General features: G+C 50.3%; 9 protein-coding genes and 1 non-coding gene across 14 annotated transcripts in view; 6 read left to right on the forward strand and 4 right to left on the reverse strand.

Annotated features, from left to right (window-relative positions):
- Positions 1 to 1,430: 1,430 nt before the first annotated feature.
- On the forward strand, positions 1,431 to 5,405 carry METTL27 (methyltransferase like 27). Its single transcript, XM_054589721.1, is given in 7 exon segments — positions 1,431 to 1,554; positions 1,701 to 1,827; positions 2,333 to 2,461; positions 2,653 to 2,788; positions 3,224 to 3,316; positions 5,004 to 5,124; positions 5,126 to 5,405. Coding segments are annotated over 6 exon segments (720 nt in total). The 5' UTR covers positions 1,431 to 1,554; positions 1,701 to 1,704; the 3' UTR covers positions 5,244 to 5,405.
- Positions 5,406 to 6,579: 1,174 nt separating this feature from the next.
- Positions 6,580 to 11,364, reverse strand: CLDN4 (claudin 4). 5 transcript variants are annotated; one of them, XM_054589726.1, is made up of 3 exons: positions 11,156 to 11,364; positions 10,120 to 10,218; positions 6,580 to 7,772 (listed from the first exon to the last, which is right to left on the reverse strand). In XM_054589726.1, exon 3 carries the CDS (start codon positions 7,658 to 7,660, stop codon positions 7,031 to 7,033), a length of 630 nt encoding a protein of 209 aa, XP_054445701.1. In that variant the 5' UTR covers positions 7,661 to 7,772; positions 10,120 to 10,218; positions 11,156 to 11,364; the 3' UTR covers positions 6,580 to 7,030. The 5 variants fall into 5 exon arrangements, with proteins under 5 accessions (XP_054445701.1, XP_054445700.1, XP_054445699.1 ...); XM_054589725.1 differs by lacking the exon at positions 10,120 to 10,218; XM_054589724.1 differs by lacking the exons at positions 10,120 to 10,218; positions 11,156 to 11,364 and adding an exon at positions 10,291 to 10,890.
- Positions 11,365 to 34,307: 22,943 nt separating this feature from the next.
- CLDN3 (claudin 3) lies at positions 34,308 to 35,428 on the forward strand. The gene has a single exon (XM_054589252.1). It carries the CDS (start codon positions 34,493 to 34,495, stop codon positions 35,153 to 35,155), a length of 663 nt encoding a protein of 220 aa, XP_054445227.1. The 5' UTR covers positions 34,308 to 34,492; the 3' UTR covers positions 35,156 to 35,428.
- Positions 35,429 to 52,226: 16,798 nt separating this feature from the next.
- On the forward strand, positions 52,227 to 54,670 carry ABHD11 (abhydrolase domain containing 11). Its single transcript, XM_054589253.1, has 6 exons — positions 52,227 to 52,381; positions 52,548 to 52,683; positions 53,388 to 53,561; positions 53,732 to 53,902; positions 54,007 to 54,188; positions 54,388 to 54,670. Exons 1-6 carry the CDS (start codon positions 52,263 to 52,265, stop codon positions 54,518 to 54,520), a joined length of 915 nt encoding a protein of 304 aa, XP_054445228.1. The 5' UTR covers positions 52,227 to 52,262; the 3' UTR covers positions 54,521 to 54,670.
- A 9,600-nt stretch (positions 54,671 to 64,270) lies between these two features.
- Positions 64,271 to 80,783, forward strand: STX1A (syntaxin 1A). Its single transcript, XM_054589254.1, has 10 exons — positions 64,271 to 64,381; positions 72,175 to 72,252; positions 72,609 to 72,708; positions 75,314 to 75,388; positions 76,079 to 76,152; positions 76,250 to 76,358; positions 76,487 to 76,560; positions 77,371 to 77,508; positions 79,047 to 79,157; positions 79,522 to 80,783. The coding sequence occupies exons 1-10, from the start codon at positions 64,352 to 64,354 to the stop codon at positions 79,597 to 79,599; spliced, it is 867 nt and encodes a 288-aa protein (XP_054445229.1). The 5' UTR covers positions 64,271 to 64,351; the 3' UTR covers positions 79,600 to 80,783.
- Positions 80,784 to 81,724: 941 nt separating this feature from the next.
- Positions 81,725 to 92,616, reverse strand: BUD23 (BUD23 rRNA methyltransferase and ribosome maturation factor). The gene is made up of 12 exons (XM_054589256.1): positions 92,507 to 92,616; positions 92,383 to 92,420; positions 91,118 to 91,213; positions 90,943 to 91,025; positions 90,750 to 90,846; positions 88,623 to 88,719; positions 87,590 to 87,640; positions 86,761 to 86,846; positions 86,532 to 86,577; positions 86,303 to 86,361; positions 82,130 to 82,234; positions 81,725 to 81,987 (listed from the first exon to the last, which is right to left on the reverse strand). The coding sequence occupies exons 1-12, from the start codon at positions 92,552 to 92,554 to the stop codon at positions 81,933 to 81,935; spliced, it is 861 nt and encodes a 286-aa protein (XP_054445231.1). The 5' UTR covers positions 92,555 to 92,616; the 3' UTR covers positions 81,725 to 81,932.
- On the reverse strand, positions 82,875 to 83,006 carry LOC129083952 (small Cajal body-specific RNA 20). The gene has a single exon (XR_008530523.1). It is a non-coding gene; the product is annotated as a small Cajal body-specific RNA 20 (non-coding RNA).
- A 136-nt stretch (positions 92,617 to 92,752) lies between the features above and the next one.
- DNAJC30 (DnaJ heat shock protein family (Hsp40) member C30) lies at positions 92,753 to 93,881 on the forward strand. The gene has a single exon (XM_054589728.1). It carries the CDS (start codon positions 92,763 to 92,765, stop codon positions 93,441 to 93,443), a length of 681 nt encoding a protein of 226 aa, XP_054445703.1. The 5' UTR covers positions 92,753 to 92,762; the 3' UTR covers positions 93,444 to 93,881.
- A 5,664-nt stretch (positions 93,882 to 99,545) lies between these two features.
- VPS37D (VPS37D subunit of ESCRT-I) lies at positions 99,546 to 103,459 on the reverse strand. The gene is made up of 4 exons (XM_054589727.1): positions 103,287 to 103,459; positions 101,765 to 101,936; positions 101,195 to 101,277; positions 99,546 to 100,639 (listed from the first exon to the last, which is right to left on the reverse strand). The coding sequence occupies exons 1-4, from the start codon at positions 103,422 to 103,424 to the stop codon at positions 100,277 to 100,279; spliced, it is 756 nt and encodes a 251-aa protein (XP_054445702.1). The 5' UTR covers positions 103,425 to 103,459; the 3' UTR covers positions 99,546 to 100,276.
- Positions 103,460 to 128,895: 25,436 nt separating this feature from the next.
- Positions 128,896 to 139,441, forward strand: part of MLXIPL (MLX interacting protein like) — a 17,399-nt gene continuing 6,853 nt past the window's right edge. The window contains 7 exon segments of the mRNA XM_054589730.1: positions 128,896 to 129,196; positions 132,991 to 133,097; positions 136,931 to 137,013; positions 137,184 to 137,273; positions 137,585 to 137,629; positions 138,177 to 138,378; positions 138,500 to 138,580. Coding sequence (XP_054445705.1) covers positions 128,898 to 129,196; positions 132,991 to 133,097; positions 136,931 to 137,013; positions 137,184 to 137,273; positions 137,585 to 137,629; positions 138,177 to 138,378; positions 138,500 to 138,580 — 907 coding nt within the window. The 5' untranslated portion in view covers positions 128,896 to 128,897.

Raw genomic sequence — 139,441 nt, forward strand, 5'->3', positions numbered from 1 at the left:
GGAGCCACTTCACAATATGTCCTTAGGCAATTTTGTCATTGTGTGAACATCAGAGAGTGCACTTACACAAAACTATATGTTATAGTTTTTAACTATAGGAGTTGAAGCTGCCTTCCTGAAGAAACTGCCTTGCACGTCTTCTCAAACTTTTGGAATGTTAAAATTGGACAAAATAACCTTTGTCCTGGACCTAAAGCAGCATTGCATTTCAAACAACTGTTTGCAAAACTAACAGACGTTATGACTACCAGACTGAAAATTAGAGACATTCTTTAGAATTAGAATCACTGCATTAGCTTACTTGTACCTGTAGAAATTTCTTCTTTAGCTTATTAACACCCACAGAAAGTCCTTCCTTCTGTTCATGTAATTATTCCCCTTTCCTTTGTCATAAATATCCTTTGCCTTCACTCCCTAATCAGAACACTATTTGGGTTCCTTCCTGAATCAGTGCGTCTCCCCCAAAACAGCTTTTTTTTTTTTGATCTCATGTCAACAGTTGTTGCCTCCCACTTTGACCTTCCATTTTTAGGTTAACATCTGCATGGACAATTGCAACAGCCTCCCAAACTCTGTCTGCCTAAACTCTGATTCCCTACAAGGAATCTAAGGCTAGTGCCTTTGAAACTTTAGCTGCATAGAATCACTTGAAGAGTTTGTTAAAACGCTGATTTCTAGGCCCCAGCCCACTTCCACACTCCAGGAATCAGATTCTGGTTCGGTAGAGCTGAGTTGGGGCTCAAGAATTTCCATTTCTAACAAGCTCCCCTAACGCCCTCCCTTGGGACATCCTAGCTAAACACGCTGATCAGATGCTGCAAGCCTGCAAACCGCCGGACCACTGGCTGAGGAGTAAGGTTCCCAGGCCGTCATCAGCCATTAGCCACAGGTGGCTATTTAATAAAATCTGAAATTCATTTCCTCAGTGGCACTAGCCACATTTCAAATGCTCAACAGCCACAGGTGACTAGTGGTTAACATACTGAACAGCACCCATTATAGAACTTTTTTTATCACTGCAAAAAGCCCTACTGCACAGTGTTGCCAAGACCTTGGTGAGCATTCCAAAAATAAAGGCTGATCCTAGCTCCCTCTCTTGCCCCTAAGAATTCAGGGGCTCCCATTGCCTTCCAGCTCATGTTTTTTAGGAAGCGTAAAGAACACGGGAAGCCGCGAGGGCACAGAGAAAACTCGTTAAGCCACAGTCACTCAACTACCAAGAAAATTTGTCAAACGGATCTTTCCAGGTGGAAGGAGGACCAAAACTTTGAGCTCATTGGCTGGTGGTGGAGGGGCGGATGGCCAGAGCTTTTTTTAATTGGTCAGTTTTTCTTAGAAGAAAGCCAATCGTCGAGGGCGGTAGGGGCTCGGCCAGGGTCGCCACTTATTCCCCGCCCACAGTTCCCGAAGGTCGAACTGGAGGTGAGTTCCGACCCCCGACCTGGTCTCCTCCTACCGCCTTGGAAACCCTCTCACGGCGGCGGGAGGCGGGGAGGTCGGTGCAAGCCCTCCCTCCCGCCGCGAGAACACCCCTTCTCCAGCCCTAAACCCCAGGTGTCCAGTCTCTTTGCTCAGCGTCCCCGCCTGTGAAATGGGATTGTGCCGGTGGTCTGCAAGGCCTCTGCTGGGCATGGCGGGTGGGAGAGGTGGGGGGCGGAGATTGAGATGGATCTTAGGACATGGAGGCCGTGTCCCAGCAGGACGATGGCTCAGGAGGAGGGCGAGAGGCTGTCCAAGGTTTGCGCGCGTGTCCGGGCCGCGCACCGCCTCACTGACCTGACCGACAAGCTGCACTTCTATGACCTCTGGGCTTCGAACTATGACCAGGTAAACCCGCCGGGGTCCTCCACCTCACTTGCTCGTCCAGCCTCGATTTCCTATCCGTAAAGCGAGAATAGACAGCCTTGCATCCCAAGGCGGCTTGTGAGAATGAAGTGAGACCTGGACACAACCTTGCAGTCTTGTCCCCTCTCTCGGACTGGCCCTTCTGCCCACCCACAGCAGCCCTGCCCTCCGACCAGCCCCACACTCCATAGTGGCAGCCCCTAGAGATCAGGGGCCAAGACCTCCCTCCCCACTCTGGGACTGCAGCCGGGCAGAAGGCCAGCCAGTCTGAAGGAGATGCCATTGAGGGGTCACTATGGACTAAGCACAGAGCACTGCCTCGGCCAGCAGAGCAGGTCTCGGCAGTGGGCTGGGGACTGGCTCTTCAGTCCTGCCACATCACCACACACAAACACACACACAGCTTGGCCTGGCTAACTTCTAGACCACCCCACACTGAGGTCCCCCGAACACTAGGTTGGTAGTCAGCTCAGCACTCTGTTCCCAGGATGTGGCCACCCTGCAGTACCGTGCCCCCCACCTTGCAGTGGACTGTCTCACCCAAGCCCTTCCAGGCCCACCCCACACTGCCTTGATCCTGGACGTGGCGTGTGGCACCGGCCTGGTGGCCGTCGAGGTGAGGTCTCCCCGGGTCATCTGCTCTCAATCCCACCGCTTGCTCAAATTTCTTGCCGCTCCTGGCGCAAGGCTCACTTGTTCCCAGACACCTGGGCAACATCCACTGCAGGGCCCACTGCCCTCCCTGAGGTGCAGGGACGCAGCTGGGAGGTGGCAGGTGTGCACTATGACTGAGTCCTCCCATCCCAGCTGCAGGCTCGGGGCTTCCTCCAGCTGCATGGGGTAGACGGGAGCCCAGGGATGCTGGAACGGGCCCGGGCCCGCGGCCTCTACCAGCGCCTCAGCCTCTGCAGCCTGGGCCAGGAGCCTCTGCCCAGCCCGGAAGGTATGTCGTCTTCTACCCTAACACCCCAAGGCCCACCCTCTGACCAAGCCTGCCTTGACGGCACCCCTTTCTCTTACCAAGCTTCCATTCCCCCTCCCTTGCTGAGCCCTTTATGAGCCCCCTTCCATACTGAGCCTTCATTCACCTCTGAGTGAATGAAGACCCTCTCTTCATTCACTAAGAAGCCCCCAATGCCTCACTAAGACCCTCTCTGAGGCCCTGTGAACCCCTCTCTCTGATCCCTCCATCCCATGACCTGACCTTAGTCTAGGACTGGGCTACACCTGCCATATTCCCTCTGAAATCTGGGTCCCGCAGACCCTAGTGGCATCTCTGGTCCCTCCCCAGACCCCTGGAGGGTGGCTGCTATCCTCCAGGGTGGTCTGAGGCCACACTGAAGACAAACAGCACGCCACATCTGCATACCTCACACAGGGACCTATGACGCAGTGCTGATAGTGGGTGCCCTCAGTGATGGCCAGGTGCCCTGCAGTGCCATTCCTGAGCTCCTGCGAGTTACCAAGCCAGGTGAGAAGCAGCCCACACACACCTTCCCCTCTCCACACCCAAAGACACAAGCCTCAGAATCCCCGAGGCCAAGCAAGGGGCATGGTCCTGCCCAGGGTCACACAGCCTAGCCTAACATTCCAGCCACCAGCCACTGACCCAGGCAAACAGGCAGAGTAGACAAGTGGCCCCCTTGCCTCTTATGCATTAGGCCACCAGGAGCCACTCCACTCTCTTCGACCTCCGTGCCATCTGTAAGCAGGGTGGTGTAGTCACTCCCTAATAGGATTGCTGTGAGAATTGGGTGAAATAATGTCTCAGGCCTTTGCTTTAGCCCTGGCATGCAGTAGGGTCTCAATTCAGTTCCCACCTTCTAGCTTCCTCACCAACTCTTGGACAGCTGTTAGGTGAGTCACTCATTCCTGGTCTCAGTTTCCTCATCTGTGAAATGGGGTTGATTACTGCGTTCCTACTGTGTGTCTTGCCCTGTGCCTCCCTCTGCTCTGGGGAGAATGTACACATCCTGCCCTCTGGGCTCAATCACCCACCCACCATGCCCCTCGTTCCCAAACACTTGGGCTGCAGGCACTGCAGGGCCCACTGCCCCCCCTGAGGTGGGCTGATGAGGGCCATGAGTGCTCAGGGCTCAAGATTTCAAAGAGAGGCATTTCTAGGGCTGGGATGGGGAATGAGGGCATTCCACACAGGGATACAGCCAAAGTGAAGATACAGGCAAAAGGGAGAGTAGTGGAGTGTGAGGATCGTGAGGCCTGACCTGGTGGCAGGGCAGGAGCAGGAAGCTCTGAAGGTTTCCCTATTCTGGCAACAGTATATCTCCCTGCGGGGTCTGTGGTTAAGCCTGGGCAGGTCTGGGCAGGCCTTGGAACCGTGGAGGCTGACAGATGCAGGGACATCGGTGGGGTCAGAGAAGGAGATGGTGATTGGGCTCAGGACAGGAAACTCCCATTGCCTGAGCCAGAAAAGATCAGGCCTCTCAGCCCAGCCGGTGCTTACCAGACCCCGCGGCTAGCCAGAGCCCTGTCTGCCTGCCCGCATGTCGCAGGCTTCCCTGCTTCACAGTCGTTCCTTCCACAGAGCCCCTCTCCACCGCCTCTCTTCACCCCTCTTCCAGGCAACCTTTCAGACACCAGAATCTCCTAGGTGTATCTGAGCCTGCATTCAGCATACTCTAGGTGCCTGGAAAAGATTCGAAGGGATGAATTCATTCATTCATTCATTCATTCATTCATTCAGCCAGCCAGGGCTTACCGACTGCACCGGCCTTTCTGAGACAGAGTCATTAATTAACCCCACTCTACAAGCTGGGAAACAGACTCATGGGAGTGAAGGAACAGGTCCAAAGCTATGTGCTTCCGTCCTGTGCATCCAGCCGCAGCCATATCCTCCAGCGGAGGGACTGGGTGAGGAGGGAGCCTCCTCTGTCCAGGGAAACAAGAGTTCCCAGCATAAAGGATTCGTGGGTCCTAAATCAGATGTTGTAGGCACTCGGGCTGGAGAAGCACAGGGTATTCACAGGGGTGGGAATGGTCAGTACCTAAGGCTTGGAGATAGCAAGAGGCTGGCCTGGGGACAAGTTGGGAGAACTTATGTCCTTGAGGACATGAGCTGGAAGGAAAGGGAACTATTAACCTGAAACTTCGGCTCCTGTCCCTTCCCACTCACCTCTTTCTCCCCTACTCCTCTCCAGGTGGGCTGGTGTGTCTGACCACGAGGGCCAACTCATCCAACCTTCAATACAAGGAGGCAATGGAGGCTACTCTGGACAGGCTGGAACAGGCCAGGGAGTGGGAACGCCTGGTGGCCTGGCCTGTGGACCGGTGGGAACTGGCTACCTCCAAGCTGGAGGAGGTGCCTGGCACTTCTGACAGTGATGGCTACATCCCTGGTATTGTCTACTTATACCGAAAGCAGGAGGCGACCCTGGTGAAGGAGTGAAGACCAGAGTTCAGCCCCTAACTGGCCTCTGACCCTCCATGTGACCGCAGTCAGGCCCGTTGTTGGGCCTTTATCTGTAAAACAGGGCCACTGCGCCAGCCCAGCTCCTCAGGAGAGCTCTTCCTGTTAAATGAGCCCCAGAAGGGGTGACAGGGTTTTGACTCTATAGTTTCCTTGCCCCAGGGAAGAGTGACATTGTACCTGTGGAGGACAGAAGTGAGAAACTGGATAGAGAGGACCCCCACTCTAGGTTGTCCCTAAACCAGTCACCAAAGGGCCACAGATGGGACTTTGACTCCTCCCAGGGTGATGGGCTCTCTTATCTCTAACTCACCAAACAGGAAAGCCCCACTCCAGCATCGGTGCTTGGCCAAACACTTTCACCTGTCCAGGACTTGGTTACTTAAGCTCCAAAGAGATTGGAACTCAGGGTGAGGCTTGGACGCTGTCTTGAACAGGTGGGAAGGCTTCACGGGGTAGGAGGCTCTCAGCTGGGCCTTCAGGATGAGCAGGATTCCGAGGGGTGGAGAAAGGAAAAAGGACATTCCAGGCCAAGGGCAGGGATAGCCTAAGCAAAGGCCGGGAGGTGGGGCCTGGAGGGTGAGCAGACCAGCCTGGCTGCCCAGACAAAGCTGGGACAAACTGGGAGAGGACAGGTGGCCCATTTCCCAGGGCTGGATGTTCTTGTCTGTCCCCCCTTGGAGTCCCCAACACTTCACCAGGGTTCTGGGCACACACTTGCCTGTATATGGGCTTCACCCTCTGACAAATGGAGAGTTTGAACAAGGTGATTCCAGAGTCAGGCCAGTTGCAGTTTTTTTCATGAAACCTGTTTCAAGTGTTCCCATCCAGGCCCGACACAGAGGTCCTGTCCCTCACTGACCCCCTCCAGCCTGCCCCACCCACCACCACGGCTGAAACCAGAGACATACAGAGTCTTCCTGTGAACAGGTCCTATTTATTGTAGAAAATAATAGTAATTGCCATGACAAATAGATCTTAAATTACAAAACAAACCACAGAGTCAGGAAAAAGCTCCAGGACTTACTAGGATGAAGGCTAGAGAAAGATCATTCCCCCTGCCTTCCCCAGGCCAGCCAATGACCTTCACAGGGTTGACAGATCCAGAGGAGACCAGTTTCAAGGGGCCCAGAGTCTTCCTGCTGAGGCTGCAGGGTGGGTGGGATGCAGTACCTGCAGCCAGGGCCTCCTCTGAGGCCCCCTCCCCCACCACTACCCAAACCAGTTTGTAGCACCTTCACCCCTCCCTCCTAAACCTGTCTGTCAACTCTGCTGCACAGGCAGGTGGATGAGGGAGGCCCCAGCCATTTTCATGGCCACAGGTTTCCACTGGATGCACTCAGAGGGAGTGGGGAAGATCAAAGAAGGGCACAGTGGCCAACACAAGCATGGGCAGGGCACCCACTCAGAGTCCAAGCAGTCAGGGCTGAGCTGTCCTGGCCAGCAAGAGCCAGCCCCCCACTCCATTGCCGTGCCCTGTTGCTGCCTGCCCCTCCCCTGCATCCATAGGCCATTCAGAGGAGGGTGGCTCAGAAATCTCTCAGTCCATCCTTGCTATTGTAGAGGAGGCCTTAGGAAGGTGTCCAAGAGGGCCGGAAGGAGCTGAGGGCTACTGGCCAATGGCCTGTCTCAGTCCCTGCTTGCCCATCCCCCAGCAACCTGCAGACCATGGCAGGGCCAACCTAGGTTCATAGACTGCGCTGAGCTCAGTCCAGGGAGAAACAGTCAACAGTCCAGGGAGAGTTGAGTGGCAGCACCTTACACGTAGTTGCTGGCAGGGGCAGAACGGGCAGCAGAGTACTTGGCTGAGTAGGGCTTGTCGGCACGAGGTGGGCAGTTGCAGCAGAGCAGGGCCCCGCCGAGCATCAGCAGACCCGCAGCCGCCCAGCCGATGTAGAGTGAGGCCCCTATCTCCCGCTTCTGCCCAGCAGCCACCAGGGGATTGTAGAAATCACGGATGATGGTGTTGGCTGTCCACGACACAGGTACCATCACAAGCAGGCCAGCCAGGAGAAACACCACGCCCGCCACAATCATGATCTTGGCTTTGGTGCTCTCATCCTCCACGCAGTTGGTGCACTTGCCACCCACAACAGACAGCAGCACGCCCACCACGGCCACGATGATGCAGACGACAATGAGGGCCCGTGCTGCCTGCAGGTCCTGTGGCAGTGCCAGCATAGAGTCGTACACCTTGCACTGCATCTGGCCGGTGCTCTGCACCACGCAGTTCATCCACAGGCCCTCCCAGATGGTCTGCGACGTGACGATGTTGCTGCCGATGAACGCCGTCACCCGCCACATGGGCAGCGCGCAGCTCAGTATGGCACCCAGCCAGCCCAGCACGGCCAGCGCGATGCCCATCACCTGTAGCCCCATGGAGGCCATCTTTCAGTGTCTGCTGGCGTCTAGGACCCGGAAGTCTTTGGGGATCTGGCCCTGGGGGCTGTAGAAATCCAAGTGCTGAGGATGGACACTCCGTCCACAGGGAGGCCTTTCACTGCAAGTCCGAAGGCAAAGTGAGTTGGAGCAGCCGCGGAGTGTCTCTCCCAAGAGTCAGAAGCACAAGCACAGAGAGTGTGACGAGACCCGTTCCTTCCTGCCGTGCAGATAGGTGCCACAGGCTCACAAGCTAGAGCTTGGGGCGGTTATATGGCTCTCTGGAGGGGCGGGGAGGTAGGGGGCGGGGTTTCATCCCTGAGGCCTTTCCCTCGACCAGTTTCTCTGGATTCCTGAGCCCAGGCCAACAAAGGCACTTTAAGTCCCCAGCCCTGGGCCCCTGAGTCACAATCTCATAGGAAACTGCCCTCTCCCCTGGCAACCAGGCCCATGCTGAGGTCAGACTCTGAGTCACGGCTCAGGAGCACCTGGAAGTGGCCAGGCCAGGGGAGCAACTAGGCTTGGCCAGGTCCAGGGTGTGAAGACAAGGGTCCCCACACCCTTGGAATCCTTCATACCAGGCTTGGTTGGGCAAACAGGGGTGGGGTCCTTCAGGAAGGTTGAAAGTGAGGATGAAGTACTGGGAAAGTCAGAGTAGCCCCACCTTGATTACTGTTGCATCCTTATCATCTTCATCACTGGCCTGATCACTACTATTAAGATTCTCATTGACCATGCACTTGCCTCACCAGTAGTCTCAGCATTGGCCTGATGAGGTCCAATTTGGGGGAACGAGAAGCTGGGACACAGGACTCTTGGGTCTATCGGCCATGTTCCCCGTCTTTCACCATCGCCACCGGCTTCCCAGCCCTGCCAGAGCAGGGGGCCTTGGAAGCGATGCCCTTTCGGCCAAAGAGAAGGCAGCCTGTCCTGGAAATGTCCAGTGGGCTTCATTCCTACCAGGGCTAACCTGCTTGGCCAGAGCTGGGCAGGGGTCACTAAGAGCTCGCTAAGGGCCGGACTCTCGGGACATCAGCCCAGCAAATGGGCGTTTACTCTGTGGAGACACACAGAGTAGGTGTCAGATAAAGCTAGAATGGGTGCAAAGTCCCATGAGACTTCAAGGGGAGAGAAAACTCAGACCAGGGTGGAGGTGGGGTTCTGAGGAGGAAGCTTGACAAAGAAGGGGCACTGCGTTCTGCCGTTACACTGCAGAAGGCACTGGTGACAGGAATCGTCATGAATGGGTCCCTCTGGAGTTGTGTGAGGCAGCAGAACTGGGTGGAGGAGGACATCCTGGGACAGAGAACTGCAAGGGAACAGGTACCCCAATGCAGGAAAATGCAGCTTTTCTGGGAACCAGAAGAATCCAGTCTGACCAGAGACGAGGGGAGTGGGGAGGGGCTGGAGTGAAAAGGCCAAAAATCTCTGCCTCAAACGTCACCAAGCCCTGGGGCTGTGCACAGAGGCTCTGGGAAGAGCAAGGGCACTGGGTTCCAGTTTGAGGGCTCCACACACCTTTTAGAAAGGTATCTCTGGAAATAGGATGGGGGTGAAAGAAGGGCATGGGGTCCAGAATCAGGAAGGGCCCAGTTCAGGGCAAGGGGCTGAGGAGACCGAGAGGAAGGAGGCTGTGGGGGTGAGAGAGAATGGCCGAGGCTCATCCCAGCTGGATCAAGGGAACCCTTTACCCACATGGTCAGTGCATGCTTTTCCTCCCCATCATGCTCGGGGTGGGGTGCCTCAGGGGTCAGCTCCAATATGTCCCTGAGCCCCCAGCATTATCCAGCACCTTGCCTGGACCCTGAGGTAACTGATTCTGACAGATACACGAGGACTTTGAGCTTCCTGCCAGAGAACCATTAAGCTTGCGTGATTTGGGCTGAAGCCATCTGTGAGCTCTCCTCACATGGGAGGCACTTGAGTCACCTAATGAAACACAAGGCTGGCAGGGACAATCTAGCACAGTGGGGGAGTTGAGGTCTTGTAAACACATTCATCTCCCCTGCAAGGCTGGGGTCTCCTGCAGGACAAAAGCAGTGCCTTATTTAACTTCAGAGCTCTGCACAGGGGTTGACCCATAGTAGGTGCTCAATAATGCAGAAGTCATTCTCCATGTTCCCACTGTCCGCCCCCACTCTCCCATACCTCCCCCCACACACTTAGGAACACACACCAACACAAACAGGGATGGTTTCTGCCTGGACCACACCTCCCTGGGTTCACCTTACAAGGCTCACCTTACAAGGCTCTGAGGAACGGCACACACTGAGGTCTGTGGGCTGAACAGGAGGGACAACTACCCTTAGGGACTGACAATAAGTGCTTTCCTGCAATGAATTCATCACAGCCTCCCTGTCAGTAAGCAGGGCACAGAATCTTACTGCCTTTGCATAAATGGCTGAACTGAGGCCCAGAGAGGGGTGGGGGCTCCATCGCTGGAGCCTCCTAACCCAGAGGATCCTTACCTGCTGTCCCAGCCCTTCAGCGAGCTTTCTGATTGCAGAAGGGAGTTGGCCAGATGGCCTGGCCGTCCTCCCCCATCTCGCCAACTTCCTGCTGTTGTTCTGGGAAACAGCCAATTGGCACGTAGAAAAGCAGAAGTGGGATCGGGGTGGGGGAGCATTCAGGCCCCTTACCTTTTCACCTGTGTCCCAACAGAAGTGACTAAGAAGCTGTCCTTCCCTGCTCAGCGCAGCCAAGTGCAGCAGAGGTGGGGGAGGGGCAGGGGCCAGGAGGAGGGCAGGTGCAGGAGGGGATCAGGCGAAGTGCAGGCCCAGGGCAGGGGGGGTCTGCAGGGAGCTCAGGTGTAAAGGAGGAGCAGGAGGGGCCCTGGGGGAGCTGTGAGCGGCTCCGCACAGGAGTGGAGCGGGAGAGAAATTTGTTTACTTGATTTATTCCAGGAGCTGCTGGCTGAGTCCCACCCACCTGCCACAGGAAAAATACCAGCAAGGCCCAGACACTTTTCCTGCACCCAATCTGGCTTCTGGAGCCTGGCCCTCCCAACTGCTCAGACATACTTTTACTGTGATACTTTACAAGGTGTCTGCCATTCATCACCTTTGCTTTGGGGCAGAGAGGGCAGACTTAGCACTTTCTTTTTCTTAGCATTTTCTTTTTCTTCCTGCCAAATTACCCTATATAATCTTATGCCAATAGGACTGTATCATACGTACTGGTTTTTATCAAGAACAGCCCTCTCCCCACCAGACCGGTGCTCCCATCCCTGCCCACCCCATAACCATCTTACTTCCCTCTATAAAACAAAGACATGACTGCCCCTCCCTATGTAAGGCAGATGTGAAATGAGATGAGGAAGCAAAAATGCTTTGTGAGTTGAAAAGGTTTTAGTATCACGAGGAAGATGGAACCCAGTTCAAAGCACAAAGCAGCCACATCTCAGCTCTGGTCCTGCTCACATCAAGCGAGATCTAGGACTGTTCAGTTGCCCATCCCCCCAACCCCTGAGCTCAGCCAAATTTTTGATCAGAGTACAATACTCACTTCAGTGCCCTGCATCCTCAGGCATCCCTCCCCAGGCATCCGTAGGAAAGAGGCAGATAAACTCCCCCATCCAGCCCTGAGCTGTCCTGCTGCCTCCCGAGCCCAGAGCCAGTGCTGGGCCTGCCAGACCCCCTCCAGGGCAGCCAGAAGAATCTCAGAACCTGGCGTGAGGTAGGTGGGGCAGGCGGCTGGGTGGGTAGGAAGGAGGTCTCCTGGCTGAGGCTTGGAGCCGACCTCTCTGAGAGGTAGGGGAGCGGCCCAGCAGATTCGGGTCTCGGGACCTTTGCTCTTTATCTTCTGAGAACAGGAAGACTGACGCCAGGGGAGCCGGTGCCAATTTGAAGTTACCAAATCCTCCTCACCAAACAGAATGTTTTGATCCTTACACAATCAGAAGAAAATAAATATTATAAATATATTTAAGGATATATCTATTATCTTTATAAAATTGGGGAACAAAAAGAAGCAGTCTCACTCTCAGCTCAAAAATTAGTCCGCCCAGAAATTGGCTCAAAACTATTTATTTTTGCAGAAGTTCACTAACTTCTCAGACCACAAACACAGGCTAAAATGCCATTACATTAAAACACTTTAAAATTTCAGTAAATAATCTGCAATGGGATGTCATAGTCTCCCGGGAGGGTAAAGATTATGTCACAAGGTCACTTCAGAGCCATCTCACTGAATTGTTCCAGAAGAGAGACCTCCTAGAATCGTACAGCAAGCAGGCAGACAATTCCAAAGCCAGCCGGCTGGTCCGGACCAGCCACCTCCTGCAGGGCTCTGGAAGCAACGGGGTTTCCCATCCGCCAGGAGAGCTGGGCCCCAGGGTTGGGACTTCCAGAATTTATAGGAGGATATGGCAACCCCTCTGTGGCTCTCAAAGGAATAACCCCAACTCTCCCTGGTTCAAGTCCCAGCTGTGCCACTACCGGTTCTGTGACATTGAGCAATAGAATTAAACTCTCTCAACCAATTTTCTTATCTGGGTAAGGAGGATGACGACACCTCCCTCCCAGGCAGTAGGAGGCTCGGTGAAGACATACAGTGGAGGCCCCGGAGGCTGGGCCCACTGAGATCCCTCTGGCTGCCCTGACGGGGGTTCAACGGGCCCAGCACAGGCTCTAGAAAGCCATGGGCCTTGGGCTCAGAAAGGGAGGCCTGGCCCTAGGCTCAGCAGGTAGCCCCTGCGGCTTCGGTCCAGCTGCCAGCCCCAGTAGCCATCCTCTCAGTCGGCACTGGACATGCTAATAACACGCCTGATTGCACAGGAGGCCTGGCCGCCCAGCCGGCCAGACTGGCTGAGCCGGTGCTGCCCCCAGGCTGGGCCCCACGTGGGCTCAAGGAGAAGGTGAGGGTGAGGGTGGCCATGGCTGGAGAATCTTCAAGGGAGAAAAGCAAGGCCCACTGTTGCCTGCTGGCTGGAGTTCCATGGCCCAAGCAGAGAGGGCACCTCCGGGAACATGACAGAAGGACAAGAGATGGATTCAGGAGAAGGAATGGCTGATTGAGGGGCTGGGAGCTCAGTGAATGGGCTTAGAGAGAGGGGCTCAGATGGGGGAAAGGGGAGGAGACTTAAAGAGAGGATGGGAGTGAGATTTCAAATTGGTGCATCCAACTCCAACTTCTGTCTGGTGATTTCAAAAACCCCATATTCATTCATGACCTTAGCTTTCCTCACCATCCCACCCAGCTACCCAGCCCTTCCCAGTACGCTTCCCTGCTTCTCAGAGAGGTCTGTCCCAGGCCTCAGACATGAGACCTCCTTCCCACCCCGTCCCCTCCACCTCACTTCAAGACAGCCCTCTTCTCTGAAGGTTGTGTCTTCAACTTCCCAGAAGCTGTGGAGGAGAGGCCAGGGGATCCCTGAAGACCTTCCAATCTGATGGTATAGTCAGTTCTGCCCAGCCCACCTCTCCTCAGCTTGGAGGCCCCCTTTCATCTGCTCTCAGGACACATTCTCTGAGCACCAGCTATGGGGCATGCACTTGGCTAGCTGCCTTAGTATTAAAAGAAATAATTACAAAACTAGGCATGGCATTATCACTCCCATTTTAGAGGTGAGAAAACTAAGGCTCTGATTGCTGATGTGACCTTCCAGGGCCACCAGAATAATGACAAGGCCTGGATCCACACCCTGCCTTGCCTGATTCTGGCGTTTGTCCTCTACACCTACCCTTCATTCATTACTCTTCATCTGTTTCTTCTTTTATTCTTTTTTTCCAAAACACTATTTATTTTGAGTCAGAGGGGAAAGGAGAGAGAAAAAGGGAGCGAAACATCAATGTGTGGTTGCCTCTTGCTCATCCTGTACTGGGGACCTGGTCAGCAACCCAAGCATGTGCCCTGACTGGGTATTGAACAGGCAATACTTTGGTTCACAAGATGGCGCTCAAACCCCTGAGCCACACCAGGCAGGCTGTCTCTTCTTTTATTCTTTCACAAAGAATGTACTGACGACCTGTACTGGGCCAGTCTCAGGGCTGGGCATGGAGCTCAACAGGGAACTGGGCTGGTGACTGACCTCGAGCCCCCGACTCACAATCTACATAGGCAACTCCTGGCACCAGAGGAGAGGAGCTGTCTAGCTCCACCCGAGGCCCAGGGCAAGCTTCCTGGAGGAAGTGGCAGGTGGAAAGGAGACCTGAAGGGCAGGTAAAAGCTTAGAAGCTTATGAAGAGAGACTTCTCCAAAGGGTGGCATGGGGCACAGGCATGGCCTCTGAGGGGCCTGGAGCTGGGCAGGTGGCGGAACTGGACTGGAAAGCAAGTTGAGCATGTCAGGAAAGGCCTCCAGCACCCAGCCCAGGAGCTCGGGGACACAGGAGCCATGGATGGGCTTTGAGTAAGGGCAGGCCTGGCCATCTCTGACTTGTGGGGAGGTACCTGTGCCAGTGTGGCGGGCTGACTGCAGGGAGAGAGACAGGAGGGCTGCCCTGCTCTTTGTTGAATGATGGAGCCTCAGAAAAGCTGGGGCTTCACTGAGGGCACATCTTAACCCAGGGCCACCCCAGACGCCCAGAGCAGTTCACTGGGCCCAGGGCCAGAACAGGCCTGGTCTCTAGTGGGCAGAGTGGGTGCAGGGGGCGAGGGGGGGTCATCCCAGCCTGCTTGCTTTTTACCTGTCTGGTGACAACCTCAGAGGGTCCTGGAACCCAGCACCCTTTTCCTCTAAGAAGCCAGGGCGGGGCATACACCTGATGACAACAGCGTACAGAGAAGCTGTCTCTGCTTCCATGACACACCGAGAGGGAGAGAGAAACCAGCAGGCTGATCAGGGGACTCCCAGGCAGGCAGCCTGTGAGTCAGTGGTGACAAACCAGGGACAAAACCCAGAAGTCTAGGGATCATCTGAGCCCCAGGTGACTCAGAGATTACATTACCCCTCCCTCGCAGTGCAGAGGCCCCCAGGCCTGGCCTTGGGGCCTCCAACCTCTCTCCTGCTCCGTGCCTCCCGGCATGGATGGGCACACACGACCCACACTCGTTCCTGACACACACAGATCCTGACCCCTCGTCTCCTTGGGGCCCAGAAGTCCAGCCGCCAGGTCTCTGCCTTTTTGCCAGATGAACCCACTGACCCAACATGGCCAGCAGCCCTCCTTCCCTGGGCTCCCAGCTCCGGATCAGACTAGCCCAGAGGAAGGGCACAGCCCGCCCCAACCTGCCCCATCAGCTGGGGAGCAGAAGGCAAGGCCAAGCCAGGAGCTGCCACACTTGTGGTTAGATCTGAACTGTTTTTATTTTTGTTCTTTTTTTAATGTATGTTCTTTTTATAGCAGGGCTTAACCTGCATGTTTAAACTTTTGACGTGTGCCTCACACCCAGTACCAGGCATGCCCTCACCCCCTCCCTCACCTTGCACACTCCCTGCTTCTCTCCAGCTGGGCGGGGGGAGCTGAAGGTGCCCTGGGGCTGGCCAGCCTCCCCTGGCTCGGTGTCCCTATGCCCCAGCATCACTCCATAGCTGTCTACCTCTGCAGTGTACCCGGGCCAGGCGTCCCCACCTACAGGCCACATGACGTGCACACCACACACCTGACTGTGCAACAAAGGTCCCATGTTTTTTTTTTTTAATTAAAATATAGTTGGCATACAACATTATGTTAGTTTCAGGTGTATAACATCATAGTGATTGAACAGTTGTACGCTTTACAATGCGATCACTGTGATAAGTCTAATACCCATCTGTCACCATACAAAGTTATTATGATATTGTTGACATATACCCTGTGCTGTATACTACATCCCCGATACTTACTTATTTTATAACTGGAAGGGTTTTTAATTACTTATTTTTAAAGAGACAGGAAGGGAGAAAAACATTGATTGGTTGCCTCTTGCATGCCCACACTTGGGGACTTGGCTGCAACCCAGGCTTGTGTCCTGACCAGCAATCAATCCAGTGATCTTTCGGTTTGAGGGCCAACACTCAATCCACTGAGCCACACCAGCCAGGGCTATAACTGGAAGTTTTGTTATAGCCCCCCACCCACACACCCACCCCTTCCAGCAACCATCAGCTTGTTCTCTGTATATGGGTCAGTTTCTATTTTATTTTGTTTATTTATTTGTTTTGTTTTTTAGATTTTACATATAATTGAAATCATATGGTATTTGTCTTCCTCTGCCTGACTTATTTCACTTAGTTTAAAACCATCAAGGTTCCATCCATGTTGTGGTAGATGGCAAGATTTCATTCTTTTTCATTGCTGAGTAGTATTCCATTATATATATACATACCACAACTTTTTTTTAAAGATATTATTTATTTCTTTTTAGAGAGAGGGGAAGGGAGGAAGAGAAGGAGAGAAACATCAATGTGTGGTTGCCTGTCATGCACCCCCTACTGGGGACCTGGCCCACAACCCAAGCATGTGCCCTGACTGGGAATCAAACCAGTGACCCTTTGGTTCGCAGGTCGGCACTCAATCCACTGAGCCACACCAGCCAGGGCTACCACATCCTTTTTTATCCATTCATCCACAGATGGCCACCTATGCTTCTTTTTTTTTTTTTTCCCCAATCAACTCTATTGCAGTTTTTTGCCATCTCAACAGGCTGACAGGACTCTCAACTTCAGTCCTTCCAGAAGCTCCTTCTCTGACCAGGACATCAGGAAGTCCTCCTTATTCAGCCATTGACAAGCCCTAGGCACCATGGAAACCCCCAGGCTCCAATCTATGTTACCCCTTCAGGGCCTGGGGCTCAGTGGTCTCCCAGCCACACTGAGGAATCAGAAATCATTGGCCAGGAGCCATCCAGCCATCAACTAAAAGGTCTCACCTTTTGTTCCTGTGAATAACGCCACAGTGACCTTTCAACACACACTCACCCTCCCCACTCACCCACAGAAGTCTTGCCGGCACTCCCTGAGTGAGCAAGATGAAGTCTTACCCCAGGCATGAATACTAAAGTCTGCCATAGCCTGGCCCAGCCTTCCTCTCCTGCTTCATATCCTGGCATTCCGACGTCCTGTGTGGCCACCACGCCCACCAGCCATTTGTCCCTCACCAAGCTTTGAGTACACAGTGTTCTTTTCAGGCCCACTAGCCTTTGCCCAGGCTGAGGCCTTTGCCTGCGGTGCCCACTCATCATTTTGGCAAATCCTGTCCCATCCTGCAACTCCCAGCCCCACGGCTATTCAGGGGTTGCCTCTGGCTCCCCCAGATGCTTGTGATCACCCAATCAGAGTACTTGCCGCAATGTGTGTGGGCGTGGTTCCACTTCCCTCCACCCCAACCCCAGCCAGGCTGGGAGTTCCTTGAGGGCAGGGAGAGCAACTTTTTCCTCTCTGACTTCCCCATGAACAGTCTGTGTGTGTCAGAATATGCATCAATAACAAGCTACTGAATTATCGTTATTACTGAGCAAGAATAAAAAAGAAGCCAGATATTGTTATAAATAAATGATTGAATAAATAAATAAATAAATGGTGGAGAAGAGACCAATCATCCATGCAGAAAAGTTTCAAAAAATGTATGTAGATACTGAGCCCTCATGAGGGCGGGCGGGGGGGGGGCCATAACCCCTCCTTAAGCGTGGGCTGCATAGTATCTTCCTTCCAAAGAGGACAAGATGGAAAAGAGGAAAACAAGAGTAACTGTACCGTGTAGAAACCTGGCAAACACTGCTTCAGCCAGGAGATTGAGGTCAACATCCACAGCCTCAAGTCATGTTGACAGTGTACCTTTTTCGCCTGTAATGTGAAAAAAAATGGCACTTTATCTCTGTGATCTTCTTCCCAAAAACCCAAAACCTCAATCTAATCATGAGAAAAACACCAGGCAAATCCCAGCAGAGGAACATCTTATAATATATATGACAAGGGTGCATCAAAACGGTTTAGGTCATCAAGAAGAAGGAAAGTCTGAGGAACTGTGGCAGCCAAGAGGAGCCTACGGAGATCTAACAACTAAATGTGCGCGGTATCCTTGTGGGGTCCTGGGACAGAAAAAGGTTTTTAGGTAAAAATAAAATCAATATAAAATATAGATTTTAGTTAGTAATAAGATCAATATTGGCTCATTAACTGAAGCAAACGTGCCATACTAATATACGAAGGAAAACTGGGCATGGGAGTTTTATGAGAACTCTCTATACTATCCTCAATTTTTCTGTAAATTAAATCTGCTCTAAAAAAATAAAATCTATTTTTTAAAAAAGAGGAAAGAAGAAAGAAAGAAAGCTAGCTGAGCCTCCAGGGAGCCTTCCTGGTTCCCACTTGGGCAGTGAAGGGGCACTGAGGTTGTAGCAGGCGGGACTCCGCACTCAGCCCTGCTCCTGTTCTGATGAGAACTGTCCTGCTCTTGCGGTGTGGGCTGAAGTACTGAGCACCTGGCTGTCATGGTGGATTCGTGTAACTCTCAAATGGTTCAGGAAAAAAAAAGTATGTGTGTAGGGGGGACAGAAAATGTGAAAATGTGGCAAAATGTTAACAATCAGTGAAACTGGGTGAAGGGTATATGAATGTTCATTGCACTATTCCTGTAACTTTTTTGTAGGTTTAAAATTTTTCAAAATAAAAAGTTGAGAGAAAAACTAAGGGACCAGTCAGGCCAAGTGTGTAGGGGAAGCTGCATGGGGAAAGCAGGCGAGGCATGGGAGAGGTGGTGTAGGACCAGAGGGCCTGGAAGGAAGGAGGAGAGGAGAGAGGGGAGTGTGGGCAAGGTGAGAGGGGACAGGAGAGGAGAGGCCTGAATCTTCAGGGCCTGGCAGGCCAGGACAACATGCTGAGGTGCAGCTGAGGTGCAGCTGAGCCTCTGTGGGGACAGTAGCAGCCCATGGGCAATCTGTGGATGGGGAAGGAGCTCCTGAGGCCTGGCTTCCCCATCTGGCCCATTCCACCACCCTGCAAGCCAGTCCATCCATCCTTGCCAGGGTCCCAGAGCCAGCCAAAGGCTGGATCACATGGATACTGCCTATCCTCTCACTACAAACACACATATGAGCGCTCTCCTGGCTCCTGTGTCCCCAAGCTCATGATCACTGATGCCCTGGTGTCTCCCCAGTGTCTGACCCAGCACCGTGTATCTTGGGCTTCTCTGCTGGTGGATAAGTGGCTCCCCCGTCCCCACTTAACTCTACCGTCCAGGCCTCCCTTTGGTGTGAGTCTGGTACAAAATGACCCTCCAGGCTCTGCCCCTTCTCTGTGCTCTGATCAGATCTGGGAGCTTAGGCCTTGTTATCTTGGAGTACAAGGCCAGTAATGATAATAATAAAGACCTGAATGTTCATAGCAGCACTAGCAGAATAGACAAAATGTGGAAGCAACTTAAGTGGCCATCAGTGAATGAACGGATCAACAATATGTGCTATACATACACAGAGGAATTATTTTTCAGCCAAAAAAGAAATGAAGCACTGATATGCGCTACGACATGGATGAACCTTGAAAACATTGTTATAAGTGGATGAAAATGGACACAAAAGTCCACATATTATATGATTCTGTTTCCATGAAATGTCTAAAATGGGCAAATCCATAGAGACAGAAAGATTAGTGGCTTAGGGCTGGAGGGGAACATGAAAATGTTCTACAATTGATTGTGGTGATGATTACATAACTCTGTGAATGTACTAAAAACCATCAAATTACACATTTTAAATGGCTGAATTGTACAGCATGTGAATTATTTCTCAATAAAGCTGTTTTAAAAATAATAATATTTAGCAATTCTCAAATGCCTGTTGGGAGCCAGGTAGACAGCACAAAACTTCTGTTAACCCTCCGGACACCATGCTTGATAACATCAGCCCACCCTACCAATGAAGAAACCAAAGCTTGGAGTATTTAAGTGCTTTCCCAGGGACATACAACTTGTGGAGGCAGGATTTGAACCCAGAACTGTCTGAAGCAAAAGTCAGTGTGTGTAACCACCATAGTAAGCATCAGATCTATCCAAGTTTGCTTCCTAGAAGTTATTGAGCCCTGAACCCATTGCAGCCGGGGAGAAACTCAGATTATCACAGGTCCTTTGTTCAGGGGCTGCCGGTCCCACGGGAATCAGTAAGATCTTCCTGAAATGGTGCCAGGCTGGGGTGAGGCATGCTGGAACGTAGCAGGGTAGCAGAAATTCAGGGTTCCCCCACTCCCAGCCCCAACCATAACCTCCTGTCCAGGGACACCTAGCAAGGAGAGAGAGCCTCTGTGAGGGATCTTCGAGGGGCCTACACCTCTAAAGACAGCCCCCCCTCCCTTGGGACACCTAGCAAGGAGAGAGAGCCTCTGGCAGTGGCGCGGCACCCCAGGGGACAAATGCTGGGTGTCTACCCGGCAAAGGCTGAGCCAGCCTGGCCCTTCCTTGGTGGCTTCTCAGATGTCGCCCTCTTGTGCTTGCTTGTGGGAGTTGCAGCCCCCGAGGTGTGCCCCACCCGTTCCCCGGAAATTTAAAAATCGCTCCTATTCCTAACAGGCAGAAATGCGATGGGGCCACCAAAAGTACTCCCAACTGGAGTTCACAGTGAAGTGAGGGGGTTCAGTGCAAATGGTGGTCCATAGGTGGGGTTTACAGATGTGTCATCACGATGAGAAATAAAAGCTGACCAGTACCGTGTGAATGGCAGCGGAGGTCCGGTTGGGAAGGCCTACGGTGGGCTCCCTCGGGGGCCTTCAGAGGGCCTAACAAGTGTGGATGAAGCCTCGAGTCAGAGGCCGAGGAGGTGGGCATCCTAGCCCGGACGGTGAGGTGTACAGCAAGGGAGTAGCTCACACTGAACGGGTGGCCCAAGAGCCCGGGAGCGCTCCCTGGTGGAGGCCAGTGCCACTGCAGCCGTTGACCAGGTCTCCTGGAGGAAAGCCCTGGCACGCAGTATAGGGTCTGTTGCGAGGTGCGGGCCACAGCAGCCTAAACCAAGGGCTGGGCTTGAGGGCTGAGATCTTGGGAATGAGGGACACGACCTTTTCTGGGCCCTCCACGGAGCAGAGAAAGAAGAAAGCCAGGTGGATGAGTGCATGCTTGTGTGACAAGAAGGAAGGAGGAGAGGAAGGAACTGTTCAGGAACCCCTGGGATGGTGGCAATTCCAGAGTTGCAGCTTTCTACTCTTCCCCTTCCCCAGCGTCCCCCTTAATCTCAACTAGGCCCACGTAGGCTTGGGAAGATGGTGAAACCCTGGTGCGCACATTCATAATGGAACAGAGCCAACTGGGCTAAAGACAAGCTGGCCATCTCCCTGACCCCACCCTGAGCCCCTCCCCCTCTCTCGACACCAGATCCCTCACCAAGCTCCTGCTACTGATCCCACCACACCCTCCCATGGCCCCTGGGTGGTGGTGAGGGGGTTGGGGAGAGAGCTTAGTGAAGAGACAAGGCTCAGAGCAGAAGGAGACTCAAAGAGGGAGGTACAGAGAAGGGAGGGGCTGCAATGAAGGGAAGCCCCTTCCCTTCCTGCAGCCGCAGGAAGAGGAGGGGGTTGGGGAGGGGAGTGACTCTCAGAGAGGGTGCTGCTGAGGGTGGGCAGAGGGGCTCAGGACCCTGGTGTGGGCAAAGTCCCGGGGGGTGATTTCAGACCACCTAGCTTCAGGGGGGACTTGGTCCCATCTGAGCAGCCCCCAGGCTCAGTTTCAGCAGACCTGCCTGAAAACGGAAAAGGCTTGGGCAGGGCCTCTTTATGGCTGTTGGTGAAACCTGGCCCTGGGGACAGGAAAGACGTTTCTCCAAGGCTGGTCGGGAGGGAGGAGTGACTCATTGCTCTCTTCCAGTCTCCATGACACCTCTGAGCCTGGGAATTACCCAAAAGCAGCCAACCAGGCCAGTCCCAGAGACAACAGCTCCACCCTGCCCAGGCCAATCTCACCTTACAACTCCTGCCGTCGCCCACAGGGAGGATCAGACCACACCCAGAACTGTGGACACCTGGACGAGAAACACACACCCTCTCACATAAGCACAAACCCACACAAACACACACCCACTCACTAAATCCAAACACAACCATCCTCTCCCAGAAATAAAAACCCAACCACACACAGGCACTTGCAGGCGCCCCCAGAGAGTCCCCCTAGTTCAGATCTCAGAAGACAGCCCACCAAGATGCCCACCACAAAGCCTACCACCCAGTGAACATAAAGACCTGCTCACAAGCACAGTGAGCCCAGGTGTGGGCCCACCCACACTCTCACTGGCTCCAGAACCAATTTCATTTCTCAGTTGCCCAGTTTAAGAGGCTCCTTGGGGAAAGAGAGGGAAGGAGATGGGCAGCAGAAGCGGGATGCTGAACTGGGGCGGGGGCATACCCCAGTGGCCTCACTGCGGAGGAAGGAAAGCACAAATTGGGCTGTAACCTAGGGCCAGGCACTTTATCACCACAAGAACCTGAGGTGCCCCTACCTGCCTTCACTGTCTCCTGCTCCCAGTATTCTCCCTACTTGCAGTTGGCTGAGTCTCAGAGAACACACACAATGCTTGATGTCCCCAGCAGGTGTCTATGTAACAAGCTGGCTGCAAAACCACCTCTTCAAGAAGTTCCTGAACTCCACATTTCTTTGAGGGCAGCACAGCACTGGTATGCAAGGCCAAAGCTCCCAGTGCAGGGCATCTGCTGACTTGTTTGGCAGCTTTCGATATATGTGATTCCTCCACACTTTTCCACCCCTCACTGAGGCTCCCCAGGGCAGGGTCTGAGTCCTCTCAGAAAGCTCTCCCCAAAGGCAAGGCCATGTCCCTCCAATCAGACCAAGGCCTCTATGTTGAAGAGAACAGTTGTGTTAGATAGAATTTCTTTTTAAGATTTTATTTATCTATTTTAGAGAGATGGGAAGGGAGGGAGAAAGGGAGAGAAACATCAATGTGCAAGAGATACACTGATTGGTTGCCTCCTGCATGCCCCCAACTGGGGACCCAGTCTGCAACCCAGTCATGTGCTCTGACCAGGAACCGAACCTGTTATGTTTTAGTTCTCAGGCTGACACTCAATCCACTGACCCACACCAGCCAGGGCTAGTTAGGATTACTTTTATTGAAAACAACAGAAACTGGCAATGTTTAATTTAAGCAAAATAAATAAATAAAAGGGATGAGAATTGGTGCGAATAGAATGCTTACAAAGGTTTCTCATGGAGCAAAATAAGAGTTAATCATTAAAGTCCAGAAAGGCACAAATGGAGACAGTCTGGGAACCTACATAGTACATTTAGATATGTGTGAAATACTTAAAAATTCTAATACATATACTAGAAATAAACTAAACTTCTAAATTTAAAAACTATAAAACTTTCAGAAGAAAACAGAGGAGAATATCTCTGTTTTGGGGGGCTAGGAAAACATTTCTTAAATAAGATACAATAGATTCATGAAAAAGAGAAAAAACAAATTTGGGTACATTAAAAACTAGCTTGATAAAAGACAAAAAAAGTCTTAAAAGTTTAAAATTTTATTAACTGATGTCACCCCAACCCATATAGCCAACAAAGGATCAGTTATTGGAATATATAAACAACATCTACAATCTTTAAGAAAAAGACAACTTAATGAAAAGATAGACCAAGACTGTGAATTGGCTCCTATAGAAAAAGCTGGAATGACCAATAAATACATGAAAGGTGTTCAACCTCACCAGCAATCAGAGAAATGCAAATTACAACAAGTTACCATTTTACATCCACTGAAGAACAAAACTAAAAAGTCTGAGATGTGTAGCAACAGAAACTCTCTGACATGTTCGAGGGAGTGTCAGTTGGTGCAATAATTTTGAGAACCTTTTGGCAATATCTGGTAAAGTGGATGATGTATATATTCTATGACGCAGCATTCCCACCTCTAGAGAAAAATCTCAGGCAGGCATGTGTACCTGGAGGACAAGGAAGTCACATATTATTTGTAATAGTAAAACAATTGGAAATAATTCAAATGCTCAACAAGAGAAGAGTGAATATGAATTGTGGCATAGTCACGCAATGTAATATTACATAGCAATTAAAAAAGAATAAACTACTTGGGGGAGTGAACACATAATACAGTATACAGAGGAGGTATTATGGAATTGTACATCTGAAACCTATATAATTTTATTCACTGATGTCACCCCAGTAAATTCAACAAAAAAAGAAATAAAGTATATATATTCTTAAAAATATTTTATTTATTTACTTTTAGAGAGGGAGAAAGGGAGGAGAAAGAGAGGGAGAGAAACATCAATGTATGGTTGCCTCTCACACATCCCCAACTGGGGACCTGGCCCACAACCCAGGCATGTGCCCTGACCGGGAACTGAACCAGCAACCCCCTGGTTCACAGGCTGGCACTCAATCCACTGAGCCACACCAGCCAGGGCATATTTTTTAAAAAGAATAAATTACTGACGCATGCAAGAACATGAACAGACCTCACACAATATATTGAGTTTAAGAAGCCAGATGCAAGAAAAAAAAAAAAAAGCTAGATGGAAATGAATACACCTTGTGATTCCACTTATATGAAGGTCAAAACCAAGCAAAAGTCATCGATGACAGTAGTTAGAAAGTGGCCACCTCTGGGGAGACGGATGGGGAAACGATATCAGAAGAGCTTCTGAGGTTATAGGAATGCTCTATCTCTTGATTTTGGTGGTGGTCTTATGGTGTGTGCAAATGTAAAATTTTAATTATACTGTACCTTTAAGATCTGTGCACTTTAAGGACCATGCTGAATGTATTTTATGCTTCAAAAAAAGAAACTGCATAGCAAAAGGCAATATAAAAATGGTAAAACATGAGCCATAATCTTGGAGAAGATATTTGCAACCCACATAACCAAAAACTGATTGATACTCAGAACATAAAAGAATTCCTTAAATCAATAGCAAAAGGACAAACATCCCAATAGAAAACTATGCAAATACCATCAAGAAGAAGCTCATGAAGAGAACATTGAAATAAAAAATAAACAAATTAAAAGATGCTCAATGTCATTAATAATCATAGAAGTGCAGATTAAAATAATGAGATACCACTTGATATGCACAGAATGACAAAAACAATAAAAAGTCTGGTGCTACCAAGTGTTGGCAGAAATGTATAGCAATCAGAACTCTCCAGCACGCTGGAGGGGTTGTCGGTAAGTACAAGAATTTTACAGAACATTTGGCTATACCTGGTAAGGTGTGTATATCCTGTGATCCAGCAATTCTATTTCTAGGGAAACTCTCATTCATGTGCACCTGGAGGCTTTTACAAGGACATGTGTCACATCTTATCTGTAATAGCAAAACTGTTGAAAACAATCCAAATGCTCATCAAGAGGAGAGCTAAAAGCTGTGGTCTACTCACACCAGGGAAGACTACACAGCAGGTACAATAAATGAACTAGAGCTTCTTGTATAAACATAGATAAATTTTGAAAACATAAAGTCAATTAAAAAAACAAATTGTTGAATATGTACAACATAAGACTACCTATATAAAAATGTTTGATACACAAGATAGTTCTATGTATTTTGAATGGCTAAATACCTAAGTAGCAAAATGATAAAAACCTGAACAGGGAGAAGACACATCAACTTCAGGATAGCGTTAGCTGGAGGAACATAAGGGAAAGGGAAGAGCTACAAAGAGCCTTTAGCAGCATGTTAAGACTTGTTAAATCTGAGTGGTGGGGTCCCATGGATGTTTCTTATATTATTCTTTGTATTTTCCCGTGTGTTTCAAGTATCTCATAATTTAAAAAATATGTTCAAAGGGAACAGGGCAATTTTACAGTCTAGCAGCAAGAAAGTGGGCTGCTGTGTTGGTTTCTACACTGACCCCAGCTTAGGCCTTCCCTCCTTCACCCCACACTCCACATTGGTAGCTCCTCAGCTGCACCAGCACTCTCCTCTCACACAGATGACTTTGCCTTCATACCTGGGCCTCCCAGCCCTTGGTAGTCCTGACTCTGGGGGTGGGGCATGGGGAAGTGTCTTCTGTGACTGTTTACCAGTTCCTGGATCCACAGATAACACTAAGGTCCTGGAGACCTAATGCAGCCCAGTCATATTCAACAATGCATGATCTAGAAATGCATAGGAACCTCCCGCTCCACTCTTGTCTTTGGAAGAATGACAAAGGTATCAAAATATGTGGACTACTGCAACACAGATGAGAGCCTCCTTTCCTCTCCTCTCTTCTTACTTCATACCCCGCAAATGGTGCTAAGCAGATCTTCTAGAAACTGCCCACAAAACCTCTCTTTTATCCCTGTTTAAAGAGCTCTGTTCCTTTCTTGCACATCTCAACACTTTATTGTGTATATTTGCATAGTCTTTCCCTCAGCAAGCAATGCTTCCTCCTTCTGGTGAGATGGAGTAGGAGGGAAATCTGGTATAATTATCGAACCCTCTTTAACAGACTGGAGAGAAGGAAGTCTGTGAATGCACGTGGGTTCTGCCTACAGGAAAAACAGCACAAGACATAAGAGCATCTGCAAGACAGCAGCCCAACCTCCCACACAGTTGTCTCCCAGGTAGAGTCAGGACTGTCTTCAAAAGGCCATTTCATCATTCTGCAAGGCCAGATGGTGGGGTTTGTGGTAAAAGCAGGGCATCACCCCATACTTCTCTTGCTATAAGGCAGCTTCTAGATCAGAAACAATATTTCAACACCCACCAGAACAGCATACGAAGCAGTAGCAAGTTTGGAAATGCTGGTACTAGCAGAAGCACGATATGCAGGTAAACTCAGTTCAAATCCCAAATAAGCATCGTTTGAGGTATTGGACAGATTGTGGATGACCTCAAAACAGAAGAGTCTGGATGGGGTCACCTTAGCCTGGCTGGTCCCTACAGAAGAAAGTAGCCATACTGGATTCAGGATTGGTGCTAGTTTGCTGTCGTGAGCATTCCGGTCAGCCTCGGTGAGAGAAAACCTCGCGTGGCCTCTTTTCCTGCCACAGCGGCCACTGTGGTCACAAGCCCATTGAACAGGCACTGGGCTGGCTGGGGGGTAAAGGACCCACAAGAATGTTTATAGGCCACAAAGCTATTTGAGCCCCTCCAGCAGCAAGATGCCCCTTTGAGTTGGAGCTCAGAGTCAGGGCTCACAGTGCCCCGGGACTGCCCTAACCGGGGAACGTGGCTTCCCTCAGTGATAAGGCAGGAGGCACTAAGGGTTGAGTAACCTCTGATACAGCCCTATCTTAAATCAACTTCTTTCTCATTGGGCTTCAAAAGCTTCTTTGTTTAACTTCATGCTATTTGGATGAAGATATGATAAGGTCTCCAAAGTTTAAATAAACTTAGAAGTCAACAGAGTCTATTACCTTTCATTCCCTGGGAAGGAGGCGTAGTGAAGCGGGGCCCAAGGCCCCAGGTGAGGGCGGAGGTCTCACATTCCTCTCTCTCCTGCAGTACCCCAGCCCCAGGCAATTCCAGCTGAGGTTCCCTTGAGCTTCTTCATTTTCCTGTGGCTCATTTTGTTTGCCAGTCGGGAACCCAGGGCCAAAACACTGAACTACAAAAACTAAGCCAGGGATCTCAAACTCAAGTGTTTACAGGGGCCAAATGGGAAACAAAAATTCACACAAGTAGCCAAGTGAAAGGCAATCGATAGGGGAATTTCACTTCCAAGAAAATGGAGTAGACACTGTTCCCTATTCCTTCTGCCAACTACAACAAAAACCCCTGGACTTCAAACAAGAGAAGATTCAAAGTAGAGAGAAGGCAGAGCAGCTAGGAACCTCTAGACCAAGGATGTGTGACACCCTCATTGTTGTTGCCATCCCACTGGCCACCTTCAGGCTCCTTGTGACATGTGGTGAGTGCCCTGGGTCTGCTTTTTCCCTCAGGCCTCCCAAACAGAACTGAAGAAGCAGGCGACTGAGAGACACAGAAACTAAAAAAGTCCCAGAAAACCTTGCTTTCTCTAGTAAAAGAACCAAAAAGGGGAAGCCTAGAGAGCCAGAAAACTTTTAGACAATAACCACTCTACTCTAGCCAAACACCAGAGATAAAGCTGTGGCCCCACCCACACTACAAAGGCCAGGTTGGGAGCCTAGACTTCTACCCTCAAGGGGTTGTAACAAAGCATATCAACAACCCCTGCACCCACAGTGTCAGTGGACAGCACAGGGGAAGTCTAGGCTACACCCACCAGGTAGTAAAAACGCACCACACCCACTCCCTGCCAGGCTGGTGTCGGAGGAAGCCACCCCAACCGTGCAGCCAGTGGAAACCATCTGGGGAGCTGGAACTTGCACCCCTGTTTAGCAGTAACAAGGAGCCACCTTCCTCCCTAGACCCGGCTGTCAAGACCAAACAGAGAAGCTGGAATTCTACTTCTACCTGGCAATATAAGGAAGCCCCTCAGCCTTCTCCTAGGGTCAAAATAAAACAGAAGGTTTAAATAAGATCTAGACTTTTGGAACATAATACAAAAATGCCCAGGATTTGGCCCTGGCTGGTGTGGCTCAGTGGATTGACCACTAGCTTATGAACCAAAGGGTTGCTGGTTCAGTTCCCAGGCGGGACACACGCCTGGGTTGCAGGCCAGGTACCCAGCAGGGGGCGAATAAGAGGCAACCACACATTGATATTTCTCCCCCTCTCCTTCTCCCTCTCTTCCCCTTTCTCTAAAAATAAATAAATAAAATCCTTAAAAAAAAAAAATGCCCAGGATTTGATTGAAAATCACTCATCATATTAAGTCCAGCTCAAACTGAATGAAAATTGATGCCGACACAGAGATGACAGAGATATTAAAATTGTCTGACAAAGATCATCTTAAACCAATCATGATAAAAAGGAGTAATTATGAATACACTTGAAACAAATAAAAAATAGAAAAGTTCAGCAAAAAAAAAAAAGGAAAGAAAAAGAAAAGAAGAACCAATAGAAAGTTTAGAAATGAAAAAATATAATAACTGAAATTAAAAAACTCAGCCGATAGACTCAAGAGCAAAAGGGAGGACAAAGGGGAAAGAGTGCATGAGTTAGAACAATAGAAATTACCCAGTCTGAACAACAGAGAGAAAGTAGGCTGGGAAAACAGAGTCTCAGGTAACTGTGGGACAATAACAAATATCTAACATTTGTATCATCAGAGTCCCAGAAAGAAAGGCTAGAGGGCAGAGCTAAAAAAGTACTTGAGAAATAATACCTGAAAACTCCCCAAATTTGGCAAGAGACATAAAGCTACAGATCGAAGAAGATAAGCAAATCTCAAACTGATTAAACCCAAAGAAATGCACACCAAATATCATGACCAGACTTCTGAAAACAAAAGACTAAGGGGAAAAAAATCCTAAAAGCAGCAAGAGGCCCTGTCTGGTGTAGCTCAGCGGATTTAATGCTGACCTGAGAACTGAAAGATCACTGGTTTGATTCCCATTCAGGGCACATGCCTGGGTTGTGGGCCAGGTCCCCAGCTAGGGGCATGTGGGAGGCAACTGATCAATGTTTCTCTCCCACATAATGTTTCTCTGCCTCTCTTTCTCCCTCCTTTCCCCTCTCTCCAAAAATCAATAAATAAAATCTTTTTTTTTTTTAAGTGGCCAGAGATAAATAACATCTTACCTATAAGGGAATGCAATTAGAATGACAGCAAATTTATCATCAGATACCATGGAGGCCAGAAGGAAGTGGTACAATATCTTTCAAGTGCTAAAAGAAAAGAATCTAGAATCATATTTAGTGAAAATATTCTTCAGGAATAAAGAAAATACCAAGGCATTCACAGAAAACGGAAAATTAAGAGAATTTATGACAAGCGGACCTACCTCAAAAGAATTACTATGATTGCTTCTGTAGGAAATCTACAGAAGTCTACCAAAAAATTCCCAAAATAACTTGAGTTCAGCAAAGTCACAGGTTACAAAGATAAACATATAAAATAAAACATAAAAATAAAGTTTTTACTCTGTGGAGGACAAAAGGTCAAGCTATAGAGTGGGAGAATATTTGCTAGCCACACATTCAGCAAAGAATTTTTTAAAAATATTTATTTATTTATTTTTAATAGAGAGAAGGGAAGGAAGGAGAAAAAGATCCATTTGTGAGAGAAACATCACAGGCCCTCAATGGGGGACCTGGCCCACAACCCAGGCATGTGCCCTGACTGGTAATGAAACTGGTGACCTATTGGTTTGCAGGCAGGCGCTCAACCCACTGAGCCAATAAAGGGCTCAACAAAAGCCAGGGCTCAACAAAGAATTACTATCTAGAATATATAAGGAGCTCTCAAAACTCAATTTTTTTAAAAGCAAGCGATCCAAACATTATAAAGAGACATTTCAATGAAGAAGATAAGCATAGGCAAAGATGTTTAACGTCATTAGTCACTAAGGAACTGCAAATTAAAACCACAATGAGATGCCACTACACACCCAACACAGTGACAGTACCAAGTGGTGGTGAGGGTGCAGAGAACTTGGATTGCTCACACATTGCTGATGGGTATGTAAAATGAGAAGGCCTTGCTGGGAGCGACTCTGGAGAACAGTATGATAGTTTCTTACTAAACTAAACAAGCAAGAGTCAGAATTTGCACTTGTAGGCATTTATCCCATAGAACTAAATACATGTTCACACAAAAACCTGATGGCTACTTCTTGGACATTGGGCACTAGTTAGGAGAAAGGAAACAAATTAATCTCCTAGCTGTGGACGCTCTTCCCTCAATCCCTCTTTTTTCAGCCCTTTGCTCCTTGGAATATTACACACACACACACACACACACACACACACACTATTTTACCTAAATATGCCTTGTTCCTCCATCAGCTAAATCCTTCCCAACCAACTCCCGCCCAACCTCCTATGGGAAGCTCTCCTGGTCCAACACAGCCACAGAATTCCCCTTCCTATGGTCACTCAGCACCTACTGCAGGGGTCCATTCCTGGAGCATCTGACCCACCTTGGAGTGTGCTGCTGTTTCTGTAAAAGAGGCTCAGGCATGTGTATGTGTGTAGGGCTGTGTGTGTGCATGCATGTGCATGCACATGGTGCCTGGAGGCCAGAACCTCAACTTCCTCCCATGCCCTCGAAGCACTCTCCACTCAGAGAAAACTTTGCCCCACCCTCATTCCCACCCTCGGGGTGGCGGGGGGGGGGTAGGGGGGTGCGCACACACACTCCCTGCACTGCAGGCCCCAAGCACCATAGCGGTTTTTATTTTAAAAGCTTTATCAAGCCCTGGCTGGTGTGTCTCAGTGGATTGAACGCCAGCCTGGGAACCAAAGGGTTGCTGGTTCAATTCTCCCTCAGGGCACGTGCCTGGGTTGTGGGCCACGTCCCCAGCAGGGGGCGCACAAGAGGCAACCACACATTGATGTTTCTCTCCCTCTCTTTCTCCCTCCTTTCCCCTCTCTCTAAGAATCAATAAGTAAAACCTCTTTTAAAAAGCTTTATTGAGGTATAATTTACATATTATATGACTCACCAGTTTTAACTATACTGTTGAATGGTTTTTTAGTATAATCATAGAGTTAGGCACCCATCAGCACAATCAATTGTAGGACATTTTCATCACCTCCCAAAAAACCCTGTACCCATTAGCAGTCAATCCACATTTCCCCTGAATACCCCCACCACAGCCCCTGTCAAACACTGATCTTAATAGATTTTCCTACTGTCTTTATAGATTTTCCTACTCTGAATTGTTTCTAGAAATGGAATCATACAATATGTCATCCTTTCAACTGTCATCTCTCACCGTAATATTTTCAAGGTTCACCCATGTTGTATGTATCAGAACTTTATTCCTTTATATGACTAAATAATACCCCATTGTATAGATATACATATCACTTTTGTTTATCCATTCATCAACTGACATGTAGGATGTTTCCACTTCTTGGCTATTATGAATAATGCTTCTATGAACACTTTTGGACAAATATTTTGTGTGAACATGTTTTCATTTCTCTTGTGTAAGTAGTAGAATTGCTGGGTCATATGGTATCTCTACCTTTTGAAGAACAGACTGTCTTCAAAAGCAACTGTAACACTTTGCATTCCCACCAGCATCATAGAAAGGTCCCAATTTCTCCAGATTCTTTTTGATTTTCATCCCATTTGTGAGAAGTGGTATCTCTATGCAGTTTTGCTTTGCATTTCTCTAATGACTAATGGCGTCACCTATCTTTTCATATGTTTTTTGGTCATTTGTATATCTTCTTTGTCTATTCTCAATGCCCATTTAGATTCTTTGACAATTTTCTAATTGGGTTATTTGTGTTTTTATTATTGGGTTGTAAGAACCATGGTAGATACTAAGTGAAAAGTTAATTGGAGCTGTTTTGTCCAGAGCCAAAGTCTTATTTGCAGAGACTCTGAAGTTTGGCCTCTAGTCAGGAAGCTTTCTGTTCTCATCTCCCACAACCCTGCCCAGCAGGTCTTCCTTACTCAGGCCCCCCACATGACATGAGCAAATTAGAACATACCCCTCTGCACAGATGAGGAGACTGAGGCTCAAGGTGGAAAGGAACTTGCTCAAAGTCACATGACTGGTGATAGCAGAGACCGCCTCAAATTCAAGCTTGTCCAACTAAACCCCACATTTTCTCCACAGAATTTCCCCGCATACTTGTGTGCCCTGACCTGGCTGTTTTCTGATTTGCCATACACTTACATCACTTTCATTCTCACCGCAACCCTGTGAAGTGAGTCATGTAGACATCATTTCCCTCATTTTACAGAGGAAACTGACCCCAGGAGAGGTCACTTGACTTTCTCTAGCCTCACAGCTAGCAAGAAACAGAGCTCACAGCACCCTACCCAGGCCCAGCTAGCAGGGAACCCACTCTCCGGCCAAAGGACCTGACCTCAGCCTTCCATGAAGCCTGGCCACACTGCCTGGGGGTTCTGCCTCACTTCTGGGCCAAAACTGCCCCCACTAACCAGGAAACCAGCAGGCAGCAGTCCACTGAAATGGACCTAGGCTCCACGAACTTCCTCCAGGGAAGCCCCCACCCAGCACCAGTGAGGCCCTCTGGTCTGGCACTCCCAGCCCTGCCCAGCCCAGCCCCAGTAGGCCCCACCCAAGACCTTTGCCCCTGCAAGAAGTAGGACCCTGGTTTCCTGGGCCTCCGGTCCTGTTTACCTTGCTCTTCTATCACCCCAGGGCTCTGGGCACTTATTGAAAAGGACACAGGCTACATGACTGATATTTGAGATATGTGGAGAAAACCAGAAAAACCCCTAGGTCTGGCTAAATGAGGTTTCTTATCTAGCTTGGAAGTGCACTTGGTTCCTACTTGATTACAAAGCCTTCTGATTCAGGTAACACAGTAGTGTCCCATTATCAGTCACTTATGCCAGTAAGAGGGCCCAGGCAGGCAAGGTTGCAAGAACACAACTGATGCCCTTTCTTCATTCAACTCATGAAACTAATGCTCTCTTGAGTCCCCAGCACTGTTCTAGGCATTTTGGGGGGATATTCTGGCTGTCCCAATAGAGCTGACATACTGGAACAGAGAGACAGAGAATAAAAAATAAATAAGAGAAACATAGAGTATGGTAGGTGGTGTTAAATGCCAAAGAGAACATAAAGTGTGAAAAGAGCAAAGAACATCGTGGGGTGAGTAGTAGAAATTTTAAATAGTGTGGACAGGGAAGGAAGGCCTTGCTGGAAACAAAAAGCTGAAATGTAGGAGTGAGTCTTGTGGATATCTGCAAGTGTCCCATTGTCACACACACACAAGGGGCCTGAAGTGGGAGCCTGTGGCATACTGGAGGAATAGCCAGGAGATCCAAGAGCTGGAATGAAGGGAAGAGAGAATATTGGCGGCGGGGGTGGGGGGCGGTGTTAGAGAGACAGACCAGGCAGGATCTCTAGGGCTCTAAGAAGGGTGAGGGATAGCCCAGGTGTAGGAGCAAGGACATTGCAGGTAATGTCTCTGACGTCCCACTTTTGCCCAGATCAAATCCCTTTCACCGCCATTTCATTAAAATAGATCCCAGCAATGACTCGGAGCCCAGAGGGAGGGAAGACAGGGCTCTGTGAAGAGAGGGGACTAAATAAGGAGACGGGGACGGACTTCTGGCAGGGCAGAGCAGCTCAGCTGAAAGGATCCAGAGTCATTGCGAGGGATAAGAGCTGAGAACGCTCTGGCGGGGCTGGAGGGGAATTTTAGCTCAGCACTGGCCCAGGGGCGTGTTTTGGGTGCCTTTGCGGGCTGTCCCTGGCTACAGAGCCCAGACTTTCAGGGCTGGCAACCCCATGGGCCTGAATCAGGCCGAGATCCGGCGCGGCGGGCTGCCCCAGAGGCCAGAGGGACAGAGGAGCAGGTGCGCAGGTCGTTCCGGGGAACAGCCACGCCTACGCCCACGCTGCCCCTTCCAGTCCCCGCGGATCCCGCGCTGCGCTTCACCACGCTGCCCGTATCAAAGGCGTCGAAAAATGCAGGAGCTCGGGCCAAACAGATTATGATTTGCGCTCCCTCACCGATCCGCCCCAGGGAATTAGTTTCCGAGGAGTGGCGGACTAGGAGAGAGAGAGGCAGGGGCTCGAGCCCAGGCCCCGCCCCCTCTCGGCACCCCACCTCCAACCCCTGTGCTGTACGCTGCTCTTCCTCCGCCCGCGCTCCGTAAAGGTGGGAAGAGGGGGCCACGTCACTGTCCCCAGGTCCGGGAGAACGCGGCTCCGCCCCTCCCGCCCCTCCCGCCCCCTCCAGAGCGCTGGGCACGGATCTAAGACCAATCGGCCTCACGTCAGGGCCAGCTCAGTTGCCGCCGCCGCCCGCCCACAAAGCCACAGGCAGGTGCAGACGCAGCCGCAGCGCCAGCAGGCAGAGAGGAGCCGTTAGCGAGAGCGCGGTCGTCCATCCGTCCGTCCGTCGGGGCGTCAGTCCGTCGGCGCGCCGCAGTTCCTGCCCAGGCCCAGCGGCCGCGGTCCCTCTTCGTCCCCGCACCCGGAGCCGCCCGGCAGAGCCGGCTTTGGAGCGGCAGCCATGTCCATGGGCCTGGAGATCGCAGGCACCTCGCTGGCCGTGCTGGGCTGGCTGGGCACCATCGTGTGCTGCGCGCTGCCCATGTGGCGGGTGACGGCGTTCATCGGCAGCAGCATCATCACAGCACAGATCACCTGGGAGGGCCTGTGGATGAACTGCGTGGTGCAGAGCACCGGCCAGATGCAGTGCAAGGTGTACGACTCCCTGCTGGCGCTGCCGCAGGACCTGCAGGCGGCCCGTGCCCTCATCGTAGTCGCCATCCTGCTGGCTGCCTTTGGGCTCCTCGTGGCGCTCGTGGGCGCCCAGTGCACCAACTGTGTGCAGGACGACACTGCCAAGGCAAAAATCACCATCGTGGCGGGCGTGCTTTTCCTCCTGTCCGCCTTGCTCACCCTTGTGCCGGTGTCCTGGTCGGCCAACACCATTGTCCAGGACTTCTACAACCCCCTGGTGCCGGATTCGCAGAAGCGCGAGATAGGCTCTGGCCTGTATGTGGGCTGGGCGGCCGCGGCGCTGCAGCTGCTGGGGGGTGCGCTGCTCTGCTGCTCCTGCCCACCGTCTGAGAAGAAATATGTGCCCGCCAAAATCCTCTACTCGGGGCCGCGCTCCGCCGGGCCAGGCACGGGCACCGGTACAGCCTACGACCGCAAGGACTACGTCTGAGGGGCAGGCGCGTTCCACCAGCCCACGCGCTGAAGCACCCACCAGTCCAGCGGGCCGCCTTGCATCGCAGACCAGCCCAGCAGATGTCAGCCACCCCCTCACTGGACTGCGAGGGGCCAGCCCGTCGCCCCCTTCCCCAGCTGCCACCCCTCTGCGGGCAGGGAACGGTACAGCGGAGCCTGGGGACCAGCCCGCATAGACAATGAAACCTCCCCCTCTGGAGTGCGGGCTAGGGTGGCCAGGGCTACTTGCCCTCCGCCTCCGGCCGAGGCCCCAAAGCCCTTGTTGGGCAGGCACCGGCAGCCTTGAAAGGGCCACTTGATATTCTTCAATAAAAGCCTTTGGTTTTGCAGTTGCTGGCGCGAATCCTTGTCCTGAGTGCCGCGGACAGGTCTCCAGCCCCCTGCAAGGGTTGGTTTTGGCTGGATTCTGCTAGGGATGAAGCCTAGACAGGGACAGAAGTTCAGTAACCAAGAAAGTGAGGTTGTAAACTAAACTGGGTGCTGGCTAGGTGGTCATTTGGCCTAATCACTGGGGATTCAGCCGATTAAGGCCCAATGTAGAGAGGCATGTGTGGGCACTTCCAATCTGTTTTGGCAGAAACAGTCATTGGGGTGGGGGGCGGGTGCCAGGAACTCTCTTCTCCATGCTCTGACTTTTGGGTTTGTGCTCGGAACATCAGTTTTCCACAGCGCGGCTGCACACCAGAACCTCCCCTGTGCTGCATGAAAGAACACATTCAATGCTATGATTTCATATTTGGAAAAGGAGGACAAAAAGACCTATTGTTTTTTACCAAAAGTAATGCTGGGCAGAATCTTCTCACCTGGGGGGAGAGATGGCAGAGGGGCCTCATTTTCTTCCTAGGATCCTCTAGAGAGGGAAAGAGGGGCTACTCAGAACTGTTTGGTGACAATGTGGTTCTGGAGATAAACAAGATTTGGAAGCGCTGGCATCTTGGAGAAGGTGCAGGAGGTTCAGGCAGTGGGAAAGGGGGCCTGTGCACAGGGCCAGGAAAGAGAAATTCCACATGGCTGGATAGATAGCAAGGTGAGAGAGGAGGTGGCAATGAGGCCCAGGGACACAGAAAAGACAGAGGCATGGGGAGTCTCCTGGGCGGAATGACAGACTTTGGACCTTACTCTGGTGTTATGGGAGTTGTGGAAGGGACGCACCTTGTCAAAGTTTTATTCTAAAATAACCTCTCCAGCACTACCTACAGAGCTGGGGATTAAAGGAGGCCAATGAAGGTGGGAGACCTTCTAGGAGGCTATGTCACCATCCCAGTATGAGATGATATGCAGGGACAGCAGGACTGGGAGCAGGGCCTAATGGGGCTGCTAAGGGAGCCAGATGATCAGGGCTTGAGAACCATGTGGATATGTGGGGTGGAAAAGAGGAAAGAATTAGGAGAACCCCAGTCTTCCGCCTTAGGTCATTGATTCGATGGTGGTGCCATTGACCAAAACAGGAGACCAGACTGCTGGGGGAAAACGATGGGTTTGGTTTTTGAATGTACAGAGTTTGGCAAGCCTGTAGGATGTCCAGGCAGAGACGTCCAGGAAGTGACTGGGCATATACAGAGCTCCGGAACTCAGGAGTGGTAAACTTGGCTGTTACCATCATACAAAAGGGAACCGAAACCAGGGCGTGGATGAGGTCAGTCTAGAAACCAAAGGGAGAAAGAGTTTCTAGAAGGCGGGCATTTGCCATGGTGTCTGAGGCTGCAGAAGCTGTCATGCAAGATGAGACGTGAGGAGTAGCTGTGAGATTAAAAACAGTCGGGCGGTCACTGGTGGCCTTAGCAAGAGGCATGGGGGCAGATGCAGAGGGCGGAAAAGGGAATGGAACAAGAGAGGCAAAAACAACATGTCGGTCCACATCCAAGGGGTTTGCTTATAAAAGGAGTCAAGGCCACGTTAGCAATTCGGGGAGGGTGGCGGGGTGACAGTCACGGGACAGGTATTTATGACTGGGGAAACTTGAAATTGCTTCAAAGTTATTGTCTCTCAAACTTCTTTGCCTGAAGCAAAGCTAAGGCAACGTTGCTGGTGGCAGTCTGATTTTTCAGTAGAATATTCCGCTTAGCTTCCAAAAAATTCTCTTCTGGTGAGGACACACTGACATGTTGTCACCCTGTATGACCCAAGGAAGAGAAAGTAGGTTACTATGAATAGAGTAACCTAGGTCATCCTCTGTGAGACTCGGGAAAGGACTTGGGGTTGTCATTACTTCCTCTCCAACCAGTTCCCCCTTGGGAACCACCCTTCTAGCCTGGGGGGAAGGAAAGAGGGACTAGAGATAAAGCTGAGGGGACACCTGGTGGAGATGGGTCCTAGAGAGAGCCGCAGAGGGGATGTGGGCTCAGAAGAGACAGAGGGGCTCAGTGGGGGGCCTCAGTGATGGGAAAAGTGACACAGCGGGAGTTCTGAGGGGGAGGGTCAGAGGAGGAGGGGAGAGAACTGAGAGGAGAAATGGTCTCTAGGCCTGTCTGGGATGGGATTTGGGGGATAGGCACAGAGCCAAGGAGTGGCATCTGACTTCATCCCCATAGTCTCCAGACTCTCAGGGAGCTAGGTTGGGCCAAGTCAGAACTGAGGGGTACCAGGTGGCTTCTTTGTCCCAGAGTGCGCTGCAGGCAGGAGCAAGGTTACTCATTTACCATTAGCTTCAAGAGGCCAGCCTGGACACAACACTGCCTGTGTCAGAGCTGCCACCTGAGGCCCAGAGCCAGCTGGCCCACCCCCAGCACTCCCAAGTCTGAGGGATGTGGCAGGAAAGGGTGGCAGAACTGACCCTCAGCCCTCAGGTGGGGTGGGAAGGGCTCCAGGGCCCCTGACTTCCCCCTGGTTCCCTGCTTTCTCCCCAAGCCCCGGCGTCCCTGGGGCCTCCTGAGGGATAGTGAGGTAACCTACTCTATTCTATATGCCCCCAACAGGCACACACATCCTTGCCTGGCTTCAGAGTCTGTCCCGACTAATCCTATTCTTATCCCTTCTGGAGTTAGGGTCTAAACAGAGTTGGTGGAATCTTCAGCATACTGAACTTTCAGCACAAGCTGAGAAGGGTCCCTCATGAGGGCATCCCAGGAAGTCTTCTTCAGACAGTTGGAGAAGAGAAAAGCATTTGTTGTCAAGAAACATCCTGGACTGGGGGTTAGCTGCTTTCCATATCTGCTCCTTTTCCTGTGTAACTCTGAGCAATTCCCTTCCCCCTCCGGCTTTCAGTTTTTCTATCATTTCAATAAAGGGTTTGGACCAGATGACTCAAGAGGACCTCTCTAACTTTCCATCCTCATTTTTATCCTTATCACTCCCTGCAGAAGAAAATCAGAACCCAATGGACCAGAAAAGCAGGGCAGTTCACTCCTCTGAACCTCGGTTTTCTCATCTACAAAATGGTGTGATAATAGCACTAAGCTGTGTTGAGAATTAGCTGGGTCATCTTCTGGGAGCCCACGTAGCCTATTCTCACCCCATTACAGCATATACTGCACTAGGTTGTTGTCTTGTTTTGTTTCTTGTCAGATTTCCCCACCAGAAGGTCATCTTCCAAGGTCAGGAGCACTATCCTGAGTTTCTTTCTGCCCGCAGCACCCAGTGCAGGCCAGCTTGTAAAATGAAGTCCTGCCTATGTGCATGAAAAGCACCTGGCACAGTGCTAGGCATGCAATAGGACCTTAATTAAGGTGAGTAAGTATTGTTAATATTTTGGTGTATTCAGCCAGGGAGACACCTGGAAACATGAGGGAGACAGCTGGGTTGCAAGAAAGTTCCAGGATTTCTTTATAATCTGCAGCCCTGAAGCCCCCTGCCAGGCCCTGGGCTCCGTACCACCTCACTTCCCACTATGGTGCTGCAGGCCTCGTTGGTCCTGCCACACCTCTTCTAACTCTTCCTCCTGCTGAGACCAAAAGCCAAGTGCTTTATCAAACAAACATAACATTTATTATGGCTCCCTCAAGGTCTGCAACAGTCAGGGAGGAACAGACAGTACCTTCCTTCTCCTTCCCCTACCAGGGCTCCATTAAAGGTCAGCTGTGCCAAGACAAGTACGCTGCACAGAGCAGGCAAAGAAGAGAGCGGGGGCACTGGCTCTGGTGGTCACTGAGGGGCCAAGTCACTGGCCATCTCTCATTCTCATCAGTAAGAGAAGAGATACTGTCCCTTGGGTATTCCCCTGTATCTCCGGTTGTGGTAGATGCGGCTTTTCTTATTGCTTAAGCCAGTTTGACTTGGGGTTTCCAGTCAAAGGCATCCCAACCAGTACACTTGGCTGCCATAAAAAAAAGGAATCAAGCACAATGTCTTTTGTGAAGTAGTCTTGCAGAAAAAGCAAAATCATAAATCAAACCTGAACCTGATCCAATTTCTAGATCAGGTTTCAACTTACGGGCCATGCAAAGGAAAGAGGGATGCATTAACAGAAAATGCAATCAGCAAAATCTAGATGTAGAGAACACCATAGGGCAAATACATGGGTTCTTTAACAAAAAAATTTCAAGGGGGAAAAAAATGAGATGTAGGGAAACCTATAGATCAAAAGAGACTTAAAGACGTATTCACAAATCACAGTAGTGGACCTTAATTGGTTTCTGATTCAAACTGTTACAAGGTTTATGGCATTTATGAGACAATTAGAAATGTGAATGCTGAGTGGATAATTGATAACAGAGCCACTTTAGTTCCCAGGCCAGCACTCAACCCACTGAGCAACACCAGCCAGGGCTTTTTTTTTTTTTTTTTTTTTTTTTTTTATAACAGAGCAACTTTAAAATGGAGCCGGAGCTGCAATGCCAGAAAAACTGCCTTGCACGTCTTCTACCTCAAACCTTGGAATGTTAAAACAGGCAAAATCACCTTAGGACTGGGCCTAAGCAAACTTGCGCCTCCCCCTGAAAAAACAAAACTGCTTGCAAAGATAACAAGAAAGCAGTTATTGTGACTACTGGAGTGATGATTACTGGACTAAAAATTAAAAACATTATTTAGAATTAACATCACTATGTTATGTTATCTTCCTTCTACTGATGGAATTGTCCCCTTCCTCTTCTCATAAACACCCCTTGCCTTTGTTCCCTAGTCGAAACATTATTTGGGCTTCTGCCTTAGTTAATGATTCCTGACTTTTAAATGAAAGGACTTATCATTTTTAAGTTCTGACAAGGAATTACTATTTTTTCAAGTGTGTAAATGATATGGTGGTTTATGTTTAAAAAAAAAACAAAGTAGCCTTTACCTTAAAAAGGTAAATATTTACAGATGCACTATTCACAGATATGATGTCTGAAACTTGAAAATAATGTGCAGGCGGGAGAGAAGATACATGGGGCATAGATGACACAAGATTGGTTTTGAGAAATCCTCATATGTCAATAGTCACCCTAAATGTAAATGGACTGAACTCACCATTTAAAAGGCACAGAGTAGCAGGATGGATTTAAAAACAAAACTCAATCATATGCTTCCTTCAGGAAATCTGTATCAGTTACAAAGACAAACATAGGCTCAAAGTGGAGAGGTGGAAGATAATATTCAAAGCAAATGGCATCCAGAGAAAAGTACGTGTAGCCATACTTACACCAGACAAAACAGATTTGAAGATAAAAAAGGTAGCAAGAGACAATGATGGACATTACACAGTGATAAAGAGGACAATACCTCAAAAAGATATAACATGATAATATGCACCCAGCCTGGGAACACCAACATAGACAAAGCAATTACCAATGGAACTAAAGGGAGAAACTGATAAAAACACAATAGAGGCCCTGACTGGTGTGGCTCAGTGGGTTGAGCATCATCCTGCAAACTGAAAGGCCTCTGGTTCAGTTCCCAGTCAGGGCACATGCCTGGATTTCTGGCCAGGTCCCCAGTTGGGAGCATGCAAGAGGCAACCAATTTGGTGTTTTTCTACCTTTCTTTGTCCCTCCGTTCCCCTCTCTCTAAAAATGAATAAGAGCTGTTTTAAAGATACAATTATAGTAGGGGACCTAAATATTCCATGAACAGAAATAGACAGATTGTCAATTTAGAGAATCAATAAAGAAATATCAGCTTTAAATGATGCATTAGACCAAACGGGCATAATTTATATTTACCAAGCTTTTTATCGCAGAACACCAGAATATACATTCCTTTCTAGTGCACATGGAAAATCTCAAGGATAGGGCACAAAACTGGTCTCAAAAAATTTAAGAAAATTGAAATCATACCAAGCATATTATCTGACCACAACTGTTCGAAACTGGAAATCAACTGTAAAAATAAAGCTGGAGAAACCACAGCTATGCAAAGATTAAATAACATGCTACTGAACAACCACCTGGTCAAAGAAAAAATAAGAGATCAAAAGATAGAGATACATACATACAAATGAGAATGACAGTATAACATACTAAAATTTTTGATATGCAGCAAAAGCAGTATTAAAAGGGAAATTTAGAGCATTACAGGTCAATATCTCTAATGAATATAGATGTAAAAATTCTAAACAATACATTAAATTGAATACAAAAATACATTAAAAAGATAATACATCACAATCAAATGGATTCATTCCAGGGACAAAAGGATGGTTTAACATAAACAAATCAATCAATGTGATACTCCCCATTAACAAAATAAAGAATAAAAATGACATGCTCATACCAATAGATACAGAAAAAGCATTTGACAAGATATAACATCCACTTATGATTAAAACACTCAATAAAATGAGTATAGAAGGAAAGTACCTAACATAATAAAGGCCATATAAACTCTCAGCTAATATCATACTCAGTGGTGAAAAACTGAAAGTTTTTCTCTCAAATCAGGAACAAGACAAGGATGCCCACTCACACCACTATTATTCAGCACAGCATTGGAAGTCTGAGCCAGAGCAATCAAGCAAGAGAAAGAAATAAGAAGCATCCAAAATGGCAATGAAGAAGCAGAAGTGTCACTTTTTATAGATGACAGGATTCTATATAAAGAAAATCCTAAAGATTCCAACAAAAAAAATATTAGAATCAATAAATAAATTCAGTAAAGTTGCAGGATATAAAAATCAATGTACAAAAATCCACATACTAATAATGACATATCAGAAGAAGAAATAAAGGAAACAATTCTATTTACAATTACCATAAAAAAGATAGAATACTTAGGAATAAACTTACCATAACAAGAGAGTGAAGAACTGAAAACTTTAAGACATTATTGAAATAAATTGAAGAAGACACAAAGAAATGGAAAGATATTCCATGGTCATGGGTTGGAGGAATTAACATAGTTAAAATGGCCATATTATCTAAAGCAATATACAAATTTAATGCAATCCCCATCAAAATCCCAGAGACATTTTTCAAAGAAATAGAACAAATAATATTCAGATTTGTAAGGAACCACAAAAGACCCTGAATAACAAAACCAATCTTAAGAAAAAAGAAAAAAAACAGAGGTATCACATTCCTTAACTTCAAATTATACTAGAAAGCTACCATAATTTTTTAATGATTTTTTAAAAGATTTATTTATTTATTTTTAGAAAGAGGGGAAGGGAGGGAGAAAGAGAGGAAGAGAAACATCAATGTGTGGTTGCCTCTCACGAGGCCCCTACTGGGGAGCTGGCCTGCAACCCAGGTACGTGCTCTGACTGGGAATCAAACTGGGGACCCTCTGGTTCACAGGCTGACACTCAATCCACTGAGCCATAGCAGCCAGGGTATTTTTAATTTTTTTTTTTTAATTCCAGAGAGAGACAGAGAGAAGAGAGAGAGAAACATCGACGGGAGAGAAATATTGATTGGTTGCCTCCTGCACGCACCTCAACCACGGATTGAACTTACAACCTAGACATGTGCCCTGTCATGAAGGAAATCAAACCCTTAACCTTTTGGTTTATGCAATAACATTCCAACCAACAGAGTCACACCAGTCAGGGAAAAGCTATCACAATTTAAAAAGTAAGGTATTGGCAGAAAAATAGACACATAGACCAACAGAACAGAACTGAGAGCCCAGAAATAAACCCACACATGTATGGGCAATTAATTTTCCACAAAAGAACCAAAAACATACAATGGAGAAAGGAAAGACTCTTTGATAAATAGTGTTGGGAAAACTGGAAAGTCACATGCAAAACAATGAAGCTAGGCTTTTATTTGACGCCATACACAAAAAAGTAACTCAAAATAAATTTAAAGGCTTAAATATAAGATCTGAAATAATAAAATACATAGAAAAAAGCCATATGTACTAAACCTATAGACCCTGGTCTCAGAGAGGCTTTTATGAACCTAACTCCAAAGGCAAAGTAAGTTAAAGCAAAAATAAACAAATGGGACTACATCAAACTAAAAAACTTCTGCACAGCAAAAGAAATCATAAACAAAACAAAAAGACAACCAACCAAATGGAAGAATATTTGCAAACAATATCTCTGATAAGAGGCTAATATCCAAAATAAATAAAGGCCTCACACAATTCCACAACAAAAAACAATCCAATTCAAAAATGGGCAGAGGACCTGAACAGACACTTTTCCCAAAAAGACACAAAAATGGCCAACAGGTATATGAAAAGATGCTCAATTTCATTAGCTACAAGAGAAATGCTCATCAAAACCACAATGAAATACCACCTCACACCTGTTAGAATGACTATTATCAGTAAGACAACAAATAACATGCGTGGAGAGGATGAGGAGAAAAAGGAACCCTTATCCACTGCTGGTGGGAATATAAATTGGCACAGCCTCTATGGAAAACAGTATAGAAGTTCCTCAAAACACTAAGAATAGAGCAATCTCTCTTGTAGGTATCTACTTAAAATGTTTGAAAACATTTGTTCTAAAGATATATGTACTCCTATGTTCATTGCAGGATCATTCATGTAGCCAAGACAAGGAAACAACCTAAATGTCCTTCGGTGGATGATTAAAGAAGATGTGGTACGTGTATACAGCCATAAGAAAGGATGAAATACTGCAATTTGCAACAACATGGATGGATCTTGAGGGTACTATGCCGAGTGAAATAAGTCAGATGGAAAAGGACAAGAACCATATGATTTCACTCATGTGGGATATAAAACTAAAAGCAACAAACAAACAAAAACTGAACTCATAGACACAGACACAGTACAGTAATTATCAGAGAGGGAGGGAGTAAAGGGAGGATAAAGAGGGTTAAGGGGCCAAATATATGGTGACAGAACGAGACTAGAGTTTGGATGGTGAGCACACAATGCAATATACAGATGATGCATTACGGAATTGTATAGTTGAAATTTATATAATGTATTCACCAATGTCACCCCGATAAATTTAATTTAATTAAAAAATTGTCCTTGTGTTGATAATTGTTGAAGTTGGGTGATAAGTACATGAGGGTTCCCCTTCTATCTTCTTTTATATATGTTCTTATACTAAAAAGGTAAAAAAGAAAAGGTAGGTCTGTAATGACATAGAAAATATACCTCAGAAATACCTTTTCTCTTGCATTAACGAACGTCACCCCCCCGCACTGTGTCCTTCACATCAATATACAAACATGTTTAGGTATTTCTGTTCTTTAAGAAAGAAGTTTCCTTGATTTCACATCTCCAAACAGATGTCATACCATTTCTCTGCTCACCTTGTCAAGAGTTACCTCACTTCGAATTTCATTTCATCCCCTTGCGCATGCCAATCAGCCACTCCGGTCTGCTCCTGCCCCTACTCTTTCACGGCTTCAATCTACTCCTGGCAAGGTCCCCAGAGGCCTCTGGGTTGCCATGGCCAACAGTCACTTTTCAAGCTGAAGCTTACTCACAACTCTCAGCAATTTTTGACATGGTTGACTGCTTCCTCTCCTTCAGGACTATCACTTATCCTGCCCTTCGTGACAACACCCCCAGCTTTGTCCTTCCTCTATGCCCTCTCCTCCATCTCCCTTCCCTGGTCTTCCTCTACTTAACTCTAAGGGTCCTCTGTCCTGGGCCCTCTTCTCTTTCTCTAATGTGCTGTTTTCCCCTTTGATTGTCTCTCCCATTCCTATGTTTGAACAGTCAGGTTTTAACATCCTCTGGCTTTTGGACCTCTGCTCCAACCTCCCCATGCAGGCATCCAGTTGCCTCCTTTGGTACCATGGAGGTGGTGGAGGGCAGCAGTTACCAGCAGGACTCCTAGAGCCCACTTGGGACTGGGGCCTGCTCTGCAGCTTCCGCGCTGTGTGATCCTGAGCAATTAATTAACCTCTCTGTGGCCCAATTCACTCAGCTATAGAGGAGGGATCATAAATAATACATTTACCTTTTCACAGTCATTATGAGGAGTAAATGAGTCAATGGATATAAAGCACTTAGAACAGTGGGTGCCTGGCAAATGCTAAGCACTCAATAAATGTTAACTATAGTTATCTCTCAGCATCCCCAGGGGATTGGTTCCAGGACCCCTGCAGATACCAAAGTCCAATGTCCCAGCCTGTGTGGCTCAGTGGGTTGGAGCATTGTCCCATACACCAAAAGACTGAAGGATTGATTCCCAGTTAGGATATGTGCCTAGGTTGTGGGTTTGATCCCGGGTTGGGGTGCATATGGGAGGCAACCAGTTGATGTTTCTCTCTCTCTCTCTCTCAAATCAATAAACATTTTTTTTAAATTTTAAAATAAATACATAAAATGGTGTAGTGCCTTTGTTGGGTAGCTCAGTTGGTTAGAGCATTGTCCCTATACACCAAGGTTGCAGGTCTGATCCCCAGTCAGGGCACATGCAAGGATCAACGAGTAAATACATGAACAAGTGCAACGACAAATCAGTGTTTTTCTCTGTCTCCCTTTCTCTCTCTCTAAAATTAATAAATCAAAAAAATTTAATAAAAATAAAATGGTATAGTATTTGCCTAGAGGCTACAGCAGGATATGCCTGCATATCACTTCATTCATGTGGATTCAGCATAGTACTCAGCATGTGGCAAATTCAAGTTTTGTTTTTGGAACTTTATGGGATTTTTTTCCAAATATTTTTGATCCAGAGTTGGTTGAATCCATGACTATGGGACCCGTGGATACAGAGGGCTGACGATATTATATTATGAGGTCTCACTGGCGTCTCAAACTTGACATGCCTCAAGTGGAACTCTAGATTCTCTCTACCCTGTAGAGAAAAATAATCATAAATGTTCCTCTCCAGACTTCTCTATCCCAGAGCTACCCACCCATGTGTTCAGTCCAGAAACCTAGGAGTTGTCCTTGATTCCTTCATTTTCCTCACCACCATCTTCCCCTCTACGCACCCAATTCTTAATCAAATCCTATGATTCTAAGTCAAAATATCTCAAATCTGTCTATGTCTTTATACCTCCCAGTCAGAAGTTATCATCATGCCCTAACCAGACAACTGCAAAGGCCTCCGGGCTGATTTTCCTTCTCCTCCATTTCCTCTTTAATCTGTTCCCCACCTTCTCCCACACAGCCAAACAGTCCTATAAAAATGTAAATCATGTCTCTTCCTGCTTAAATCCTTTACTAGCTCTCATTTCTCTTCGATTAAGACCAAATCTCCTACCAGTTCCCTCCTTGGAGCAACTCCAGCCCACCTCATATATGCCTTTCTCCCCTTGTTTTCCCTGCTCCAACTTCCTCTAACAAGGGGAGTTCTTGTGCACCTCATGGTCTTTGCGCTTGCAATTCCCTCTGCTCAGAACACTTCTCCCCATGGTGTTCATATGATATGGCTGCCTCCTTCATATCCTTCAGATTTCACCTTACCTGAGGTCTTTCCTTATCACCCTACTTATTAGCCCCCACTCCAATTATTATTGAACACAACACCCACTCCTTGAATTTATCACACTCTGTACTTACGTATTTATTTCTTTGTTTATGACCTGTCTTCCTCACTGGAGAGTAGAAAAGCTGGGGTTTTGTGTGTGTATGTGTGTATATGTCTGTGTTCCTTGAGGAACAGGTCCATGTAATTGCCATATTCCTAGTTCTACAATTCATACTTGGCATTAACAGGTGCTCAGTAAATATGTGTTGGATGAATTATTAAATTGTTGGCTTAAAAAGAAAATCACTCGGCCCTGCTCAGTTGGGTAGAGCATCATCACAACAGGCTGAGGTTTCAGATTTGAGCCCCAATCAGGGAACATACAACAGTCAACCAATGAACGCATAAATAAGTGGAACAAGAAATCCATGTTACCCTCTCTCTCTCTCAATCAATCAATAAATAAAAGCATTAAAAAGAAGTCAATTGTGGCAATTATGAAAGTCAGTCCACAAAGTCAGACATGCAATGACATTATTTCCTGGATGCTTCATTCTGCCTAGCTTTAATCCTCCTGAGGTTGAAACACAGTTTGAGGATATTTAGCAGGGCAAACTTGCTGGGGTGCGGGTGGGGGGTTAGGAAGAAGGCTGGAGGGCAAGGGAGAGGTTGGACAGCATCCAGCCCTCAAGCAACAGTAATCACTGCTAAATATTACCATCCTGTCTCATTGATCCCTTCAGTTTTGTGGTTTACAGCATGTTTGTTTGGGTTTGGGACCTGGGAATATTTTGTAAGCTGCCTATGGTCCTGCCTAGTAAACCTATGAGCCATTCCTCTCTGCTGACCCTGGCAAGAAGCAGGTGACAGACCCCTCCCCCCTCCTATTCTTGGCTGAGACACTTGTCTCTGCTGAAGCATTCCTTCCCCTCAGGGCTTCAGCTTTTGAAACACATAAACCAGCTTTTCTACTTTTGGATCTGCCACATATGTGCATCCCCAGGGGCAATGAGCACAAACACAGAGCACAGAAAAATAGGAAAATGTAGGAAGGAAGAAACTAGATTCACATTGAAATACATTATATGTTTGGAAAAGATCATGCTGGTTACCACTTAAGGACTGGAGGGACCAAAATAGACAAGTCTAGTGAGGAGGCAGGTTGCAGGGGAAAGAAGTGGATAGATATATCTGAGAGATAAAAATCAACAGAACTAGGTGAGGGATCACGTGGGGGAGGTAAGGAAGAAGGAGGCATCCACCATGAATGACTCCTAAGATGATTCTACACTGGGAGGTGGGATGCTTTTGCTGTGGCAGAAGGTGTTCCCACTTTGGAAACACTTCCCTCCAATGTAACCCCTTCACCTGGCCAACTCCACTCATCCTTGAGCTCTCCATTCAAGCATCACTTCTTCAGAGCCAGCTGTCTAGTCTGACCCCAGGGCCTGTCGATTTTCTTGGTTTTATACTCTCACTTTCCTTAGCATACTTACTTAGTGTGTCACTACACTTCCATTAGAATAGTCCTCACCAGGCTGCCAGGCCTGTGAGTTCATCCACGCTCACCCTTGCATCCCCAGTGCCTAGCATACAGTAGGTATTCAATAAACGAAGGCTCCAAAGTGCAGGCAGAAGAGGCTGGAGTGTACCTTGAAGGCTGGTGTTTCTCAAGGGGGAGTGGAGGTCACTGGTTTTCAAAAAACAAGGATTCCCTCCACCACCTCCACCAAAAGGGAAAGTGTCCTTATCCCACTCACTTCAAGAATCCATGCGTGTGATGAGACTGTTACTGGGGTTACAGTGACTGTGCACTTCAGACATGGTAGGAAAAAAATTGACAAGTGCTGCTGTAGTAGAACCTGTCAGAGGTTCTGAAAGCAAGAGATTGAGGCTCTGTGGGCCTTGGGGGTAAGCTTGGAGGGGAGAAGGTATGAGTGGGAACTGAAGGTGGCAGAGAGGCCCCCAGAGGTGTTCTTGACACCAGGGCTAAGATCACGTGCAGTTCCCACCTTCAAACAATGGTCCCCAGAGGCCTCCCTAACCTGCTCAGAAGAAAATAAACACAGAATCCACTGTTGTGTGGTTCAGGAGTTTGTTGTTTTCTTCATGGTTGTGTCTAGAAAAGTGCCCGAGTGTAGAAAAGCACATAGTAGAGAGGTTCCAAATGTGTTGATTGTTGAAGAAAAGAAGGAGCACATGTTTTCAAAGTACTCAGTGAGTCTAGGGGAGACACAGGAGATTACCACTCTCATGTGGGAAAGGCTCCTGTGTGGATTACACAAGATAATGTGAAGGAAAGTCCTGGCAGCTTAATAAACTCAGGTTCAAAATCTGGGAAGAGCTGAACTAGGGTGGTGGGGGGAGGGATGAGATGGGAGGCGACTGGGTGGGAGTCACATAGGCGCCCCTCGGGACACCACCCCCTGGGGATAGCCCCCCGGGAAAACTACAGGGGTCTTCGGGAGCCCCAGCAAGACTGACACCCGCTGCCCCACCCGGCGGGCCCGCAGGAATTTGCCCCGGTGACCTCTCCAGGCGCACTCCTGTCACCATGGCGACCAACCCCGGAACAAGCGGCATAATTGTCCCTGCTCAGCGGGGCAGGTGAAACCCTGGCCACGTGACCGATACTGGTCCAGGTGCGGTTACGAGACACCCGCCACCTCCCTGCTTTAACCCATTCAACACCGCCACCACCTGGGCGCCTTGTCTCAGCCTCCGCAGGCCGCACCCCTTGGGGCCGCGGTTCCCAGTCAGATGGGCGGAGCACTGCACGGGGAGTCCCTCAGCCTGCGAAGGAATTAGGGCTGAGTGACACACAGGCTGAGTGATTGGAGCTTGGTTACTTCACCTCTGCCTCTCCATTTTCACATCAGTAAAATGAGGGTGAGAACGTCCTCTCACTTCACAGGGGATTTAGGGACCCAGAAGTGTAGACTCAACCTCCTCAGGAGTAGCCAGAGTTACTCTACATTCCTGTTTCTCTTCGCCATCACTTCAGCCTATCAGGGGCTAGAAGCCCTTCCCTCCAGCAACTTAACACCCACCCTCCAAGAGGGAGACCTTCACCAACTATGAGTCTGCTTCTGTGTTCCTCACAAGCTGGGGTCGCGGTGGGCAGCCCCCAGGTTGACCCTTCCTCAGCACACTATTACCAGAGTCCGTGCCAGGTAGCAACAAATGAAAACCTCTAGCAGACTGGGTTTTCTGCTTGTTGACCACACCCTAACCAGCCACATGACAAGGCTGGGGGGTCTCAAAGTTGTTTCTGCCCTTAGACCCAGGATTCTGGCTGGAGGTTGATGTCAAGGGTCCTGGGCCAGGCTCAGTTTACTGGGCTAGACAGGCTGGCACCGGGGTTGAGGACAGTTTGAAATACTGCTTTTCTGAATCATCAACATTATATGAACTCCCTTCCCCTTCTTCCAACTCTAGCTAAACACTGGTTGATCCACTCTCTGAGGATCTCTCCCAAGCCTTAGACCAGCCTCCATCCAGGGCTCAGGTGTCCTAGTCACTCCCCTAATGACTATGCTGGTAACAAATGATCACACCACCTGGTGTATATAGAGTCTCCAGTGACTTCAAAGCCCTCCTCAGATTAGAACAAAACATCTCCCGGTCCTCAGGCTAACTTAAGCTGAGAGCCATTTTATTAGGTAAGGCACCTATTAGGCCTTAGAGTCAGAATGCCTCTGACTGGTCCTGACTTCATCTGGCCTACCCTAAAGAGTAGAGAGAGAGGCAGGTGTAACCCTTGCTAGTCCAGATTGTCATCTCCTGGAGGGGTCACAGACCCAGCCACCAGCTGAACCTTCAACTAAGCCTCAGCTACTGCCCTGAATTTCTCCATGATCATTCAGTAAAATTACTGCCTCACTCAGCACCAGATGAGCAAAATATGGCTCCGGTCCTCCAGGAACCCCTGGCCTATGGTGGACATAGAGAAGGCCAGTTCTATAGCACTATATAGTAGACTCTGCCAAATGCTTTGAGAATGTGGGGTGGAAGAAATAGTTTCAAGCAGGGAAATCTGGGAAAGCATAAGGAGGTGGAAGTTATTCTAGACTCAGCAACTAGCTATCTGGAATGCAAGCACAGCATCCTGGCAGGAGAAGTAGGAGGTTGTGGTAAAGACCTACAGGGAGATGTGCACTGTGGTTCTCAGAGCGTCTCATTAGGGAGTAAGAGAATGGGGAGAAGGGGTGGAAATGTAGGGAGGATCAGACGGGGAGAGGCTTGGGGGGATGTGGTGAAGTTTCAACGTTCAACCTTAGGGATGGAGAGTCCCTGAAGGTTAGAGCAGCCACTCTTGCAAACTGCTGATGGGCTGCAGCCGAAGCCAGCTGAGACTCGAGACGGTATCACCACGATCACCTCTACCGCAGACTGGGAAGAGAAGACGGCAGCGGGTCAGGGTTACAAAGGAAAGTGATTTCTCTGCAGGTTGGGCTGAGTTCTAGGGGTGGGAGGATTGTTTATTTCTCTACTGATAAGGGAGCTGAGGAGAAGGGAGTAGATCTGAGCCATTTCAATTCAGATGCCCCCACCAGTAGAAACACCTGGCCAGGGTTTGACCCTGATCTCTTATTTTGACTAGCATCATCAATGCCAAGCCAGAGGTTCCAGTTTGCCTGTTTCCCCATCTGTAACGAACGGGAATGGGGAGTTGAAGTTAAACTGTAGAGTCTCTCCTATCTCTTTCCATAGTCCACGACCTAAGGATGGGTAAGAGGTACTCCTTCTGGCCTGCCCCCTCCCAGCCCCCTGAGCCCTCAGAGTGTGGAGCACTCTGCCTCCAAGCTGGAGCCCTGACGACGGTGAGCCACTTCAGGGGCCTCTCGCTCGCGTCCCACGGCGGCACAGAAAGTATGGCACCCAAGGCAGTGTGTGAGGGCGGAAGAGTGGACCAGGTGCGGCGCCAGCCGCGGGTCAAGGCAGGTCCTCCTAGCCTTGTTAAGAGCCTGCCCCGCGGCTGCTCAGAACGCGCATCAAAATCCAGAGAAACTGGGACGGGATTCTCAGACCGTGAGACTTCCTGCTAGGATTCTGCGAAAGGCTGAGGGGTGTTTAGAGGGGCGGGTCCAGGTCCTTTCGTAGCTCTGCCCAGGGCGTGGCCAGGGGCGGTGCTTCCCCCAGTGAGCGCAGCGTCTACGGGACTGTTGGCGCAAGGGGCGGAGCTGGAGGGGAACTGACAGTTCTTCGGGATTACGTAAGGAAACGTGAGCGAAGGAGGGAAATTCCGCGATAGCGGGTGGGGAGAGGGCGGAGCTCCAGTAGGAACTGAGCGGGGCTCGACAAAAGTGAAAGGCGGAGCTAGGGCACCGGAAGTGCTTGCGAGGTGTGTGTGGAGAAGCGGTTCCCGGGCATGCCCAGCCGGACTCCCACGTGGAGGCTCCTGTGTAGGGGGCTCGAGCACTCCAGAACTAGCTTCTCCAGGGTGCCTGTCGCACTCAGCAGCAGCGGCCGAGGCGGTGCCGAGCCGAGGTCAGTCAAGGGCTCCAGGTGGGAGACCGCCCTTCAAACCTCCTCCGCCGGCCCGGCTTATATGGCTCCACCTTCTCCGCTTGGGCCCGCCTCCTCCCAGGCCGCTCCCCCAGACCTCTTCCCTTGCTGACTCAGAATGTCTCCCCATCTTTGCTCCATCCTCCAGACCGGTGCCGCTTTCCTACAAGCTTCTGGATGGAGAGGCGGCCCGCCCGGCCCTCGTGTTTCTGCACGGGCTCTTCGGCTGTAAAACCAACTTCAACTCTATCGCCAAGGCGCTGGCCCAGCAGACAGGCCGGAGGGTGAGCTTCCGGAAGAGGCGGAGTCCCGCGGGAGGCCGGGCCTCGTGGGCGGGATCAGGGAAGAGCCCGAGGCGGGGCCAGCTCCTCTGCCCTCTCTGCTGGGCCAGGGCAGAGCAGTGGCAGGTCTCTGTGAGCAAAAATGGAAATAGAGGTTCACCTTCTAAAGTTGGATCCCGCAGGGCAGACCCAGGCCCTAGATGGACCCCATTCGTTCCATCATGCTTCCATCCATCCAGTCTGTCACCATCTGCATGCCCCAAACTGAACTAGGCTCCGCTGTCCGGTGGCTAAATGCCAACACCCTCCCTGCTAAGGGGGTCAGCTCCCTGCTTGTTCACCAGGGATGTCAGGGGACTTATCACTTCTTATAGCAACTCATCCTTCTGTGCTTTAGCTCTTGGAAATTCTTGGCATCTGATTTCTCCGGGATTACCACCTAGGCAGGACAGACCTTCAGAGATGTGGTCACACTCCTTGGGCCTTCTTATCTGTGTCAGTGACCCAGGGTTCTTCATCTGGACCTCCTAGGTCTGAGAACTGGGCCCTCTCACCATCTGGCCCTTCTTCCACTTCAGGATCTCTCTCCAGGTTCTCCACCCCCTCAACCTGCAGATCTCTCAACCTGCAGGTCTTCCAAGCTTTTGGCTGTCTATGCCCCCCGAATGTGGATGCTGAAGTTGCCTTTCTGTCACCCCATTCCTCAGGTGCTGACAGTGGATGCTCGGAACCATGGGGACAGCCCCCACAACCCAGACATGAGCTATGAGGCCATGAGCCAGGACCTACAGGACCTCCTGTCCCAGCTGGGCCTAGTGCCCTGTGTCCTCATTGGCCATAGCATGGGAGGCAAGACAGCCATGCTGCTGGCACTGCAGAGGGTGAGTCGTCTCTCTCTGGGGCTTCCACCCATCCAGTATAAATCCTGAGTGCCCAGAAGGCAACCTTGGACTCGAAGGAGCCTGGGATGGTCCAGTTCAGGATTGGGAAACTGCCTGCAACCCGCTGTGCATGCCCTAAGGTTGGTCCCCAGTCCTGTTCTCTCCCACAGCCAGAGCTGGTGGAACGTCTAATTGCTGTGGACATCAGCCCAGTGGAGACCACATCCATCTCAGACTTTCCAGCCTACATGGCAGCCATGAGGGCCATAAACATCCCAGATGAGGTGTCCCGCTCCTCTGCCCGCAAGCTGGCCGATAAACAGCTCAGCTCTCTTATCCAGGTGATACCCTCAGCCCCCAGATGGTGGGGGTTGGGGCCTGTCAAGGGAGCAGTGTCAGTGTCAGCTCTGGCCTCACCCTCCCCTCTCAACTGCGCCCCCCACAGGACACAGCTGTGCGGCAGTTCCTGCTTACGAACCTGGTGGAGGCAGACGGGCGCTACATATGGAGGGTGAACTTGGATGCTTTGGCCCAGCATGTGGACAAGATCTTGGCCTTCCCACCACGACAAGAATCCTATCCTGGGCCAACCCTCTTCCTCCTTGGTGGAAACTCTAAATTTGTGCCGTAAGCCAGGCTGGGTGGTAGGCGGAGCATGCATTACAAGGGGGCCTGGGGAGCCTTCCTTGGGGAGGGCTGGGGTGTGGGCAGGGAACTCCTGAGGGCTTGGAAACACCATGAGGCATATGGCTCTCCATCTCTCCCTGCCTTTTCTCTTTCATCTCCCCACCTTCACCCCTTCTTGGCGGCCTTTTTTGATGGACAGTCCCAGCCACCATCCTGAGATTAGGCGACTCTTCCCTCGAGCTCAGATGCAGACTGTGCCTAACGCTGGCCATTGGATCCACGCGGACCGCCCACAGGACTTCATGGCTGCCATCCGAGGCTTCCTGGCCTAAGAGTTACTGACTAGACGGGTCATGTTTGAAATCCCAGGCACGAAGGTCTTGTGGCCTGTTCCATGCTTCTGCACAGAAGGACTCAGGCAGGCACTAAGAGGGCACAGTGTGCAAAGGTGGTCAGATCTCAAGTTTTAATGAATAAAGACATTGCTCTCAAGGTTTAGGGCTGAGCTGTCTCACCACCAACGCCTCCACTGACCCCAGGGAAATTGGATCCGTGCCCTGGCTGCTCCGGATTTCATGGGGGCTCTCACAGTGTCCCTGGACTCTCTCTGCAGCTGACTGTCGACCCGCTCCCTCACCAGCTGCTGCATATCCTCCTGGGGGCAGGAGAACAGGTTCAGAGGCAGACCCCAGGCCCGCCTCCCCGTGCCCCCCCACGCCCGACTGGCATTCCTGCCCTACCTCCCAGGCCTCCACTTCCTGCTTCAGCCTCAGTTTCTCTTCCAGGACCTCCAGCAGCTGGGCCTCCACAGCTCGTAACTTCGCTTTGCATGTGTCCAGCTCAGCCTCCACTGCCTGCTTCCTACAGGTGGCAGGAAGAGCAGCCTGAGTCCTAGGTCCTACAGATCTGATGCTGGGCCCTGGGGGTGTCGCCGCAGCCCCTGCCTCATGACAGGGTGGCGGTTTGTGTGGCTTCTAGAAATGTCTGACTTCCCCCTCCCTCCTTCTAGCAGGACAGTCCTGAGGGTGAACCACCCACTGCCCATGCAACCCCCACCAGCAGCTACATCTCACTTGGCAATGGCTTCATCTCGCTCCTGAAGGACTTGGTCCAGCGAGGGCTCTGCCTGGTTGTCCCCCAGTGCTCCAGCCACTTAGGATTCTAGGCTCTGTTTTAGGGTGGTAGAGGAAGGAACAGTGATCTTGGGCTTGCCTGGATGAGGTACCCCACTCTGGGCCCTCCCACCCTGGCCTTGGCCTTGATGCTGATATCAGGAGGGGAAGGGTCTGGGACATTCCATACTAGACCCTCAGTGCCCCAGTCTCCTGTGACTTGGTAAAGCAGAGCAGGGGGACTTAAGCCATGGTGAGAAGGTAGAAGTTGTGGCCTGTGCCTGGGCTAAGGGTAAGGAGAGAGGCATAGTGGTTGGACCCCCATGGGAGAAAGGAGTTCTCACCTGACCCCTAGGAAAGAAACAGGTGGGTTGAGGAGGATACTTACCCCTCAAAGGCCCAGGACAGAGAGGGTGGCCTGATGACAGGAACTCTTGTCAGCTGGGTGGGGCAGATGGAGGACATGGCCCTTTGCCCTCCCTTCCAGGCAAGGCACTCCCTGTTAGGCACCGCCTCAGGCAGGTAGGCAGGCTAGTAGGCCGGCAGGTAGGCCAGGTCCCTGCCTCCCCTCCTAGATCCTGGAACCCTTCAGCCAGGCCCAGAGCCTCACTTGCATTCCTTACCCCAAGGGGGCGCTCTACCCATATCAGGAAATGAGAAAGGTGGGACAGAGACAGGGCTGCTCCAATGCTGAGACACTTGCCCCAGCTCCATTACTTGAAGGTTTGGCATCCTGGTACCTTGGATGGTATTTCTACACACACACATATAACTATAACTTCACCTCAACAGAAAACAAGGAAAAAGTTTAACCATTCCTACTAACATCTTGAATGTCCATCCTCCCTAGCAATATTGCTCTCCATTCCTCCAATATTTCCACCATTCTGATCCTTGAGTATGGATGGGTCGGCTATGCCCTGGAGGGGGTCTCAGTGTCCCATTCCTCTCAATGTCATTATTGAGCACATCAGTGACATCAAAGGTGTAAAAGGGAATTTTCCCCATTGAGAGGCTTCTTCAGCAGGGTTACAGCTTGAAGATTGGGTCCTCAACTCAGCATTAAGGAAGGTGGGGGTTGGGGGAGATGAAGGAGGATGTAGGGGAGATAAATGGTGATGGATGGAGACTTGGGGTGGTGAACACACAATACAATATACACATGAGGTGTCGTGAAATTTTGTCCCTGAAATCTGGTATAATTTTGTTAACCAGTATTACCCCAATAAATTCAATAAGAAGGAAAAAAATAGTTCCTCCAAGACCCCCCAGGAAATCCCCTGCAAACATGACTCTTGGTTGTCTGTAGGTCCCACTTAGGTCACCTCCAACAGCCAGACCTTGACAATTTCTTTGGTTTAACCCCAGGTGAAGAGGTGGGGTTGAGCTGTACACCCCAATACAACACCACCTTTGCTGAGGAGATTCAGTGTGTTTCAAGAGGCTGCTCTGTGCCATGATTCAGACAGGACCCCTGTTCTCAGGGACCTCCAGGGCTAGCAAAGGTGAGGCGTAGGTATAATCAGAATAGAATTTCAGGTGTTCAAGGGCAATGGGAGCACAAAGGCCCCTTATCCTCAGTTAGTCAAAGTGGGTCCCACAGAAGCGTCTCCAAAATGAATACTGTAGGCCGGCAGGAGTCAGCCAGGGGAGGGGCTAACATTCTGGCCAGGCATTTTTTTAATTTTAACTTTTAAAAAAAATATTTATTTATTTATTTTTAGAGGGGAAGGGAGGAGGAAAGAGGGAAAGGAGCATCAATGTGTGGTTGCTTCACGCGTGCCCCCTAGTGGGGACCTGGCTTGCAACCCAGGCATGTGCCCTGACTGGGAATCGAGTCAGCAACCCTTTGGTTCGCAGGCTGGTGCTCAGACCACATAGCCACACCTGCCAGGGCTAATTTTAACTTTTTATTTGGAAACAATTTTAAACTGCTCTTCAATGTCCAAAAAATATATATATTCTTTTAGGATTAAAAAAAAATCTAATACGGTATCGAGCATTGTACTCAGTTGTCACATCTCTCTAGTCTTCCTCTATCTAGAATAATTTGAAGGTTGTCTTTGAGTTTTATGACCTTGACATGTTTGAAGATTACAGGGAAGTTATTTTAGACCACCCTTCAACTTGGGTTTCTCCAATCCTTCCACATGATTAGTCTGCTGTTAAGCATTTTGGGAAGAAATAGCACAGAAGTGATGCTGAGTTCATGGCTGATGGTATTAATGGTGATTACTTGATTGTGATTATGAAGTGTTGGGGAAGAGAGGTACTTTGAAGTGTTGAAACTTCCCTTTTTCATCCCACTTTCACACTTAGATTTCAGCATCCATTGATGTTCAGCCATCTGACATTTCACCATCTCCGACATTTATTTGTTGGCATTCTGTTGTAAAGAACTGTCTCTTCACCCCCATTTATTTATTTGTTTATTTATATCTGATGGACTTGCTATTTCCTATTTTATTCATTGCATTATAACCCATTTCTATCACTTATTTCAAAGCTCAAATTGTCCCAGGTTTAGGTTTGGTCAGCGGGTGCCCCTTGCCAGCCTCCTGCCATTTTGATATGTGCCAACATCCCTTGAGCACTGCCTTTCTTTCTGGCTCAACAGTCCAGCTCATCTTGTTTTACCCTGACCTAGCCCTAGGGTTAGCCATTTCTGCAAGAATACCTGGGTTTTTGTTGTTTGTGTATGTGTGGGTGGGGGGAGGAAGTAGTATTTAGAAACCAAGATCTAGTTGTTAGGTGTGCTTGTTGCAATTAGGGTAATCTCTGCTCCCAGGCCCACTTAGTACACACATAGGTATGCACAGAAGCACGCATTTACAACTGTATTTCTTTATCTGTGTGACCTTAATTTTATGTGTCAACTGGTTAAGCATTATTTGTGGGTGTGTCTGTGAGGTTGACTTGGTGGGCTGAGTAAAGCAGATGATCCTCCCCAGTGTGGGTGGACGTAATTCAATCCATGCAGGGCCTGAAGAGAACGAAAAGGCAGAGGAAGGTTGAATTCTCTCTCTTCCTGACTGCTTGAGCAGAGATACTGGTCTTCTGCCCTGGAAGTGGTACTTACCTCACTAGTGCTCCTGGTTCTGAGGCCGTTGTACTCAGACTGGAATTACACCACCAGCTTTCCATGCCTCCAGCTTGCAGGTGGCAGACTGTGGGTCTTCTCAGCCTCCATAATCTGTAAGTCAATTCCACAAAGTGAATCTCTTCCTTTATAGTTATCTTATTGGTTCTGGTTCTCTGGAGAACCCTAACTAATACAATTTGCATATATGGAAAAAATTTACATTTAGAACTTAAATTCCAGTCCAACAGTACAGGGTTCAGCCCAGCTTTCCCCCTTTCCATGTTTTACTCCCTTGCCATAATTGTCTTCAAAATATTTCATAATTTGTTCAATCCCCCTGTATGTAGCTAATCCCCCAAAACAATTGGGCTCCCCCTGACTTAAATGCCCTCCTTACATGGGCTCGGCTCTTGCAGGGCTGCCTTCCTCATGCGTGGCCCTCGTTGCCACTGGGATATCAAACATTTCTAAGAGCTTTACAGTCATTCATTCATTCCACAAATATTTATTGAGCACCTCCTATGTTCCAGGCAGGTTTCCACATGATGGACATAAAACAGGAAGACAGACAAAAGTCCCTAACCTCACAAGCTCACATTCTAAGGAGGGGAAATAGTCAATAAACAAGTGGATGAGTATATCAGATGGTAAAAATTGCTGTGGAGAAAAATTAAAAGGAATGAGAATCAGGAAGGACCTGGAGACCGCTATTTTATATAATTCTGTGCTGCCCTAAGGAGATCACAAATAATCCATCACTTAGATAAAAAAGCAACCATTCTCATGACTTGGAATAATATTTCCCTCAATACCATCATTCATGGATTCAAAATGTGCTGTATTTTCAAGCAAAACTGAAGGTGCCATGTTCTAGAAAACTGTATTAGGAAACTCAAAGGAGATGCTAGGGAAGACATATGACAATGAAAGGCAGAAATGCAAGTGAAGGGTTTGAGTAAACTTCCACAAACCACAAAAGTAAAACAATTGTTTCAAAATAAAGCTACTCTAAAAAGTATGGGATTTTAAACATTTAAATTTTAAATAGTTTAATTAAATATTATATAAGTGCAGAGCTGCTTATCTCATCTGCATCCTTAGATGTTTAAATCAGAATTTTGGGCCAAAAATTGTTTAATCTCATTAGGAAAAAGAGGGAATAACCTTACATTCAGGCACATAGTGAATTCCATCCCAAAGCCCTTCCTCAGTCATCACACACCGAGCAGTGGGGCTTATTCCCGGCTGCCTGCTGCCCATATCTCCATCTTCCCTAGCTCCCTGCTGATGGTGGCCTGGGGTCAGGGGAGTCGGCGGCGAGGAGTGCTGCCAGCTGGGTAGAGCGCTGTGCTTTGTGGTCATAACAGCTGGGATGTGCAGTGCTGGGCAGCTTACAAACCATGTCACCCAACCCTCATGACTTTGTTTACCTCCCAGAGCCTCATCATCCTCATCTGTGAAGTGGACTCATGGAGGACTGCACGGATAGGGTCACAGTAAGGGTTAGATGGGGAGCACGTTGGCCAGCTCTTTGATGGTCCAGGGCCAGACTTCACAGGAGAGCAGAAAGAGGGAGTAAGCCTGTCAGACAAGAGCAGAGAAACAGCAACGGGAGAATGTCACACACGCACGCACACACTGCCCACAGTTCTGCCCCAGGGACAGTTCTGTTCCTGCATCCAGCACAAGTTGCCTCCTGTTCCTTGTCCAGACCTCTACGGCCCTATGCTTCCCCATCATTGTCTTGTCACTGTCAGGGTGTTTCTCCCACCAGCCGGAGGGCTTCTGAGAGGCAGGTGGTGACTGCCATCATCCCAACTTCGGCACAGGGGTGCTGAGCGGTGATGGCATCAGCGAGGCAACACTGGCCTTGCCCAGCAGGTGGCAGCAGCTGCCAACATCAGGGACCCAGTGAGCCACGCTGGTCGCAGCCTGTGGGATAGAGACCCAGGGGCCTTGGGAGCTTTCAAATGCCCAGCCTTTCTCCCAGTGCTTCTCTGTGGGAACACTGCTCATTCCAGCATACAGGTATTTACCACTTACTCCACAAATACATTTTCTGTGCCAGCCTTCGTTAATCGATGAGAACATGACCTGATTCCGTCCCTTCATCTAATGAGGGGACAGACCCCAACCACAGACTATATCCACACAGGACAGTAAATGCTATTCTCCATCTGGCCACCTCCTACTCATACTTTAAGCCCCAATTCAAATGCCCTGCCTCTGTGAAGTGGTCCCTGACTGTAGGGAGTTGGCTGCTCTCAGAACCCATGGCATCTTGTACAGCAGTGTCTATTTTAGCCCCTGCTGTGTTCTGACTCCTCTGTCTCTGCCCATTCCTCACATGTCAGGGGGTATTCCACTTCCACCTTCAGCCTTTAATTCTTCTTCCAGAGACAGGCAGGCAGGCAGGCAGACAGACACACACACATACACACACACACATACTCCCTGGACTGTGACCCACAACTTCCATCTTCACACAAAATCAAACTACGCCTGCCTCCCAAGTCTCCAGCTGGCGTTCTACACCAACTCCTCATCGACCATCCACGTGTCTTCCTGGATGCTGGTGCTACACATCCCAGTCTGAAGTGTTCCACTTCCCTGGATCTGTTCCTCCTCCAAGTACCCTTGCTGCTCTCCTCTGCCCACAACCAGTCATCAGGGCCTGCTGCCACTAGTTCATAATATCTGTCATTGTTTTTATGTTTTACATAAGATACAGTCTTTTAGTTATTGAAATAAGGTATAGCAACATTAAATAAATCTCTCGAGTGCCTTTGACACTTTTCTGCGGCCCAGTGGGTCCTGCTCGTACTGAGATGGTCACAGTCTCTGGTCTCTCCCCTGGATACCACAGCAGCCTGCTATAGCCAGCTGACTTCCATGCTGCTACTGGGGGGCCCTCTTCCCCTGCACCGAAAAACTTCCATGCTGATCACTTCCAGTCTGTACCTCTCCCATGAATTCCAGGCTCACATTGGCAATGGCCTACTTTCCTTCTCCATTGGAAAGTCTAATGTGCAACCCAAACTTAACAGGTCCCAATTGAAAATCCTGATTTACCCTCCCCTTCAACCTGCTCTTTTTCCAGTTCTTTCTCCACCTCTGCAAATGCGACACCATCTGTCCAGGTGTTCAGGCCAAAAACCCTTGACTCCACTCATCCTTGAGTCCTCTCTTTCTCTCAGTTGGCTCTGTTTAAAATGTATGCAGAATATGACCACTTTTCATCACTACCACTGCCATCATCTTTGTTCCAGCCACCTGCAATATTGCAACCACAAAATGATGTCCCAATCCTCTATGTTCACTTCAGTCTATGCTCCACCCAGTAGTCAGACTAATCCAGTTAAAGCCCAGGGTGGGTTATGTCCCTCTGCTCAAAACTCTCCTGTGACAAAAACAAACAAAAAAAAAACAAAAAATAAAACCTCCTGTGGCTCCCATATCACTCAGAGAGTAAAAGCCAAAAAATGCCATCACTTACAATGCTCCTCCCTCTACTTCTCTGACTTCAGCTCCTCTGAGTTCTTCCTCACCTACTATGCTCCAAATATCCTTCTCTTCTTGCTATTTCTCCGACATGCCCCCTGCTCCTGGTCATTGCACTTGATGTCCCTACGCCCAGAATACTTTCCCCCAGAGATGTTCATGGCTCACTCCCTCACCTCTTTCAGATCTTTGTTCAAATGCTACCCTCTCTGGCCTCCTTGACCACCTTATTTAAAATTGGAATTCCCACCTCAAACCCAGCAACCCTTACCCCTTCTTTCCTACTTTATCTTCTCCATAGTGTATTATCACCATTACATATTGGTTGTTTTTTTTTTTTTTGCTTGTTTATCATTTCTTTCCTCTACTAGAACATAGACTCTATGAGGACAAGGACTTTGCCTGTCTTGTTTCCTGCCACATCCCCAACATATACAACAATCAGCACATAGTAAATGTTCAATTCATACTTTTTAATTAAAGGAATGAATGTCTGCCCCTTGATGACCTCTTCCTTGTCTGCACAACAAAGTTTAACATTTGGGCTTCCCTCACTTACTTCCTACCCACACTCACTCTCATACCTAAGCACAGCACCAAAGCAGGCTCCTGCAGTTTTCCAAATGCTCCTCCGACCCATGTCTTTGGGTACACTCCTTCCTCTATTCAAGAAGCCTGCACCATCGCCCACTGCAATCCCACTTCTCCAACATCCACCTCAAACACCACCACCTCTGAGAAGCCACCCTGGATCCCTCACATACTGAAATCATGTCCGTCTTTCCCACTACAGTAGAAGCACATTTATTACAGAACAGTGGCCCCAGAGTATGGCTTCCAAGGTAATAGTTGATGAATGAACAAATGGTTGAATGAGGATAAGACATCTATGAGAAAGGCAGAGTTTAAGGTGAAGGGCACATGTTCATTATTTATTTTCCATGTTATCATTTAATCTACATTTCAGTGATGCTTGACATGACACCGGGACTCTCTGAGGGTAGGAGCTGTGTCTCCTATTATTGCCTTCACGGCCAGACACTGGTCTCTGGAGTGCACCCATGACCCACCCTGCTGAATTATGCTGCACAAAGGCGAGCCCACTGCTTCAGGAGTCAGGCACCACCTTTCCCATCATTTGTTCCCTAGCAGTCCCTCTAGCAGGTGAGTTCCGGTTTTGTATCTGTCAAATGGGCACTACCCAAAAGGATGAGGGGGGACACCACCAATGCTTGCTCTGTGGGACACTCAAGGTCTGGACAACTGGGAGGGGTGTGACCATCTTTCATGCCAGGCCAAATCTGAGCTAGTTTTGGGCCAGATTTTCCATAGGTGGCTTGTGTGTCTGCCATCCAGCCAACCTGTGCCCACAGTCTGGGACAGATGCCAGACCCAGACATATTGGGCAGCAAGGGGCTGGCCCAGCTCCAGAGCAATACCTTGGCAGCCCTGGGAAAGGGAAGAGGTTGTGCTTGGCCTGAGGTCCAGAGGGTCTGGGCCAGGGCGCAGAGGAGACAGCTGGGGTGTATGTGTGGCTGCTGTCTCAAGGTGCTGGCAGAGACCAGAAAAGGAGCATCTGCTACTGACTAGCCCCCACCCACCACCCCTCTACAGTACTGCTAAGATTTTCCCATTAGTGCCAGAGGGAGCTGGGTCCCAGCTTCTACATAGGAAAGAGGATCTCAGGGTTGGAGCTGGGGCTCAGCGTTGAGGATGCAGGGATGGGGGAAGGAAAGGGGACTACAACTTAGATCTTTCCTTCTCCATAGAAGGGTTCCAGTATCCTGCTGGGAGCGGAAACTAAAGGAAAGGGAGTGGTCACCCACCATCAGATTTGTGAACTGAGAAATAGCTCTGGGGAAAGGGAGGTCAGAGCCTTGGTCTAGGTAAAAGGATGGGAAAAGTGTGTAGGGCAGGGGCTCAAAGGCTGCAACACTGGAGGAGGTTTTTGGAGGGTGGTGCTGGAAGTTCCAAGCAATAAAAGCAAGTGTGTGTGGGGGGGGGGGGGGGGTCCAACCTCCAGCCAATGCCCGGGGATGTGAGGGACTGGAGCGGTGAGGGGTGCGGGGAGGTAAAAATCTGGAGTCTAGAATGAGGCTGAGAGGCTCAGTGGTGAGAGGGTTGGAGCAAGGGAAGGAGCAGGGGCTTTGGGGCCCGATCTAGGCAGGGATCATGGGTCAAGACGCAGGGAGAAAAGATCCCAGGGCTTCCAACCAACAGAGGTCCTTGTTGGGGGATGAGAGCAGGGAGCCCGACTCTCAAATCCTGCGCTAAGTCAGAGCCTGGCGGGGCGGGGCGGGGCGGGGCTAGGCGGGGCGGGGCGGGCGCTGGGCGCGGCCGGGCTGGGGGCTGGGTCGGGGTCCCGGGGGCCGGGGCGGGGCCGGGCTAGCGCTGCGCAGCCGCGGGGAGGCCGCCGCGCATGCGGGACTCACAAGGCTGCAGCCGGCGCCGCGGCCACTCCCGGGAGCATGAAGGACCGAACCCAGGAGCTCCGCACGGTGAGTTCGGCCTCGGTGCGCCGCCGCTCGCCGCTTGTCCTGCGCGTGGGCCACTCTTCACCCAGCTCCCGCAGTCACCTGGGCGGCAGCCCCTACATCCTCGACCGGGACCGTAGAGAGCGGGGCGGAGCTGGGAACCCCGACCCCCAACGGGTCCCACCCCTCCGACCCACTCGGGTCATGGGCTGGCGTGAGCTCAGCCCCGTTGGCCCGGGGGCAGGCGGCTAGACTTCAGGGTTAAACTTTTGCGCTCCTCCTTGTTGCTGGGGGGTGGGGGTGGGGTCGAAGGGGTATTAATTGGACGTCTGTGGCTGGACAGAGCCTGACCTCTCTCCTGGCCCGCGCGGCAAGTCCGGTCTATGTCCCCACACGGTGCCTGATCACTGACCCTCTTGTGCCCACTCTGGTATAAACAGACGACAGGACTGTGGTGGGCAGGGGCCCCGAGGGGTCCCCTGCCTAGAACCCCGCTGCGGGGTGCTTTGCAGAAACCGGGCGGTCGGGTGGGGCCGGGCTCCCCGGCGGGCGCTGGCTCACGGGGTGCCCCGCCTCCCCCATCACCTGTAGCTCCCATCACCTGTGGCTCCCCACCGGGTCACGATTGGGATCTGGTGCTCGCCCGGGTGCGGGAGGGGTCAGACCCGCCCCCGAGTCCACCTTCAGGGCTTGCGAGCAGCCCGGCACAGCATTTTCAGACTCTTCAGGGGTACTGTTGTCGGATTCAATCCTAACCCTGTTTTCCACCTGTGTCTCAAAGGCCCCCGAGGTGTGGCTACGGGGGCGGGGTTGGAGGGAAGTAGGAGGAGGAAGCAAAGGTTCTGAGTTAGAGCCCACCCTTTTCCAGCCCTGACAGAGACCCCGGCCGCCTGCTCCTCATCTACAGTCCCTCCCTCTCCCCTGGCTTTTGCCATTTAGCAAGTTTGCACCTCTGCCCTTAGGGATTCCCAAGCCCGCAGGCCTGTGGGGGTGGTGGGGGGCGGGCCAGCAGTGAAGGAAATGAAGGCTGCCTTTGGGGAGGGGGGCCACCAGTGCTCTTGACCAGGTTGAGTTGCGTCTGGTCCCCTGGATGACCATCGTGCTGGTGAGCCCTGCCTGCTGTTCTCTGGGGAATCCTTGGCTCAGCGGCTCCCCTGGACCCTACCCCTGCTGCCCACCTTGGAACCCGAGACCTAGGTCCCCTCATATGGAGAGTTTCAAGTGTCCTTTGGGCTTTTGATCCCATGGTTTGTCCTTACTGCCCAGAGGCTCCCTGTGTTTGTGCCTGGGTCTTCCCCAGTATACTGGTCTCGTCTCCTGGGCAGCCTGGGGCTGGGACCTGTACATTCCTGCCTTCATTTCCCTCTTGCTTTGGCTGCTAGCCTCCACCCTACCGTCAGATCTGTGTTATTCCCGACTAAGTGCCCAGCCCCCCTGGGTAAACCCCAGGAGGTTTCAAAGGAAGAAGATGGTCCCTCATGTCCTATGTGGTGTCTAAACATTTCCCTGCCAGCCCTTGCGGTTGCCCTCAAGTTTCCTGTGCTGCGTTGACTCAGAAAGAGTAATCTTTGCATTGAATGGTCTTGTGGTGCATCTGCTGATGTTTGGGTGCCAGGTGGGTCAGACAAGAGTATATGTGGGAACCAATGGTCAGAGGGAACACGGTCCTCTACATACGACAGGGCCTCTGGCTCATCAGCCTTTATCCCCTCTGCTGAAGGAGAAGCTGAGGCACAAGAGAGCAAGTGGCTTGCCTGGGAGATCAAGAGGGATGGTAGAAAAGGGCTTTGCCTGGTCCTAAAGACAGGCAGACTTAGGCCTGGCTGGGACTGGGTGATTCCCAGGAGAGCTGGAATTGTAGGGAGCTTGTACCCACATGTGTTGCTCTGGTATGTGTTTCTGTGACCCCCTCCCCTTCACTACCCCCTCCCCCATAGCCCAGGTGAGCCCTTAGATGTTAAGGCCTGGTTTCTCTGTGAATCAACTGAGGATTCCTCTCCAGACCTCAACCCTCAGGTATTCAGAGCTCATGGAGGCTGCCATACTCATTGCTGGGAGTACTGCCCATTAGGGGTTTTTAGCAGCCGGATGGGATACTGGCAGGAACCTGCAATTGGGAGGGGCGGGGTGAAACAGTTCGTCTAGGGGCTGCCATTCCCATAAGTTTCCCTCTGGGCCTCAAGTTCCCATCTATGAAGTGGAAATAGGAAAACCTAGAACCCATATTTCAGGGCAGTAGGTGCGGTCACAGGACTTCTGACTCTGACTCCATAGTTGGGGTAGACCTTGAACCCCAGGAGCCAGAATTTTTGGACCAGAATCCCCAGGAACCAAGAGGCCAGTACTGGCCAGGCTGGACAGAGGTGATGCTTGGGACAGCAACTTGCGCTACCCCCAACCTTGTCTTCCCCCTTTCCCATCCAACCCCACCGCATTTGGAAGGAAGGCTGGCAAAGGAAATTTATTTATAAAAGTCACACTAGGTGAAGGAGATGACTCATTTCCTCAGCACTCTGCCGGCCAGGTTCAGCCCTCCAGCCTTGTCCAGTCCCTTCCTCTCATATGGAGAGTGAAGGGGTCATCAGGGCCAATGTGGGGCCTCAACACTGTGGCAGTGCTCAGAGATCAGAAGAGCAACCAGAGGCTTAAGAAGGGCAAAGACTAGCCCAGAGTCACACTCTTGTGACCCGGTGGGGAGACTTTTGGGGCAAGGTGCCCAGATGCCCTGCCTTGCATGCAGTTGCCTCCTTCCCCCAATTCAGAGGCCTCCCTGGTGTTCTTTCTGAGAACTTCTTGGAGCTGATCCACCTTCCCTGGGCCCAGAACTGTGTTTATGTACATGCTGGGCTGTGTGGGACACAAGGGACCTGCTGCAGCAGCCAGAGGACAGAGGGAGGAGGGAGAGTTGGGATGGCCAGGCCCTGGAAGAAGAGGACTTGGGATGACTCAGGAGGAGGAATTTGATATGAATGGGAGGAGAAAGGTTGTCCAAAAGGGGGGGCCAGAACGACTAAAGGCAGAGAGGAGGGAATGCCCAACCCAGAGAATGGTGGGTGGTCACGACACATGATCTAGAGCAGTGCCCAGTCCACTGGAGCAGCCGAGGAACGCCTGGATGGGAAGTCCAGTGCCCCTCTTTACCCACCAGTTTCCCTTTTCTCCCTCTCTGTGCTCATTTCATCTGTACAATGGAGACAGCAGGATCTGCCTTGAGGAGTAGAAGAAATGGGGGTGTGAGAACAAGCCCAGGGCGTGTCCCTCCTTCCTTCCCTCCAACGACCTCCTTGGAGTTTCCCCAAAAGAAACAATGGATTTGAGCACATTTTCATCTGGCATGCAGCTGGAATGGCCTTTAGGGGCTATCTAGTCCAACCTCCTATCTTACAAGTTGGAAAACTGAGGTCCAGAAAGGGCAGAGCCTAGCCCCTGCCCACCACCTGAAGCTGCCATCCTGAGCTCATCTATGGCCCTGCTAAGGGGTGGACCCTGCTAAGAGCAGGGATCTAATGGGGGAGGGAGTATGCAGGATGGGGATCAGACTGGAGAGCCCTCTTTCCTGGAGACCCAGCTTGGCCTCTCACACACCCCACTCGCCTCTGGACCTGTCTTCTAATGATATTGACTTTGATTAGTCATTAAAAAGATGAAGGGGAAAAAAATAGCCCTTGAGGCAGACAACAGCAACTCCTACTCAGTAGGAATGAATCAACCCTGCCGGCTGGCCTGCCGCCTGGCCTGCTGCCATCCCTGGGGACTGGTCTGCAGGCGCCTCTTGGAAGAATCAAACTCTTATTTCCAGGAAGGTGTCCTGGAATCCTGGAGCCTCTGCCAGGTGAGACCACCAGGACTGTCTAGCCTCCACTGGCAGAAGCTTAGGGCTTCCTGCCAGTGTTTCTAGCAGGGATCTTCTCTTCTTCCTGAGGTTGCTGTGGTTGGGGCAGCACCCCCTCCCACCCTGCCCAGTTTTCCTTCCTGGTTGCTCAGTCTGGAGGTGGTGAGGCCAGAGCTGAGGCAGCCAGCATGTCAGGAAGGAGTGACCCCAGACCAGTGGTTCTCAGTCCTGAGGGGCCTCACCATCCTCACCCCCATAAATTCTGATTTGATCTTTCAGAGGTAGGACCCTGGAAGCTGTTTTTTCATATCCCCACAAGGGATGCTCATGCTCGACCAGGGTTAAGAACCATTGAAGGATGAACAGAAAACAGAAGGACAGATTGAATATTGGTTGGATGTGAGAGGAGGAGGAAGAGTGTGGGTGTCTCACAGTGTCTGACTTGAGGAGTCCTTCGGAACAGGTTCTAAGCAGGGGGTTTTAGAGGAGGGGTTCGGGAGAAAGAGGCAGAGCTTCGCTTTGGCCAGATGGCAGACAGGACGCCCACATGATGTCTGGGTGCATTGATCCAGAGGACTTTTGAACATTCAAGCTTGTAGTTGTCCCACGGCTCTAGCTGCCACTTCCATGCGGAAGCCACCCAAGTACTCAGTTCCATCCCAGCCCTCTTTCCAGAGCTGTGACTACCACTCAGAGAGGGTTGATGGATTCCCAACGGAGTTGGGGCCCAAATCATTCAACAAATACCTGAAGACCCACTTCATGTATGTGTATGGTATTCACTCTGGCCAGCCCAGGGGTGTGTCTGGGTTGGGGGCAGGGGAAGTAGGAGTGCTGGCATCCTATATCCTAGTCATTTATTCAGTGTCCATCAGTGAGAATGGATTAGTGTCTTAGTTAATCTGGAGAACATCTTTAGAAAGGTGCTGTTACAGGGCTCTGGCCTTAGATGTGGATGAGGTTGCAGGGGGCAACAGACTCATGAGCTATCAGATTCTCACAAACTAGAACAAGGATCAGAACAAATGAAGAAATGAAACAAAAAATATTCCTTCACTTGGGCCCAAAATCCAGCCAGAAGCCCATGATAGGGAAGGGCTTAAGACTTTCCTTGGCAGGAAGTGCTGTAGGATCAGATCATTTATGTGATCCCTGGCTGTATTAACAGAGGTAGAATATGTAGAAAGAGGGAGGGGATGTTCCAGCTTTTTGGCACTGCTCAGACCACAATCAGCTCCTGCCTTTGTATCCTGTACTACAGGGGAAGACAGAGGCCAGGTTGAACAAGTCATGGGCAGGAGCTACAATTTAAGGTCCCTGGGAAGGATCTGAAGGGGATGGAATGGTCAACTTAAAAAGAAAAACTCAAGTAGGATGTGGACGCTGCCTTCAGATTTCTGGCAGAGCCAGACACAGGAGAAGGCACCAACAGGTTCTTTATGGCCTGGGGCCAAACCACAGGAAAGGAAGGGACTTTCTAGCAATTGGGCCTGCTGAAGGTGGGCAGAGCTGCCTGGGGAAGCTAACGAGCTTGCTATCACAGGAGGTATGCAAGCTGAGGCTGGAAGCCGGGCCAAAGAGACTTTTCAGGTCCCTTAGGGCCTGAGAGTCTGTGACTGTGGCTCCATTAGGGGTGTGAACAGGATGTGGGCAACCAGAAGAGCAAGATACTGACCCAAGGGAGCTGTGGAAGGCCTCTGGAAGGAGGTGGCATCTGAGGATGGGGAGAATGTCAACGTCATGGAATCAGCACCCAGGCAGAGGGAAGGAACTGCATGGGAAAGCAGGGAGGACAGTGGGTGGATTGTAGAGGTAGCGGTCAGATTTGGTCCCCTTGGAGCATCCCCTTTAGGTTTTGCTTGGAATGACAGCTGGTTTGACCAGAACTGCGAGGTCAGGTGCTAAACTCTCCAGTTGTCTTTGGAGCCAATCAGAATGCCCCAACCTGGGTGCCCTGTTAAACCCTGGCCCCAGATGTCCTGTTCCCAGCTCAGCCCTCGTGGAGAGCCTGAAGGACGGCTTTCTTGCCAACCTTCTGTTGGAGCCTTTAGTCCTCCAGGGAGACTGTGGAGGTAGCAGGTCAGAGCTGGCTGGACATCTGGAGAAGATGTGTCATTGTGTTACAGATGGGCAAGCTGAGGCCCAGAGAGGGACACCAGCCCAGATCTCAGGGGTCTCTGGCAGGGACTCTTCTCTCCGGTGACTCCAGTATCCTTGTATTTGGCCCCAGCGGGTCACTACTCTTTCTGGGAAGGCAGCTGGAAAATTCTCCTCTACCCCTTTGAGTCCACCCCTGTCCTTCCCTGGGCACTGGAACAGAGAGGGCAGGGCTCCGAATGACAGCAGCTCCTAGGGTCACTTGCCAACTGGGCAAGCTGCCTGGAAAGGGAACTGGGCTCCTTCCAGACTGCACTCTGCCTCAGTTTCCCTAGGGAGTGCTCCTCTAGTTGAACTCTTGGGTAGGGCATGGTCTAAAAGTGTGGAAATGGCTCCTAGATTTCCTGTGCCTATGAGTGGGCTTGGTAGGGGGAGGGGGGCCACCTGGTAGCAGCTGCAGGCACTTGTGGGAGCCAGGATTTATTTTAGCTGCTGGGGGAGGAGGTGTGATCTCTTGATGAGAGGGGCCCCTCCAAGCTGTCTTCATAAAGCTCCTCACCAAGCCCCACTTTGGTGGGGTAGTGGGACCCCGAGAGCCCCAGGAGCACAGCCCTTTACAACATGTTGTGCTTCCCCATTCTTCCTCAGCCCTCCTTCCCTGCAGCCAGGGGTCACTGTCCCCATTTTGTAGAGGAGCAAACAGACCCACAGGGTAAATCCCCCTGGCTTCCCTATCTTCTCAACCTCTGCCTGCCTCTATCCTGGGCCCTGACGGAAGAGAGTGAGGCCAGTGCCTAGCTGGGTAGTACCTCCTCCCCTTGGGGCACTGAGAAATGAGGAGGTAAGACCGTGCCTGAGAACCCCAGTCAAGGGAGCAGTCCTGCCCTGGGGTATCCGGCCTTGGCTGTAGAGAGGGACCTTGGTCTTGGCAGTCGAGTGGGCTGACCCTGGCCGAGTCAACATGTGGGATGGACAGTAATGAGCACGGCTAGCATGCTGGGAAGTCAGAGGTGTAATTGCCCCTGCTCCGTGACGAGGGTGGCTTTTGTAGGGCTGTGGCTGGAGCAGCAGAGTGGGGCCTGCACCTGCACCTGAGGCTGCGGCTGAGGCTGAGGCCTACGGCAGGCCCCGAGCCTAGTGGCAACATGACTGGCCTCTTGTACCTTCTGGGCCTGGAAAGAAAGAGGGTCAAGTCCCATGTCAAAACTGACCAGGAAAGAGAGTAGCCTGAGAGGACTGAGTGGGTAAAGCTGGCGCCTGGCAGGGCCCCGAACAGGCAGCCCCTCTCTCAGGCCTGTGTGGGGCGCTGTAGGGATGGCCTTGTGTCTGAGCTATCGGCCTTTTGGGAGGGAGGTGTTGGCATGCCCAGGCCCTGCACAGCCTAGGCCTGCCCCTCCAGGGCCCTCCTGGGAAAGAGAGCTTGGGAACTCCTAGCCAGGAGAGTAGACAACTCTGGCTCCCACATGGCCTGTCTCAGGCAAGGTCTTATGAGTTGGGGTCAGTGGCCTGGGGAACAAGCGCTGAGGTTTTCTTGCTCAGACACTGGCAGGACCTCTCGAGCAGCACCCTAGAATGAGGGAGGCTCTGGGAGGACCCCAGTCCTGTGGGGAAGGGCAGGCAGCTGGACAGGGAGGGGAAGGAGTCCATGGCTTAGAGATGGAGACTTAGCTCTGTCACCAACTTAACAGGCAAGGCCCCTCTCCTTCTGCTGGATCCCCAGGGATCTTTCAGGTCTCACTGTGGTTGGGAGCTGAGGGCACAGCCAGGTCTTGTCCCTGCCCTGGAGCAGCAGCCCACAAGCCTGCCATATATGGATGCCAGGCAGTTTGGGGTCCCAGGTCCTGTGGTCCTACCACAGGTGTGCTCATGTGTACATATCCCTGTGCAGGCCAAGGACAGCGATGATGACGATGATGTCACTGTCACCGTGGACCGAGATCGCTTCATGGACGAGTTCTTTGAACAGGTGGGAGCCAGCACACCCAACCTTTACCCATATACCGGCGGGCCTCGGCTGACCGCATCTCGACTCTGAGCCAGGCCCTGCACTTACACCCCTGTTCCTGGCTCAGCAGCCTTCAGGCTCCAATTAATGAACCTATTTTGAGGGTGAATAGACTGAAGCTCAGAGGGGAGCAAAGTTAGAATTGGACCACCCCCTCCTCCTCACCCTGGTCTAGAAGGAACTTGGAGCAGCCAGCACCCCTACCACCAGTGGAAGCCCAGCCCTGAGCCTGATCTCTGGCCCTAAGCTGGATAGGCTATGGGCCAGAGAAGCCCCGTCCCTGGATTTTCTCCTGATTGCCTGGCCTTGGCCCACAGGTGGAAGAGATCCGAGGCTTCATTGACAAGATCTCAGAGAACGTGGAGGAGGTGAAGCGGAAGCACAGTGCCATCCTGGCCTCCCCCAACCCTGATGAGAGTGAGTGTGTAGGTGTGAGGGGTGGGTTTCAGTCCCCATAGGCCTCCAGGAAGGTGAGCACCTGGGCCTGGCTAGGCTGGGGAGGGCTCTATAGAATCTCAGGAAACACAGTTGTTCCAGGCCCAGGATGGAGAAGGGATCAGTGCCCAGTATCACGTGCTGGACCCGGGTCTCCCACAAAGTCTTTGTGGTAAGAGGGGTAGCCTTCCTCAGGCCTGGGTGGGGTTAGGCAGCCAGCCTGCCCTCCTTTAGTAAACTGGCTTTTTTCCCCTAAGACCCTGGGCTGGCTGCAGCCCTGGGATTCTGGGAGGAAGGCAAGGTGGGAGGGAGCTACCTCTGATGAATAGGAGGCTTCTCAGCCGGCCCCTCCCTTTCCCTTGCCTCCCTGGGGAGCAGATGGCAGCTCTGAAGCAACAACGCCGCCGTAGGAGGGCAAGCTGGCCAAGCAGGCAGAGCTTCCGGAAAGAGCTGGCAGCCTTGACACCTGGCCACTGCTACCCTGGCGCTGGGCATTCTCGGGGCTCCAGGAAGTCACCTCTCTCCCTCTGCACAGGGAGCCTGTGTCCCCAGACACGTCTCCCTGACCCAGCTGCCACAATTCCTGTTGAGGTGTTGATTACTACACTATTTAATGTGCCAGGTTGACAACATGCAAGCCAGAGATCCCCTCCCCTAGAGGAGGCTCCCCCTCAGCCCCAGGGGGCAGTGACAGGGGCCAGGGCTCACAGCCTGCCACCCAGGTACTCAGGCCTGCTTTCTGTTTCATGTCTGTCACTTGCCTCCCTGTCCATGACCCCTTACCCCCAGGCCCACAGGCACTTTTAAGCACCCACATAAAAATCTCCACAGCGCCATAGTGTGCTTGAACCCAAGGCCAATGCCACACCAACCAAGCCCACTGCCAGGCTCTTGGAAGGCAAATAAGTCAACTGGGAGCCTGGGTGACTGTCTTAAAAAGGGGTAGAAAGGAGCGAGAGAACCACCCAAAGCAGGGCATACATCCAGTGATCATGCTTCGCCTCTCTCCCCAGAGGTTTGTCTGGGACAGCAGCGTATGACACGCTTGGTCTGTGTGCCCATGTGTATCTGGGTCAGTGTGTGTCCATGGTGGGTCAGAGAGGACTGATTGTGGGGCAGGAACTATAAAGGGCTGGGCATTTGGCCTCTCACCTGCTGGAAGGAGGGGTGGCGTGGGGTGATGAGCTGCCTAGCTCCCCCCAGACTCCTTTGTGCCGCCTTTGGCCCGCCTTCCCATGTCACACAGTCAGCAGCAACCAGTTCACCTGTGAGCTGAGCAGTCAGGAGGTTGCTGATACGGGCTGAGTAGAGGGAAGAGTTCTAGGGCAAGGGCAAGCAGAGTTAAGGAGGAGTCCCAAGGAAGGATGGCAGTGAATGGGAATACTTTCCTGGGCTGAGGCTTGCTCTACCCCCTCTGGGGACAGCCATCCGGGCTGGGCTATTTTGGGTCTGTGCTAGAAAGGCTGAGATGTTAGAGAGGCTGGTAACCAAGTTGTCCTTTGTTCCTAAGAAAGAGACTCCCTCTTCCGCTCCTCAAAGCCCCTACTCCACCTCACTCACATTCTGCTGAGGAGTGGCCCCACCTCACCCTCCACTGTGAATGCCCCTCCCCAATCCTTTATTGACCCTTCTAGAAGCCTCAGCCCTGGAGGCAAGCAGAGGGTGGATGAGAAAGGTTGGCGGCCCTGAGCTCAGTAATGGTTTCTCTGGAAGGTGGAGTCTGGGGGGCTGCCAGGACCCATTGTTCCACCCAGCCGGCACCTGAGGGAAGCAACCATCTTGCTCGCCTTTGCCAGCCACCACCTCACAGGGAGTGGGGCAAGCTGGGCACCCTCATGGCTTCTGCCAGCTTTAGAGAGATGGTTCCAGTTGGAACAAGGGCCAGAAACACCAGCTACTGCCCTCCCTCAACTTCTCCCTCTCATAGGCCCTCTGACTGCTACCTCCAGGGGGCCTACCTCTTTGAAGCGCTTTCCCACCCAGGCCACCAGGTGCCTCCTGCTCCATCCACCCACTGGGCAGTCAGCTGTTGGCCTCCAATGAGCTCAGCACCTGGGGAGGGGGGCTTTGTGAGTAGAACAAGGTCTGCTGCACACACTCCCCCCACCCAGGGTGCCTTGATGTAAGGGCTGGCTTTTGCCTCCCTGGTCCCTGGCCCTGTCAGCCCACTCACTGGATGCTTGCCCCCCTGAGCCACCAGGTAACACTAGGTGAGCGCACACCCCCCACCTTTAATTCAGGCAAGTATCAAGTAAATGCTCCCCAGTGCCAACTGCAGCATCACCAGCTGCTCCACAATTTATTTCTGCCTTAAATTTAGACCCATCTGTTATCTTCAAGGGTGGGGGAGCCAGGGAAAGAAAGGAGGCTCCTTGCAAGGCAGCACAGGAGGGGGTGAGACTGCAGCTGGTGTGGCCCTGGCTCAGAATTGGAGGGGCAGGCAGAGCCTTAACCAAGAAAGCAGGGAGAGCCAGGACCCAGGATCTGTCCAGAGCTCCGCATCGGCAGGCCCCCGCGCAGGGTGCTGATGCTGAACACTGGCATGGGGGAACCCCGGGTGTCTACCCCCACCCTTCTGCCCCTCCAGAGACAAAGGAGGAGCTGGAGGAACTCATGTCCGACATAAAGAAGACAGCAAACAAAGTGCGCTCCAAGTTGAAGAGTGAGTCTGGGCTCCAGCCTTGTCTAAGGTGGGGGGCATTCCAGGCCTGTTTCCTCCACGCAGCCCATGGGGTTTCATCAACTTTGAGGGGGTACATTGAGTGTTGCTTTCCTTTATGAGGCTTCCATCTTGTGCCATTCACTCAATGGCTACCTTGCAGGCCTGTCTGTGCCAGGCTCTGGGCTCGCCCTTGGCATATATGCTTGAGGCTTCATCCAGGGAGTGCTTCATTCTGGGCACTGTCCCCCACTTCACACCTAAAGAAGAGTGGCCAGCACTGCCTGGCCCCACACACAGCCTGCATGTGCTTGGGGGAGCACAGATGTGCATGCCCGGAACGCACAGGCCTAGGGCCTGTGTGCCCTACAGGTTGCAGCCACCTGGCCCTCCCTACTCTGGGCATGACCCCTTCCTGAGCAGGAGAGAGGCAGCATGGGCCTGAGCCACCAGGCCTAACATAGAAGGTGCCCACAAGTGGGTGTGCATATGTGGCACCGTGCCTAGAAGGGCCCCTGTTGGCTCCTCCTCCATCAGTGCCTGGCCCTCCCTTTTCCTCTCTTTTCCATGTGACCCCACTTACAGGCCACACAAGACTCCCCAGGTAGTTTCTAAGCCAGATCCTGGGTGTGTGGGTCGGGGGCCAGTGGCAAATGGGGGGCAGGTTATGGCTCAGCAGCTATCTGTTCCCAGGTATTGAACAGAGCATTGAGCAGGAGGAAGGCCTGAACCGCTCATCCGCTGACCTGAGGATCCGGAAGACACAGGTGCGGGCTGGGCCTCTGGGGTGGGCACCCGACTTCTGAGGCTCTTTGGCCATGTGGGACTAGGCCTGACATCTGCACTCCCATCTCGGACCTCCAGCACTCCACACTGTCACGGAAGTTTGTGGAGGTCATGTCTGAATACAATGCTACACAGTCTGACTACAGGGAGCGCTGCAAGGGCCGAATCCAGAGGCAGCTGGAGATCAGTAAGCTGAGGGGGTGGGGCAGGGGCTGAGGGGCGGGGCCCGAGGGTGGGGCCAAGGCTGAGGTGTCTGGCAGGGCTGCTGCTGAACTCCCTGGGGAGGGTTGCACTCAGTGTGACTCCTGCTTGCAGCTGGCCGGACCACGACCAGTGAGGAGCTAGAGGACATGCTGGAGAGTGGGAACCCAGCTATCTTTGCCTCTGGGGTAAGTATGGGCGCCACATGGACCCGCCTTAGCAGGACCCCTCCCACCATGACCCTGGGGTCTTGATATGGGCAGTATTTGGATACCGCCACCTTGTGAGGCTGGTTTTAGAGAAGGATGAATTGCAGAGAAAGGAGGGGATCAGGTTGAGGTCACATAAATGTGTGCAAAGGTCTCCTGGTTCCACTCAGTGGATCCACTTCCTTGCTACTCCTCCCTATTCCCCACTGGCTTGGGCCTCCTTCCACCATCCTCAGGATCTTTTTCTCTGCCTGGAGGTCCTGAGAGGCCCTTGGCCATCTCTAAATTCAAGTGAAGCTCTGTGCTCTGCTGAGCAGGGGGCTTCCTGAAGGAGGTGGCATACAGGTAAAGAAGCCGTTTGGGGGTATGGGTTCTCGGAGGAGAAAGTGCAAGACAGCTACATTTAGTGTAGGAGGAAGAACAGGAGGAGAGGGGACTGGAGAAAGGCAGTTTAACGCCCAGGCCCATTGGGCAGTCATCGTGGGCTCTGTACAGCACTGGTGATAAGAGCAATCACTTAGCAGTTACCATGCACAAGCGCAGGTAGGGAGTGTTAATAGACCCATGTTACAGGTAGGAATTTCGGTCTCAGAGAAGTTAGGTAACAGTAAGAGCTGAGCAGAAAGTCGGGGAGGGCTGCAGCTAAGGAGGAAGCCTCAGGTCCTCCTTCCACATTTTGCTCAGGCCACTGTCCATCTCAGCTGCTTTTGCAGTTGGCCCCCTGTGTTCCTGGTCCCCACCCCCCCCTTCAGCAAGTGCCAGGTCCCAGCCCACTGCTCCTGTCCCTAGATCATCATGGACTCAAGCATTTCAAAGCAGGCCCTGAGTGAGATTGAGACTCGGCACAGTGAGATCATTAAGCTGGAGAACAGCATCCGCGAGCTGCATGACATGTTCATGGACATGGCCATGCTTGTGGAGAGCCAGGTGAGCACTTGGAGCCCCACTGCTCTGTCCCGCAGCCCATGGTGGCACCTAGGGCTGCATTAACCCCCACCCTTTCTACCCAACACGCTGCCCTGCCTGGGAGGGACCGAGTCTTCAGGTAACTAACCACCCGCTGTTGAAATTGCCTCCAGAGTCTCACTCACCTAAAGGCTTCTCTGCATGGCTCTGCTTGGCCCTCCAGGACCCCAGGCCCTGCATGGCCCTACCCACCTTTTCCTATCTTATCCACCAGCAGTTTGTCATGTAGGCATGGTGGATGGGCATTTTTTTAGGACAGCTGAGAGCCTGCCTCCTGGAGCTAATGTCTGTTGGATGAAGGGCAACATAAGTAAATGACAACTGGAATATTCTCCAGTTGTGCCAAGTGGTCAGGAAATGTTAGAAGGCAGTATGGCCATAGAGCAGTAGTTCTCAAACTTGAAAGTACCCAAGAGTCACTTGGAGGGCTTTTTTTTTGTAAGTGTCCCAAAGATTAGGCTGGGGTAGGAGCTCATGAATTTGCATTTCTCACATGCTGAAGGGTAATGCTGATGCTACGACTCCAAAGGTCACACTTGGGGTACTACTTTGATACAGTCACTGTGGAGGCCACTTTGGATGGGGTGGTAGAGAAGGTCTCTCTGAAGAGGTAGTGCTTGAGCTCCCGAGACATCACAGAGGAAGAATGAAGAGCTGGCCCCGGCAGAGGGACCAGCAATACCATGGTCCTGACATTTGAGGAGCAGAAAGGAGATCCACGTGGGTGGAGCACAGGGGCAGTTGGAGGTGAGGTAGACGGGGGCCTTGGCAGGTGGAGTCTCTTCTAGACTGGAGGGTCTTAAACGTGGGAGTGGTGTGGCCTGCCCCAGTCAAGAAGCAGGGAGCTCATGAGTGTGCTGCTGTTGCCACCCGGGTGAGAAATTATGGTAACATGGACGCTCATGGGAGCAGTGGACTTGGAGAGAGCGGTCAGTTATCAGCACACTGCCACTGGGAGTTTTGGGTAGTTCATGGTTGGAGTGGCCTCTGCAGGCCGCATGGGACCAGAGTGCAGGGCCCAAGAGGGCTATGGGGCTGGGCAGGGGAAGGGGGTGTTCTTAAAGGCTGAAGACCAAATACAGAGCTGAAAACATCATGCCGGGGGAGGATGGGGTTGGGAGCTCACTATGGTCACCTCATGAGCAATGGCCACACTCCAGCCCATCCACTCCTACCCCTGACTTCCTCTGCCCAGCACTGTCCTCTGTCCTGCACCGGGCACTAGGGTCAGGGCCCCAGCTGAGCGTTCTTTGCATGGTCCCCACACCCTTGGCTGAGACCGCATGGCCAGTTCCTTCCCCAGGGTGGCTGCTCTGGGGGCAGAGGCGGGAGCTGCCAGGGGTGCCTGGCCTGCAGGGCACAGGTGAGAAGCCATACCCCATCCTCCTCACATCCCTTTCTTCTCCCTAATCTCAGGGCACTTTCCTGAAGACGTGCCCCAAGCCCCCTCTGGACCCTGAGGAGGGCCCTCTGGAGTTTGCATGCTCCTGGCCCTGCAGGGGGAGATGATTGACAGGATTGAGTACAACGTGGAGCACTCAGTGGACTACGTGGAAAGAGCCGTATCTGACACCAAGAAGGCTGTCAAGTACCAGAGCAAGGCGCGCCGGGTCAGTAGCCCCAACTTTGCCCAACCATGTTTCCCCCATACCCATCAGTGATCACAGATCCCTCCCCACTCTGCCTCTACCCCACCTCTCCCAAGTCTTCAGTGCCTCATTACAACCACCCACAGGCCCATTCCAGGTCATCACCGTCCTCACCGTTAGCCCCCCAGACTCTCCAGCCCTCAACCATCATCACAGTCCCAGACAGGCCTCAGAGACTGCCTGTTCAGGGCTCTGCCTGGCGCCAGCTGTACCCACTCAGCCCTCTCAGGATACTCTCATGGCCCCAGTTTCCTCAAAGTTCTGCCCAGCCACAGCTACCCCCATGCTCTGACTGAGGCCTTTCCTTCCTGCTTCTGTGGTGCAGAAGAAGATCATGATCATCATCTGCTGTGTGGTCCTGGGCATTGTCATTGCCTCCATCTTTGGAGGTATCTTTGGATAGAAACTACCCCACCTGCCACTCCACTCTGGATGGTCCACCCTAAGGAAGCCCGCTGGCTGCTGACGCCCTTCGGCTCGGAACCTCTCCTTCCCACCCCATACTGCTCCTTTCTGTCACAGGGCCCTCCATACCACCCTGCCCTGAGCCGTCGTGTGCATGATCTTTGTAACAGTGTGCATCTGTACAGAGGCAGAGGGGAGCCAGGCTGGGAGACAGCCAGTGGGGTGGGGACTGGTCAGCAAGGGACAGACTCAGGCCCTGGCCCAGGCTGCCTCACCCTTCCCAGGCAGGGCTGCCCAAGGTAGCCATGCTCCCCTCTCCTCTGCCTTTAGTAATTCCACTCCTAATCTGGGGTCTGCCCTCTCTGGGCATCAAGACTCTGGATCCCAGCCTTGCCTCCTATTGACCCACCCATCTGCCCTGTCTTCTCCAGCTGTCCTCCTAAGCCCAACCCACTGAGGGGTGGGGACCAGCTGGCCACATGGTGCTGCTTTTCAGGTTAAGGGAGGGATGGCCCTGAGAGACAGCCCAGCTCTAAGCCTCTTAACAGCAAGTCACTGCCAGGGAGGCTCAGGGTGCTGTGGCCAGGTGGCTTCTGGCCATGTCAAGACTGGGCTCCCTCCCCTACCTAGGGGCAGAGTCCAACAGGTCTTTCACTGCCTCAACCTCCCTTCCCACATTCCTGGTCTCCAGCCACCCTTGGAGCTAGGGAGGCAGAGCAGGCCCCAGTCAGGCCAAGCCCAAAGCCTGGGCCAGCCGTTCTCCCCAGCAGGCCTTAGTTAGGTCCTCAAGCCATTGTGTTGCATGTTTGGGACGGTGGTCTCTGCTCTCTTGTGCTCTGGGAAGTCAGATGTCACTTTAGGCCTGCAATCCCACCCTCCCCTTGCTTATCCCCCATTGATGTGCCACATTGAGTGTCAGGTGTCTTGGATGCAGTATTCAGCAGCTAGCCAGGGAGGGGTACCTCCCTCCCCACCATCTTGGGGCTTTTCACGTCAGAAATGTGCCCCCACTTCAAGACCCTTCTCTTCCTCGTTGAGGCAAGGAGTGTGCATGCAAGTGCATGCGGTAGGGAGTGGGGCCCATGTCCGAGCCTCACCTTCCCTCAGCTTTGCTCCTGCCCAGTGACTGTGACCACTGTCCGTGTTGCCTTCTTTAATGACTTCCCTGCCCCCCTTTACCCCTTCACCAAAGGTCTTGGTACAACCAGCTGCCCATTTTGTGAAATTTTTATGTAGAATAAACATTTGTATCAGTACTATGCCTCTGCTCTTGATTCCTTCCTGTTACAATGTTATGGCCTTACGACTTGGGGATGAATGTCTGTGACAATATGGGGATGGGGCTCAGAAGGGATCCCAGTCTGCTCCCTCAAACCTTCAACTCCCAGAGCTTCTGGGCCCTCCACTGCAGTCTGAATGTCTCAGCTCCTGATGTCTTTTATATTGAGGGCCCATATTTTCCCATTTCTCTTAAGTCACTGGCAACCACTGGATTCCCTCTTCTCAGTCTTCTCGTCCCTCACATATCCCAGTACAGGTAGGACCTGCCCTTCTGAGCACTACTGATCAGAAATGAGGTGGCCCAAGACAACCAAATGCTGGGCTGGTCAGGAGCTGCTTATGCAGCTCAGGGCCAAAGGTCAGCCCAGACTGCTGGGCTGGACAATGCCTTTTTAAAAACTGATTTTAGAGAGGGAGACGGAGACATTGACTTACTGACCCATTTACTTATGCATTCATTGGTTTCTTCTATGTGCCCTAAACAGGGATTGAACCCTCAACCCTAGCATATTGGGACGATGCTCTAACCAACTGAGCTACCCAGCCAGGGCTGGATATCTTCTGATCATAAGGAAACCAAAGATTGGGCAGCAGCCTCAGGCCAATGGGGACCAGGGATACATTTCATCCTGCCCATCCTTCCCAACTTTGTTTGCCTACTGTTATAAACCCTAAATTAATCTACTTGTTCCTTACAGGTTATGAGTGCTTTCAAACATTTAAGTTCTTTAAACCTAATTTGGACCTGTGGAATCAAGGAATCAAGTAACAGCTCTCACCAACAGAGGAACTTAAATTTGTTTAGGATCATAGACCTGGAAAATGCCAGAGTTGCACAGAAAAGAGGTTTATTGCTTTTAGAACACAATAAGATGCTCTCAAACTGTAAGAAGAAAATACTTTCAGAACTTTTCTAAGAAACACTATTTTGTCAGCTAATGAAGTAGATACTTCAATATATAAAATTTTCCGGAGGCAAGTGCCTGAGCTGGATGGCACAGCTCACAACTGTGTGCACGCCGAGCTGTCCCATCCAATGCAGCTAACTGCTTAGAAGTAGGGCTTGCGCTTGCGGCCAGTGTACTGGGTGTCAGGTCTAACTTCCCTGTGAAGAAATAAAAGGAAGAACAGAAAAGTTTCAATAGAAAGAACAAAGAACCTGGGGGACCCCATCAAATATAGGTAAGCCTTTAGTGGCCAAGATGTCCCTTTATCCCTAGCAGCCTATCCCCGGCCCAGGTACTCACTTGCCCTGACGTCTACGGCGCTCCTTCTTCTCCAGCACCCACTCACGGCTCTTTCTCACCACTCTGTTCTTCACGACCCCACTCTTTGCAATTCTAAATGGGACCCTGTATGAGAGACAGAGCTGTGAGCTGATGAATGGAGCAGCCTGTTAATCCAAGCAGGGAAAAATGGTGAGCTTCCTTTTATTTATTCACTGATTGACTGACAGATTTTAGAAAGGGGAAGACAATGACAGAGAAATATCTATTTGCTGTTCCACTTCTTTGTGCATTCTTTGTAGTTCTTATACATGCCCTGACTGGGATGGAACCTACAACCTTGACATATCAGGACAATGCCCTAACCAACTGAGCTACCCAGCCACGGCTAAATGGTGAGCTTCCTTTGAGTTGGAGGTGGCCTCAGATGCCCCTTCTACAATGAAGTCCCACTTGTGGGCACCCCTCCCCATCCTGGGGTCAAAGCCATTTATTTAGTAGGAGGGCCAGGAGGTGCAAGGTCCCACTCACTTGTAGGCATATTTGTAGCAGGTGACAGCTTATTGGGTCTGTACAAGTCCTGCCTATGGAGCAGGCAGGCAGGGGGCAAGGCTACTTTTGGGGTAACCAAGGCCAGGATTGGCTCACAAGAGCCTAGCAATATCCACAGAAAGCCAGAGGCCCAATGCCCACTGCTGCCACTTAAGGCCATGGTCTGGTTGTGAGGTCATCATGCCCCATCAAGTAGGGGCTCTCAGCAACAAACAAATGTCTGAGGTAGGAAAACAAGGCTGCCCAGCTTGTAGCAGCCCTGACAATAATCCTCAAGGGTTGATCTTGGCCTCCAGTGCTGGCTGAGGAGAAAAGAAACCCCCTGCAGCCCCATGAAAGAGAGGCCCTGAGAACAGAGGAAGCCTGCCTAAGCCCCCAAACCGCTTCCCCACCTGGCAGTTGGGATCACACTTTCCAGCATAACTCACACCAAGCAAGGATGCTTATCATTTGCGTGACCACCATTTCCTGAACACCAGCATGCACAGCCCATGGATGTTCTACAATGGCTATGAACATGCCTTGCCCTTGAAAGAGTTCATGGCTGGGCTGTGGCAGGTATCATTCACATAGGCAAAGCAAGTGCAGAGAGGACCAGGAGCTGCTAAGGGAGTGACAAGAAAGGAGTAACACAGGGCCTAGGAAAAATAAGAAGGTCATAGAGATAAGCTGGTTATTTCTACAGGCAAGCAACACTGCAGACAAGAGGCAATATATGAAAATGAGACACTTAAAGGAATGAAGGAAAAGGTTAGGGAACAAGAGAGTCCTGTGTGCCTGGAGTTAGGGGTATAAGAAGTGTCCAAGTGAGATTCTGAGGGTCTGCAGAGGATCAATTCACCTCCTGCACAAGTTTCCTCCTTGCCTGAGGACTAGTGGAAGCTGGACTACATGACAGACCCTTTCTGTTACTACTTTTCATCAGTTCTAACAAAACTCAGAATCATATCATTTAAAAAAAAAAAATTAATCTCACTTGGCTTGACCAGTTCATGGAGGTGTGAACACCAGCAAGGAGTGTGCCCTCCCTTCAGTAAGCAGTGGGAAATCAGTGACATTTTATACCAAAGGAATGAAAAATGATCTAGACTTTAGATTGTAGAGAGGCAGTGATTCATGAAAGAAACTTAAATCCACAATTAGGGATCAGGAGTCTGACATGCCAGAAGCAAAGCAGAAGGCAACTGCAAACTGGTATCTGGAGATGCAGGACTAATCCCTACGCATCTATAAGGAAGGGCAAGCTGTGAGCCACAGCAGAAACAATGGTAAAGAGTCATCAGGGGACTTAAAGGTAGCAGGTGAAGATGATGAGTGGCCCAGGCCCCAGGTGGGCAACAGTGGCAAATGCCAGAAGTGGACTGAACCTTTCAAGAGAGCGGTTTAGAAGTGGTAGGGTGGAGAGCAGATGGCAAGAATTAAGGAATGCACAGGTGAAACAATACTGATGCAAAAGAAAGATATAAATCAGATAAAGGTTTTTAAAACTTTTAAATTCACCTATTTATTTGTAAGTGGCTAGAATGTGATTAGAGAAAAGTGATAGTAATGGGGGAAGCCTGATAATCCTTCCAATAGACAACAGCCTCTTTCCCTCCTCTTCCCAAATCTGAGGACTTGGAAGAGTAAGAGCCTGCAGAACTGGGGGAGACAAGGTCTGTGCTAGGCCCTGTGCCGTGAGTCCTGTAAAAACAAATTTTCTACTCAACATGCTGCCCAAGTGGGTAGCAATATCCCCCCTTTTAAAATAGAGAAATGTATGCTCAGGTCACAAAACTTACCCAAGTTTACAGTTAGAACATGTCGTCTGTAGACACCGTTGTGAGGACAAGAGAAGTCCTAAGATGGATGGAGTGAGTTAAACAACTTGTACTTCATCTGTGAAGTAGGAGATGGGCCCACTCACTGGGAGCAAGTTTTGGGTGCCTTAGAGCAGAAAACATCTAGAAGAGCTCCTAAGTCCCCATGGGGAATGGGCTGAAGCAGCTAAGAGAGAACTACTTAGGTACAAGGGATCAAACAGCATAAATCTGTAGTGGACACAAGAACACAATCATCATTTTCACTACTAGTGGGCATGGAACTAATTGAATTCTCTGCCCATTTTTCCTCTTAAATGTCTTCAAAGCCTTAATACCTTCCACTCATCAACCAGAACTAAGAAATAACTCCTCGTTCACTATCCTTAATTCCTCATTCAACAAATATTGAATACCTTTTATTAATGAGACATTCTTCTAATGTCAGGGATAAAACAACAGTCCCCACCAAGTTTTCATTCTCACTGGGGATACAAATAACCAAGTAAACAAATACATGACTTAGAGCAGTTAAAGGTGTTAAGGAAAATAAAGATAAGGAGAACTCAACTAAAAATGATAAACAGAGAAATGACAAGATATTTTAACAAAGAAGGAAAAAAGGATCATTCTTGCTGCTGTGCAGAAAATAAATGGAAAGAAGCAAAGAGTGAAAGCAGGGAGACAAGTGAGGCAGTTTTCTGTAATCCAGGCAAAACTGGCAAGAGTGGGGAAAAGGGTTGGAGTTGGGATATATATTGAGGAGAGGGGTGTAGGATTTGCTGACAAATTGACCGGATATGATATAAGGAAGATAGGAATAACTGACAATGGTAAAGAATGGAGGAAGGAGGTTTGGTGGTGAAAACCAAGAGCTCTATTTTGTTCTAAACATCTATAGCAAGTTCAAGTATGGATACTTAGAAGGGGCTGGAAATCGGAGGTGGGATTAAAGCCAAGGATATAAATCTGGGAGTTATGAACCTGTAGCTGGTGTTTCAGGCAGTGCAGAGAGAGAAGGGGGGTCCAGGCTAGGCCCCACAGTGCTCCAGAAGACGGGCCAGAAAGTGGACTGAGAAGGAACAACCAGTAAGGTTAAGAGAAAACCAAGACAGTGAGTGGGAGGCCAAGCAAGAAAAGTGTTAAGTGAGTGATGCACTTTGTCAGCTCCTCCTGAGCAGGCAAAGTTAAGATAAACACAAAACGGGAAAAAAAGCTGAGAAGTGACCACAGATTTGGCAAGACAGATTGGTGGTGGCCTTGACAAGAGCAATATGTGATGAGACAGAAGCATGAGCCAGAGAAGAGAACTGAGAGAACGGCAGGGGAAAAATCAAGAAGAGTCAAGTTTTGTTATGTAAAGGGAAGCAAATAAACAAGGTGGCAGCTTGGAGTTGTTACGGGGTAAAGGGATCTCTGGAAAAACATGAGAAATTGCACAGCATGTTTATGAGCTGATAGGAATAGTCCAGGAGAGTAAAGATTAGGATGCAGAAGAGGAGAGCCACAGGAGTCAAGAGGGAATGGGATCCAGAACACAGGTGGAGGAGGCTGCCTAGGGAAGGAGGGGACAGCTTGCCAGGCATGGCAAGAAGGCAGGCAAAGAATAAGGCCACAAGGATGCTCACAGACATTCCAGTTTAAGGCAGAAGCAGGCACAGGAACAAGAGGTTCCCGATTCTATTACCACCTTGGTATCACTGCCACATCTGATCCTGAGACTTGGTGAAAGCAAAGAGAAATGGAGTAGTCCTGCTACCTCCAGCTTCCTCTGCCATGTCTAATAAACCTAGCAGCAGTAGCTCCCTGAACCTTAGGCAGGTTCATCTATGGTTCGCTTTACCTCTTTTTTGTGAATGTGGATTGCCTGGCCTCCTCTTCATCCTTAACTTCATTCAGGCCCTGCAGGAACCAAAGTGCTTTTAGATCACCCTGGAGATCTCTCAACCCATCTGTCCTACCCCAGAAGGCCTGGGCAACCACCGGGCCTAGGCCCTTCCAACAGGTCCTAGGCCCAGCCTCACAAGAAGGGAACCCAAAAGACATGGGCCTGAAAACTCAGGGTCCCTCACCTTTGGCAGAAAGGTCGAGGGTCCAGAAAACAAACAGAGGTAGAACCTGAAACAAGAAAAGTGCAAGGACTCAAAGCCTTGTAGGTCATGACAAGTCCTCACCTGCCCTTCCAAAAAACAGGTGCGCCTCCTGCTTGTGCCTCAGGGACCCAACCACCGGCACTACTCTGATCCACACCATCACCCTCTATCCAAGAGCACAAGCAGCACACTGGCCTCCAGCACTTACTTCTTTGCTTTGGCACTGTTGGGGTAGTCCACCACCACACCACCAGTGAAGCCAGCCTTCATGGCCTGGGTTGTAATCAGCTCCAACTGAGGAGAGAACATCAGTGAGTCAGAGAGGCTGGGGAAACACACTGCTTTCACTCCCTCCCTGTAAGCCAGCTGGGTTCCAGGATGGATTTTGCCTGGGAGAACTAAAGGTCTTTATTAGACTGTTCTCAATTCTGAGTCCCTAAAACTCAAGTAGAGGAAAGTTCAAGCTTGAAATAGCCATGGCAAACACCTCCCTCAAGGGAATTACAGAATAAGCAATTCTCACCTCCTAGCCTAGGGACCCATCTACCCATTCAAATCTCAGGAAATAAATGGCCACCAGCTGGGAGGCTGATCCATTCATGGTATTAGCTAGAAGCAACTCACAACTTGTCTTTTCAAGGTCTGTAACTCTGACCTCCTCGTTACTCCTTTATATTGCATTATGCTCCATAGAAAAGACAACTACTGAAGTTCTCTCAAACCCTCCCATTTACATTTGGTTATGGGAACCACTAATGTATGATACTACCTGTGATACCACCTCCTGTCAAGAGAAGATAAATACCCTACCCTACCTCCACAAATACCAGTGCTCCTCCTTAGGATATCAGGCCATAAAACATGACATCAGGGGCCACAGGGACCACTCTCAGGTACTCATTCCATCCTTTTCCCATCAAGCAGCATAAGCATCCTTGTTCTGTCACTTCCCAATAGTGGGAGGTCAGGAAAAGCACATTTTACCTATTCTGGGCCTCTCCACCTTCCCTGCACCTCCTGGTAGAGAAGAGGCTTACCTGCTCTGGATTCTCAGGATACAGCTGCAGAACAGCTCGAGCTCCACGGACCTGCAAGAAACAGAAACATTCACTACCTTACAAATATCCCATGGGGTTAGGACCCAGACACTCTACCCTTTCTTATTCACTGATAATTGAGTTCCCATTATGTACAAAGCACTGTTCTTAGCGTCAGGAATACAGCCATAAACAAAAAGAGATTGTCTCTGAACTTTTGGAGCAGCTAACAGCTGTGATTAAGAGCCAAAAAAAAAAAAAAAAAAAAAAAAGAAAAGAAAAGAAAAAGAAAAAAAATTAGGATAAAGGCATAGTGAGTGACAAGAGACTGTTGAGTTTACTCCTGGTTCAAGGAAGGCCTCTCTTGGAGGGATACTTGAGCAGAGACCTGAATATAGTGGGGAGCTGGTCATTCAAACATATGACAGAAGCACATCTCAGCACACAGAGGCCCTCAAAGTTCAGGATTAACCCCAGTGCATGAATAGAAGAAACACCTCATAATGCATAAGACCAGACAGTCACCCGCAGGAACCGCCCACCCTAGGTGAGACGGGGAGACTAAGGACACCAAGAAACACCTGATTCCTTAAAAAATGTCAACACTCATTTTTGGGACTTTCTGCTTCCCATCTTGGAGATCAGCAGGTAGGAAGAGGAAGGGGTGGGAGTTGGAGGATGTGGGCACTCTGGAAGGTATGCTGTGTGTCCTGGACATGATGTCCCTGTCCTTACTCTGTAGTGTCCATGTCCCCAAACCAACTTCTCATTAAAATTCAGCAAAGTGGCCACAGGAATTTTAGTCAGTCTCAGATTTTGACATTAGCATCATCTCCATTCCATTAGAGACTGTTAGCCCACTGACACTTTCTAACTGAGCTTTCTGTTTAGGCTGAGGATCAAAATAAGGCCCTGCCATCCCTTGCAGTCTCATCTGAATAGCCCTGCTATGAGACTCTACTTCGTAATCACTTTACCTGCAAGGCAAGGGAGGGATAGGTAGCCAGCCCAGATGCGTAGATCTTATACTCACCAGCACAGAATAAAGAGAAGTAAAAAAGCAATACAGGCGCTTGGCAGGAATGTCACACTTCTTGTTAGCATTACACAGCCACTGCACAGCAGAAATGCTGAAAGGAAGGAACCTAGTCAGGAATGTAACCAGCACACATTGCTCACCCCTGCCTCTTCCGGACTCATACCACACGTCCTTGATCTCCAGGTAAAACCCTCCTGCCCACTCCTCCTCTTTCTTGGCTTGTGCAGGTCCACTTCAGTACAACACTGGACCAAACAGGTTATACAGAAGGTCAGCACCAACTTCCTTGCAGTTAGTCCAAAGAAACATTTTCTCAATCTTTTTCTACATGCATGTCAAGTTCAAAATTACTCAGCCGTATCACAAGGCTCTCTCTGTCACCTACCTCTTCACATTCTCTTGCTCCAAATCAAGGGAAATATGTTCTACAGTACTTACAAAGCCATTCATTCCCTTTCAAAAATCAGTTCCTTCAACTGTACCTGGGGATTTATGTCTCCACAATCCCCAGATTTAAAATTTCAAGCAGCTACTACATCCTCCTGACATTCACTTCCTCAGTGCTGTAAACACCCATCCACAGAACCCCAAACCCTACTGATTTGTCCCACTGCCTCTCCAAGGTTTTACTTTCCTCCACCACTCTCCTAGGTCAGCATTTATTACCATCTCAATTGTTTCAACAACTTACCTCTTCTCCCTTCTTCTCCTAAATAATCTTCCTAAATCACAGATCTTATGTTTTCATTCCCCAGCTCCCCATCAACTACTGAGTAAACCCCAAACTTCTTTCGGTAAGAGTTAAAAATCTTCTATGACCCAACTTCACATAATCTCAAATTCCATGAAATTTCTCACTCGTGCCTATGATCTATCTGATTGACTCAGACTCCTTTCCCCACCCATTTCCGTGCCTTTGCTCATACTATTCCTTCACTAAGAAAACCCTCTTGACTATTCGGATTCCTCTCAGCCTTCATGACCCAACCCTAGCCCCTCCTTTCTTAAGGCTTTTCTGTCTCTCTTGCTTCTCTTCACAACTCTGGTGGTCCCACGACTCCCTAGTATACATCCCACATTCCGCCTTCTGTTTCACCTGGTCCATGTCTTTTAGCAGCCTATTAACCATGGAGTCTTAAAAGCAGGGACTGTATTTTCTTTCCAAATTCTACAGCACCTTGTACAATGTCTTACATATAACAAATGTTAAAAAAAAAAAAAATTAAGGAGGGCCTGCCATACCATCTCGCCTTTTAAAAACAAATTAAAAATGACTATTTACTACCAAAACACACAGATCATGTAACTGGTATTTAGTTTTCTACAACTTAGAACATTGCAACCAATCATTACTAAGAAACAATTACTATCCTTGAAATGCCTTTTTTCCCTCTGATCTTGTTCCTAGATATACGCTAATCCTTTACCACATAATAAAAATCTTCAAATCTCTATTTTTACTCACCCAGATCCCTACTCTGCACCTCTACTGCTCAACACACGATCACAGTTCTCCTTACCAGAAAATGATGAAACGATGACTTCCTCTCCTATTCCGTCTCCACTCCACCAACAAAACACTATGCTGAATTACTGAACAGAATTTACCACTAATACAAAGAACAACAGTAATTTCAATGGTCTAAGATCAGTTATTAAAATACTACATGCACACTCAAACCTTGACTGACGCCCCAGAAAGGACTCCGAAGCTGCAGAAGAGATTGGAGCAGTCTAGGCAACACGCTACTACAAATTTCTAATAAAGCAACAACATGCCTGGTGGTGCCAATAGGACGGTGGCTAGGGCCCACATGATGGCTCCTACTGGCTCAAGAAGTCCACCCTTCCCTACCACACATACTCAAAGCTGAGAAAGAATCTATACCAGTGGTGCCTGAACCTGGTAGTGCAAGATAGGAGTACACTCCAGTGCTAAGCACAGGAGTACTTAGTTTTGACATACAAAATAACACGTTTTGGGGCCTTACTCTGACCTTATATAAACCTAAAAATCCCATGGGATGTATATTTTTAAGTATTCTATATGACTCTGCTGCACAGCCAGGTATATAACAAAAAAGGTCTTCAGGTCTAAAAGCAAAACATGAAAACTCTTACCTGATACAACCATCAAAGGAGCCTGGTTTAAAGGGGATGCCCTGGCCCATGTCTCCCAGAAGCAGGTCTCCTTGTGCTTCTCGATCCAAGGCTGCATCTACATCAGAGAAGAATGACGGAAACAGACGATACGCATAAACTATTCCATATTCATGAGGGTAGTCCACTGCAGTGCTAAGTACAACATACCTACCTAGCATGGCAGGACTGATGTCGATGCCCACCCAGTAGTGTCCCTCATCCGAGAGAAAATCTCCACTCAGCCCAGTACCACAGCTGGAAGATACAATCAAACAGTGACTCAACAGTATGAATAGCAAGGATGAGCCCCATAACTTGGACAATCTGACTGGGCCCCAGGATCTCACCCAATATCCAACAGGTAACAGGGCTTCTCATCTGGCAGATTAAGGAGCTCCAATGCTCGCTCAGTCATTTTAGTCTGGATAGCAATTATCCTAGAGCTAGAAGGCAAAAAACACAAGCAAGAGGTAAAGTTCTGGGCTAATACTGCGCCCAGACAACAATGACAACCAAAAAAAGCCAAATGCTCTTTCCTGGTCAACAAAGTCAACTACAACTACTTAAAAGTGATCTCAAATGTCCATATAACACAGTGACGTGTAATTTTATTGTGACACAAGTTATAACTATTCTTGATGCAAAATTAATATAAAGGGAACAAATCACTTAACCAATTAGGTATTTTCAAATCTATCACTCTTCGATGTTGTATTACTTAAGAACTCAGTTTCTGGAAATTTACCCACCATACTCTCAGATATAAGGATCAACAATGCATAACAAAAATCAACAGCTGGGATATCCACAAGAAATATAATGCAAGCCACATACGATTTTACAGTAGTACAGCTGAAGTTAAACTAAATATATAAAACTAATTGCAGTCATTAAGCCAATGTACCTAAATAATGTATTTTACCTAACCCAATATACTCTAATTATTTCAACACATAATCAATATAAAAATGATCAATAAAATATTTTACATTTTCTTCATTCTAAGTTATTCAGACTAAACATGTTTCTACAGATGGCTGACGGCTACTGGTTACCACTGTACAGAATAGGTCTATAATATTATCTGGCTTTCCCAAAATCATGTATCTGTAGAATTTTCTATACAGTGGTGTACCAAAAAGGATAGATCTGGAAGTCTCTGCTCTAGCCTTCTCTTACTTTCTAGTTAAAGAAATAACGATCCTCTAGGAAACTCAGATACTACACCAACAGTTGTCAAGAGAATTTAATGAGATAACACAAACAGGGGAACACAGTAACATTCTATGCATACTATTCCCTTTCCCCCAAAAGCACAAACCTCTTATAGGTACCCACTGCCTCCAGCCCATTTTATCACACGCTTAAAACAAGTTCTCGCAATAAACTTTGAAAAGCCGGGAAAACATACGATCATTCCCATATTAATGCTTAGGTAACTGAGGCCCATATGGTTGAGATTTAACTGAAGTAGACTTTGCCACTATAAGAAATAGGATGAACCCTCCACCTCCACCCCTCAAATTCTGCGTGCTTTCCAAGCAATGCCCCCAATCAGGGCTACTTGCGGATTCCCGACTCCCGACGCTGCTCAACATCCAGGCTCCCTTACTTGCGTAAGTATTTCCGGGCTTCATTCTTGTCGTAAAACTGCGCAAAAGAAAAGGGGAGTAAGAGCAGAAATTAAGATGTGGAGATCCTACGACAAAGGGGTGCCCGGGGGCCACACAACTCACCAGTTCTGGGGGTCCCCCGTGCTCCGGTCTGCGTCCGCCGCACGCCATAACCGCACCTCACCTCCCCAAGTGCTGCCCAGCGGCTCACGCGTCCGGCTTTTATATCATCAGCTCCGCGCCTGCCTCGTTAATGCGCATGCTCCACTCCTCCCTGCCTTCTTTTTCACTCGATTGGCTGCAGAGCCTACACGTTACGAACAACACAGGCCTCCAATTGGCTGGCTAAGGTTTGCACCCCCCAGCAGATTCATTCAAGATGGCAGCCAAGCACGATCTGAGGTGGCCGCGGATGTTAATGTGGAAGTTGTGGCTGGCTCGGGGGCCTCCACAAAAGCGGGTGTCGTTCCTGGGTCTAGAAGCGAGGACTTATTCCCGGGGCGACGGCCCGTACTCGCGTACGGCGCTGTATGAGCTGCTCGGCGTCCCCTCCACGGCCACGCAGGCGCAAATCAAGGCCGCCTACTACCGGCAAAGCTTCCTCTACCACCCGGACCGCAACTCGGGCAGCGCTGAGGCTGCCGAACGCTTTACGCGCATCTCCCAGGCATACGTGGTGCTGGGTAGTGCCACCCTGCGCCGCAAGTATGACCGCGGCCTGCTCAGCGACGCGGACTTGCGCGGACCTGGCGTCCGGCCTTCCAAGGCTCCCTCCGCGGACTCTGGCTCGCCCCGCACCCCGCCGCCGTCCTCTCGGACCCACGGCGGTGGTCAGGCAGCGTCGGGAGCAAACCGCTGTATGTTCGACTTTGACGCCTTCTACCAGGCGCACTACGGGGAACAGCTAGAGCGCGAACGCCGCTTGAGGGCCCGTCGTGAGGCCCTTCGCAAGCAGCAGGAGGATCGGGCTAAGAAGGGCTTCCGTTGGGACGAGACCAGAGACACGACTTTAGTCTTCCTTCTTCTCACAGTCTTCATCATCATGGGCTTTCGTTTTTAATCGGAGAGAGGGGAAGGGGAGCATCCCCCAGCCAGACCCCAGAAAATGGCCTTTCCTGTCTTGAACGCTTCGTCTTCCATAGCCTACCTCTGCTGGGGTCCGAAGGAACTGCTCTCCCCTCCTCTTCCCCACCCGCCCAGCTTAGCCATTGACCTGCACATCCCTCCCCCTGCGGTCCAGAAAAGGAGACTTTTTGATGCCTAAGAAGGAGGCCCCAAAATGAAGAGCCCTGAAGGCCCGAGAGTGAAGGGTTTTCTGGAGTCCCTTGAGTGCCTGTTTCCAGAGGTTGCCTTCTGATGTCAACTTCTGGAACACTTGCTCTGGCTTTTTTGTAGAGCTCTGAGAAAGAATTGTCTGCTCCTGTCCCCATAGTCGTACTGTGGGGCTCTGTAACCTTGAAACGTGCAATGTGACCAATTGTTGGCTGCCAAAAGAAAATTTCTGAGGTTGTACAACTTTGTCTTTCTGTGAGTTCCCCAAGCCGCAGGTGAGACCTGATGTAGGCTAGAAATGTGATGTGTGGAAACCTTGCTATTCTATGGTCAGTCCCAAATCCCACTCCCCCTTCTGTTGGTGGCATGAGGGAGTGGGAAAGCAAGGTCATCAAGAATAAGGAATGAATGTTCCTGTGCCCATACCTATCTAACATATGACCTTGGAGAAGTTACTCTGTGGGCATGACAGCAGAGAACAAATCATTTGCTCTCTTCTGTCACACTTTATTACCTATAGTTCTAATGGACTCAGTGGTTAAAACATGCTAGTAGAGTCAAATTTATCTTTTTGGTCAGTGTGCCTGCCTCCCGGTCATCCCTTTACCAGTGAGCCCTATTGCTAATGATGCAACCCAAACCTAGAAATAGAGCTGCTCATTGTAGCCCATCCTGTTTAGCTTGCAGTGTTCATTGCAGGTCCTACAAGCCAAGTTCTGGAAACATGCATGGTTGCTTGAGACAATGGGGAATTTGGTGAGTTTGAGTTGGTGGGACTATTGAGGATCAGGAGGCCAGTAGTGGAAACTGGGTTGCTTGTTCACACCTGCTTGTGGCTTTTTTTCTGTTTCTAACTAGTGCTATGCAGTTGGTCAGTCCATTTGGCTAGAGCGGTATTAGGCTCTCTTAACCCGTAGTCACTGCATGTGGGGAGTGTATGACTGCCAGATTGTCAGCGCTCAAATGTTTATGCCCTGGGGCTGAGTGTTAAGCTGTGCGATAAGAAAACCTTTGCAAGAGATCTACCACAAGGGTAAAGGCCTAAGTCTAGAGCCTAAACAAAGCCAGAGGTGCTTTGGCACATTCATACCAATTCCTGCACTCACACTCTTGTGTGAAATCCTTGTATAAATTGGGATAAACCCATAGCTAGTTCATTTTGGTGTCTTTGATTCTCTCTAGCCTTAGATGTCATGGGCAAGCTCTTATGGCTGTTGTCCCCAGCCTTTTTGGCACCAGGGACCAGTACTGTGGAAGACAGTTTTTCCACAGACTGGGGTGGGAGCGATGGTTTCAGGATGATTCAAGTGCATTACATTCAAGCTTACCTCCTGTGTGGCCCAGTTCCTAACAGGCCCAGACCAGTATCAGTCCAGGGCCTGGAAGTTGGGAACCCCTGCCTTACGGGTTTGTAGTAGCCACGCCGTTCATTAGTAAAGATTTGAGCCCACCCTGGTTCAGGCCAGCTGTACTCAGTGAGCCTGGATTTGGGGGATGGGGTATATGTACTCCTATAGCGCCATTCTCTTGCCTCAGGTTTTTTTAGGCCAGATCTGAACTCTGATACCTTACTCCTTCCCATCCCTAAACTGAGTCTGGGCTATTTATGGAAGGGGAGATATGTGGGAGGCTTTTTGAAGGATCCCCCAACCCTCGATATTACCTTGTCCCCATTGTAACATTTCTCCCTTCCTACCCCGGAGGGGAGAGGCCAAATCAGGCTGGACATTAGTCCCTGCCTTCTAGGAGCTGTTCCCCAATTCCTGATTGGGAGGAAAGCTCAGACATGCTCAACTTTATTCCCTTTTCAGTGGGAGATGGACAAGAGGGGCCCAGCCTTTCTCAGGCTGTGATCATTGAGGTGGGATGAGATAGCAAATATAATGCAAGACTGAGTGAACAGTACATACAGGTCTTATAGGGAGACACAAAGAACAAGACAGGATCAAAGGTGTAAATGTCTAGGCAATTGTGATATTGTCTTTGGAATTGATCAGGATTTTATTTCTTCTGAGCCAAACTACTTTTCCCTCTGTTGCCCTTTTATTTATTGCTGGGTGAAATCCTTTACCCACCACAGTTCTGAGAGAGTAGGATTTCTTGCTTCCTTCTGAGGTTCTGGCATTTTGTTCACAAGGTGTACCTTGCCTGCTGTAATGGTTCCAGTATGAGCCAAAATGAATAAGAATAGCCTACCTTAGGCCAGTTAATTGTCCTTATGGTCATTATTGACTCCATATATATATATATATATATATCTTCCTTAAGGCCACAGCCTGAGGCTGAGGCACCAAGGGTAGAGCCCAAGTAGTGGCCACCATACTACTTTTTGGGAAAATGGTGAGGAGACCAAGGCTATGTCTTGGACCTTTGGGCTTCCTGGAAGGTCACCAGATCTCATGAAGAAAGGCTGAGAGAAGGGACAACCGGTAAGTAGTGGTGCTACTTCAATTTACTCTCTCTTCAATTCAGTGCACTAGGCAAGTGGACTCTTTCCTGGCCTTGCCTCCTCTCAGTTCCTCAGCCCTGTGATGAGATCACATATTGCTACCTGCCTATGGTCAAGATCATAGGAGAGCCCTGGCTGGTATGGCTCAGTGGATTGAGTGCTGGCCTACGAACCAAAGGATCGCTGGTTCAGTTCCCAGTCAGGGCACATGCTTGGGGTGCGTGAGAAGCAACCACACATTGATGTTCTCTCCCTCTCTCTCCATCCCTTCTCTTCTTTCTAAAAATAAATAAATAAAATCTTTTTTAAAAAGAAAAGATCATAGGAGAAGGCCTTCCTTGCCTGCTCTCAGGCCAAACTTATAACCCTGGCAGCCATAGGGTTTGTGCAGAATATCTGAAGGTCCCTCTGTTAGTGTGTTAGGATGATAGTAAGACCTGAGTTTGGACCTTATGAACTTGCATATGCTGAGAATGCTCAGTGCACTCATCCCCAAGAAGCCTGTGCAGAGTTCACTTTCACCATCTGTTGTGAGGTCACAGTATCACTATGCATGTAGCCATCATGCTGCTCTTAAGGCTCTCTGAGTCTGGGGCCCTGTCACTAGTCTTGAGGTATGTTGGCCCTCCCATCACACCATTGCCTCTTCAGCATTCACCTTCACAGTCCTGGGAGGGGACTGCTACTAGACAAGAGGAGGCCTGTTTTAGAATGACCAAGAACAGACCAAGATTCATAGTCACACAGTGTTTGCCTGTGGCTAGCACAGCATCTTTAAATAACTTTAGCCAATATTCGTGACTGAGGAGACTTTGCATAAAAATCCAGATTTCTGACTTCTCTCAAAAAATGAGAAAATGTGCCACCATTGAGCTAACTCAGGTAACTACATTACTGCCTGGGAGAAGCTCTAACATCTGCCTTTTAGATAGGATATTTCTCCACATTTCGTTGCACTCCTACCATCAGGGGAATTGTAAAAGGCCTTGATGCACACACTTGCAACATTTTGCTCACAGTAGAGAAATATCTCTATATCCCATGTCTATCAAAAGGGGAAATTTTAAAAAAGGACCATGCATTTCCAGGAAAAATGGGAGAGGGTGTATTTCTTTGTGGAAATGGACTGCTTTGCACCTCTGTGATCTTACTGGCCCCTACAGGCATTTGAGTTTACATCGTATATAAGAGCTCACACTTTATGCAGGGACCAGAAGAATCTGAAGAGGTATACAGCAGTGGTAAGGTCCTAGACAAAGCCAGAGGTCCTTCCTCTGCAGAGTATAGTAACACCAATTTCTACGTTCAATCTTTGATGTACAGTCTGTGAATAAATTAACAATAAACCCACAGCTAGTACAACTTGGTCCCTTGGAAACCATTTGATTCTTTAACCTTGGAGGTGAGGGGCAAGTTCCTAACCATGGCTTTGCAGTGACCACATGATTCAGTGGTAAAGATTTGAGTCCCTTCTGGTTCAGGTCTGCTTAGGTCAGTAAGCCTTGATTAGCAAAAAAACCCCAAAACCATAAAAACATTTAATGTTGTCTTTTGTATTTGGCAAATGGGGAGAAACTAAAGGAGACATGCAGAAGCTAGTGATTCCCAAACAAGTGGGTGCACAGACTTTCTTGAGAGGCAGGAATTGTTTATCAAAAAGGGATTAGAGTTTCATTTGGATAACTCTTCATTTTTGGTTTGTAAAAGTATTGGTAGTCTGTAATAGGTGGCGCCTTAATCATGAGCTCCTTGATATAGACCTTTAAATTTGTTCTCTCGCAGAGGGTTATGGCCAGGATCATTCCTTGGGGCCCCAGAACCTGGGAACAGAAAGTTCAGTAGGTTTCAAGCAGAGTCCTGCATGCAACCTTCCAGAACATTCCACGTATCTTCAAGTAGGAAAGTTAATGAAGTTTATTAACTGTTCAATTCTAAGCTTTTCCCATGTCCCAGAACTAGGCCTGTTCCACGCTGGTGCTATCTGTACCCACCTGCCACTGTCTTTTTTCGGGCTGGATCTGAACACTTACAGGGCTTCAGTCCCTAACCCCTCTAAAACACTCTGTGTCCCCTGAGGTAGGTGAGGACTTTTAAAGGATCCCATCCAGTTCCAGGGTAACACTTTTCTCCCATCCCTGTCCTTACGTTGCCTGGGTTGTTCCTTTTTCTTAACTGCCCTGGGGAGGGGAGGCTGCTCCCCAATTCATGGCTGTGGAGGAAGGCTCAGACATGCCCAAACTTAGCCCCTTTTCTCCTTTTAGTTAAGAACAAACAAAAAACTGCCTGGAAGCATGGATCCAAATGGGAGGCCAAAGCAAGAAGGACCCATTTTACCAAAGGTTGTGCATAGAATTTGGGGGGTCTTCCAGAGCTGCTCTGTCCATTGTCCCTCAGCCTCTAGCAGCTCAAGTGCTAGCCAACAGGAGTGTAGGAGAACCAAGGCCAACTGGATGGAGGGTCTAAAGGGCACACTATCAGTGCTTGCTTTGACTGTACCCCTATCTGATAATGTGGACTTGAAGGGCTCTCAAAAGCTCAAATGGGCCAGACTAACTAATGCCTAAATCTCTAGAGATCAAGCTCACAGAGGTGCTGTTCACACAACTTTATAGATGGGGGTCATCTACTTCCCATAGCAGCCCTGACTTAAGATCCTCATAATGAGCCAAAATCTGGCTCCTTGCAGCTTCCATCCATTAGTCTAGGCTCTGACCTCTGGCTCTACTTGGATCCCTCAGCTGTTCCACATGGGACTTAGGCCAATCCTCTTATTGTTACTCCAAAGGTACTGTTTTGGGGGAATCCTTACCGTGTAAAATATCAGTGAAAAGTCAAGCCAACCCAACACTTCGCTCTTTTTAGATGGTTATATTTCTATTAACATGGACCAAGATCACATTCACTTCTACAGAACTCTGCCCCCTCTTTAAGAACTTCCATGCTTACTAGCCAAACTTCATTTGACCTAAGCTGATTTGAGTCATGTTTCTACTCTCCCATCTTCTTGTCCCACACTCATCAGCCAAACTGGCCATGTAGTGGTTTATCCTAGCTGAAGACATACCTTCAGTGCTATAGTGCTCCCTCCATCACTCAGTTGGGGGTGGCCATTTGGCAGGCCAGAGAAGGAGCACATACCATCCTGATTGGGCTTATGGGCAACCCAGTCGTACAGGTGAGGCAATTGGAGAACAATGAAGAAGCAAAGTGTGCTTCAGGCCAGAAGTGCTGGGAAATTAAGAGTTAGGAAAGTCTCCCACGGGTCAGTAATCAGAAAAGGTTTCATAGAAGAGGCAGGAGCAGTGCTAGACCTGAAGGACAGCCAGGTTTTGGGTGGGCAGAAAGGAAGGAAGGGCACCTCGAGTAGGAAGCTCAGAAGTTGAGATGTAGAGGCTGCAACAGCAGATTGGCTGGTTGAGGGAGCAGAGAGGAGTCGGGCAGCATCGTCATCCTCCTCATCACATTTATTGACGGCCCCTGGGAGGTGGGGCTGGGGACAGAACATACAAAGACAAGGACCTGCCCTCAAAAATGTTCCATTCTAAGGAGACAGGACAGAAAAATACAGAATGGTCTTTCCTGGGGATGGCCCACTCTCACCTGTGCAGGTCAGGAGTCCCTGGCCTACCTTGCCCCAGGGTCTGGAGCATGAGTGGGGCCCCAGGGCCAAGGTGTCCCTGACCCTGCAGCTGGGACCTGACCACCTGGCTCCTAGGCGGTTGGCCCCAGGACTGGGGGAAAGGTAGGCTCAGTACATGATGGGAAACACGCCTGTCAGCCTTGGCATTGTGCCAGCCCAATGGGGTGGTAGGGTGCAACAGGCCCATGAGGCAGGGCCCCTTGAGGGAAGTGGGCACCTTCCTAGGTTGCCATGAGTCAAGTTCTTTCACTGGGTCTTGCCCATCACCTGGGAGGCCCCAGCCAGGGACCAAAAAAAAGGCAGAGTTTCCTCAGTGCCAGAGGCATAACACCCTGCCTGCCCACCCCACCCCAAGCCCTCTTTCTGGGCATCTTCCAGGTGACCCTCCTCCCCAGCTCAGCCTCCAGGGCCAGGGCCTGCCTGAGGCCAAGGGGAGGGGCCTGCCCCTCCCCCCACCCAGGCAGTGGGGGAGGAGGAGGAGCCACGCATCAAGTTTGTCTAGGCCCCCCATTGGGGAGCCATACCCTGGATCCTACCGGTGAGGGGGTTCTGGCTGCGAGGGCCGAGGGCTCAGCAGAGGTGCTGGGCCAAGGGGGCACCCGGGGGAGCCCTTCAGTGGGGGCACTGGGCGGGAGTCCAAGGGGGGCAGGCTCCGGGGCACTGCTGGTGGCCCCCGGGCAGCCCCGGTGGGCAGGACAGCTGCAGCAGGGAAGGGTTTGGGGGGATCCGCAGCAGCAGTCGGTGCTGGCTGGGAAGACCGCTCCCGGCGCCGCAGCAACTCCTGCAGCTTCTCAGCCTGGGTTCGCCTCAGGTGGGCCAGGGCACGGCCTCGCTGGAAAGCGGGCAAGAAAGCCTCCAGGCTCTGCTCCCCCAGCAGCAGCTGCTCCATCTGCTCCTGGGACAGGAGGAAGGGACAGTTTGGGGAGCACGACCAAAGACTGAGGACTGGCCCTCTCTCCCTCCCATCCTGAATGCCTTCCAATGGTGACCACAGCTGGGGGACAGGCCACCTGAGTTCCAGCTTGGGTGTGCCTCTGACTTGCTGAGTGACTGCAGACAAATGTCCTCTACTTTCAAGCCTCTATTTCCTGACTATCACCAGACCTGCTGGGTCAGAGATGAGGCAAGATCAGCGATGGGGACACACTTAAGTAGACTTAGGTGTTGCTCATCAAGGTTGGGGCCAGGGTCCCTCCTCCCCTACCTCCATAGACTCACTGAGCACTATGCTCCCAACCCAACACTGAAAAGTTTGTCCTAGCTTCTCTGTAGACCCCGCCTACACAGCCCTGAGACATTCACAGGGGAGTGCTCCCAGGGGCCTGGCACTCAAGACAGACTTCCTGGAGGAGGGGCTCTCAAGCCTGTAATGCAAGAATGAAGGATGGGGGGGAGAACGATAAGATGGGTCTCTCTCCCTGTCCCCAGGCCCAGCCTCTCCTCCCCTCACCTCAGCCTCCTGCTCAGCCTCTTCCAGCTCAGCCTGCAGCCAGCCCAGTGCACAGTGGGGGCTCCAGCGATGCATGCTCTCCTCTGAGGGCCACAGAGGGACAGCGTGAATAACCCCTGCCCTCAGGGCCTGTCACCCAAGACAGACAGGCCACAGCCCCAAGGCCCAATCCTGACTCTCTGACCCTTTGTGTGATTCTCTGCTTCCCTTCCCCTCTTTGGGGCCTCAGTTTCCTCATCTGTGCAATGTCCATGGCATCAGTTTGTGCACCTTCTCCCAAGGTTCTGCCCCTCAGTCCTAGTGCAAAGAGGAAGCAGGGGCTTTGTCTCCTAGAGCACCCCAGGCCCATGGCTATTAGGCCCCCCTTTCTTCCACTGCCAGGGCTCCCATCTGGCCTCTACAACCCAGCTCTGCTCACCAACTGTTCACTTCCCCAACTTAGTTTTCCAGGAGTAGCCCCATCAAACTTGCCTGGGGAACAGGTCTGCCCAAGACCCACCTTTCAGAGCCTAGCACTTCCCAAAGCCAATTGCCACCCACCCCGGGTAGCCCTCCCAGCTGTCCCCTCACCCAGTCGCTGCAGCTTGTCCGCACAGCTCTCAGCCACCTCTCGAAGCTCTTGGTACTTGATGGCCAGGGCGGCCCGACCCATCTCCAGGCGGGGCCGTAATGCTAGGTTCTCCTTGGCTAGTGCGTAGTTGGAGGCCAGGCATGCCTCACGCTCCAGCTGTAGGCCCTGGAACTGCCACCAGAGAAGAGCCAAGAGGTGCACTCAGGGAGTCTGCCCACATCTACCTACTGCCACCCTGAGCAACAGTGGCCATGGGTCAGGCCGAAAGCACCCCAATCTCCAGATGAGGAGCCAACAGGTACAGGGACTGCAAGAAGCCCAGGTGGCTTTGCCTTGAGCTCCCTCTCTGGGCCTCAGTTTCCTCCTTTACAAAGTGAGCTAAAAACCACTACCTCATAGGACTGTGGTGAGACTGAAGTAAGGAAAACTATGAAGGCCTCTACAAATGTTAGTTAATTTTTAATTTTTCAATTAATATGTCTGCTCAGGTCCCTGAGGAGTCCCCCTCCCTCTTCTGTCCCATTTTCCATGCATGGGCAGCTAGCTTCCCTCTCATTCCAGGCCTTTGTCTGCTTCCTCCTCAGGTGTTTGTGCTGAAAACACTCCCACCCCTGCTCTGACTCTCCAGAGTGGTCTTCACCCTGTCCCTGCATAGTACCCCCTCAAGCCACCCTCTCTTCCCTTCACACCTCTCCTTCTGCCCTCCACTGGAATCCCCACACCCCCAAGGAATACACACCCCCTTTTCCTCCCGGATTCCCTAGCACCTGCTCCCAGCTTTCCTTCTCTTGCAGAAAGCAGAGCCCCTTTCTTTCCTGGCTCTGGAGAATGCTTTTTCCTTGTTTCTAGGAGCGCCCAGCCTCCCCTCCCAGCCCCTGGGAACACACTACCCTCCATCTGTCCCCTATACGATGCACATGCCCCTTCTGTCTGCCTCCCTCCAACACACACTTTCCCTTTCTGCCCCCGACAGCCAACCAGCCCGGGCCTATCGCCTGTGAAATATACAACTTTCTCTTATGGTGGCCTATGGAATACACACCTCAGCTTTCAGTACCCCTACCCAAAGAAAAGACACAAAGCCTCCTCTTGCACCCTCAGGATGCGGGCGCTCCCACAACGGTCCCCCCAGGTGTTAAACAGGCCCCTAGTTCTTCCTATGGAAAGCACCTCCCCTTTCTGGCCCTACGGAACGTGGGTGTGCGAGCCAGGGCCCCCCACAACACAACCACCCCTACCCCCCGGAACACACCTCCCTGGAGCATCCGCTGTAGGACACGCCTCGCAGCCATCCCGGGGGTGCATAGGCGCCTCCCTAGGTCTCCCGCGCCCCACCCGCCCCAGGCCGGTTCCGGGCGCCCCCTCCCCCGGGGGCGGCTCCGCGGGGCCCACTCGTACGTGCCAGGCTCCCGCGCCCACCGGCGGTCCCGCGGCCCGGCCCGCGCAGCCCTTTGGTTGCTCGGCAGGTCCGGCAGGCCGCGGCCCGTCCCCCGCGACCCCCGCCCGCGACCCCCGCGCTACCTTCCTGCTGAGCCGCACGATCCGGTCCAGCTTGGGTTCATCCTGAAGCAGGTCCCGGAGCTGCCCGGTGCTGAGGATCCCAAAGCGCCCCGGGCTGCCGGGCTCCGGCCCCGCCCGCGACGCCCGGGCCCGGTACATGCCGCCCGCCCGCGCCCCCAGCTCGGCTGCTGGCTCGGCCCGCTCGGCCCACTCCGCCCCAGCTCCGCTCCGCTCCGGCTCCGGGATCCGGATCCGGCTCCGGCCGCGCGCGCCGCTCCGCCGCCAGAGGGCGCCCCGCCCGTTCTTAAAGGGGCCGCGGCGCGGGGGCTGGGGGGTGGGGCGGAGAGGGGGCGAACCGCACCCCTCTCACCCTGGCAATGCAGCGGCGCGCGGCGCCTCCCGCACCCTCCGACTGGACAGCAAAACCATTCCCCGGCCGCCATCTGAATATCTGAGGCCGCCTCTCTCCGCACTCCTCCTCTTGGCCATCCATCATTCACCACGCCCCCCAAGCACGGATTCTCCCACCCTAGGCGTTTACAATTTGCAGGGCTATTCCCTTTTTCCCCCTGAATTCGCACAACAATTTTCTTAGTTTGGCTGGGCGCCAGGAGCTCTTGCCTTGCAGCTAACTTGGACAAGTCAGTTGCCTTCCCAAGCCTCAATTTTCTCTTCTGCAAAATGGGGTGACACACAATATGAGGATTAGAGGTAGTGAGTATTGTTACCTGTAGTAAATGAATACCTAGTATGTTGTTATTTTACAGATGAGGAAACAGATTCACAGTGATGATGTCACCTTTTCAAAGTCACATTGCAGGTAAATGATAGGCAATCTCAGTTCTTCCCTTCTGTGCCGGGTCCACTGAACACATGATTCGTGGGTAATTGGCTAGACCCTGAGAGGGAAATCCTTTCTGCCCCAAGGGAGCTCATGGATTTAGAGACACATTCTCACTCAGCTTGCTCTAGAATAAGACAGATTCCCAAGTGTCCCCATGTGATGGCTCCCTGCGTAATGCCCATATGATGCCAGAGGATGTCATATACCTTATCTTCACAGCTAGACTTGGTCAGTGCCATTGTCAGGAAACAGACCCTCGGAGATTACACATTTTGTACCGCTCACGAGTTTTCTGTTTTTCACACGCCATCTGTTATGGACTTTAGATGTCAACACACTGTCTTGTCCACATCGAATGAAGCGATCTCATTGGTGGAAACCGTGCAGGTCAATCTACAAAAAACTATATAATTGCACGAACCCATAAAGCATTGCAGTTACATTGTATTTTGGTCATTCGACCCTGGCGTATGTCTTAGAGGTTTCTATGTGGTACGCAATGTGTTAAGCTACTTGTCTAAAATCAAGTAGTAATGAATAAGCTTGTTCCACTTTACCACACCAAGAAAGCACAGAGGTGGGACCAGAGCAGTCAGAAAGGCTCACCAGAAGAAGTGACATTTGATCTGGGTTTTGAAGGGTGAATAGAAGTTCTGAAGCTAAAGGAGAAAATAATGAAACCAACGAGAAACCTATAAGCCAAAGTATAGGAGCTGAAAGAGCTCAACAAAGGCTCTTCCAATCCATCCAGACCACACTGGGCAGATGTCTGAAAAAAAGAGACAAAACTGATGAGGTGGGACAGGACAGGCTTGTTGACCGACTGTAAAACCAGCACGTCTACATTGTTATAACTGAAATTTCGTTTTCCCCTTCAAGACTCAGCTGAAACATCACCACCTCCAGGAAGCCCTCTCTACCTTCCGAGGATGGGTTTTATGCCCCTCTCCTGAGAGCTCCCACAGTCCCTACTCTCCTTCTACCGTGGTCCTGGGCATTAGCAAGAGCCCCTCCACACATCCCAGTTTCCTGGCTATGATTTCCCTGGTTCTGCTCTGCCACCTCAGGACCCACCATTTCCCCTGAGCTTCCAGGGGTCTTCTAGACAATCCTACATGGTCCCTCTTTGGCCTCTTCCACTCTGGGCTCCAGGCCTTTTTCACACTAAGAGTGCTGGTAAGACTTGATGGGAGGCCCCTGCCTCAGCTTGTCCCCTCTCTCTCACCAATTCCTGCTTTGTTCAGCCCAGTGGGCGCTCTTTGAATGCCCCACAACCATGTACTCAGTAAACCTTCCCTACACTCCTCAGACCCCTAAACCCACTCCTGTCTGTCTCAGTAGATAACCCTGCTGCCCACTACAGGGAGGAGATTTTGCTGCTTTCTGCCTCACCTCTTTGGATTTTTCTGTATCTGCCTCAGTGGCCTTCCTTCCCTCCTACCTCCAGAAAAGGCAGCTATTCCTCCTCTCTAAGCCAATCCATGTATGCATTCTATGAGCCTCACCTTTACCCACGTCCTCCACGATGTTTTGTTCTGTTCCATCAGTTCTCTCTCTCTTTCTCTCTGCCTTTAGACTGATAACCTCTCTTTCACACATCCTCCAATATTTTGAAAGTAGCCTCTTATAGACTGAATGTTTGTATCCCCCCACCAAATTTGTATGTGGAAACCCTAACCCCCAATATCATGACATTTGAAAATGAAGCATTTGGGAGGTTATTAGATCAGATTATATAATGAGATTGGGTCCCCATAATGGCATTAGTGTCCTTATAAGAAGAGAGAGCAGAGTTTTTTTTCTCACCAAGTGAGAACACAGCAAGAAAATAGCTGTCTACAAGCCAGGAAGAGAGCTCTCACCAGAAACTATTGCTAAGTCTGTTGGTACCTTGATCTTGGACTTCCCAGCCTCCAGAATTGTGAGAAATCAATATCTGTTGTTTAAGCCCCCGAGTCTGTGGTATTTCATTGTGGCAGTGTTAGGTAGCGGCCAGGAATGAGCGGCCAGAGGGGAAATAAAGCAGAGCCCCCACCCAGTGCAATCTAATGAAGAACTTAAAACAGGAGGCTAGGAACAAAAGAGAGACCTGTCTCACCGTTGACTCAGCAGTCTTGAGCCCCGTCCGATAAGATTGCCAGGTGTTCTGAACATCACAAGCAAAACTATGATAGCGCAGAAGGAGGGGAGCCCTTGAAATGCTGTGTGTATCATTTCCACTAGCTGGGAAAGAAAGTCTTTGTAACAATTTCACTAGCTGGGAAAGAAAGCCTTTGTGACTGTATTTTAATCCCAAGGTCTGGAAGGAGGAGGGGGAGTGGGAACCTAAAAGCTGGCTAAAATTTATAACCCTTAAACCCCAATAGCCTGAGCTAATCTGACTCAGCCAATAGTCAGCTAATCTGAGTGCCCACTTGTAGCTTCGGGCTCAAGTGTACAGAACAAACTAACAACTCTATTTCCTCTATACGTGGGGCATTCAAACTAGCTGGGTGCCTGCCTGTAGTTTCGTGCTCAAATGTATTTCATAAATAAACTTGTTATGTCATTTCCACTATACTCGTTTGTCACTTGCCCGAATTCTTCTCTTGCGAGCAAGGAAAGAACTGAGAAGGGCAAGCAGACTAAGGCATACCCTCTGCACTCTGCACTCCCTGTGTTCTTTTCCTGGCCTTCCTTATCCCTTCACTTTGTCTGATTTCATCCCCCTCTTACCACTTCTAGGGAACTGCTCTAGTCAAGGTCATTGACCACATTCTTACTTCCAGGACCCCTCTTTTTCACATTCATCACCACTGACTGCTGTCTCTTTCTTGACCACGTAGCAGTTAGAGCCCAGACATTTCATAGCCATCAGGTTGACAAAAATTAGAAAGTCAAATAATAGCAAGTGTTGGTGAAGATGGGAGTGACAGGAAAGTTATGCACTGCTAGTAGGAGAGAATCTCACTGTGGAGAGCAATTTGGCAAACTCGTTATTCAAAGATACTCATATCACACTGCCCAGTTGTTTCCTTTGTGGTAGGCAGAATAATGTCCCCAAAGATGTCCACATCCTAATCTTGGAATCTGTGAATATGTTACCTTCCATGGCAAAAAAAAAATTGCAGATGTTATTAAGTCAGGGATCTTGAGATGGAGAGATTATCCACAGAATGTAATCACAAGGGTCCTTATAAAAGGAAGGCATGAGAGTCAGAATCAGAGAAGGTGTGACAACGGAAGCAAAGAATCAGACTTGGAGAAATTTGAAGACACTTTGTTGCTGGCTTTGAAGATGCAGTAAGGAGCCACAAGCCAAGGAGTGCAAGTGGCTTATAGAAGCCAAAAAACCCCAAGGAAATGGATTCTTCCCTAGAGACCCTAGAAGGAGCATGACCCTGCCAAAACCTTCGCTTCAGCCCAGTGAGACCCATTCAGATTTCTGGTATCCAGAGCTTTAAGATAATAAATTTGTGTTGTTTTAAGCCATTAGTGTTGTGGTAATTTATTACAGCAGTCCCAGGAAACTAATACAAACTCCTAGGAATTTTCACTCTCTAGGACCAGGAGACATGAACAAGAATATTCGTAGCAGTTTGACTTGTAATAACAAAAAGCTGGAAGTAACCCAAATGTTCAACCCCAAGATAGTGACAGAGGAACTGGTGTACCTTTACACAATGGAACACTTCATACTCTACAGCAACAGAAATGAGCAGAGTATGGAGAGACACGTCAACTTGGATGAATCTTACAAACAACAATGAATGAAAAAAGGCAGCCTCAGAAGGGTACATTCAGTATAATATGCTTATGTAAAGCTTAAAACATGCAAAACTATACTTCATATTGCTTGGAGATACATACAAAGTAAAAGTATGGGAACTATAAATACCAAATTCAGGAGCATGGTTGTATGGCTGAAGAGGGATGGAATCAGAGATGAGACAGAGGAGACTTCAGTGGCATTGAGAGAGAGAGTTTGAGTTCTTAAGCTGAGTTACACTTTTGGTAAATCTGAAACCTTCTATATAAAATTAAGAATAATTTTAGGGTCTATTTTTAGAACTCAGCTTTGGAGTCAGACAGACCTGGGTCCCATTCTGAGCTCTGCCACTTCCTATGTAACCAAAAGCAAATCCTTTAATTATATCATCTATGCAATGAGAGGTTGAAGGATAAGCATCTAGCATGGTGACTGGCTATAGTCAGTGCTCCAAAATCAGTAGCTACAACGGGTTTATCTCTCTGGAAATGCTCCCTTGGTTTGTAATGAATTGAGGAACTACTATCCTCCAGGAAATTCCAAGAGCTGACTGTACAAAGCGGACGTTTCGCCTCTGTGGTTCTCCTCCTCGCTTCAGTCTTTAAATTCATTGTTCTCCAAGGATCCAATCTCTGTCCCCTTTTTTAAAAAATCAGCTTTATTGATATATAATTCACATGCCATACAATTCAACCATTTAAATTGTTCAATTCAGTGGTTTTTGGTATAGTCACAGAGTTGTGCCACCATAGGCATAATCAGTTTTAGAACATTTTTCATCACTCCAAAAAGAAACTCTGTCCCCATTCGCAGTCACTCCCATTTCCCCAGTCCCACCACCACCACCACCCTCAGCCCTAGGCAATCACTAACATATGTTCTGTCTCTATAGACTTTCTTATTCTGGATATTTCATACCAGTGGAATCTTATAATATATGGTCTTTCTTGACTGGCTTTATCATTTAACATAATGTTTTCAAGATATGTTCACATTGTAGTATCTATTAATAAATTATCCCTTTTGATTTTTTAAAATATGTTTATAGATTTTAGAAAGAGAGGAAGGGAGGAGGGGAGAGAGAGAAAGAGAGAACGAAGTATCGACGTGAGCCGTGGCTGGTGTGGCTCAGTGGATTGAGTGCCAGCCTGCCAACAGAAAGCTCACTGATTCAGTTCCCAGTCAGGGCACATGCCTCATCTGTGGACCAGGGCCCCAGCTGGGGGCATGAGAGAGGCAACCAATTGATGTATCTCTCTATCTCTTACACATTGATGTTGTTTCTCTCCCTCCGTTCTCCGCTCTATAAAAATAAATAAGTAAAATCTAGAAAGGAAGGAAGCGGGGAGGGAGGGTGGGAGGGAAGGAAGGAAGGGAGGAAGCAAGGAAGGGAGAAAGAAACATTGCTGTGAGAGAGAAATTCGATTGACTGCCTAAACCAGGGAACCAACCCCAAAACCCAGGTTTGAGGTTTGTGCCCTGATAGGGAATGGAACCCACAACATTCTGGTGTACAGGATGACAATGCCCCAACCAACTAAGGGCCCTTTTGATTTTTTTTGCAGTAAAATATACATAACATGAAATTTACCGTTTTGATCATCTACAAATGTGCAGTTCTGTGACATCAAGTATATTCAGATTGTGCAACCATTATCATCATTCAGCTTCAGAACTCTTTTCATCCTCCAAAACTGAAACTCTCCACCCATTAAACTATAACCCCCTGTTCTCCCCACAGCTCCCACCATTCCACTTTCTGTCTCTATGAATTTGACTACTCTAGGTAGCTCATATAAGTGGAATCATACAGTATTTTGTGACTGGCTTATTTCACTTAGCATAATGTCCTCAATCTTCATCCATGTTGTAGCAGGTGTCAGAATTTCCTTCCTTTTTAAGGCTAAATAACTTTTTTTTTAATTTTTATTGATTGATTTTAGAGAAAGAGAGGATGGGAGAGAGAGAGAAAGAGAAACATCAATTTGTTCCACTTATTTATGCATTCATTGGTTGATTCTTGTACGTGCTCTGACCAGGGATCAAACCCGTGACCTTGACATATGGGGATGATGCTTTAACCAACTGAGCTACCCGGCCAGGGCTGAATAGTTTTCCATCATATGTATAGACCACAGTTTCTTTGTTCATTCATAGGTTGATGAATATTGGGGTTGTTTCCACTTCTTGACTATTGTAAATAATGTCGCTGTGAACATTCACATTAAACTTTTGTGTGATGTATTTTTTTTGCTCTTGATTATATACCAAAGAGTAGATAGATAATAAACTTCATGTTTAACCTTTTTTGAGGAAAGGTCCGACTATTTTCCAAAGTAACTGCACCATTGTACGATGCATGAGATTTCCATTTTTTTTTACCACCATTAGTTATTGTCTATCTTTTTTATTATCGCTATCCTAGGTGGTGTAAAGTGGAATCTCATAATTTTGATTGGTACTTCTCTAATGACTAATGATGTTGAGCATCATTTCATGTGCTATTGTTCACTTTTATATCTTCTTTGGAGAAATGTCTATTCAGATCCTTTGCTCATTTTTCAATTGGGTATTTGTCTTTTTATTGTTGAGTCATTAAGTGTTCTTTGTAAAGTCTAATAACTAGTCCTTTATCAGATATATGACATGTAATTTTCTCATTCTGTAGGTTGTCTTTTCTCTTTCTTGATGGTGTCTTTTGAAGTACAAAAGTTTTTATTTTGATGAAGTCCAATTTACCTATTTTTATTTTTGTTGCTTGTGCTTTGTTATTGTATCTAAGAACCCATTTCCTAACCCAAGGTCATGTTTTCTTCTAAGAGTTTTTATAGCTTTAGCTCTTCCATTTAGATTGTAGATCCATTTTGAGTTAATTTAGGTGTGTGATAGGGATCCAACTTCATACCTTTTTATATGGCTGTCCAGTTATTCCCACACACATATATACCCTTCCCTTTTTAAAATCCTGACCTCAGATACACCGATATAGATTGATTTTTGTTTGTGTTATTATTTTAATATATCATCTTTAATATAATTTAAATATATCTAAATTTAGTTCATATATGGCCTGATTTTATTCCATTTGTTTGTGGATTATTACTATTTAATGATGCCAGTGAATTCGCAACCCAACCGCAGAACTGGAACCTCACCAATACCCTACCTAAGCTTGTGCCCTTGACTGCCCACACCCAAGGTAACCACACTCCTAAATTTGGAATTTATCACTCCCTCATTCTAAAAAAATAGCTTTATTGAGGTATAATTGATGTACAATAAACTGTACATACTTAAAGTGTACAATTTGATGAACTCAAGCATAGGTATATGCCCCTGAAACCATAACCAAAATCAAGGCAGTGAACATATCCATTGCCCACCCAAATTCCTTTATACTCTCTTATAATCCCTCCCTCCAGTCTCTCTCAGGCCCCTTTAGCCCATCCCCAGGTAAACCCTGATCTGCTTTCTGTCGCTACAGGTTAGACTGCATTTTCCAGAATTTTATATAAATGGAATCACACAGTGTATACTATTTTTGTATACTTTTCGCTCAGAATAATTATTTTGATATCTTGGCAGGTTGTTCCTTTTCATTGCAGGGTAGTGTTCATAGTATGGAATTCCATTGTAGTATTTACATTGTATGGATATACCACAATTTGTTTATCCATTCACCTATTGATGGACCTTTTCGTTATTTCCAGTTCCCTCCCTCCCTCTCTTTCTTTCTTTCTTTCTTTCTTTCTTTCTTTCTTTCTTTCTTTCTGAACAAAGGTTTTTATTTCACTTGGGTCAAAACCTAAGAGTACGATTGATTGCTGGGTTATATGCTAAGTGTATGTTTAACTTAAAATGGGAAAACCATTTTCCATAGAGGTCATACCATTTTACATTCCCACGAGCAACCTGTGAGAATCCCAGTTGCTCTGCATCCTCACCAGCACTAGGTATTGTTTCTTTTATTTTCGCCACTTGAATAGGTGTGTAGTAATGTAAAGAGGTTTCTCAATCATCTTGGCTAATTTATTGGTGGTGCGTTATTTCCAGTTTCAGGTTTTCACAAATAAAGATGCTAGGAGCATTTGTGTGCAAGGCTTTGCATGGACACATCCTTTCATTTCTCTTAGCTACATACCTAGGAGTGAAATGGCTAGGTCAGATGACAATTGCATGTTTAACATTTTAAAAAACTGTCAAACATTATTACAAACTGTTTTAATATCCTGACCACAAGATATCCATTTCCATAACTCCACATCCTTACCAACATTTTATATGGTCAGTTGTCTTCATTTTAGTCATTCTAACAGGTGTGTGGTTCCTTTGTTTTGTTAAAAGAGTTTTATCACATAGACACGTGCATCTAAACAATATATTTGTGTAGGTGGTTTTGGACCTCATAGAAAGTGAAGGCTCTGACTTGAGCCTTCTTTTCTTTCTGCTGAGGGGGCAGCTTCCTACCACATTATGATCATGTTCACACCAGCACAGGGCTAGGCACAAAGGAGGCATCAGTCCTGGCTGAAGAAACAAGCAGACTGACACTGTCAGCTGCCTCAGAGCTCTGCCGATTGTGCCTTGTCACAAGCTTAGACCTTACCTGCCAACCCGAGGACAGTAGCCTGCCGGATGTCACCCATTGGTGACCCTTCAATGTAATATCTCCCAACTCTGCCCACAGTCTTCCTTCTACCCTCTTATTTGGTTTAGGGGGCCAGCATCTGCCAGGTGCTCGGGCTCAAACCAACAAAGCCTCCTGAATCCTCCGCCTTTCTCACCCTTAAACCTTCTGTCTGTCTCCAAATCCTCTTCATGCAATTCTGCCTGACATTTACAGCATGCTTTCTTATTTCAGGTCCTGTTCTGGGTCTGGATCCAGAGTTGAATGAGACCCAAGCCCTTTGGAGAAGCACATGCAGAAATCACAGCAACAATCTGCCTCTTCACTCAACAAGACCTCTGTCCACCTCTCTGGTGGGTCTCGCGGTCCTCACCCAGCTCAGGCAGCCCGGCCGCTCTTGGGCAGAGGCACCCGCTCCTGTGGACCCAGGCTCTCCTCAGCAGTGCTTCTTCTTTGCTGCAGCCCCAGCAAACCCAGGTGGTCCTGCCTTGGCCTGACACTCTTCCATGGCCCCCTGTCCTTCCTTGGATGGCGTCTACGTTTCTTGGTTTGACATCTGTGCTCTTACCTGATTCTCTCCCTTTTTTTCTTTTCCCTGATCTGATACTCAACATATAGATCCCCCTGCAGTCAAGCCATACTCCTGACTAGTCCCCAACTTTCTGCTGCATTTCCACACCTTCCTTGCTTTTGCCCAAGATGTCTCTCCACCTAGAAAGCCCTTCCTCCCAATGCTTTGTCCTGAAGCTCTTGAAGAACTGACCCTTCCTTCATGGCCTAGCACACAGCTCCTCCTCCACAGGCTGAATCATCCTCCTTCCTGGCACACTCTGTCACAGCCCCGATCCCCAGCCTGACCTGTACCAGCGTCATTAAAGACTCACCTGTCCCCCGGTGTTAGACTAGAGGTCCCCTGAGAGCAGTCCCAGCCTCAGCACAGGATCTATTACGCAGCAGGCGCAGGGCCAGGACACCTGGGCTCAACTTCCCGCTCTGCCACCTACCACCTGTATGAACCTCAGAAAAATTACCTAACCTCTCTGTGCTTCTGCTTTTTCATCTGTAAAATGGGAGAAAACGCCTATCCCATATGGTCATCGGAGGGATTTGGTGAATTAACCCACATAAATTGTTTAAGAGGTGTAGGTGGGGCCCTGGCAAGTAGCCAGTGCCCGGCAGATGTTAGCTAGAAGGGGTAGCGATCTGCTGAGTTGATGAGACCCTGCCCTCACTCTAGAGAATCTTCACGTGAAAGGGATAGATATTTTCTATTAACCTTCAAGGGACTTTCTTCAATGAAGGAAAACCCATGTCTCCCCAGCTTCCCTTGAGGAAGGGGGAGCCCTCCACCAAGGACCACCTAACGCCTCTTTCTCAGCATCGGAGTAAACATGAACAGCTTCCCCCTGTAGGAAGCCTTCTAGGACTCGATTTCTTCAAGGAACTTCTCCTTCCCTTGGCCCTTCTCTGATGTGAAGGCCCTATGACCACAGCCATCCCCTCTCCCCTTGCTCTCCCCATATCCTGCAAGGGATGCAAATACCTTCCGACCACTTCCAGGTCAGCTTGAGGTTTTTCACAGGTTGTAGCTAGAGCTAAGAGGGGCCCTGGAAAGAGAACATCTTGTCCAAACTTCCCAGCCTCCCCTGTTCTACATATGGATAGGGTAAATCCAGGATGCTCCGTTAAATTTTAAATTTAGATAACATTATGAATAATCTTTTAGTATAAGTATGCCCCAAATATTACATGAGGTTTAATTATACATAAAATTTTTGTTGTTTTCCAAAATTCAAATTCAACTGAGCATTCTGGATTTTTATTTGTTACATCTGGCAACACTATGTATAGGTAAACTAAGGCCATGGGAGATGGAGCAAGCACCTTGCACAGTTGCAGAACCATTTAGTGGCAGGACCAGAGCTATACCTCAGGGCCTTACACACACACATAAACATGCACACATGCCTCTGATTTCATTCTCTGGCTCCTAGTTCTGACTGTGAATGGGTTCTTACTGTGAGAAGGGCTGATGCCCAACAAGAGATCATGTGTAAGGGAGTTCATGGAAGAGAGGGAAATGTGAGCAAGGAAAGGTCAGGCTGACCCAGCAGAAACACTCACCAAGTATAAATGGTTTGGAAGGAGTAGGGAACGTCCTCATTTGCTCTCCCTCTCAAGATGCCCACCCGCCCCAGGGCAGCGTGAATTTAGGCTAGGGTCTGAACGGGATCCTGAGCAACTCAGGGCCTCTTCTGGGCCCAGTCCAGCCCTCCAACCCCCTCCATATCACAGCCCACTGCACTCCACTTCCTGCCATCAGCAGGGGACTCCTGTGTTCTGTCACGCTTAGCAAGGATCCCTCAAACTCTGATACTCACCTTCAACAACAGAAAGAAGGAAGCTCATGTGACCAGGAAGAAGCTGTTCATTACCTGGAACATCAACCAACAGGCCGTCTTCCTTCTTTTCACTCCAGAGTGCCCACTCCTGGCCTAGCTTTTCCTGGGCCCTCCTCCCTCTGCCCCTTGGAGCCCTTTGGAGCTGGCAGGTGAACCAGTCCCCTGAATCCTCACTTCCCAGGTGAAGCCCACTTAGCAGGGCCTCCAAGGACTTGAATGTGTCCTCGCTGGACTCTGAGAATCAGATGCTTGGCCACTGTTGGCCTGGCCTGTCCTTTCTCTGGGTTGCTCCCCGGTGGGTGTGCAGTGTACTGGTGGACCGAATGTAAGAGTCAGGAGGCATGTGAGGACCCAGAACCCAGATCGCATGAGAGGAGATCAATCAGTTCCTGGAGGCAGGAGAGGGTGAGGGAGGAAAGGTCAGGAAAGGGGTGGGGTTCAGGGAGAGAGACAGAGGCTCAAGGACGAGAGTCCAGGTTGGGGGTATTCAGAGAAAAGGAGGGAGCTTGGAAGGGGAGAGGGACTCAGGGGAGAGATAGGAGGTCAGAAAGAGGGGTTCCAGGAGGGCATGGGAGCTCAGAGAAAGTAGAGGCTATGGGGGGGGTACAGGGGGGTGGAGGGATGGGCTCAGTAAGGGGTAGGAGGTGTGAGAAGGAAGAAGCTGCTTAGGGAATGGGAAATCAAGAAGAGAGAGGGGGCTTAGAGGCAGGAGGGGGCTCAGAAGTGATCATGAGATGGAGCTGGTGCCCAGGGAATGGACAGGGTTCCATGAGCCGGCTAGGAGCTCAAGAGAGAGGGAACTTGGGGACTGGAATGAGGTTTGAAGAGGGGCTGGGGCTCAGGGAGGTAGCTGAGGGTGTCACCAGCTCTGTCTCTGTCCATTTGGGACAGGCCCCATACCTGTGGCTCTTACTTTCTCGAACCCAGCCCACAGTTTGGGAGCCCAGCACCAAGTTCCTGGTGAGTGGAGGGGGTTAGAGGTGAGCAGGCATAAGCAGGTCCCAGACAGGGATTAACAGGTATCTGGGCCCATGGTCCAGGCCATGGCTGCCACACAGGCTGCCAGCAGGGTGAGCAGCTGCTACCCATGTGCTAAGGAGAAAAGGAGGCACCAGATCAAAAGGCAAAAGACAGCCCGAGTGGGAATCAGGCAGGCGGGACAGGCAGTGCCCGCATCCACACCACTGCTAAAAGCAGGGCTGCAGTGCAGGGCAACACGCAGAGCCCTCTGCCACAGGTGCAGAGAAGATGCCGAGAGCAGCTTCTGCCCTGAGCATCCCTAGGAACACAGGGGACTCCGTGGTCCTTCTTGGGACCCACCCCACATGCAATCCAGGTGAGAGGAGCCGAAGGGATCAGGTGGGTGCAGGTGGCTAGCCTGAGGGGAGCCAGAGCTTCCCCTCTGCTGAATCCCAGTCTTTTCACCTGACAATAGGGGAGGGGCACTTCTATGGCTCTGCTGGAGGGGGACCCACCCCCTTATTCAGGCTCAGCTGCTGGGGGAGGGACAGAGGCAAGCTCTACCCCAGAGAGGACTTAGAATCAAGAATCCAAGAGCTCATCCTGCCTCCCCTTCCAGGAGCAGAGGGTAAGGTACACACAGTTTCCTGCTGCCTCCTGGGTCCCACTGGCCAGGCTGGGATTGAATCATGGTCTAAAGGGCTCTCCATTGAGCTCAGTGTGGACCCAGGGAAGCAGAAGGGAGGGCTCTGCAGGTGTAGAGAAGAACCAGTAGAGAAGCTGGTTCCAGGTGGGCCCTCAGATCAGGGGCAATGATCCAGAGCCCCCATCACTGGGCATGGAGAAGTCAGATGGGGCAGGGAAGCCAAGTAGATTCACAGCCACCAGGCTTCCGGCCAACAGGTAGGGGCTAGAGGAGTGGTGAAGGGCCCTCCCACTGTCTGGCCAGGGAAGGCCAGCGCTTCCTTCTGGCTCCCAGCACCCGGACTTCACCTGCATCTCCTGAGACCGCCGGGGTGGGCAGGGAGGCCATGGTCATACCTAGGCTGGGTTGACAGCTTTGGGTTCTTGTCTGTGTGTAATTGTGTGACTTCAAACACTTTACTTCCTTCCTCTGGACCTGAATCTCCTTTGGTGAGATGGAGAAACTTATTCCTGCGCCACTAGTGTGGAGGTAGGGACAGAATAAAATCTGACACCAAGATGCTTTGGAGGAGAGGGCAGCCCACTCCAAGCAAGGTCCCTCTGGGGCTTTACAAGGGAGATCATGTTACTAGGTCAGCTTAGGGGGTAGGTCGGGCTGGGGCCTAGCCCAGGCTTCCATCTTGCCCAAGTTCTCTTCTTTTTGTCAGCCTCTGGCCTGCCTTGTCCCTGCCCAGGCCCCAGAGCCAGGGCAAGGCTCAGAACATGGCTCTGGGAGCCTCAGACCTGGGAAGCTGAGCAGAGGGTGAGTGTGTGTTCTTCATTTGGGGAATATCACACAAGCAGGATGTACTCCTGGGTGCTCATGGTTGTCAACAACGGCTTTTGCCCACCTCCACCACCTGCCTTTCCTACTCCTGAGCTTCAGGGGCAAGGCAGCTCACCACGGCTTTCCTCTTGGAGGTGCAGCAAGCTGATCTTGAGTAGGGGGCCCCCAACAGGGCAGGAAGGAACAGAACCTTCCTGGGGCAGGGCTTGGCCCTGATAAATAAGAGACACATCCTCCTGACTGGCCCTGACATATGAGACGGGCTGGCAAGTGGGTGGGAGGGCAGGTAACAGTCAGCTCTGCCCTGCCCAGAACCCCTGCCGCCCACCAGTGGGTAGTTGTGGGCGTCATAGCAGCTCTTGTCCCACACACACCTCCGTCAGCTGTGCGACTCTGGTGAGAGACATGCCTTCCTGGGACCCCTTTCCATGTCAGCTTGATGCCCCCCTGGGGCTGGCGTCACACAACAGCGGGAGTGTTGGGCACCACAGTCCGCACCCTGCCCCCGACGCCTCTGTGCAGGGAGCCCTAGACAGCAGGCATCGTCTGACCCTGATGCTCCAGGTAGATGGGCCTCGGGGGGCCAGGGAGCCCCTGGCTTTGACCATCATTCCACCCCCACCAAGGCAGCCCCTTCTCCCCGTTCTACTCTCCTGGGACTGACTCTGAACAACCAGGCACAGGCCCCACCCCGGCACGCTGAAGTGGCCGGGAGTGCCGTTCAGGCACAAAGAAGGAGGCTGTGCTGCCAGGCACACTGCTCTGCAGCCCTCCGTTTCCTCACCTGCAGAGGAGGTAGGTAACACAGTGGGACCCGCTCTGCCTCTCTCGGCTTTCCCATGAGACTCCAGAGGTGCAGTGTGGAGTGCCCAGAGGTGGGAGGCAGCAGGCCTCGCTTGGTCACGGACGTGACAGGCTGGGTGGGCTGAGGCAGGCCCCTGGTCCAAACTGAACCCCGGTTTTCCCTCTGAGTAGCAGGAAGCCTGTTGCCCGTGCTGACTTTCACTGTTCATTCAGGTCCCAACAAGCCAAACCTCTAGGCAGTGGATATGAGCCTGAGCTGTCAATGTGGCTCTCCTCATGTCCCCTCTTGGCGAGCGGAGGGAGCTGGCCTTGCCAGTCCTTGGTTGACTTGCCACTTATTCCCAAAGTGCCTACTCTGTGCTAGCTGCTCCCTCTGCCCTTGTAACTGCTCTTCAGCTCAGTCTTGGGTGGGTCCACCTGACATGTGGTACCTGGGGGAGGTCTGCCTTCATTCAGTTTCTCTGAGCAGCTGAATGGAAGGACACATTTTGACTCTGCCATTAGACACAACTAGGTTTAAATCCAGGCTATGTTACTCATAAACTGTATGACATAGGATATCTGTCCTATTCTCTCTCCCATATGTTTCCTGTGTGAGAGAAACACACACACAAACACACACACACACACACACACACACACACACACCCTCTCTGATTTGAGCCTGGTGTGCTCCATAAAGTGGGAACCATCAGCCTTATGTGACAAGTGGTTTAGTGGATTAATCAGACATGGCAAACAATATACAGGGCCTGGCAGCCCACTGGGATGCGTGGTTGGGGACAATGGGAAATATATATATATTTGGTCTTTTTTTTTTTTAAAGATTTTATTTATTTTTAGAGAAAAGGGGAGGGAGGGACAAAGAGAGGGAGAGAAACATCAATGTGTGTGGTTGCCTCTTTCGTGTCCCCTACCGGGGGCCTGACCCACACCCCAGACATGCGCCCTGACTAGGAATCAAACTGGCGAACCTTGGGTTTGCAAGCCAGCACTCAATTCACTGAGCCACACCAGCCAGGGCTACATATTTGCTCTTTCTCCCTGGTTCCCAGTGCGCACTCCTAAAACCCTTGGAATCTCCAGAGTAATAAGAGTGTCTTTTGTATGCTGATGAGATGACTGGTGTCTGGGGCTCGTAATAGTTGCAAGAAGGGAGCTGGTTACCAGGAAGATCAGACATGGTTAGAGAGTTGGAGCTATCAGCCCACACCCCACCTCCTGGGAAGAGCAAGGGCTGAAGATTGAGTTCAAGCATCGATAGCCAATGATTTAATCAACCATGCCTACATAGTAAAAGGTCCATAAAAACTCCTAAAGGAAGAAGTGCAGACAGTGTCTGCTTTGGTGAGCACATCGGGGTTCTGAGAGGGCGACGCACCCGAGAGGGCATGGAAGCCCCGTGCATCCCTGCCCCCATACCTTGCTTGCCCTCTGCGTTGTTTCCATTCGGCTTCTCTGAGTTGTGTCCTTTATGGTAAACTGGTAAATGTAAGCAAACTGCTTTCCTGAGTTTCTGAGCCTTTCTAGCAAACTATCAAACCTGAGAAAGAGGTTGTGGCACCCCCTGATTTATATAACCTGTTGGTCAGAAGGCCAGATGACAACCTGGACTTGTGGTTGTTGTCTGAAGTGGGAGCAGACTCGTGGGACTGAGCCATTAACTTGTGGGATCTGACACTGACTCCAGGCAGATAGTGTCAGAACTGAATTGAATTGGAGGACACCCACTTGGCGTTGGAGAATTGGAGAATGGTTTGGAAAATGCATCATGCATTCAATGTCAGAAGTGTTGTGAGCAAAACTATCCACTGGCAAATGGTAGCCACGGACATATTTGCAGACTGACAGACTCTTGGCATAACAGCTCTTCGTGGTAATACACTAACTCCAGATTGACCCCCGTCCCCTGCACTGCTGTGATACTGATGGTTCATTCTCCTCCCCTGGTGGTTCATAACACACCATGTTACAGGGAGGGCAGCTGAGGCCCAGAGAGGGCAAATGGCTTGCTTGACCCATGGGACCCTGATGAACCAGGCTCCTGGGCCTTGTGCCCTAAAGAGAAGGTGTCCCCCTGACCCATTCTCACAGAATGAGAGTGAACGTCAGACACGCTGGAGTGGGAGCCTGCACTTTCTCCTTCCCCAGTGTCTGGTCAGCCAAACAGGGAGTTTTTTTCGTTGCTTAGACAGCTTTGATATCTGGACTTTGTGGTCCTGAAAAAGAGAGGAGGGTGTTCTCATGCCATCATCTATTCCACTATTTTCTTTTATTTTCTTAACTTTAAAAAAATTATTGATTTTTGGGGGGAGGGGAGAGAGAGAGAAACATTAGTTTGTTGTTTCACTTATTTATGAATTTATTTATTAATTCATTGATTGCTTCTTATGTTGCCTGACTGGGGGTTGAACCTGCAACCTTAGAGTATTGGGACAATGTGCTAACCAGCTGAGTTACCCCACCAAGGCTTCTTTACTATTTTGGAGGGTTTATTTTTCTAGTTTCAAAAATAATACACAGGTATTAGGCAACTTTAAAATTTATAGAAATTTGCTAAGTGAATGTTTCTGATAACCACTGGCCAAAAGACCACCAATATCAGAGTTTGGTGCCTTTGTTTTTCATATGTGAATGTTTACTATTATTAGTTTTTACTATTATTAGTTTTACTAGTATTAGTTTTTACTCAAATGGGATCACACTTCATATATTGTGACTTCTTTTTTTTTTTAAAGATTTTATTTATTTATTTTACTTCTTTTTAGATAGAGGGGAAGGGAGGGAGAAAGAAAGGGAGAGAAACATCAATGCATAGTTGCCTCTTGTGCCCACCTTACTGGATTGTGGGTGTGGCCCACAATCCAGGCATGTGCCCTGACTGGGAATTGAACCGGCGGCCCTTTGATTCACAGGCCAGCACTCATTTCACTGAGCCACACCAGCCAGGGTGTGACTTCTTTTTTTAATCAACATTGCATCTTAACTACCTTTCCCTGTTTCTATACCTATATGATAATGATAGCTAAAATTTACTAAGCACTTTGTAGGTATTAATTCACTTAATCCTCATAAAAACTGTAAGAGGTAGATACTATTATCATCCCCATTTTACAGATGCAGTTGTTAACAGATGCATAGTATTCCATTGTAGGGATTTATCAAAATGTATTCAAGCATTCTCCTGTTTCTCAGTATTATAAACAGTGCTGTGAGAAACATCCTTGCACATCTTTGCACACTTACAGAAATATTTTTATAGTACAAATGCCTGCAGTTGAACTTGGATCAAAGAGTCCCAACATTTTTGGAGTGATAGATTTTGCCAAATGGCCCTCCAAAAATGTAATCCCATATTCCTTTTCTACCACCAGAGTAGGGCCTATTTACTGGCCCACGTCATTTCTGCCTCATCCTGGCCTGGGATGGGGTTTTAAGTCTGCCCAGGAAGCAGTCATAGTGCTGAAGAGGGGGTAGTTTCTGGACAGATAACCCCGCCAAGTCATGCCCCAGCCGCTGTTTTCTTCTCCCCAGCTCCGCCCCTGCACACCTGCACACCACCTACCCCACTCCCTCCCCACCATGGGCTGTCCCCCAGGACCCTGTGGGAACAGTTTTCCTCTCCTCTCTACTGTTTAACTGTACTAGTCAAAAAGTCCAGGTCAGGAATTAGAACCTTGGATTACTTGTTCTGCGACCTCAGCCAAGTGACTTAACTTCTCCAAGCCTGTTCCCTCACCAGTAACATGGAGTAATCATAATTCTGGTTCGTTAGTCTCCCTGAGGGACAGAGGAGAGAGTGTCTGAAAGCACTGTGGTTCCTGAGGAGGGCAGCAGACCAGTGGTTCTGTTGACTAAACTTGAATGGGCTTTAGGAACGCAAATAGAGGGACCAAGGCCCTGGCCTCAGGAAACTCTCCAGCGGGCTGATGGGGGAGGGGGTGGGGAGGAGGGAAGTACAATAGATGGAGAGGGATCAAAGTGGGCTGGGCCTGGAACTAGTCCCATGGCCTCTTCCCAGAGATCCTGGGCCTGTCCTGGTTCTTCTAGGAACATGGGGGAAGCCCAGATGAACCTCGGGCAGCTCTCCTCAGGAAGTCTTCCTGTCCCCTCTCAGTGCCTAAGCACCCACAGATATTCCAGGACATGCCTTGGATGCTAACTCCCACCCTCCTTGCTGTTCTTTCTCTAGTTGCTTCTTTATTCCTCTGCTGAGCCTTCCTACTCCACTCCCCAACTCAGCCTTGCCCAGGCAGGAACTCAAGGGAGGCTGCCTGATATGGTGTCAGTTCTGGGTTCAAATCTCAGCCCTGCTCCCTACCATGTGTGAGAACCTGGGCCAGCCATGCTTTAAGTAGGGATGATAGTTCTTGCCCTGACCTGCTCTCAGGGCAATTAGATAATGACCATGAAGCCACTTAGGCAAAGGATGCATGAATGTAAGCTGTGTTGGCCACCAATGCTTCTCACAAGTCCTGCAGCCCAAACCAAATGGGCAAAGAGCCCATTTTTATTTTCAATCTGCCATGGACATGTAAGTATGCAAAATACAATATAAAATAAATCACTAAAAAATTAAATTGAAAAAATAAACTATAAGCCCAACATTTACTATTATATTCAGCAGACATCAGATTACTCTATTAAATTGATTTAAATTTTTCTAAACACCCTCAATCTATGTATTTATCTTGTCACAAACTGGTTAGGAGAATCCATGACCTGGCAGTGATCCACAGGCCACGTTTTGAGTGGCACTGGTATAGATGCCTCAGTGCCCACTGGAGCCAGGCTAAGGGGCAGGGCCAGGGGGTGGTGGCCAGGAAGCATGGCAGCTACATAGGCTGCTGGCACCCCAGCCAGTTGAATGACTTGCCACTCTGTTATTCCCCTGTCCTGCTTTGCTCTTCCCTCCCAAAATACCACCTCCTCTCTCTGCACGTCTAATTCCTGCGCTGTCTTTCAAGGTCCACCTCAAGCACACCCTCTTCTAGCATACTCCCAGACTGCAAGTCCTCCCTCCACTAAACTTCCACAGTTCCGAGCACTATTTCTGCCCCTTTCCAAGTCACTGGTGGCTCACTCTCCTCTGCAAAATTGTATGGAAGTAAAAGTCATGTTATAAGTATCTGAGCATCCCCCACACCCTACCCCTGGCTTAACTGAGGACTTGATACCAGCAGGCAGTTAATTCGTGTGCTGGATGGGCAGATGAATGGGTATTTGAGTGAAAAGATGGAAGATTAGGTAGATGTATAGATGGAAGGATGGAAGGACAGATGGACAGATGATAGGAGATGGATGGATGAATGAACGGAAGGAAGAAGAGATGGATGGATGGGTTAACCTGTTAAGAATGGATAGACTGGCAGATGAATGGACAAATAGGTGGACAGATTTACTATTACAGGGTGGATGGATGGATAGGTAAATGACTAGATGGACAGACAAGTGAAGAGATGAATGGATGGGTAGACAGATGGCTGGATGCTCGTGAGCTTCACTCTGTTGTGCTTTCCCCTCTGCCTCCCCTGCCCTTTCCCTTGTCCTCCACTCTCAGTCTCAGAGGACAGATACTCGTTCTCAATTGGGATTAGGGACATCTACATAGGACTTTTTTTAACTTGTTATTGTTATAATTTAAACATATATAAACAATATGACTGCTACTTGTAGTGTCACTAAACATAAATATAGAAGCAGAAAGTCTATAAATGTGAAATGTGCTCCTTGCAAAGGAAAGTGGTTTTTTTTTATTCCTAATATGTTGAGACCTATATTTTTGATAGAACAATTGGATGGATACTCCTGACATGAAAACTAATCCAATCCATCTTCCTCACTTTAATGTGGTCACTTTTATCCATTTTTCCTTCATGATTTATATGCCCATTTCATCAGCGCAGAAACTGAGACCCAGACCGGGAAAATGACTCCCCGACTTGCCTCCGGTAGAGACAACTAAGACTTTTCTCACTCTCACCCACCTCTCCGCCTTCTACTTTCTCAACTCACTCAACAATCCCCACCTCCCCCGCCAAGGCAGGCTTTAATGAGGCTTCCTGATTATAGATATGTATGCATGTGCAAACTCAGTTTCTCTTTTAAAAGATGTTTGTATAGCATACGTATGAAAAGTGCACACGTCATAGGTATTCGCAGTGAACACACTCATGTAACCTGAACCCAGATAAAGAAACAAAATGTTAGCAGTGCCCCAGAAAACCCCTTCTTAATCCCTTCTAGTTACCCAAGCTGAACACAACCCTGACTCCTAACACCATAGATTAGCCTATTTTGGAGTTTTATATAAATGCAATCATATAGTACGTACATTTCCACAATAGGCTTCTTTTGTTTAACATATTGTCAGTGAGATTCATCCATATGGTTTCATTTGGTTGTAGAGTGTTCACCCTCATTGCTGTGTTAATATTCTGTAGTGTGACTGTACCTCAATGTATTTATCCGCTTGCCTATTAATAGACTTTTGGGTTGTTTCCAATATTAAGCTAATAACTCTGTTCAGAATCATCTTGTATGTGTCTTTTGGTGCACATATATCCACATTTCTGTGGAATTGCTGGGTCATAAGGTGTGTGGACATTCAGCTCTAGATAGTGACAAATAGTTTTCCACAGTGATTGTGCCAAGTTACGCTAGCTGCAGCAGTGAATGAAGTTCTGCTTGCTCCACCTCCTCACAAATGATCACTAATCCTTTTAATTTAAGACAGGAGGTGCTTGTGGGAAAGGCTGGCATTAGTGTGCCTGATTTGAATCTCAGCTCTCTTCTTACCTTCAGACTTTCAGCAAAGCCAGTTTCCCTGTCTACAAAAAGGGTTGAAAATCATGGGGCTGTTACGAAGATTCCACAGACCAGTTTGGTTAGGCTCCATAAACATTAGCTATTTACAGTCAATTTTCACAACAACCCACTAGATCACTTCACCTGTCAAAGCCTCGGTTTCTCCGTCTGTAAAATAGTACTAAAAATACTAACACCTATGTACACACAGTTGAGAGGATTACCAACAAATGGAATTGTGTATTTAAGTGTCTATTTTTTTGCTGAGAAACGATACACACAGTATAAAATTAACCCCTTTTCAATCACTCGTAGGATATTCACGAAGCCGTACAACCATCGCCACTAATCCCACATTTCCATCCCCCTAAAAGAAGCCTATACCCATTAGCAGTCACTCCCCATTTCTCCACACCCAACTACTCCCAACCCTGGGCAACTGCTAATTTACTTTCTATTTCTTTGGGTATTAAAAGTTCTGAATCTTTGCTTTTCTATACTTTTTAACTTTTGAAAAAGTGAAATACCTTGCCCTGGGACAGGCACATAATGTACACTTAATAAATGTCATCTGTGTGTGTATGGATGGATACATAGGACAACTGAGTAGATTGATATAATATAAACTCATTCATTCAGCAAATACTCATTTGCATATTTGCCTTTGAGAGGAAAAGGGTCTGTAGAGAGAAATAGATGTGGTTTTTACTCTCAGTGAATTCGCCCTCTAGTGGGAAAGGCAGGTATGTGCACCACTCATGGTGAACACAGAGCCAGATGAAATTCGAGATATATCTGAGCAAGTGTTGTGAAAACTGGGGGAAGATGCGGGAAGTGGAGGTGGCACTTCTAGGATGGGTGAGCTTTCCCGACATGGAAGGGCAGTGTCGGGGACAAATCCTAAGAACTAAGACTGGGACTCAGGCAGGCAGGGTATGATGTCAGGCAGGATCACCAGGACAAGCAGGTTTTCACAACCCAGTCAGGGCCTTGTCCTGCATCTTCATGGCCATGACCAGGACTCATCTAGTAAGAAGCTATAGACACAGAACAGTGGGTGATAGAGGCCAAATGGGAAAGGGAGCAAGAAGGCGAGCTGGGTCAGCTCACACAAACCTACACTGTCAGCTGGGCAAGAGCACCGTGAATCAGCTGTGCCTACTGCCAGGCGCTCCAGGCCCCTCAGACCACCAGCTGGTTTGACTTCTCCAGTTGCACTGTGGCTAGAACCATTTTCAAGAGCAGAGGGCTGCAGCCTCATAGATGAAGGAGACTGGACCTCAGAGTCAGACTTGGTTCTGCCCTTTCTTAGCTGGGGAGCAGGTGTATCACCTCTCTGAGCCTGTTTCTTCACCTGTAAAATGGAGGCAATATTACTTACTGCAATAGGGTTAGAGACGATGGCTCAAAGTGTTGAACACAGTGCCTGGAATGAGGAATGCATGCTTCCTTAAATGGCCAAAAAAAGAAAAAAAAAAGATGGGGAAAGGAAGCTAAGGTAAATGAAGCACATATTCAAAGCACCAGCATTTTGACTTTGGGGGGAAAAACTTAATTTCATATATATATATACATATATATATATATACACACATGTATAACATTTTAATTGAAGTGTAGTCATGGAAGAAATCAGAATCTGTGGACTTCCTTGCATGTGTTGTACACTTTAGTGTTTTGTTTTGAAATGCACCAGCAGGGATGGTCTTCTCAGGGCTTAGGGCTCCAAAGGTGTTATCAGGCCCCTGAGGAGGACAGAAATGAGGTGCAGTGACTGTTGGGGCCAACTAGCGGCTGGGGAAGCAGAAGGCCATAGGGTGAGGGGGATAATCCACCCTACTGAGACCCAGTTCAGAGGAAGGTTTCTTGAACCGAAGGAGGTTCAGCTGGGAGATTTTCTCCTGGGGAGAGGAGGCCTGGGGGAACTTGGAGGGGTGAGCTGCGGATGTTGATAGCAGAGACCTAGAGCCACAGATGGTGAAAGTTGTGGGATCCTGAGAAATCACTGAATTCAACTTCCCAGTTTACAGGTAGAGAGACAGAGCCCCAGTAAAGACAGATTTACCCAGGGTCATTCATGGAATTGCTGGCAGAGCATGGATCAGTTTAAGCCTCAGCTTAAGCCAGGACCCCTGAAACTAGGAGATTCCAGGGGACCCAACTTTCAATTCCTGTCCCACCACAGTGACCACCCATTCTTCTTAGTGTCATGCCTTTCTCCAAGCACTCCTCAAGCCCCTGAGTACCAAGTGTAGGGGTTCAGGGACCCTGGGACACAGTCCTGCCTCAGGGCCCACTAGCCAGGGAAGAAGCCAGATAGGTACCTAAAGAGTAATGACCCTAAGGGTCAAGTCAAGGAACATGTATAAAAGACCCATGGACAAAGACAACGGGGAGGGGGCAGAGGATTGAAAATGGAAAGTGGGGGGTGGGTAGTGCAGGGGAGAGTAATGAGGAAATGGGGACAGCTGTAACCGAACAATAAAAAATTTTTAAATATTAAACAAAAGAGTAATGACCCTGTTTGTCTCTGTGCCAAGCATCCCAAAAGGGCCACTGAGGGATGGCTCTCCCTCCAGAGGAGGCAGGCTGAGGTGGGCACCCAAGGCCCCCCAGGATTTGACAGCGATGGGCAGGGAGAATACACCTCCTGCAGGGGACAGCAAGGAACAAGTGGAGGAGAGCAGGTGGGGCTCCTGGGAACATGAGGTGATAGTTTGGCAGGGACAGAGGGTATCCCACCAAGGGACACAGGTGGGTGAAAGAGCCAGTTGGTGAGCAGCCTTGGGTAACAATTTCAGCCAGGCCAGGGACCCTCGGGACACCGCCATTTGATTGCGGGAGCTGTGTGACCCTACCATGGACGTAAGTGTTGTGTGGGAACCTTTTCCAAGCATTCAGCCCCCAGCTGGATGCCTTATTTATGTGACCACATGTAGGCCACATTCTGGTCAAAGCCAAGGAGGGTTAGCATTTGCCTTCAGCCCTCCCCGCCCCCCGCCAGGGACAGCCCTAGGCAGGAAGTCTGGAAACCTTCTGGCCCGGGCTTTGCTGCTCTTCTTCTGCAGATCCTTGGGCATCTTTCTACTTCTGTGGACTCCAGTGCACCTGTAAAGTGGGGCAAGAACCCCACCTCTGAGGGCTGTTAAAGGTGCCAGCGAGGTGACAGGCGTGAATGCTTCAGACCAAAGAGCCTAGTTTGTGTCCTCAGAATGAGAAGAGGGGCGTCAGAAACTGGAACGTAAGGGGGACCCCAGGGTGGACCAAAGGAGGGGGCCCAGAGCTCCTGCGCAGATGGCCTGCCTGGGGGATATCCAGGGGAAGGTGACCAAGGCTCCACCTTGCGAGCTGTCACCCATCACCACTGGTACTGACCCTGCTTGGCCTGGCAGGATCCACGTTAAAAAAAAACCCTCTGAGGCTCTGTGTAGTGATGACTGTAAGGGCGACTGGGGGTCCTGAGACCTTCCATGGGCCAGGCCACAGGAGACTTCTGAGAGGTGAGTGCTTCCAGCTGTGTGGATGACTGGAAGGGGGTGAATGTGCGGCAGAAGATCAGAGCGGGCAGGAAGGCAGTTGTTGAGGGGCTTCAGGGGAGGCGCCCCTGGGAGCTGGAACCCCAGGCACCACAGTGCTTTCAGGCTTAGGTGTGCATGACTTATAATCGAATACCGAGACCTTTTTTGGGCGAAGTAGGGGCGGTTCTACCAAACTCTAAGTGGCCACAGCAGAAGGAAAGGCGTTTGGGAAGATAGGGACTTACTCCTCTCAGGGGCCCCGGAACGCTCCCACGTGGTGTTTTATGTTAATTTAAGCCCAAGTCTGTCTGCTCCGCGGCGCGGAGGCTCCGCGGACCCGCCTCCTCCAGCGACCTACTGCGACAGAGGGGCCGGGCGATGCTAATGAGGTCTGTCGGGCCAAGGTAGCGGCCCAGCGGCTCCACCAAGCCTAAGAGAGGTGGCAGCAGCGATGGCCATGGCCGGGGCACTGGCAGGTCTGGCCGCGGGCTTGCAGGGCCCAAGGGTCGGCCCCAGCCCGGACTCGGACTCAGACACAGACTCGGAGGACCCGAGTACCCGCCGCAGCGCCGGCGGATTGGTCCGCTCGCAGGTCATCCACAGCGGTCACTTCATGGTGTCGTCGCCGCACAGCGACACGCTGACCCGGCGGTGCGACCAGGAGGGGCCCGTGGGGCTCGCAGACTTCGGGCCGCGCAGCATCGACCCCACACTCACCCGCCTCTTCGAGTGCATGAGCCTGGCCTACAGGTGAGGGCGGCTCCTGGGCCCGACGGCCTCGGCCCTCCACGGCGGGACCGCGCGCTGGGGCCCCGGACACCCCACCCGCCCCGAGCCTTGGTCCCCGGCTGCTCTCGGAGACTCCGGCCACATCTTGCACACCCCCTTCTGCTGCCCCGAGCGCCCTCTGACCCTGGCCCAGCCTGCTGATCCCCAATGGGCCTGCGCACCTTCTGGTTCCCACCTTCACGACTATCACTCTCCCCAGGGCGCAGACTGCTTGCCCTCCACCTCGACCTCCATAGGCCCTAGGGGGGCCTCCTCCCCATCCCCACTCCTTTGCCCGCAAAGAAGTGCCAGGGCTTCCCTTGCGCTCCCAGGACCCCAGACCATCCTGTCACCCCACCACCACCACCTCAGCCCACTCTACCCGATCACCTGCAGCCTTCCACTCGTTCCCCAGCAGCCCCAGCCCATGCCCCCTCTATTTCTGCGCCCTCGAAATACTCCTCAAGCCCAACGGTTATCCCAGTTCGTAGCCAACCGTCGATCGAAATCCAGTCTCTCGTTCTGCAACCCGCCCCGCCCCCCGCCCCCCATCCCCCAAATGCCGGGACAGCAGTTTTTGACCTGCCAGGTCGACGGTGGCAGGAAGAGGATTCCCCAGGGGGGCCTATCTTGCAGAGGCTCTCAGCCGTCTCCGGGCAGGGGGTGCTGCAGGCCGTGAGGGGCTGGCGCCCGGGAGGCCTGGGCTCGCCTACCCCAGTCGCTGCGGGAGGCTGAGCGCCTAATACTGCCTGGAACTCCGGCTTGGCGCAACGCAGAGCGCGCGGTCGCCTGGCTCCAGCTCCACGCCTGCGTCCCAGGGGAGGGTGCGAACCTGGGTCCTGGCCCAATGCCCTGGAGCAAAGGTCCCCGGAGCTGAGGGACCAGGATAAATTATCAACCGGAACCCGCTGGGGATTAAGGGGGGATCGCTCGTCCTTGATCTTTTCTCTGCAAATATTCCTTTTCCTCCGCGGCACTCCTCTTCAGAGAACTGTTGTCAACAGCGCGGCGCTTGCTGCTCTGACGGAGAGCCGGAACTGGGATGGGGATTGCGGGGGCGTGTTGCCCACCCCCAACAGCGGCAGCCCAGCGACGACCCCATTGGCTGGAGGCTATGTAACCTTGGCCCTTAAGCTCTGGCCCCGGGCCCAGGTCTTGTTGCAACCTGACCGTCTGAGGCGCCAGACCAATGTGGAAAGTTCAAATTCCCATACCGCCCCCCCTCCCTCCCCCACGCCCGCCCATAGCAGGCTGCCGGAGCAGGGCATTTAAGGTCCTGGGACACTGAGTGCGGGCACCCCTCCTTCTTAAGGCGCCCAATTTCCCACCCACTCTCGACTTCAGCTTCTCGCTTTATACCACACACTTCTCTACCTGGGCTGGCTAATGCGCACCTCTCAACCCTACCCCAGGCCATAGGTGTCTGAAAGGGAAGCCTCAGGCCAGGAGGCAAGGTAGGGGGCAGAGCACATTCCAAGAACTGCTCCCACTATGAGGCTCAGAGGAAGTGGTGTGACCCTAGTCAGGGGCAGCTGGGATGGAGGGGGCTGTGCTTTTCCCCTGAACACTCAGAATATTCACTCCCTCTGGCCTGCTCCAGGGATGGAGGTGGCTTAGTACCAGAGGAGCCTTTGCGTCCCCGCATCTGATAGAGAAAAAAACTGAGCCTCAGACTGGGGAAATGGTTTAGCCCTTCAGGCCCCTAATAACAGGGGTTCCCTGGAAGAGAAAGGATTGTGGAAGCAATCTCTAGGATGTCCCAAGAGAGCGAGTGGATGAGAAGGGACGGCAAGGCGGGGGACCAGAGGTGCTGGGAGGAACTGGCCAGCTTGACCCGGAGGACAGCGGGCAGATGCCTGGCCAGCTTGCAGCATCGGCAGGGCGGTGTGGGCACAGGAAGGGTTTCTTTTCTAGGAAGAACCCCATGTTCCATGGTTCTGTGGGTGGAAGCCCCAGGGAGGCAGGTTCTGGAAGTTCCAAGAACACGCTTATTCATGGTCAGAGCTGGCCAGAGCTATAATCAGAGCTATGGAAAGAATGGCCTCAGGGAAGTGGGGGAGTAAGTAGGACCCTGTCAAGGAGACTCTCAGGGAATTGCTAGAAGGTAGATACGTGTGGGGGAAGGAGGAACTGCACTACCAGTTCTGAGTTACCCCCCTCCTGTCCCCAAGACTCTCAGGTTTTCTACTGGTCAGACGAAATCCTTGAACCCTGGCCTCAGGCTTTTTGTTCCAGGTTTGGCCCCTCTCCTTCCCTCCTAGCCAACAGGTCCAGCACAGACCTTTCCTCCTGGGCTTGGACGTTGTCACTGTCCCATCTCCCCTAGCCCTACCAGGCCACAAGCACTAAAACCTCAGGAAGAGGAAGGGCAGACAAGCTGGGGGTGGGGCACTGGGTGATCCGAGTGGGTTGGAAGGTTGCTGGGATACAGGCAGGGGCGATAAACTCAGGAGGCTGCCTCCCTCCCCAACCACCACCCAGGTGCTACAAAAGAAACTGCCCAGGAGATGTGAAAAGTGCCTCCCTCACTACTTTTCCAGACAGATGGTGTTTATCTAACTTAAGAGAGAGGAGGCCAGTCAGCAGGCCTGTGCACTTAAGCTACGTACTCTATTTGGGTAATGGGGCCTGCTGTGCCCAGGAGCTTGGAGACCAAAGAAGAGAAGGGACCCAGAGATCTATGCACCCAAGGGGCTGTAAGAGTCAGACTGCCACCCACCCACCCTTTACCCACGGGATGAGGGAGAGGCCCCTAGAGAGAGCTGGCCTAGTGTTCTGAAAGACGAAGCCTTGAGGCCTCAGTCTTCAACGTGCATAAGAGTTGGAGAAGGTGGGCCAGAGGGGGCTGGTATACAACCCTGTCTTGTAGACCATGAGGAGGGAGGGGCAAGCAGGGGTCTAAGTCCCTGAACATCCTAACCTACTAGGTCAGCTCCCTGGTGGTGGCAGACTTGGCCTGTGCCTAGCAGGATCCTGAGAGTGAAGCCCCTCACCTGTGTAGAGCCCTTCTTCTCATGGATCTGACTGACTGCTAGGGCTGATAGGCTCAGCGTGCTGTGTCCCCATTGCTCACCACTCCACCATCCTAGCTACCTTCCTTTGGGTCCTCATAGTATTGTCTTGGGCTCACCCCTGAGAAGGGGCGCACTTTCCAGCACAGTCCAGGTTGCCCTTCTGGATTCTGGGCTGGGCAGATACCAGAAGGGCCATGAAAAAGCAGTAACTGGCTGCTTGGAGGTTACCTCTGGTGAAGAGGCTTCCTCTCCACCCAGGCAAACCTTACCCATCCTCTGGCCCTGAGAAGGCCACCAAGACTGGGGGAAAAAAGCCTGAGTGGTCTCTGCCATGTGATCTTAGGCATGTCCCTTTCCCTTCCTGATCCTCATTCCCTTCAGTAAGAAATGAATCTCAGAACCTACCCTAGCTGGCCTACAAGACAGTTACCTGAAGACCATTGGGTATTATTTTGAGGACTAAGCTGATAAATAGGTTGGAGCCCGGGCTTTAGTTCTGGTAGTAGATCGACAAGCAAGTCTCACCAAAGAACACAAGGGCCCCTAGGGGGGACCTGGGAGGGTATTTTAAAGGTCTGGCTTTCAAGGAAGGAATTTCGGGCAGGTTAGAATGAGGGGCAAGATTTGAGAGGATCCCTCAAATTGCCCACCATAGATGAGTGCCTATGCATGAGAAGGGTGCAGAGCCAGCCCCTGCAGAAGCCCCCTTCAACCTTCCCCTTTCTCTACCACCCCCCTGACCCAGCCCTCTCCCTCTAACAGTGGTAAGCTGGTGTCTCCCAAGTGGAAGAATTTCAAAGGTCTCAAGCTGCTCTGCCGAGACAAGATCCGCCTCAACAACGCCATCTGGAGGGCCTGGTATACCCAGTGTGAGTGGGTGCCGTGGGCGTTCCCAGCAGAAGGGCTACTGTAGGGCCCCGGGCCGGGCGGGGGGTTGGGGGATGGCTGCTCAGGAATCCCCAGCTAGCACCAACAGAGTGCTTTGGGAGAGACCAAGCCCCCATCGCCGGCACCCCTGACAGCTTCGGACCCCCAGAGAGTCTTGGGGAAGGTATCTGTAAGAGTGCTCTCCGATGTGAAGCTGGGCACAACAGGGGTCACCCCTTGGTGAGCTGAGATTTGGTGAACAGTTCAAGGCTCATTCTTCATGCCATTAGTGTTAGAAAGAGGTGTTAGACACTATCTGGGCCAATTCCGTCACTTTGCATATGGGGAAACTGAGGATCCTGCAATGGTCTCTTCTAGCCTTTCATTAAAGTACTTACTGAGCCCCCATCAAGTGTCCCCCATGGAGGTTTTGCTGGAGGGAGCCCAGAGAGGTCGTGTGGTAGAGCGGAAGGGACTACAGACTTGGAGTTACGCAGGGCTGTTTTCCCACCCCTCTTGTTTGGCTTGTGATGGCAGGCAAGTTGTCTAACCTCTCTGAACCTATTTCCTCACCTATAAAATGAGGCCAATAGTACTACTTTTCATGGTTAATGTGGAAATAATAGGTATGAATAGGCCTGGCACAAAGTGCTCAATAAATGATTGTTGAATCTCAAGTACCTCTGAGAAGGTCACGGTCATTCATTTGGGGATATAAGACCTCCCCACCTTGCCCGCTGGGAAGGCAGCAGAGGCTGAGAGGCATCAGACTAGTTGGCCCTGCGTTGGGGCCTTGTCAAGCTTAGGGCTGGCTGCAGGATCAAAGGCTACCTGAGCTGGAAACACACAGCCCAGGAGAGACCACACACGGTATTCTCTGTACTGGCCCCACTAGATTACACCTAAGCTGAGAGAGGGAGTATTTTTAGTTTCTATTCATCTATGTGTCTAGCACTTTCATAAATCGTCTTGTTTGAGGCTTCCTAGCAACCCTGGGAGATAGGTATTATTAACCCCATTTTATAGATGAGCAAGTGAGGCCAAGAAGGCAAATGACTTGTTCAGGGTCACGGAGCATTAAAGTAGCAGAGCTGTGGCTGGGAAGTCCAGGGCTCTCCCACTCTGGACCCAGCGCACCTTTCACTGGACCCTGAGGCTGGCTCCCAGTCCTCACCTGGAAACTGGCCTGCCCAAACCGGGAAGCCGATAGGCCAGGGCAGTCAGTGTCATTGTCTGCCCCCTTTCCCTGCAAAGCGGGAGGCGATGCAAACCCGGGGTCCTCACCCAGGCAGACTGATTGCTAGTTGTTGTACAAGTTGCTGAAAGGACCTCAGGTTCTGAGTCAGACAGAGTTGGGTTTGAGTCAAGTTCTCGTATGCCCTAACTATGTGGACTTTCAGCCTCCCCTAGTTGAAGTTTACTCATTGGTAAATTGGATATAACAATAGATCCTGCTACTGAGGTCTGCTATGAGTTCTCAGTGTGATCACCTCTCAGGGCCAGGCAGACACACACAAGGGCTCCCTGAGGGTGAGCCCTGTGGTCTATGGCTGCTATTGTGATAATAGCGAGAGAAGGGGCAGGCAGAGAACAAGTGTCTAGGCTCCTCCTCCTTCCTGAGCACCCAAGGCCTGGAGGTGGGCTTCAGAAAAGGGAGAGGCGTGGCCTGGCGCACCCGTCCATCTGCCACTCCTCTGCAGGCTCCTGGCCTCCAGTACCCCTTCTTTTCTCCCAAATCGTCTCAGTTTCCTCTGAGTTGCCAGAGCACTGTGCCCCTTTCATGGCAGACTCTCCACCTGATAGTAGCACATTATGTGTGTGCTTTCCTCACCTTGACCCCTCAGCTGAGCGCCGAGTCATCCGTGGATTCTGTCCCAGCATCTATGCCAGCACAGGTGCGAGGGCTAGGTTGCAGCATGAATGGATGGATTTCTCATAGTTAATAAAGCGCGTCCTTTTGTGGGGAGTATAGTGCCCCTGCATGGTGGGGAGAGGGGCAAGTGGGCCAGGCCTGCTCAGCCCGGACTCTCCGGGACCCTTGGGCAAACTTTCTCTTTCCTTGTACTCATTTCCTCATCTGGAAAGCCGGGGCAGATGCTCTTTGAGAGACTTAACTCTCCGCCTTGGGAGTCCGTGCACCTACGGACCTCTCCATTTGTTTTCCGTCCCTGTAAGGCTCAGCAACCCTCTCCAGGCTCGTAGAGATCATTTTGGAGAATGACCTTTAAGACAGAACTTTGTAAATGATGTTGAAGTCCCAAGAAATTTCATGTTCGGGTAGTCCTACTCCTCTGTGTCAATTGTCCCAGAGGAAGTTTGCTGAGGGTGTCAGCAGGAGGGGCTGCCAGGGACACCCCCGAAGTCCTTTTTGTCAAGGCTGCCAGAAAAAGTCATTGTCCAGGCCTTTGAAGGCCTGCTCTGTATCAAACTCTGTGCCGGATGCAAGGATTCTGGACAACAGGGTACAAGTCACTCCTGGCAGGGAGGCCAGCATGCAGAAAAATGGCCAAGGCAGGTGGAGGTTGAGGCAGACATGACCAGGGGGTTTCAGAGGGGTTAAGACTTCTAGAAGAGTAGCTGCTCTGGGCTGTCCTGGCAGGTTGGGGGGTGAGCACGAGGCAGAAAAAGAACAGAGGGTGGGCTGTGTTGGGGAGCTGTCTGGCTTCAAAGTAGGGCATATGAAGGAGACAGAACGGCAGGAGAAGCAATGGGACTAGTCAGGGAGGGATGGAAAGCCAAGCTCAGGGGTGTGGACTTTATTATGGAGGTTTAGGGAGCCCTGGAGGGATTCGGGCCTGAACTGCGCTTTAGGAAGAACTGACCTGGCTGTAGCAGGAAGATGGGCCTCAGAGTGTGAGACTGGAGTCAGAGAGGTCAAGGTAAGAAATGACACCAGGCTAGGAAGTGACAGTGAGAATACAGAGGGGAGGGGGCACTGGAAGAAATGTCACACATCCTTGGGATTAAGAAGGTTAGTCCATGGATTAGACAGGAATCTGGGAATCGGGGTGGGGGGAGTTTCAGTGACTGAGAGGCAGTGCTGGAAGCCCAGAGGACGCATGCGCTGGGGAAAGAATTTCCCAACACCTGAGAGTGACAAGTTTTGGGACATCCTAGTGGATGATCCATAGGCAACGGGGAAATGGGTCTGAAACTGGAAGGGGGTAGGATGGGAGTGGTTGGGAGGCGGGCATGGGGGCAGGTGCTGTGTTACAGGAGGTGAAGGTGAGATTGGGAGGCTGGAGAAGTGGAGGTGGCAAGCACAGCCCTTCTAGAGTTTGGAGGAAAAGCCAAGGGGAAAGCGAAAGGTTTAGCTTGTTGGGTAGCATAGGGAAGGGCAAGTTTGGGAGGTAAAGGAGAATGTGTTTACAGGCACAAAGGAAAGAGCCTGGAGGGAAACCAGGATTAGAGGCAGGGAAGGGAGTGGAGAAAGTGACAATGGGGCTCAGGTACGTGGCCTGCAGTGGGCAAGGCGTGGTTCTCTGAGATCAGAGCGGGCAGTGCCAAGAAACCTGAGGCAGGGGACCAAGGGCTCTGGGTCCTTGGCCTGCCAGTCCAACCAGGATGTTCTTGGGGCAGCTCCCGCCCTGTGGCCCCAATCCCACTCAGCAAGCATTGCTTTCACACTTACTAGACTGGGTTAGTTTCACAGGGTTGCATAGAAGGGGAAAATTTGGTAGCACTAGAGAAAGCAGGAAGACCTCCTGGAGGAGGTGGCACTTAATCTGAGCATTGAAGGCCAGGCAGGATTCCGTAGTGTGGCACTTGAGTCCCAGTCCCCTTGGGGTGAAGGAAGAGGGAACTGGACACCTCTGACCTGTCCCCCTTCTTTCAGATGTGGAGAGGAGGAAGAGCCCCGTGTGTGGCTTCGTGACCCCCCTGCAGGGGCCAGAGGCTGACGTGCACCGGAAACCAGAGGTAACTGAGACTCCCGGGACCACAGCCCATCTGCCTTCTCACCAAACCCAATTCCTTCCTCCAGTCCCTCCCCGCACGGGGCCGGAGGAGCCGGCCCAAATGGGGACTGAGTGAGGAGCAGTGAGGTCAGTGCTACCCTTCGCACTGAGCTTCCTCCCGGCCTTCTGCAGGCCGTCATCCTGGAGGGAAATTACTGGAAGCGGCGCATCGAGGTGGTGATGCGCGAGTACCACAAATGGCGCATCTACTACAAGAAACGGGTCAGTGGGGGCCCCAGGGAACTGCAAGACCTTTCCCCCCCGCCAGAGTTTGGCCACTGCTTCCCTTGGAAGACCTCTGGAGGGGCTCCCTCAACCGCCGACCCAGCCCTCTATTAAGACCCAGGCTGACTGCGCCACCGTGTGGCCGTAGGGTATTCTTGCGGCCTCCTTACTTCTCGGGGCGGAGGAGCTCCTGAAGGGAAGTGGGGGATCCTGTTGATTTGGGGGAGCTTGTAAGTAGGGGAGGCCTTGGAGAGGTGTGGTGGAGGAGGGGCAGGGGATCCGGTGTTCATGTCTCTGTGTTCCTGCAGCTCCGTAAGTCCAGCAGGGAAGGGAATCTCCTGGCCCCAAAGCAGGTGGGTGCTCCCTGGAGCCAGAGAATGATAGCTTCCCTCTGCAGGCAAAGCAGTGGCGAAGGGCGGCAGGATGGGAGGGTGTGACATGAGGGGAGTGGATATGACCCCCAGTCCTCTGGTTTATTAATTGAGCCCTTCTCCCCTTGGAGTAGTGTTGGGAGGACCCTAAGCCTTCTGGTTGACTGAGCAAATGGAGGGGATGCATGGAGGAATAAAGGGTCCTAAAAACCAGGCCCCTGGCAAGAAAAAGTACAGGAGGCAGAGGAATACCCTTATCTCCTCAGCAGCCCTCCCGGTCTATCCCCTGTGGGTAGTTGTTAGAGGCCAATGGGGTGATCCTAGCTTTCCAGGCAGCAAACTGGATCTACCAGGGAGAGGTGAGGGGGGACTGCAAAGAATGGCCTTCTAGCTGGTTGACCACATCATCCCCCAGGCAGGGGATGATATGGAAAGGCCAGGGGCAATGGGCGACCCCCGTGTCCCCAGTCTGAGGAGAAGCGGAAGCAGTGGAGCCCTCAGGCTGCTACTGCCACCTCTGTCTCCTTAGGCGGAAGGGGGGTGGCAGCCACCTGAGCGATGGTCTGAGCAGCTCTTCTCCAGCATGGTGCCTGTGCTGCTGGGGGGCCCAGCGGAGGAGCCCGGTGGGCGGCAGCTTCTGGACCTCGGTTGCTTTTTGTCGGACATCTCCGACACGCTCTTCACCATGACTCAGCCCAGCTCCACGCCCCTGCAGCTGCCCCCTGAGGACGGTGAGGCCTCTGCCCGGGAAAGGAGGCCTGTGCGAATCAGGCAGTGAAGGGAGGGTGGCCCAGGATGGGCGCTCCCATTCCACCCTCCTGCTGCTCCTGATGTCACCACTGCCCCCTCCAGCTTACGCTGGCAATGCTGACATGATCCAGCCGGAACTGACACCTCTGCAGCCCAGCCTGGATGACTTTATGGAGATCCCAGGTGGGGCAGGCCTCTCCCCTGGGGCTTAAGGGCAGGGTCAGTGTGAGGAGAGCCCCGTGTTGACCTTAGGCCAGTTCCATGCCCCTCTGGGAGAGCGGATGGTCCGGGTGACTTCTGAGGGAATTTCCTGGTGTCCCTTTGTCTGGCCTTGGGATGAAGCTGGTGTAGCCTCAGGTGAGAGCAGGCCCAGGCCCAGTACCTGGGCAGGGAACAGGGGACAAGGGTCATTGAGGCTTCAGACTCTGGGAGCTCCCAGGAAAGCAGTGGATGTTGGCACTCTCTCAGGGGGAGAGGGGCTGTGATTTGTTTGGGTCTGTTTATTTACATCATTCATTTTTTTAAAAAACCTATTTATTAAAGAACATTTCGAACATACACAAAAAATAGAGAGAAAGTTCAATGAACCCTCATGTAACCATCACCAACTTCAACATTTATCAGCTCTTGGCCAGTCTTGTTTTATCTGGCCATCACCCATTCCCCCCGCCCCTTCTATTTTATTTTTAAGAAAATCCCAGGAATTATATCTGGTAAAGCATTTTTAGTATGTTCCCCTGCCTCCTTCCTCTGACCCCAGGGCCACCAGGTCACAGGATTATGTCCTTCCAGAGATGCTCATGTCTGTGTAAAATTAGCATGCATGGACAAATGTCTGCTTTTTTCCTGTAGTAGACTTTCCCTTGTTGCTTTCTTCGCATAGCTGTAGATCTTGAAGACTGCCCCTGATATTCACACACTTAGGGGACTTCATAGCCATTCTAGGGATCATGTGGACATCAGGGCTCAGCCAAGGACTAGGAGCAGAAACGGGGTTCCTGGGATAGAAGCTTAGTTTCAGTGACCCCTTCGCTCCTTCCCCAC

The sequence above is a fragment of the Pteronotus mesoamericanus genome, unplaced genomic scaffold (genome assembly GCF_021234165.1).
Source record: "Pteronotus mesoamericanus isolate MK-2021 breed Mesoamerican mustached bat unplaced genomic scaffold, CSHL_Meso_final scaffold_167, whole genome shotgun sequence".
Classification (NCBI taxonomy): Eukaryota; Metazoa; Chordata; class Mammalia; order Chiroptera; family Mormoopidae; genus Pteronotus; species Pteronotus mesoamericanus.

Excerpts from the sequence above, each read along its gene's own strand:
- CLDN3 (XM_054589252.1), top strand. The coding sequence starts at position 34,493 with ATGTCCATGGGCCTGGAGATCGCAGGCACCTCGCTGGCCGTGCTGGGC.
- VPS37D (XM_054589727.1), bottom strand. The coding sequence starts at position 103,424 with ATGTACCGGGCCCGGGCGTCGCGGGCGGGGCCGGAGCCCGGCAGCCCG. Across the intron at positions 101,937-103,286 it reads TCGTGCGGCTCAGCAGGAAG|TTCCAGGGCCTACAGCTGGA; the intron begins GTAGCGCGGGGG and ends CTCTGGTGGCAG. Across the intron at positions 101,278-101,764 it reads GGACAAGCTGCAGCGACTGG|AGGAGAGCATGCATCGCTGG; the intron begins GTGAGGGGACAG and ends TGTGGCCCTCAG.
- CLDN4 (XM_054589725.1), bottom strand. The coding sequence starts at position 7,660 with ATGGCCTCCATGGGGCTACAGGTGATGGGCATCGCGCTGGCCGTGCTG.
- BUD23 (XM_054589256.1), bottom strand. The coding sequence starts at position 92,554 with ATGGCGTGCGGCGGACGCAGACCGGAGCACGGGGGACCCCCAGAACTG. Across the intron at positions 91,214-92,382 it reads GCCCGGAAATACTTACGCAA|CTCTAGGATAATTGCTATCC; the intron begins GTAAGGGAGCCT and ends TTTGCCTTCTAG. Across the intron at positions 87,641-88,622 it reads CTTCTCTTTATTCTGTGCTG|GTCCGTGGAGCTCGAGCTGT; the intron begins GTGAGTATAAGA and ends TGTTTCTTGCAG.
- DNAJC30 (XM_054589728.1), top strand. The coding sequence starts at position 92,763 with ATGGCAGCCAAGCACGATCTGAGGTGGCCGCGGATGTTAATGTGGAAG.
- ABHD11 (XM_054589253.1), top strand. The coding sequence starts at position 52,263 with ATGCCCAGCCGGACTCCCACGTGGAGGCTCCTGTGTAGGGGGCTCGAG. Across the intron at positions 52,684-53,387 it reads CCCAGCAGACAGGCCGGAGG|GTGCTGACAGTGGATGCTCG; the intron begins GTGAGCTTCCGG and ends CCCATTCCTCAG. Across the intron at positions 53,903-54,006 it reads AGCTCAGCTCTCTTATCCAG|GACACAGCTGTGCGGCAGTT; the intron begins GTGATACCCTCA and ends CGCCCCCCACAG.
- STX1A (XM_054589254.1), top strand. The coding sequence starts at position 64,352 with ATGAAGGACCGAACCCAGGAGCTCCGCACG. Across the intron at positions 75,389-76,078 it reads AGTGCGCTCCAAGTTGAAGA|GTATTGAACAGAGCATTGAG; the intron begins GTGAGTCTGGGC and ends ATCTGTTCCCAG. Across the intron at positions 77,509-79,046 it reads CCATGCTTGTGGAGAGCCAG|GGGGAGATGATTGACAGGAT; the intron begins GTGAGCACTTGG and ends CTGGCCCTGCAG.